Source organism: Schistocerca serialis, chromosome 6 (assembly GCF_023864345.2).
Source record: "Schistocerca serialis cubense isolate TAMUIC-IGC-003099 chromosome 6, iqSchSeri2.2, whole genome shotgun sequence".
Classification (NCBI taxonomy): domain Eukaryota; kingdom Metazoa; phylum Arthropoda; class Insecta; order Orthoptera; family Acrididae; genus Schistocerca; species Schistocerca serialis.
In genome coordinates this window covers 243,359,575-243,503,753 of record NC_064643.1, presented here as the reverse complement: position 1 = coordinate 243,503,753, position 144,179 = coordinate 243,359,575, and positions in this window count along the sequence as shown.

Here is a 144,179-nt window from a genome sequence, read left to right as displayed (position 1 = left end):
TATGCTGCCACCTCACTGCTAGCTGCTTGCTGGCTCAGCACGACGATGAAGGAACAAGCCCACTGATTTTTACGGCTCATTTAACCTGCAACCTGCACCATCGCTCTCGCCTCGCTGCTCGCTACAGCCGTAGTCAGGCGATGATATCAAGCTGGATTTTGTTTCGACCACGACCATCGCCGCGTCGCTTTTGGCGGACTTGCTTCTTTTCCGTTCCACCAATCACCGGTAGTAACTTTAGACCTTACGAAATACATTTTTCACATACGATGTAACTGATTACACGTACTACAGAAATCCAGCGAAGGCAATGTTAGGACATGTGTCTGTCAGGGTGCACTTCGAGTAGATTACATGGTTTTATGTATTTGTTTTTTTGTCACAACGCTTTCGACCACAAAGAGGAATTCTGTATAACCAAAAAACAAAGTGTAACTATGAAAACAGACATATTGGAAACGGATTTATTTGAAATGTTTCTATCAACTTGCATCACCATCTGATAAACAACAATAGAACTATTACACTATGAATGATTTGTTAAATAGCATAAAGCATAGTGAATGACTATGGGTATATATTTGACCTCATATATGTAAGAAAGAATTGAGTAATATTAAAGTTCTGTATTGTACCACTCTGAGAATGCAACGTCTTATTGGCTAGAATGGATGTCATCTAAGGCCCGTTTCACACTAGGACACTGGTGACGGTCGCCAGTGATGGTCACCGGTAATTGTGGTGAACACTCCTGGATCACCAGTGTCCAATACCGCAGGTATTGCCCACTGATTAGTTAGTGAAATGGATTCGAGCGAGGAGGAACTTTTGTTGGTACTTCTAAGGAGAAGGAGGAGGAGGAGAATGAAGACAAAACGATTATTACATGTAGATCCACTGCTACATGATCGGCTGGAGAAAGGATTGTTTTATACTCTTTATGTCGTTTGAGGATACGTTAACTATTCAGGAGTTGCAGGACATATCACCTCGTTTAGTCCGTGGGGGAAATATTGCGAACAGTACCAGAGATGACTGCAAACTACTTCATTAGCCCTGAAGGTGTAGTGGCTTGGCAGCAGCAAAAAATGAAATTGCAAGAAGTGTTACGTGAACGTTAATGAGGTTAGGCCTCATTGTTCACCTGGCATTGTATTTGTGATGTGCATTACGCAATTATTACTATCTTAACTGTAAGAAGTCACATTATTGTATTCACTGAACTGATTGGAACTTACAATTAAAATTATAGTCTGTCAGGAACTTGTACCTCAATAATATTATAATAAATGAATAAAATTCATTATTGTAGTAGCTGAGCCGTGGTAAAAATTTGCTGTTTTGAAGAGCGCGCCGTAGCGCGTAGTGTAAAGCAGTCGCCTTCCGTTTCTGGCGGTGGCGCCGCTGTGTCAATCACAGCTTTGGTGTTCAAATGGTTCAAATGGCTCTGAACACTATGGGACTTAACATCTGTGGTCATCAGTCCCCTAGAATTTAGAACTACTTAAACCTAACTAACCTAAGGACGTCACACACATCCATGCCCGAGGCAGGATTCTAACCTGCGACCGTAGCGGTCACGCGGTTCTAGACTGAAGCGCCTAGAACCGCACGGCCACACCGGCCAGCCGCAACTTTGGTGTCTCCCTCTGGTGGGAAAGGACAAACGTTGCCTGTTCACGTGCATTTAAGGGGCGCTATGAGCTCGGCAGTTGGGTCTCCAGCGGTACCTCGTAATGAGTACCGCCCTTCGATAGTGGCATTCGCCTCTGATCGAAGCGTTAGGGCTTTTTGCAGGGACAGCCAGCCAGCAGCGGTCCAGTCAGCAGCGGTCCAGCCAGCCAGCAACGGTCCAGCCAGCAGCGGTCCAGCCAGCCAGCAGTGGTCCAGCCGGCCAGCAGCAGTTCAGCCAGCCAGCCAGCCAGCAGCGGTCCAGCCAGCAGCAGCAGCAGCAACGGTGGTCCAGCCCACGGCAGCAGCAGTTGCAGCGTTCCAGCCAGCGTTCCTGCCTGTGTTCCTGCCTACTGTCGCCTGCCGCCAGCGTCAGCGGAGTGGGGCTTTGGCCCCAGTCGGCGTTCCATCGGTCTTCATCCGTCTTCGTCCGTTTTCGTCCGTCCCTTGTTTTCTTCTGTACTTTTTGTCCTTACCTGTTTCTTTGTCGTCATGTCAACCCCCACCACCACTACCACTACCACCACCACCACAATAGTTTATACCTCTACCTCTGCCGCCACCACCACAATTACGTGGTGTGCCCAATCGCCCCCTCCCCACCCCCGTCATTCCATCCCTCCACTACTGACTCTCCCTTCGCCTTCACTCTTTGTCGCCCCATCCCCAGCTTCTTCCTCCCGCACCTCCACCTCTGATCCTCTCCCTCCTCTCCCTCACCCTGTTACTGCAGCCCCCACTAGGGCCTGTGCCCCGCTCTCGCCCTTGCCTTCACCATCTTCATCATCGCCATCACTTCACCGTTGCCATCCCCATCTCCGGCGCCAGCCCCAGCATCCACACTGGGACCTACCGCTTCCCGCCACCTCCCAGTTGCTCCTGTCCCACACGCCTCCTCTCACCCTTCCATCGCCATCAAACGCCCTAGTGGCAACCCTGCCTCCTCTGCTTCCAGAAAGGCCCCACCCCGTCCTCCCCCCCCCAGGATGCCATGGATGTCTCCCCACTTGGCCCTGCTCCCTCCTCCTCCTCCTCCTCCCCCTCCTCCTACAAATACTTCCTCTCTCGCCCTGATCCTTCCCTCCTCGAGGTCCAGAACCTCTCACTCCTCCTCTACCAAAACTTTCCCGGAGCCCCCATCTCCCTCCTCACTCCTTGAAGGGACTACGTCACACAGACATCCTCTCCCGAATACCCATTACCCGGTTTGGCCCCAATGCCTCCCTCACCCCTGCTCCTTCCCCATCCCCTCCCGCCAACCCCCGCATCGCCCGCCAACCCTCACTGCCATGATCACTTGGCTTAGTCCGACGATCACGGAGGAGGAGGTGTTGGCAGAGCTCAAGGCGCACCCCTCATTGGAAATATGGGCAGTCCACCGCATCTTTAACCCGGCCAGCCCCACCCGCATTATGTGGGTGTTCTCAGAGCATGCCCCATCCATTGACTGCCTCCTGAAGGAGGGTGCCCTCCTCTTCCACCAACGCTACAAGGTCGACCCCTCCCATTCCCTCCTCAATCCCTCCACTGCCAGAGGTGCCTGCGCTACAACACACAAACTACATCTGAGTGCCGTGAGGCCCCTGTATGCCCGAACTGTAAACAGGCGCATTTCATCTGGCAGTGCCCCAACCTACAGTCCCCTCCCTCCTGCAATACCTGTAGTCTCCCACATCCCACCTACTCCCAGAAATGTAAGGCCCGACGCCCTCCCACCACTCCTGAACTCACTGTCTCTGTCCGCCCTCTGGACACCCCCACCCCTCCTGGCAATTCCCTTCGTCCCCCCCCCCCCGCTGAGGACATCATCAGGTTCCTCACCATTGTCCTCCAAAATGTCCACCCTTTCCAGCGCCCACAAACCCTCCAATAGATATCCCTCACTGCCCGCTCCATCTTCCACCTCAACATGTATGCCACCTACTCCCATAATCAGGCCCATTTCACCTTCTCCCGTTTCGACACCATCGTTTAATTCCCTGTCATGGCGTGACAGCACCGTATCTTCTTCAATAACATCCGTTCCCTTCCTGCCAACAAGAACCACTTCCTGCACACCCTCGCAAACCACTGTGTGGATTTCCTCCTCAATGAAACCTTTCTTCACCCCCCCCACACATTGCACACACCTCGCCCTACCTCCTTCATCGCTCTGATAATCCCCTCCCGATAGCACGTGGTGGAGTAGCCATTGGCCACCACCGCCAGATCCCTGGTCGCCTCCAAACTCTCCTTCCCGACCCCACAGAACACCTGATCCTTAGTCTCTTCTTCCCTGGCCTTACCATCACCTGTGCCACCATCTATGTCCACACCAACGCCCCTATTCCTTTTGACTTCCTCTCCCACATTGACCATACCTTCTCCTCCTACATGATCGCCGCCGACCTTAACATCCATAGTCGTTCCGCCACCCAGTTATGGCAGTGGCATCAGTTCTCTCCTCCCTCCAAGGCGACCTCGTCCCCATTCCCCAGCACACCCGCCCTGAACCCAACTCCACTCCCGATGTCATCCTCTCCTCCCCTAACCTCCTTGGTCGAATAGTGGTGGATGTCCTGGACCCCATTGGTAGTGACCATCTCCCTGTCCTCCTCACCGTTTTAGACGGTCGTCGCCCCCATCCTGACCCTCGTACTGACCCTCCCCCGAAATACGTCCATGATTATTCCTGTGCTGACTAGAATGCGTACTGGGATTTCCTCTCTACCCAGGTAGATAGCCACCCCCTCACCTACCACCACCCTGATGATATTACCCGTGCTGCCTCCTTTCTCCACCAGACCTTCTCTGAGGCCGTGTAGGCCACATCCCTTCCGTCGCCATTCGCCCCCACCGTCCTACTTTACCCCCACAGGCCATCCTCCTTCTTCGAGAATCCCGCCGTCTCTACCGTGCGTTCCTTCACATGCATGACCCGGACACACTACGACGCCACTGGCAACTACAATGACACATCAGAAACTTGCTCGCAGCTAAGAAACGGCGGGACTGGCGACAGACATGCACCCGTCTTAATGCTACACTTTCTATCAACTCGTCCAAGTACTGGTCAGCCTTTCGCTGCCTTACCGGATCTAAGCCCCCTCCCTACTACCCTCTTCTTCACGATGATTAACCCTTCCCCGACAACCTTAGTAAGACCAACCACTTTGCGTCCTACCTCTCTGATGTCTTTACCATCCCCTACGATCCCCAGTTCGATTACTCCCTCTTCCCGGATGTCCACGATCAAACTGACACCTCTGTCCCTCCCCTCACTCCTGGTTTCCAGTACTTGGACAACATTGCACACACCGAACTCAATGGCCCCATCACTACTCAGGATATCATCGCTACACTCCACACGAAATGTAACACCACTCCTGGTCACAATCGTGTCATCTATTGCCACCTTCGTGAAGCTCCTGCCTCCTTCCTCTCCAGTCTGGCCCGGCTCTATAATGTAGTCCTGTCTACCGGCTACTACCCCGACCTGTGGAAAACCTCCTGCATCCTGATGTTACTTAAACCCGACAAACCGCCGTCCCCTGTCTCATCCTACGGTCCCATCAGCCTTACCTCAGTCTTCAGCAAGGTCCTGGACTCCATCCTTACCCACTGCATTGACCAGCATCTCCGCCAGCACCGCCTCCTTCCCGTTACCCAGTGTGGCTTTCGGTCGTCCTTCTCTACCGATGACCTTCTCCTTCACCTCACTCATCTCCTCTCTGAACAGCTTAATTCCTGTCGCTCCGCTATCTTCCTCTGTCTTGATCTCGAATGCGCCTATGACCGTGTGTGGCATTCTGGTCTCCTCTTCAAGTTCCAAACCTTCGCCCTTGCTATTAACTACGTCCGTCTGATCGGGTCCTTTCTTTCCCAACATCATTCCTATGTCACCATCTATAACATGGATTCCTACACCTTCTTCCCCTCCACCGGTGTGCCCCAAGGTTCCGTCCTCTCCCCTCTTCTGTACCTTCACCCCCCATCCACCTTCTCCAGTATGCTGATGTCACCGCCTTCCTTGCCCTCGCCCCCACCCTGCAGCACTCCCAACATCTTCTCCAGTCCCGTCTTGACTGATTCACCACTTGGTGCAACAAGTGGTTGCTTAAGGTCAATCCTTTCAAAACCCAGGCGATCATTGTAGGCAAAACCACCGCTTCCTTCCGCCTCCTCGACTTCTATGTCACTGTCTATGGCCGTCCTATCGCCCTCACCCCCACCCTTAAGTACCTTGGCGTCACCCTTGACAGTTGCCTCTCCTGTACCTCCCATCTCCGGAAAATCCAAGCCAAGGCACGCTCCCGACTCCGTCTCCTCAAGCTCCTTTCTGGCCATACATGGGGTCTGGACCCCTCCACCATTCTCCACACCTATAAATCCCTCATCCACCCTGTCCTCTGCTACGCCCACCCACGCCATCCTCTTTGCCTCACATATCACATCTGTCTCCCCTAACCCACGTGGATCCTGTATGACCTTATTCTGTTCCCCCACCTCCTCCTTTTCCTCGAATGGATACAGATCCTCTACACCTCCTGTAAACTCGATCCTCCTCACCTGCTTGTCTCTCCCATCCTCTCCCGCCCCCGTCTGCTGCCACGCCTGTATTTCCACATCCCACCTGCTCTGCATCTCTCCACTCTCCATACCCTCTCCCAAGATGGCTTCTGCCAGCTTCCCTCCCTCGGTTCAAATGGCTCTGAGCACTACGGGACTTAACTTCTGTGGTCATCAGTCCCCTAGAACTTAGAACCACTTAAACCTAACTAACCTAAGGACATCACACACATCCAAGCCTGAGGCAGGATTCGAACCTGCGACCGTAGCGGACACACGGTTCCAGACTGAAGCGCCTAGAACCGCACGGCCACAGCGGCCGGCTCCCCCTCCCTGATTATGCCCTCCTCCCCTCCATTTATCCCTACTACCAACTTTGATACTCCCTCCCTCTTCTTGTGTTTGCTCCTATGGACACCCTCTCTCCCTTCTCTTCCCCTTCCCTCCCTCCTCTCTTTCTCCCCCCTCCTCCCCTGGGCTTCCCCTACCCCCATACCTTCATTCCTCCCACCATCTCCTCTGCCATTGGCATCCTTGCTTTCCCCTCTCCCTCCACCACCACCTTCTTCCCCTCTTGGCAAGTCCCCAGACTCGCACACGTTAAGTGGACATTCGCACGCCAGAGATCATCGCCATCAGTTTCCTGTGTGTGTGCCATCGTGTTTGTGATTTAGTGTTTTTCGCCGCCACGCTCCTTCGTTCACTTGTACCGTCTAAGTCATCCGTGTTTGTGCGCAGTGCCGACAGTTTTTCGTGTTTTTTCGTCGAGTGTGAACGGCTTCGTGTTTTTAATTTTTGTATCTACTGTTTTTTAACCACCAATCTGCTATTTTTCTGTCTTCATTTTCTCTTTTATTGTAATGCTTGTGGCTGAAGAGAGGAGTAGATTTATCCGCTGCCAGCCCACTTTAGTATGAGGTGAAAAATAACAATAAAGGGAAAAAAAACTCGGCGGTTGGTCAGTCTGTCAGTCTCGGCGAGTCTAGTCAGTTGGTCAGCTGGGTCAGTGTGGGGCAGTCAGCGTCTATCTGGCGTCCGGAGTGCTACTATGTGTTAGTCTGAGTTTCAAGGGCGTTATTTAAATAGTCATTTTTATAAAGTTGCCACCCTTCCATCCCTCTTACGGGGTGCATAGTTAATGTGTTTGTGGGAGTTGTTAAAATTTTTAGTTTAAAGTAATCTGGTGTGTTGCAGATTTGCACCAGTGTAGTCTTTCAGAGGTTGTTGTGAGCGGTCGTGACTACGGCCGTGTTGAAAGGCAGCGGCAAGCTTCTCAACCCGAAGGCTCATACTGTCAGTATTGTTCTTTCTGCCTCTAAATAAAATTGTAACTTGGTATTTCGAGGAAACTTTTCTGCTTATAAATTTTAAATCAGTTTTTGAAAAGGCTTTTATGAATAAAATTCCCATTTGTTAAAGGTAATTTCATTTTCATCAGTTACTCCCTGGCAACTACTTCCATGCTCACCTAGTGTGTTTAAATGTGTTAATGTTCTTGATGAATCGCTAGTAAATAAAGTAAATTGCTTAAGAAAAGATTTTGAAAGTAAATTTCACGGTTCAGTAGCCACATACGCGTAAATAATTGTAATTAAGAATGATATCTTAACTCTATTTTTTGGACCATAAGGCGGAACGCTGTAAGACGCAGAAGAAAAGGGGGCGAGGGATGCAAATGTGCTTAAAGGTTACTACCCTCCTAGCCACCACTTTGTTGCTGTAGTTATCGCTTTTGACGTCCCAAATAGCGGGACGACTTTCTACTTCACTTATGAAATCTTAAATGTTGATGAAATCTAAACTCATGGCTACAGTGTGGATGTTTCGCGGCACTGTCTTAGAAATGACTGCCTGTCTGTTGGCAAATCTGCAGCGCTGTGTCTCTGATCTGTGTCCCAGTGCGAACACTCCAATCCAAACTAATGCATGTCCGGCGGTGACTGCTGTGAACACAGCGACGGTGTCCGTCACATGTGGCGAGGTTGAGTCACTGCTGGGTCACAGTGGCTCGGTGAGACCATGTGGTGTCTCGGTGTGAATGCTCCAATTCAAACGAATGCATCTCTGTCGGTGACGGTCGCTGGTGACCGTCACCAGTGTCCCAGTGTGAAACGGGCCTAATGCGTAAACTCAATTTTTGACGCTTTCGGAATATTTCGAATTTATTATTTAAGTTGCTCTACCGTACGTCGCCTTAATACTGCTCGGAGACTTGTACCATTGCCTCCTTCCTGCGTAATTGTTGTGTTGTTGAATTAATTCAGTTATTTCGTATACGTCAATGCAGATTGCTACGTGCGGTTTGAAATACGCACGCAGGCGTCAGTCACAACATACAGCGGTAATAATACAGGGTGATTCAAAAAGAATACCACAACTTTAGGAATTTAAAACTCTGCAACGACAAAAGGCAGAGCTAAGCACTATCTATCGGCGAATTAAGGGAGCTGTAAAGTTTCATTAAAGCTTTTTGTGTTATTGAGTACCGCAGAAGTGAATCGACGACAGTTGTTCAGCGTGCATTTCGAACGAAGTATGGTGTTAAACCTTCTGATAGGTGGTGTATTAAACGTTGGTATAAACAGTTTACAGAGAATGGGTGTTTGTGCAAAGGGAAAAGTTCTGGACGGCCGAGAACGAGTGATGAAAATGTAGCACGCATCCAGCAAGCATTTGTTCGCAGCCCAGGAAAATCGACTCGCAGAGCTAGCAGAGAGCTGCAAATTCCACAATCAACTGTATGGAGAGTCCTACGAAAAAGGTTAGTTATGAAACGTCAACTACCCGAGGCGATAGATCGGCCGCCAGGCAGCCCGTGACAGAGCACTTCATCACTGGCCTCCAAGAAGCCCTGATCTTACCCCCTGCGATTTTTTCTTATGGGGGTATGTTAAGGATATGGTGTTTCGGCCACCTCTCCCAGCCACCATTGATGATTTGAAACGAGAAATAGCAGCTGCTATCCAAACTGTTACGCCTGATATGCTACAGAGAGTGTGGAACGAGTTGGGAGTATCGGGTTGATATTGCTCGAGTGTCTGGAGGGGGCCATATTGAACATCTCTGAACTTGTTTTTGAGTGAAAAAAAACCTTTTTAAATACTCTTTGTAATGATGTATAACAGAAGGTTATATTATGTTTCTTTCATTAAATACACATTTTTAAAGTTGTGGTATTCTTTTTGAATCACCCTGTATAACGTAGCAGTTCAAATTCTGCATATTGGTTTTGGGAACGCCACGTATATTTTGAGCGCGAGTAAATGCGTCTTAAATATAATAAATTAATCTAATGTTACACAGAAAGAAAGAATGGTACAAACACCTGCATATTTTAAAATAATTCCAAAAAATGAGTTAAATTTTGATCCTTTGAATTAACTGAAAATATTTTAAACCAGAGGTGAAGCCTCACCAAAGCCTTGCGGAGTTAAATTTCTGAATAAGTTTCGTAATCAAAAATAGGCAGGCAAAAAGTTATTTATTACTAATACAAATGTTACGCTTTCTTTCAATGAATGACAACGTAACGTAACCGGTAACTAACCCAGCGATAATATAGAGCATCGAATGATTTCTTTTACCAGTAAATTAATCTAATGTTACACAGAAAGAAAGAATGGTACAAACACCTGCATATTTTAAAATAATTCCAAAAAATGAGTTAAATTTTGATCCTTTGAATTAACTGAAAATATTTTAAACCAGAGGTGAAGCCTCACCTAAGCCTTGCGGAGTTAAATTTCTGAATAAGTTTCGTAATCAAAAATATTAACTAACATTAATATTGAAAACTGACTGTAAAAATTCATAAATGCACTTGGAATTATTTTCCTTTGCGAGGGAAGCTCGCAAATACTGAAATATTTTTTAGTACACGTAATGGCGGACTCAGTGCCACCGAAACAGTCGTAGCTAGGATGGGCAATCGACAGCGATATTATTATCTTTAAATAAACTTCACGTGTAGGGAGAGGTACTTTTGAGAGGAAACATAAGATACTTTCAATTAACAATATATTGCAACCTTAAAGCTCATACAGATAGCTAGTTATACATACATCGATCCGCAGGAGAGAGAGAGAGAGAGAGAGAGAGAGAGAGAGAGAGAGAGAGAGAGAGAGAGAAGCGAAAAACAGAGAACAAACAGGGGCGAGCAACATGGCTCTAGTGTATATATATTTCACTTGAAGTTCCATGCTTTCGTGGAGAACGTATTGAAATATAATATTCTTTCTCTGTTGTAAATGGAAAATATTTACAATATTTGACAAAAATATTATCAGACTCGACAAAAGACTTATAATATTATAGATATTACTTTCTTATTTTGCATTAGCTTCATATCGGTTGAATAAATTGCGTCATACATTAGATAGGTTTCCAGGTGACGCCACAGACTCAAACTTACGTCTTCATTCACTAATTATGAAACGTGAAACGAATCTTAAAATAGATGCTTGAATCCATGAAATTTTCGCTCAAGACACATGTTGGTCGCAGCAGAAGTCATAGCATTTATAAACTGGCAGACTGCACAAAACACATAATATGGAGAAAGACATGTAAGCGCCTCATTGTCACGAAAAGACTTTGGTGGTAAACATTCTGTGACAGGCCAGTAAGAACAAGAAATACACAAAAGCGAGACACTTTTAATGGTGTTTAGTGCAGACTTAAAGACGATGAGCGAGAGTATCCGCCACTTGTAGTGGAAACTGGTGATGGTAACAACAACAAGAGTTAAGCGTCGTAATTACTACTTATGACAGTCGCCATTTTTATTCATTGTTACTGGAAATTCGATCATTCGATATTGTTAAGATTGTTAAGCAAATATTATACATGTAAATGAGTACACGGCCATAGATACAGCCGCTATTCCGAATTCCAACGAACGTAGATATTTACAAAACCACGACAGTAACATGTCTATTTCCATCACCATATTGGCCCATTTGACAGTGGAATTATTAATCCCGCACTCGCGCATTCGCTCGGTGGCTGAAGGGAGCCGCAGAATCGACTAAAGTTGCATTACTGCATACGACAATTATTTTGGATTGCTACCAACCCTTGCTCAGCATGCAGTCTTGTGTACACTGCCGTTTTAGTCGCCATTTTTGTTATCTTTGCCGTGCTCAGTTTTGTTTCGAGCGTCGCTAATTCCTTCTGCTATTTCTGCTTTCGTACACAAAAGTAGACGGTATCCTGCACTCAGTGATCTCTGCCAAAGAAGTCAGGCTATGCTGGCAGCGAGTTAAAGCTGTCAGTGGCGGTCGAGCACCCTCGATTTGTGCCGTTTTAGCTAAACCAAGCTGATCGTCTTCAAGGAGAAGGCGAATGAAACAATAGCCCATTGTGGAAGAAGATTATGAAGGAAGTGAACTGTCATTGAGACAACAATGACATAAGAGATCACTGTGCATAATGAACATACACTTGTGGAAGTGGAATTCGATGCGATTTGAAGAATGACCGTGCTAAAACAAATACGGAGACGATCAATAATCTTAGGCCATATACTTTATAACATTTCTGATAGGTAGGAGTGTAAAGTAAAATTAAAACTAACATCGTTATTAGAAATGCGTTTGCCGGTTATATCATTTAAATATAATTCAGCAGCAGCGTGTATACCAAGAAAAGTATAGTTCACCGATGGTGCCAAAGACTGATATGTTCATTTTTGTTGCTAATTTTGAGCAAATGAAGAATTTAGTTCTCTGTAATCTGTCGGCATGTAGCCATGGATATAAAGAAATTCTGTACATATGTGGTGCTCACCCGCGATCATGTTTTCGACGTCTGTTTAAGGAAGATTAAAATTATTCTGAGTGATATTGTGTAAAAAACCAAAGTTTCGATCGCACTACCGCAGCCTTCCTCAGGGCTCTCACGAAGGCCATTGTAATATAGTCGAAACGTTGGTTTTAAGTTTATAACTAAAGTATTTTATACGATGACGCGGTATAACACCATGAAGAATTTTAATCTTCATGAGGCCGGTCGCAGAAGCTTACATAGTATCTTTTTAAGGAGCTGCGCATTCCGACTACTGCTTCACAGTATATTTATTCCTCCATGAAGCTTGTTGTAAATAATCGATTAGAGTTCAGCGTGAACAATGATGTACTTAATTATAATACCAGAAGGAGAAACGACGTTCTTTACTCTACAAAGGTTGTCTTTAGCACAAAAAGGGGTGCACAGTGCTCCAACAAAAAATTGTAATTTACCCAGTTATACAAGTCTGGCAGTCAGCAAAGTAAAATTTGAAAACAGACTGAGGAAGTTTCTGCTTGACAGTTCCTTTTATTATTGTGATGTGTAAGAGGTGGTGGGTAGGAATTACTAACATCTGTACATCTTTTTTTCTTTTTGTAAAAAAGCCCCTTAAAATGTTCAGGATGTAACCATAATGTACAAATTAATCTGAGATGTGAATGTAAAATAACTAATTCCATTTCACTAACTCTACATATCCTGCAAACCTACTTGTTCCAAAACATCCCAACAGAAAAAATGTAAACGACCTATGAAACATGGAATTAGCTATCAAACTAGAGAATGTGTGTGTAAGTAAATTTATCCGCGTCTTCCAGGCCCTGTTTCTCAGTGCTCTCCCACTACTGCGGTGCTGCACTCGGCAGTCGGCGTTTTGCCAGTCACGGGAAGGGGACCGGTGGAGGTCTTCGCGCCTAAGCCGATCCGGCTGAATAAAAGACGGCGGGGTGAGAGAGCCGCGGAAGGGAAGAGCGCCCTGGGGCTGGGCCGCTGCCGGAAAGCCGATTGCAGGCCACGCCCCCTTCTCGCGCCGGCGCCTCTTCCACACGGGCACTATCTCGGGGCTGCGAGGATCATTGCAAATGAAATTAATGCACGCAGCCGACCTGCAGACGTAACGAGGTAAGCGCCCCGCAGTCGCGGCTGCGGCAGAATACCCGTCGTTTCCGGCCTGGTAAGTGACTCGCAAGACTGTCCTCCGTTACCATTTCTGGACTCATCAGCGAGCACAACCCTAGCCAGAACTCTCTCACGGACAACTTACAACAAAGATACCGCTGGAAATTGAGTGTGAAATATATTGCAGTTATTGTGATTTGCGATTTGCTTTGGGCGACAAGTGAGCACGCGCGTAATCTGTTCATGCAGTGTCTCGTCACGTAAGGGACGTACATCCTGATGTTATAGTATGACCCTTTCTAACAGGGAAAACATTATACAGGGTGCTCCAAAATTCTCCCCACAAACTTTTTGTAGGGAGGAATGACTAGAAAATATTTTGAATTGGAACCCATGTCTGGAAACTTACCGTTCCCGTTCTAATCCGTTTGAAAATATGTTGACAACGCGACCACTTTTATCGGTAATTTGTCAGGCGTGACCCAATACATCATTTGCTTTACAGTTCCACTCATTAATTGTTATGGCGTTAGGTCAAGCGCCGATTCGCCAGTAGGGAACGACAGAAAAGAGATGGCTGTGAGAAGTCAGCCAATCGCACGCTGACCGACCCCTCTCCAGGACGACAACGGAGCAGCAGAGGCCCCTATGTGAGGAGGCCATAAGTGCACCAACCGACTGTCGACGCCCCAGTTGAACAATAGCTTCAGGAATAGCGACTTGGATAGAAGCGTCAACACTCGTTACTTCGTTTGTACACTCAGTGTAATTCAGACTTGGAATTGTTTATACTGAAGAAGATTTAATATTTCGTATGTCGCCCTCTGCTTGCGACACATCTGTGTAATTGCCAAGTTAAGTATTGTATGTTTTATTTGTGTAATAAAAATCATTAATACGATTTGTGTGAATGTTGTCTAGTGATCAGAGTAAGCAGGCTTCCTAGACCCCACATATTTGACAACTAGGTTGGAGACATAATATTAATAACTAAAGACACAAAAAGGAAACTTAATCAGTTGTCACAAACACTGTTGTTTACGGTTAAACAGTTTCTGTCCTTTTCAAAGGAGGGTTAGCATTACGATCCACTACAAGTAAGGTTCGATGTGCCGATCAAGTTCAGTGCACACATTGTACCTACAAATGATGTTGTGGTATACACGCTCTGTCACACCAGGTATCTCTGCAATCTGTCCTGCAGTGATCACAACAGATGCCACCGGATCTTCATCTGTCTTCACAGGAGTCTGATAAAACAAACTCTTCATTCTGTCCCAGAGGAAAAAGTCCAATGGAGTCAAATCCAGTGATCGTGGAGACCATCAGAATTGACCAACTCTGCCTATCCTTTTGTGTCCGAACCGTTGGTACCGTTCTTCCCGAAAATGACATGGAGATTGTAGTCGGTTTACTCTGCAAACGCGTACTCAACTATATTGCTGTAAGACTCACAGACATGTGAATGAGGCACTAACTAGGTGAGAGAGGCAGGAGAGACGTCAAATGACATCAGCCGGTCCGGTGTAAGCACCCCACCCCTCCACCGCCAGCACGACTACACTGTTGCATACCTACCTAGCAAACATGTTTTCAAACGGCTGTAGCACGGAAACCGTGCGTTTCTGAACATGGGATCCGATTCAGAATCTTCTCTACTTAGCCCCGTCTACAAGTCCCAGAAGTTTGTAAGGGGAACTGTATAAACATGTGCGCCTACACATTTTCAACGCTTTCGCCACATAAAACTGTTCGAAATTGTCAAGACGGACAACGAGGCAGGTGATGATAAATGAAGATTGTAACTTCGGAATTATTTTCACTTTTCCTTCAAAATTCATGGTCAAAAGGAAAATGTTAACTTCAACACGTTTTGCAGACCGTGTGGACATTATATGTCTCAAATTGTAGCTGACTTCTCTATTACCTTTATTACGAGTATTTAATTATTGAAAATGTGCACTTGCACTTTCTCCTTGCAGATTTCTGTCTTGAACCATCCATACGAAGACTAGCTTACGCTGATATAAAATAACTAAGCAAAGTAAGAAATGATCTAAGGATGATTTAGATTTAACGTTACGTCTACGACAACGTCATTACTGATTGGGGAAGGAGAGGGAAAGAAATGGACATGACCTGTGTCCATTTAAAAGAAACCAAGCAGACATCTGCTTTAAATGATTTAAGGAAACTCTTACAAAACTAGTAAACCTCCATAGTTCAGTGGTCAGTCTGTCACGCTGCCATTCGGATGGGCCGGTCTCGATACCTGGTACAGCAAGGGATTTTTCCTTGGTGGGGAGAATGGAATGGGATCCTCTCAACTTTGTGAGGCGAACTGAGGACCTATCTGCGTGAGAAGTAGCGGCTCCGAGGTCTAGAAGGGACAACTGGCAGAGTGGTGTGCTGATCCCATATCCTTCTGTACCGAATCCGAATGACGCCTTTCGCAAAGGATGGCACGGCGGTTGGTCGGTTCCGAATGCCCGTCTGCACTAGAACGTGGAGTTTTGCTACTTGCTTGTTTACTAGTAAACAAAGGAGAGGAACCTGAAAGCTGGAAGTAATGCAAGTTGTACAAGGTGACTTAATTTGAAGGCAGTGTTGTAGGCAGAGAAGAGGTAGTAGATGAGGATGAGATGAGAGATATTATACTGGGAGGAGAATCTGATAGAGCACTGAAAGCCGCAAGTGGAAGCAAGGCACCAGGAGTAGACGACATTCCCTCAGAACAGCTGATATACTTGGGAGAGCCAGCCATGACGGAACTGTTCCACATGGTGTACAAGATGTATGACACAGGGGAAATACCCTCAGACTTCAAGAAGAGTGTAACGATTCCAATTCCCAAAAAAAAAAAAAAAAAAGACAGGTGCTGACAGGAGTGAAAATTACCGTACTATCAAGTTAATAAATCTTGGTTGTAAAATACTGACACGACTTATGTGTAGAAGAATGGAAAAACTGGTAGAAGCGGTCCTCGGGGATGATCAGTTTGGATCCCGGAGAAATATCTTAGAATACAGATTACGGAAAGTGACAATATTGACTCGAATACACTCTTCGAAATTCTTAGGTAGCAGAGGTAAAGACAGGTAGCGAAAATCAAACACCTTATGGCGAGAAAAACTTTTCTGAAGAAGATTGATTTCTTAACAGCAAATATAAATTTAAGTCTTAGGAAGGCTTTTCTGAAGGCATTTGTCTAGAATGTAGCCATGTACGGAAGTGAAACGTGATCGACAAGCAAATTCAGACAAGAAAAAGATAGAATATTTTGAAATGAGATGATACAGAAGAATTTTGAAGATTAGCTGGGCAGATCGAATAATATATGAAGAGGTACTGCATTACCTTGGGAAAAAAAGAAGTCTGTTGTACAACTTGACTGAAAGGAGGGATCGGTTGATAGGACACATCTTGAAGACCAAGGAATTGTCACGTAGGTAACGATAATAAATGCGGCGGGTAAAAACTGCAGCGGGAGACCAAGAGACGAGTACAGTAAGCAGGTTCAAATGGATGTAAGTTGCATCAACTATTCGGAGATGAAAAGGCATGCAGAGGATACAGTAGCGTGGGGAACTACATCAAACCAGTTTTCGGACTGAAGACTACAACAGCAACAAAACTGGAAATCTAAAATTAGTTAGTTTTATGTTCCATGGATGATTTTTATAATTAATCGTAATGATGTGGAACGACTTATCTTACATTCATATTACATTTCAATTACATATTCACATATAATTGTAGCAACATGCTGGTCAGTTATTAGTATCCTTCTGTAATGTAGATTGGAATTAGTAAATCCACCACCTTTTACGTATTACATAAATGGAAATTCTTCTAAGGGACTTTATCAGTTTGCTTTCAAATTTAACTTTGTTGTCTGTCAGACGTTTTTTATCATTGGGTAGGCGATCAAAAATCTTTGTGGCAGCATTGTGCACCCCCTCATGGTATAAAGACAACCTTAGTGTGGAATAATGAATGTCTGGCTTTGTCGTCCGTCTGTTGGAACCCTTTTTTCTCAGCAACTAGTTGTAATTTATGTCACATACTAACATATAAGGTGTCTTGGCATTATAATAAATTAAGCTTCCTAGGCAAAGTTACGGCCATTTATGTCACATTTTTGATACTCGCATACTCACTCATCAAAAGCTATAGTGTGCTTAGCTTTGACCTAGAATCATAAAATTTGGTAAGAAGTAACATTTCGCAGTACAAGTAAAGGAAAAAATCTAAAAACTGTTTATTTATAATTGTTGTTGTTGCCTTTTTGGTCCGAAGACTGGTTCGATACAGCTCTCCATGCTACGCTATCCTGTGCAGACCTCTTCATCTTCAGATGTCTACTGCAACATACATCTCTCTGGATCTGCTTACTGTATTCATCACCTGCGTTCCCTCTACAATTTTAAACCACATAATTCCCTCTAGTTCTAAATTGGTGATCCATTGACGTCTCACAATGTGTTCTGACAACCGACCCCTTTTCCTAGTCAGGTTATACCAAAAACTTCTGTTCTCTCCAACTCAGTTCAGTACCTCTTCATTTGTTAAGTACTCACACAATCTTCAGCATTCTTCTTTAGCACTACGTTTCAAAAGCTTCTATTCTCTTCTTGTCTAAACTATTTATTGCCCATGTTTCACTTCCATACGAATACTTTCAGAACAGACTTCCTAGCACCTAAATGTACATCCAATGTTAACAAATTTCTATTCTTGAGAAGCACTTTTCTTACCTTTCACAGTCCATGATACATATGCTCTCTACTTCAACCATCATCAGTTATTCTGCTGCCAAAGTAACAAAATTCATCTGCTACTTTAAGTGGCTCGTTTCTCTTAGCATCACCTGATTTAATTCGACTGTATTCCATTATCTTTGTTTTTGTTGATATTCATCTTACGTCCTTCTTTCAAGACAAAGTCCAGTCTGTTCAACTGCTCTTCCAAGACCTTTGCTGTGTGTGAAAGAATTACACTGTCATCGGTAAACCTCAAAATTTTTATTTGTTCTCCCTAAACTTTAATTCCTGTTCCAAATTTTTCTTTTGTTTCTCTTATTGCTTGCTCATTGTACAGATTGAATGACATCGGCGATAGGCTATAACGCTGTGTCAGTCCCTTCACAACCACTGCTTCACTTTCATGTCCTTCGACTCTTATAATAGCCGTCTGGTTTCTGTTCAAGTTGTAACCTTTCGCCCCCTGTGTTTTATCCTTGCTACCTTCAGAATTTCAAAGAGAGTATTCCAGTCAACATTGTTAAAAGCTTTCAAATGGTATAAACGCAAGTTTACCTTTCCTTAACCTATCAGCTAAAATAAGTCGAAGGGTCAGTCATGCCTCACGTGTTCCTACATTCTTCGGAATCCAAATTGATCTTCCCCGAGTTCGGATTGTACCAGCTTTTTCATTCTTGCGTAAAGAATTAGTGTTAGTATTTTGCAACGGTGACCTATTAAAGTGATAGTTCGGTAATTTTCACACCTGTCAGCACTTGATTTCTTTGGAATTGGAATTATTTCATTCTTTTCGAATACTGTATGCTCCCCCATACATCTTTCACACCAGATGGAAGAATTTTGACATGGCTGGCTCTCCCAAGCTGCCAATAGTTCTGAGGAATGTCGTCTACTTCCGGACCCTTGCTTCGAATTAGATCTTTCAGTGCTCTGTCAAATTCATCTCCGAGTATCATATATCCCATCTCCATCTACGTCGGCTTCCATTTCTGTAATATTGCTGCACGGTCACCTCCCTTTTACAGACCCTGTAAATACTCCCTCCGCCTTTCGGGTTTCCCTTCTTTGCTTAGCGCTGGTTTTCTTTCTGAGCTCTTTCCACTGCGATAACTACTTCTCGTTTTTCCAAAGGCTTCTTTAACTTTCGTTTAGTATTTATCTTTCCCCTGGTGAAATATGGTTCTAAATCCTTGCACTTGTCCTCTAGTCATTCCTACTTAGCCAATTTGCACTTCCTGTCAATCTCGCGTTTTAGACGTTTGTATTCCCTTTCGCCTACTTCATTTTATGAGTTTTTAAGTTTTCTTCTTTGATTATTTACTTTCTATATCTCCTGTGTAATCAAAGGACTTCTACTGGGCCTTGTCTCTTTACCTATTTGATCGTCGGATGCCTTCACTATTTCATCTCGCAAAGGTATCCAATCGTCTTCTACTGTATTCCTTTCGTCCGTTCTATTCAATCTTTGTCTAATACTCCCTCTGAACTTCTCAACAGCTATGGTTCTTTCAATTTATCCAGGTCACTTCTCCTTAATTTCCTAACTTTTTCCACTTTTTTCAGTTTTGATCTACAGTTCATAACCAACAAATTGTGGTCCGAATCCATATCTGCTGCTGGAAATATCCTACACTTTAAAATCTGGTTCCGAAATCTCTGTCTTACCATTATATATTCAACTGGAAACCTTCCGGTGTCTTCAGGTCTCTTCCAGGGATACAACTTTATTTGATGATTCTTAAACCAAGTGTTAGCGATGATTGAATTGTGCTTTATGCAAAATTCTACCAGGCAGCTTCGTGTTTAATTCTTTTCCGACAGTCCATATTCACCTGCAATGTTTCCTTCTCATCTTTTTCCCACTATCCATTTTCACATAACAGTTAAATTGTTATCCGATTTTCTGTCCATCCGTCTTTTAAGGCGCCTTTTCTCGGTAATATCAACTTGAAATTTATATTGTATGGTGCCTTGGCAGTATAAAAAGTTGAGTTTACAAGTACATGGAATAAAAAGATACGGGTATTAATGTCCTATATTTTGATACTCGCATACTGACTCGTTGAAACCTAAAGGGTTCTTCCCGTTGACCAAAAATCATGAAATTTGGCGAGAAGCAAGGTTTCCAGTACATATAAAGGAAAAAATCAGAAAATTGTGAATATGTAATCATATCACACAAAAAATATTTATTATGTCATTTGTTAAGCGACTTGAAACCTAAAACTAAAACATTCTCGAAAGTCTTGGAATTCCTGAGACCGATATCTTGCCAGTATCAATGTAGATTTCGGGCAAAAATGGTCGATTCTCGATTTCCGAAGCATGTGAACTGTCGATATACATAAATAAGTTTGTGCAGAACCTTCAGAACTCGAGTGTTAACTACAAGTGGCCTATTTTTTATGGATGGCAATGCGCGACCGCATCGAACAGCGCAGGTGGAGGGAATCTTGGAACGAGAAGCTGTTCGGCGGATGGACTGGCTTATCCTTTCCCCTGCATTAAATCCCGTCGAGCACGTGTGGGGTGCGTTGGTAAGAGGGACTGCAGCACGCCCACATGCACCAACGACCTTCCAGCAGCTATCGCCACGCTGGTGGAGGAATGGAACGCCAAAGCACAAGAATTCCGTACCAGCCTTGTGGCCAGCATGGGAGCACTGCCGTCTGTGGTGGCCACACACCCTATTAAGAACCATACCCTGCCTATCCTAATGTTCAGGAAGCCATCAAAAAATCGCGCTGTGTTCAGTGCAATTATTGTCTTTGAATAAAGCTGTCATTTATATTCATCTCATTGCGTGTTTGTTTCATTTATCTTCTGTACTACACTGCAGTCGCTATTTATATGTATGGTTCAAGTTTCATTGAGCCGTGTTGCTTTGTGGTGTGATACCATGCTAAAGTCACTTTCGTCCTTATCTTTTACAAAATGTTTCAAATGGCTCTAAGTACTATGGGACAACATCTGAGGTCATCAGTCCCCTTGATTTAGAACTACTAAAACCTAACTAACCTAAGTACATCACACACACATCCATGCCCGAGGCAGGATTCGAACCTGTGACCGTAGCAGCAGCGCGGTTCCGGACTGAAGCGCCTAGAACCGCTCGGCCCCAACGGCCGGATATCTTTTACACACCATTGTATTTCCGTGACTAAATCCGCTCATAAGGAATCACATTTCTTAAGCAATGTTAAGTGTTTCTTTATTTTAGATAGAAAATACAGAGTACACGTTTCTCTCAGTGCGCTCTTGGGAAATGCAGATGATGAAATTATCTATACTGATGTGATGTCTGAAAATAACGTAGTGTCCTATGCCTACAATTTCAGTTGGAATGAGTCTCATAAAAACACTTGGGTGGAACAATTTTGTAGGGATATGAAATGAAACCTAGGCTCAGTCGTAGGTAAAGCTGGCGGCAGACTTCGATTCTTTGGTAAGATACTAGGATAATGCAATCAATCTATAAGGGAGATTGCTTACAAAACACCCGTGCGACACATCCTAGAATACCGGTTAAATGTGTGGAAGTTTTACCAAATAGGATTAACAAGGAATATGGAACATATAAAAATAGTAGGGGACGGATGATCACAGGTTTGTCTCATTCATGGAACAGAGTCACGAAGATGTAATCTATTCTGTGAAATCCAGTTTACAAGGTTTCAAGAACCAGTGTTAAGCGAAGAATCTAGGAACGTACTACGCACTGTTCCCGTAGGGAATGTGAAAATAAGGTTAGACTCTTACTGCAATCACAAAGGTGTTTATGCTGTCATAATTCCAGAGCTGAAAAAGTGAACGCAATGAAAAGAAGCCCTAACAAATGGTACAACGGGCAGTGCCTTCTGTCAGGCTGTTCAAGTGATTTGCGCACTATACTTGTAGATGATGTAGATGTGAAACTGCTGATGTAATGAAATTTAACATTTTCGCGGTGAATTAAATGTTCGAAGAGTCTTCGGGATTGCAGCCGGTCGTCATAAACTCTTTTTGTTTACGACAATCAGCTGCAATCCCTAATTCTCTTCGAGCTCCTGATGGTTCGTCCTGCGGATTGAGGCTCTGACCTCGGCGACCCCTCTGTGCTGTTCGAGAAGAACAGATTCAGTGGCAGTACCGTGCTTCACAATACTCTTTATCATAAGCAACACAGATACAACGCCACAGTCTACATGTGCTAATCACTATTATCTGCCCTATATTATGTAAGCTTAAGACAGAAGATTGACGCATAGCGAAAGAGCGGTTCCAAAATACATGAAGCAAGAATGACGAACTATATTGTGATATTGACATGGTCTTTCTTGCGGCAGTCCAATCTATTATAGCATCCTACCAAGTCCTACGATCCTACATGAGACGATAAAACGCAATTGCTCAGGCTGATGCAGTACTCGGTGAACATTTTTATTGCACACGGTTATGAAACAGTGCAGAGCCCTCTCGATGTCTGAATGAAATAATTTTTTGAGGCATCAGTCTTCTGACTGCTCTGTTGCAGCCCGCCACGAATTCCTCTCCCGTGACAGCTTCTCCATCTCAAAGTAGTACTTGCAACCTACGTCTTCAGTTATTTGCTGAATGTATTCCAATCTCTCTCTTCGTCTACAGTTTATGACCTCTATAGCTCCTACTAGTGCTACGGAAGTTATTCTCTGATGTCTTAAAAGATGTCCTATCATCCTCCTTCTTCTTGTGAGTGTTTTCCATATATTCCTTTCCGATTTTGCGAAGAACCTCCTCATTCCTCGTCTTATCAGTCCACCTAATTTTCAACATCCGTCTGTAGCACCACATCTTAAATGCATCGATTCTCTTCAGTTCCGGTTTTCCCACAGTCCATGTTCCACTACCATATAATGTTGTACTCCAAATGTACTCGTACTTTCTCAGAAATTTCTTCTTTATGTTAAGACCTATGTCTGATACTACCGTACTTCTCTTGGCTAGGAATGCCTTTTTACCAGAGCCAGTCTGCTTTTCATGTCCTTCTTGCTCTGTCCATCACGGATTATTTTGCTACTTAGGTAGCAGATTTCCTTAACTTCATCTACTTCGTGATCATCAATCCTGATGTTAAGTTTCTCGCAGTTCTCATTTCTGCTTCTTCTAATTACTTTCGTGTTTCTTCGATTTACTCACAGTCCATATTCTATACTCATTAGACTGTTCATTCCATTCAGCAGGTCCTGTGATTCTTCTTTTTCATTGAGGATAGCGATGTCATCAGCGAATCTTAACACCAATATCCTTCCACCTTGAAATTTAATTCCTCTCTTTCTTCTCTTTCCATCATTCGTTCTTCGATGTATACATTGAACTGTAGGGGCGAAAGACTACATCCCTGTCTTCCACCCTTTTTAATCCGATCACTTCGTTCCTGGTCTTCCACTCTTATTGTGTCCTCCTGGCTGTAGTACTTATTGTACATTACCCATGTCTCCATATAGCTTACCGCTGTTTTACTCAGAATTTCGAACATCTTGTGCATTTTAACATCGTTAGACGTCTTTTCCAGGTCGATAAATCAATGAACGTATCTTAATTCTTCTTTAGTCTTGCTTCCATTATCAACTGCAATGTCAGAACTGCTCTCTGGTACCTTTACCTTTCCTAAAGACATTCCGATCGTCATCTAACACATCCTCTACTTTCTTTTCCATTCTTCTGTGTATTAGTCTTGGCATTAACTTAGATGCATGAGCCGTTAATCTGACTGTGCGATAATTTCGCACTTGTCAGCTCTTGCAGTCTTCGGATCTGAGTGGATGATATTTCTTCGAAAGTCAGATGGTATATCACCAGAGTCATACATTCTACACAACCATGTGAATACTCGTTTTGTTACCACTTCCCTCAATAATTTAAGAAATTCTGATGTTACGTTGTGGATCGCTTCTGCTTTACTTAAGCTTGAGTCTTCCAACGCTCTTTTAAATTCTGATTGAAATACTGGATCTCCTATCTCTGCTACATCGACCCCTGTTTCGTTCTATATCACGTCAGACAAGTCTTCTCACTCATAGAAGCCTTCAATATACTCTTTCCATCTATCCGCTCTCTCCTCTGCATTGAACACTGGAATTTGCATTGCAGACTGAACGAATAAATGCTAATAAAATAACGTCTGAATGTTGTCCCTCTCGTATTGGTTTGTAAGGCATCCATCACCAACCACTCCCTATTGTTGAATATAAGTATTCCAGTCTTCAAACTGCAGCACTTTACATAATTTGATATGTACAACAGTCAACGATGTGGTATTTCGTGCGGAACACTTGCACGGTTGGACAAGGAAGGGGACAAAAATCATTCGTGCTCTATTTACAGGAACCATCCCTCTATTCGTCTTCAGCGATTCAGGAAAACTTTGGAAAACGTAAATGGATTGATTGGATTGGAATGTGAAGCTGTCACATTCCAATCGCGAATCCGGTGCTCTTTCTCATGGTAAACTTGCACAATAGACTGGAAAACCTGGTGATATGTAGCAATAGAAACGACCGCTGGGGCATCCACGTGTTTCAGGTTGACACATTTTATTTACTGTTTTTATTCACAATGTTGAGCATCTACCTGAAAACGGTACACATTTATGTTCCACTGTCATTTATTTTTAAATTAGCCCATTGTAAATAGATCATTACTTTTTCTCTACAGAATTGCTCTGTGTATGTTTTAGGCACAACAAACTCTATACATAAATTCAATAAGTAATACAAAACATTTTTCCTCGGACAATTTCGGTCGAAAAAATGCGGACTATGCTGCGGGATGTCGCGCAATATTCCCGCTTCATTTCGTTTAGTTTTATGAAGTTCCAGTAGATGGCAGCGCTAGACGTAGCTTTCAAAATGGCGTCTGTAACAGAGGTGCGTTCCAAGCAAGGAGCTGTCATTGGGTTTCTTTCGGAAAAAAAACCCAGAGATTCCAGACATTCATAGGAATGTGCAGAATGTCTACAGAGACCTGACACTGAAGCACGCTGGGGCGTCTGTCATCATTGCAACCAGGTCGCCCAAACCTGTCCGATCTACTGCATGCCGGCTGGCCACACACAACTGTGACTTCTGCAGTTTTGGACCGTACGGTCACTCTTATTCGAGGTGATCGACAGATCACAGTGAAACACCTTGCAGCACAACTGAGCGTCTCTGTTGCTATAGTTAAATTCTTTTATCTTGGCGGTTCGCGCATGCTCGCTCAGACGCGGGAGATTGCTGCGTTGCCAGTTGTACGCGCCAAGAGAAGCAGCGCCATAGTATAGTTCGCAAACTTACGTTTCGGGGGGGAGCGCGCAGTTTATGAAGTGAAGCCACCACGGCCGCATTAACCCTTTCGATGCTACAGAGACGTGCTCCCTGCATTCCGCGATGTGCGCGATTTTGTCATCATTGAACTGCTCGCCTGTGCAGATACATGGTGTTTCGACTGCTTTGACACACTTTATCATTCGATTTCACAAAAACTATTTGGCCCAAAAATTTGATTTTTACACATTGTCTTGACTGATACCTTCCCCCCCAGAAATGACTTAATTTTGTTTCGATGTTTAATGCAGTTATTGTGGAGCATTAGATGTAGTAAACCATTGCACGAAATTTTGTAGAGTTTGCAGAGGTAAAAGTCCATAGCGTATACTTTCCTTATGGTCGATTTTAGTTGCCACTAGAAATTTCAAAAAATTACATTCAAATGAATAAAATTCATGAAGTAAGACACTTCGATATTGTTTTTAAATAAAGAAGATATTAAGCACCGAAGAAGGATTGAACTCAGAACCTTTCACTCAACAGCCATACACTTTAACCATTACACTAACGCCGCTCGTCATTCAATACAACTCCCGGAGGACTTTGAAAGATCACGCAAAATACCGACAAACACTGTTGGTATGAATATGAATTACTCACGTTTCATCGAAGTACAATAGGAAATAAACAATTACCACTGGTTTTTTTTTTTGCGAAAAAGCGGTTATTGAGTATGAAACAAACACCTTTCCTTGCTGTCGCTATTAGGAGGCTTATTGCTTGTTTGGTTTAATTAATTAATAGAATATGAAGCAATTGGTGTAAAGAATGCTTTTTCCAAACTTTCTATAAAAGAAAATCTGCTATCAAGACATTGCTTTTGTTCAGTGATTTTATTTATGACTGAACGTTTCTAAAACTGAAGACACTCGTCCGTGCTCTGCACTGCAGTCGAGCTCTGGCAACGTCGTTCTCTGTTCATTAGCTGACTGTGTTTTGTGACGTCAGATGCGCAGAACGAACCTAAATTCGGCCGCCGTCATAAATGACGCGCACTTTAGTGCTGACACACTCCTCCACCAGTTGGGATACTCAAAGGTGTGTGCCCACTAGGTTCCTCGCCACGTGACAGAAGACCACGAGGAGTAATGAAGGACCACCTGTGCGGAATTGCTTGTGCATTACGAGGCTGATCGTGGCACGAGGCTGTCGAACGTCGTCACAGACGATGAAACATGGTTTCATCACTTCGAACCGGAAACAAAATGGAAAACCATGAAGTCCCACCCTCAGCTGATGAAGTCAAGGCGGTGGTCTTCTGGGACTCTGAAGAGGTTTGGTGTCCTCATGGATCAAGTATGAAGTGTCTTGTGTTACCCTTAGAATATTGGAAAAAAAAACGACTCCTGCGTGTTCGTCGCCAAAAAAATTCTAACGAACTTCTCCTTCTCTGTGGGAATGCAAGGCCTCGCACAAATCTGTGCACCCAAGAGGAGCTCACAAAACATCATTGGACTGTTCTTCCTCATCCTCCCTACAGCCCGGATCTCACACCTTTCGTCTGTTTGGCCCAGTGAAGGATGCACTCCATGGGAAGCAGTAGGTGGATGATGGGGAGGTTATTGATCAAGCACAACGTTGTCTTTGACGTCACTAGTAGAGAGCTACCACGTGGGCAGACAGGCCCTCCCAATAAGGTGGTGTAAGGCCGTCGCACTGAACGGAGATTATGTTGAAAACTAGGGTTTTGTAGGCAAAAGAGAGGGAAATAATCAGGTGTATTGGAATCCTGAATAAAACCAAGGTACTTTCAGAAAAAAATGCATTGCATTACTTACTGAACGCTCCTCGTATTACAAATTATTTTATACGTTGAAAATACCGTCTCCGTGAATCATTTCCACAGTTTCTGCAATTGGTGATACAGATACAAGTTCGTAGTCCTTTTTAATCAATGAGTCAGTTGTTTCTAAATGTTATTTTGTGTTTCAGGATTTATCCGGTATTTATAAAGAGAAAAGATCTTATATATGAGAGAGAGAGAGAGAGAGAGAGAGTGTTGATGTGGAACACTAGCGGATAAAAAGTGTCGTTTTCAGTGATTACTCCACAGTTGAAGAGCTCATTCTGCAAGACTACGCTGGACTTGCGGTATGTTTTGGAAGGCGACAGGCGACTATGAGTTTTCGCCCTGACAGCGCTCACTTTAACTATTAAGCCTTCCACCTGACTAACCTGGCCCGTGCGTCTGCTAAAATTGATTTTGCCCCTTGATTGTGTTTGTTGTTCATAGGTTATAACATTCATCAGAATGTAATCGAACTTGAACGCTGAAATAATATTAACGAAATGGTGGCCCTATCACAAGCCAATTGTTGATGGGTGATTATTATATCAACACGGGATTGATCTTTTAGAAAAGTTATGGCACAAGTTTATTGATTAAAAATAGGACAAAAAATACATGTTAAGCGTGATGACAAATAAACATGAACAGTTGGCAGTACAACTGTGCCACAAACAGTTAACAGTCCTCTGGGTGGCGGCTGGTTGGCAAAGACTAAGGTTTGTCTGACTGAACTATTTACTCTGGCTCAAAACATGGATAATGCAATCAAAAATAAGCTAACACTGGATAGACTTTGATGGATTTATTCTACACGGAAATTATACCACGTTGGTGCAGCTGACAAAAACTGGCGAGGGAGGAGACAGTGATCCTGTTTGCCCTAACAAGCCGGGGCAGCAATACAATACCCCTTTTATCGATGTGTGACGCTGTCCCATGTGACGGTCGTGGCTCAAGCGTCTGCGGAGCAGCAGTGTGCAGCGCCTGTAATTCACTATCGCGGGCAGCAAATAGCCAAAGTCGCGGCTGGCAATCTGTTAGACGGATCGAAATTACTCTCTAGTGGAGCCCTGAAATTTGGACAGATTCCAACGCGTGACATTCCCGTTCGTCGGTCGTACCATGGAACCAGTTTGACTCACTAATACAGTATTGCACACAAGGAGACCAATCGTCAAGGCAGCAGACCTGTCAAGAATAAGATTGCCCTCGGCACTGCGAATTGTCCGAGATGACTGAGGTCCAAACTGTCGGTACAGCGAAGTCACGCTGAGGTAAGTGTACCAAGTGCAACTCACTCATAACAAAAGTCAAGACCAAAATCTTCTCCACACCAGAGTCGGAATCAGAAGACCCACTCCAGACCAGAGTCTGAATCAGAAGACCAAGTTGTTCCTCTCCTCACTTTCCATCAAACTTCGGTAAACTCCACAAGAGCTCTCCCGCAAAGTTTTGTGCCAATCAGAAGACTGCACGAGCTCCATGTCTCCCCTCTAACACATCTGCTCTATTCCTCGGCCAATCCTAATCGAATTTAACAATATTCCTCTCTCTGCAGAAGAAATAGCCATTCCCTCTCAGAGAGGAGGAGATGTTGCGCTTCCAACTTGTTTTTTTCATGGCCACTTTAGGCAGTATAGCTCTAAATTGAACAACATATTTGTCATGGAGATCATCCAGATGGCCCAAACATTACTGGTGTCTGACAAGGGTCCCGGCTAAACTAAGGGAAGTGTTTCTGTGTCTCAACACAGATAATTTCAGAGTCACCATAAATGTTCCTTCTAAACTTGTTCTGAAGGCCTGAGGCTTCCCAAAAATCTCTCCTGGCAGAGGGACAACACCGCCTGACGGCTTCCCCGATAGCATCGGGTCCATGGTGAACATAGAAACTCGTGTATTTTTATGGCCGCCATCCCTATTCACAAAGGGAGTTTACAACACTGTAGTACCACCTTGGCTGGACGACCGAGATTTAGCGCCCCTGTCCCAGCTGTGGCAAGAGGCGCCTAAAAGGTATGACCAGGTAGCCAGTTTTTTCGCCTCGTCGACCAAATGCATTGCACACCGAGAAATTCTTGGGCCCAACAGTCTTTCCCCAAAAGTGCTTTGAGATGTTCCTTTTCCTAAAACTGCACATGGTTTTCAAACCCCAAAGGTCCACTGCAAGATTTAAGTTAAATGATCAAACTGCCTGCTTGTTCTCAACTCCAGAAAATAATATTCGAACGAGAGCCAGATACTGCTTGCATTAACAATGTACATGCTCCCATCAGTGCTTGCTCATGCTGATAACTTCCTGTCGTCTCACAAAGACGATGTCTTGGGTGTAAAATCAACATTAAATTGGACCCTTGAGTGTGGAGAATAGTGAAAGAGTAACTCATCCTCTCTAAAGCCTTCTTTGGCATGCGTTCCCAGTATCTCTTACCTGTAGCTCACAAATTTAAACTCTTAATTGCAGGCCATTGCATGTCTTAAAATTTTGACCTTTATGTTTGCAGAATAAGGAACATATACATTATACTTTTTCAATAACTTCACTTAGAAATGGATATATAGGGCAGCAACTGAGTAAAAGTTAGTCAGAGTGAGATGACGCACAATTTGTATTTTACAGAAGGAACTTTCCAATATCTATACTAGACAACTAACTTTGGTATCACTGTTTACCAACTTCTTCAGTCTTAGTCCAAGAATAACGATATGTACGCTACCCATTAAAAATGATATCATTGGATAATATATGACTCGAATGTTCTGTAAAATTTAGCACATTTGGTGAAACCCTCTAATATCTCCAGAATACTCTAGACAGAATTTATCAGTATCAAGTGCTGATGTAACGACATATTCCAGTATCAGTCGCAAAGAATGTCGGATGGACCCTCGAAATTTGCGGGGGAACTTCTCCAAACGGTGAAATACGAAAGTATTTACCTTCTACGCCTGCAACCACGTAATATTGCATTAATTATATGATGTGAAGTCCACCTGTTATGCAAAACACCGTGTATTCTCAGTACCCAAACATGTTGCAGCACTACTGTGCCATCATCAGTTGGTTTCCATTTTTATTTATTCTTTACACTTGGTGTTCATGATTTTTCCGGATCACTTGTGTATTATTTACTATAGGTGGCTTGTCATGTTTTCGTGTGGCAAGCCGTTTTATTCTCCGCATCATGGTGAGGTGTCGTGATGCACACGTAAATATAACACGTATTTTCCACAAATAAGGTCATAAAAGCACTTTTCACTTCACCAAAACACGTGTTATATTTACGTGTGCATCACGACACCTCACCATGATGCGGAGAATAAAAGTGCTTGCCACACGTAAACAAGACAAGCCACCTGTAGAAAATAATACGCAAGTGATCCGGAAAAATCATGCACACCACGTATAAAGAATAAATAAAACGGAAACCCACTGATGATGGCACAGTGGTGATGAAATATGTTTGTGTACTGAGAAAAATCGGTGTTTTGCGCAACTAGTGGACCTCACATCCTACAATTGTAACTGCAAACAAGGTCAACACAAGGAGCTGCAAATTCAAATGATGAATATTACACTACCTTTTATGTAAATTCCAGCACAAAGAAAGATATTTGTAACTGATGTGAACTTTATACTACAAATCAGTTATGTGGCAATAAACAAATTAACACTGATGATGGCACAGTGGTGATGAAATATGTTTGTGTACTGAGAAAAATCGGTGTTTTGCGCAACTAGTGGACCTCACATCCTACATCCTACAGTGAATCTCTTTTCCAAATTGTGAAAGAACAAGGCCTGGATCCTAAAACCACGGCAATTATCAGAGACACACTAACTGGTACAAAATCAAAAGTAAAGTTCAGAGGAGAAATTTCAGAATCCTTTGAAATAAAAACAGGCGTGAGGCAAGGTGATGGACTCTCTCCGTTGCTATTTAACTGCGTTCTAGAAAAAGTAATACAAGAGTGGCGCGAACGAAAATTGGAGTTCAAAATTGACCAACCAGTGTTATTAGGATGAACAAATATTCGAATAGACTGTTTGGCCTTTGCAGACGACTTGGTTATTCTACGCAGGACATCCAAATTGCTCAGAAACAAATAGAAATTCTTAAAGAAACAGCAGAAAGAGTAGGTCTCCAAATCTCATTTGAAAAAACACAGTATATGACTAGCAACAAACTGGCACCCAAACTTTTGGAAACTAAGTATGGAAAAATCAAAAGAGTTTCGCAATTCAAATATTTAGGTGAAACAATCTCAGAGACTGGTCTAGAAAAAATTGGAAATGAAATTCGTTGTCAAAAGATGGAGACAGCTTTTAGACTTACAAAAGACATCTACAACAAAAAATGTCTCTCGAGGTACTCTAAATTGAGACATTACAACACGGTCATAAAACCAGAGTGCCTTTATGGGGCTGAAACGCTAATTTTAAACAGAAAAAAGGACATTCAAGAAATCCAAAAAAGAGAAAGAAAAGTAATCAGAAAAATTCTAGGTCCAAAATATACTGAAGAAGGAACATACAGGCTAAGAGCAAATAGTGAAATTCAACAATACACCAGCATATATTCGGATATGAAAAAACGCAGATTAAAATTTTATGGGCATATTAAAAGAATGGATGCTACCAGACTAACTAAACAAGTAGTGGAATTCTACGAAAATCGAAGTAAAGCTAAATTTGAGACAATAAAATGGATTGCTGCTATAAAAGAGGACATGAAAGAGGCAGATATAAAACAAGATGAAATTCAAGACAGAAAATTATTTAGGCAAAAAATTCATGACTGGGTAGTTGGTCAAGCTGAAAAACCAAAGAAAACTAGAACCACATGGTCTGATGAAAGGAAAAGAGCTCATTCCGAGAGAATGAAAACAATTTGGGCAGAGAGAAAGTCTAAAAGAAAATAACTGAATGCCCCGTGATTGTACTTCGCGTGGTCCAGTAGGGCCCAAACGTGAATAATAATAATAACAAATTAACACAGTTAAAGACGTATACATGTTCTCTGACTTATTTCAATATGCTCTAAGTGCACACACGCTGAATTGGAGGCTCCAATAATATTGACATAGAATAAAATAAAATCTTGTCTCTGGAGACTGTCGCCGCACAAGGTTTGTATGTGTGTGCACAAAGCATCAGTAACTGCCAATGTAGGCCTGTGGCGAACAAGTTACCGAGCAACCATATTGCAAACTTGTTCGATTAGCGACTTGTGAAGCGATAGTGCAGTACTAGGAAAATAGTAGAATCTGTCATTACCTGAAACAGGCTTGTAAATTCCTTGCCACGTGTGGATGGGCACTGCCACGCTGAAATACAGAATGGCGTGTGGAGTCGCCTGACGAAGAGACAGTCGGTCGGCTGTAAACAGTCTCTGATGACGTTGCGCCCACTGTTTAGACTATCCTAAATACACAGTGAGATTTTCCTGTGGTCACTTTTTCGGTAATTCAGGCTCCCACAATAGTTTCTTGAAGCCACAACTCACTAGGATGTACTTATTTTTGTCGTTTTATCCAGGGTTGCAGATGCAAATCTTATGACTCCTGAAATGATATTAATGGTTTAAATATCGAAGAAAAACCTTTTTTTCGTATCAGAGCTCCCCCACTGTACAGCGAACATTCATTCTGTAGACCAACAGAAACTTTACATTATATTTTTTTATTTTTTTAGTCTACTGCACAAATAAAAAGATTTATCTGCTCCATTTCAATTTGGCTGCCAACAGTGTTGCCACCATACTGTGGTCAGTGTCGTCCGAAGCTGTAACCAAACCACCTCTTGTTGCTGCCGTCAGCTTCCAGAAAAAGTGTCAGTCTTCATCACATAGCTTTCTTTAGTATGGTGGCTTGTGGCGTCATTCTTATGACAGCCAAGCCGTACGTCAGATGTATAAATTCAAATGACAATTTTAAGCACAGTTCAGTGCATCAAAATAGAATTCGGAGCCACTCACACAGAGGCGAGCACCCGCCCGCGACCGTGGCCTCGACTGCTGGGCGTGCCTTGACTCGCGGGGCCCAGTCAGCCGACCGAGCCGCACTGGGCGTGTGGTACGGCAGCTCGTGAAGTCGCTCACCCGCCAAGGGCTCTATTCCGCCATTGTGCAGATCGTTTCGGTATTCAAGAGCACCGAACGGTCTAGTACTCGAATTAGAGTCCCATCATTATTCAGTATGCATTTCGGTAGCGATACCGTTCAGGTCTAGAGAACCGAAGCGCTGTTGTCGGTTCGCGTCGCGCAAGCCAATCAAAAGCAAGCAGCCGCACATCCGCGCATGCGCACTGCAGCGCGCACAGCGCCACGAACACAAAGCGGCTAGCTGACGACACAGGCGCGCTATTCTTCGCAGTACCGAACTTGCGATTTCGCTGTACGAAGTGTTGCTAAAATACCAGCGGAAATGTAGGACGAAAATGAGGTTAGTATGTTCACAGTTCAGTGACACTGAAAGAGTGTTTAGGATTGATATTGTGATTGTCATTTATGGGTATTTTATTTGAAACAAAAACAGCAACCCTGGGTATGGTTCAAATGGCCCCGAGCACTATGGGACTTAACATCTGAGGTCATCAGTCCCCTAGAACTTAGAACTACTTAAACCTAACTAACCTAAGGACATCACACACATCCATGCCCGAGGCAGGATTCGAACCTGCGACCGTAGCAGTCGCGCGGTTCCGGACTGAGCGCCTAGAACCGCTAGACCACCGCGGCCGGCCCTGGGTATGGAGAGGCACTTATTATTGAACAGTTTTGGCAAGTATTTATAGCCTTTGCTAAAAGAATAAGAAGATAAACGGAATGTGGTTATAACTCGCTCTTAGAGATCCAAATGATTAAGTAGCCCATTTCCCTATATGATACGTCAACGATTTCCGTCTTAAAAATAAAATTGAAAAAAAAAAACGCGTTTTCGAGAGCTCCTGCAGTTCGTCGAAGTTTATAACATGCATCTCATGAATGAAAATGTTTCGTATTTGGTGCTACAGTCTAAAAATATTACGGCGGAGATCTTTCATCTCTGTCTATTGTTGTTGAGGATTCGATCGCAGATAAAGACTTGTGACAAGCACGATTATGAAGACGAATGCTGCTAGTTACATTCCCAGTAATTTAAGTTGTGCTTTTTAGATTCCTGTCCAACCGCATACTCGGAAATCACTACATATTCGGAAAAAATGGTGAATTATTTCTGACAAGAAAAAATATAAGTCACTGTCGGTTGTTTCACTCTCAGTAAATTCATCACCAACAATTTCATATTTCGTATTTTAAACACACAGAAATCACGAAATCATTACTGAGGAAGTGCGCTCTTACATGTAAGTAATATTGCAGAAAATTCTTAACTTACACGAGTAACAATGTCTCAGGACGCGTTGCATATATCAAGAGGAAAAAAAATTTTTTTTGCACCCATCCGTGCCCGAACCCATGTCATTAAGTGTATATAGTAATCCCGTGCGCTAACAACTTCTTTTTTGCACTTTGTTCGTTGTTGATCGTTGTTTGGTCGTTGCGGACGTCACAATGACATCCGTTCAAGTTTATTTGTTGATCCTTCCACTCAGTTTTTTTATTACAGAGGCCAACTGGCTCTCTGACCGAAGACACTGAGCTACCGTGCCGGCAACCACTTGGCAACGCTAAACAACAACTATGTGTGGCTGAATTCTTGTACTGTTACAAAGGGAACGTAGGCTGACTTCGTTGCCAAACGATGCTGCGTAAGTCAGAAATGCGTAATAGTTTGGAAGGTTTCTAGTATCAGGCTTCCATAATTGCTTTCCATTGTTACTTCAAAGTTGTAAAAACGTTTCGATAATTACTAACTAAACCATTTGTGGAAAAAGTACACAAAGTCACTAGTAACTTCAGATCAAACTCATGTAATACACGTAAGCAGAGCCGATGTCTTGCTATTTAATGATCTTTAAACTCTTTGCTGTTGTCTTCAGTCCTGAGACTGGTTTGATGCAGCTCTCCACGCTACTCTATCGTGTGCAAGCTTCATCTCCCCGTACTTACTGCGACCTACATGCCGGCCGCGGTGGTCTGGCGGTTCTAGGCGCGCAGTCCGGAACCGCGCGACTGCTACGGTCGCAGGTTCGAATCCTGCCTCGGGCATGGATGTGTGTGATGTCCTTAGGTTAGTTAGGTTTAAGTAGTTCTAAGTTCTAGGGGACTGATGACCATAGATGTTAAGTCCCATAGTGCTCAGAGCTATTTTGCAACCTACATCCTTCTGAATCTGCTTAGTGTATTCATCTCTTGGTCTCCCTCTACGATTTTTACCCTCCACGCTGCCCTCCAATGCTAAATCTGTGATCCCTTGATGCCTCAGAACATTGTCTGCCAACCGGTCCCTTCTTCTTGTCATGTTGTGCCACAAATTCCTCTTCTCCCCAATTCTATTCAATAACTCCTCATTAGTTATGTGATCTACCCATCTAATCTTCAGCATTCTTCTGTAATACCACATTTCGAAAGCTTCTCTTCTCTTCTTGTCCAAACTATTTATCGTCCATGTTTCACTTCCATACATGGCTACACTCAATACAAATACTTTCAGAAACGACTTCCTGACACTTAATCAAAACTCGATGTTAACAAATTTCTCTTCTTCAGAAACGCTTTCCTTGCCATTGCCAGTCTACATTTTATATCCTCTCTACTTCGACCATCATCAGTTATATTGCTCCCTAAATAGCAAAACTCCTTTACTACTTCAAGTGTCTCATTTCTTAATCTAATACCCTCAGCATTTCCCGACTTAATTCGACTACATTCCATTCTGCTCGTTTTGCTTTTGTTGATGTTCATCTTATATCCTCCTTTCAAGACACTGTCCATTCCGTTCAACAGCTTTTCCAAGTCCTTTGCTGTCTCTGACAGAATTACAATGTCATCGGCGAACCTCAACGTTTTTATTTCTTCTCCTTGGACTTTAATACCTACTCTGAAATTTTCTTTTGTTTCCTTTACTGCTTGCTCAATATGCAGATTGAATAACATCGGGGATAGGCTAAAACCCTGTCTTCCTTCCCAACCACTGCTTCCCTTTCATGTCCGTCGACTCTTATAACTGCCATCTGGTTTCTGTACAAATTGTAAATAGCCCTTCGCTCCCTGTTTTTTACCCCTGCCACATTCAGAATTTGAAAGAGAGTATTCCAGTCAACATTGTCAAAAGCTTTCGCTAACATAGGTTTGCCTTTCCTTAATCTATTTTCTAAGATACGTCGTAAGGTCAGTGTTGCCTCACGTGTTCCAATACTTCTATCGAATCAAAACTGATCTTCCCCGAGATCAGCTTCTACCAGTTATTCCATTCGTTTGTGAAGAATTTGCTTTAGTATTTTGCAGCTGTGACTTATTAAGCTGATAGTTCGGTAATTTTCACATCTGTCAACACCTGCTTTCTTTGGGATCGGAATTATTATATTCTTCTTGAAGTCTGAGGGTATTTCGCCTGTCTCATACATCTTGCTCACCAGATGGTAGAGTTTTGTCAGGACTGGCTCTCCCAAGGCCGTCAGTACTTCCAATGGAATGTTGTCTACTCCCGGGGCCTTGTTTCGACTCAGGTCTTTCAGTGCTTTGTCAAACTCTTCACGCAGTATCGTATCTCCCATTTCATCTTCATCTACATCCTCTTCCATTTCCATAATATTGTCCTCAAGTACATCGCTCTTGTATAGACTCTTTATATACTCCTTCCACCTTTCTGCTTTACCTTCTTTGCTTAGAACTGGGTTTCCATCTGAACTCTTGATATTCATACAAGTGGCTCCCTTTTCTCCAAAGGCATCTTTAATTTTCCTGTAGGTAGTATCTATCCTACCCCTAGTGAGACAAGCCTCTACATCCTTACATTTGTCCTCTAGCCATCCCTACTTAGCCATTTTGCACTTCCTGTCGATCTCATTTTTGAGGCGTTTGTATTCCCCTTTGCCTGCTTCATTTACTGTGTTTTTATATTTTCTCCTTTCATCAATGAAATTCAATATTTCTTCTGTTACCCAAGGATTTCTACTAGTCCTCGTCTTTTTACCTACTTGATCGTCTGCTGCCTTCATTACTTCATCCTTCAGAGCTACCCATTCTTCTTCTACTGTATTCAGAGTCCACATCTGCCCCTGGAAATGTCTTACAATTTAAAACCTGGTTCCTAGATCTGTGTCTTACCATTATATAATCTATCTGATACCTTCAAGTATCTCCAGGATTCTTCCATGTATACAACCTTCTTTTATGATTTTTTAACCAAGTGTTAGCTATGATTAAGTTATGCTCTGTGCAAAATTCTACCAGACGGATTGCTCTTTTATTTCTCTCCCCCAATCCATATTCAACCACTATGTTTCCTTCTCTCCCTTTTACTACTCTCGAATTCCAGTCACCCATGACTATTAAATTTTCTTCTCCCTTCACTACCTGAATAATTTCTTTTATTTCATCAATTTCTTCATCTGTAGAGCTAGTTGGCATATAAACTTGTACTACTGTAGTAGGCGTGGGCTTCGTGTCTCTCTTGGCCACAATAATGCGTTCACTATGCTGCTGGTAGTAGCTTATCCGCATTCCTATTTTTTTATTCATTATTAAACCTACTTCTGCATTACCCCTATTTGATTTTGTATTTATAACCCTGTATTCACCTGACCAAAATTCTTGTTCCTGCAGCCACCGAACTTCACTAATTCCCACTATATCTAACTTCAACCTATCCGTTTCCCTTTTTAAATTTTCTAACCTACCTGCCCGATTAAGGGATCTGACATTCCACGCTCTGATCTGTAGAACGCCAGTTTTCTTTCTCCTGATAACAACGTCCTCCTGAGTAGTTCCCGCTCAGAGATCCGAATGGGGGACTATTTTATCTCTGGAATATTTTACCCAAGAGGACACCTGAGTAAAAATTTCTCGGTGTACATGCCGCGTCAAATCAGAGATTTATTCTGATTTGACGCGGCATGTACACCGAGAAATTTTTACTCAGGAAATACGTCGCGAAAGACTTCGTAGCCATACAAGAGGACACCGTCATCATTTAACCATACAGTAAAGCTGCATGCCCTCGGGAAAAATTACGGCTGTAGTTTCCCCTTGCTTTCAGCCGTTCGCAGTACCAGCACAGCAAGGCCATTTTGATTAGTGTTGCAAGGCCAGATCAGTCAATCATCCAGACTGTTGCCCCTGCAACTACTGAAAAGGCTGCTGCCCATCTTCAGGAACCACACATTTGTCTGGCCTCTCAACAGATACCCTTCCATTGTGGTTGCACCTACGGTATGGCTATCTGTATCGCTGAGGCACTCAAGCCTCCCCACCAACCGCAAGGACCATGGTTAGTGGTTGCATTAAAATAACACGTATTTTGAGAGAATATTGACCGTAAACGTTTTCTGTTTGGATGTAATCATTCACAGTAACAACCTAACCTAACCATATTTCTAACAAAAGAAAATAGTCTATTATGAACTCGCTTTCCAACCAGATGCGTCCTCTGGTGATTCTTTAGTAACACAATCACTAAATCCAAAGCTAAAACCGCTAAATACGCCTAAAATAACAAATTATAGATGTACATAAACCACAGCTCACCGATCGACAGGGCCACACCAAAATCCAAAACCTCTCGCTACAATTGTCGTAAAATCGGTTGGAGGACCATTCGGTAACAGGTCTCAGAAGCTTACTGAATAGGATATTTCGATAAAGAACCAAAAATGACGTTACTACCGAATCGAACCTACTACACCGATCGATATGAACGATACAGAATAGGGCCCCAGCCGTCACACTGTTGCGGACACGAGTCAAAAACTCTGTTGCCCACCTGCAGGCCGTTTTTTACTGCGCACAGTATTTCCAGGCATAGCACTTCACCTCTGGTCTTATATTAAAATAACCGATGTCTGTAACATCAGCAACAATATGGTTAGTTAAATCTCCACCGTTGCTTGTAATTATTAAATCATCTAAACCTGATCAGATTAGGGCCATCAGGCCCTCTCTTACATCGGACCAGTGTTCCACACATGCAGCATTTCACACAACATAGTTACATCATGACAATAGCTTAAATGAGAAAATTAGATTACTCTAGTGACAATATGAATAAAGAGTTGTGACTAAGACCTAATTAAGTAAATGCGGCAGTATTTTTACAACAGGTGATACACATACAGATTATGATAAAAGCAATAATAATAACAGGAAAAAAATCAAATAATAATGAAAACCTTGACAAAAATTGGCAGTAGCAATGAAGATTTGTGCAGATGTACATTAATATCTTGGTTTGTAAAGTAGATGTTTACTAGTATAGCGAGTTTTGGGGAAGGGAGATTTAACGGGGGGTGGGGGGGAAGAGGGAAGTAATGAGGTGAAGTGCAGTCATGTACAGAGGAAGGCATTACCGTTGCTTAAGTAGATACGTCATTAATTGTTTTTTGAAGCCGGACATGTTTTTAAGTTCTCTAACATAACGAGTGAGGTTATTCCACAGTCGGTTTCGCGCTACTGTAAAGGACTTGGAGAAGGTGACTGAGCGATGCAGTGGAACGGAGAGATTTTATTATAATGGGAACGTGTGTTTCTGTCATATTGTTCCGACATGAGCGTTAGGGACGAGGAGAGATATGAGGGACAGTGTACATTTATAAGGCAGTAGATGAGACAGAGTGTATGGAAATCTCTGCGTTTGTCTGCACGCAGTCAGGACAATTTTGCATATGCTGGTGAAATGTGATCAAAAAGTCGAACGCCACAGATATAGCGGACGCAGGCATTCATGACCAGTTCTAGACGTCGCGAATTTTCCTGAGAGAGGCCTTGTAGGATAATATCGCTGTAGTCAATGATTGGGAGTATAAGCGTTTGTACTAATTTCTTTTTCAGAACGAAAGGGAAGAGTTTTTTATATTTTTGTGGGACATGAAGGGATGCTGATGCTTTTTTGCACACTGCAGTTACGTGCTCTGTCCAATTTAGATTTTCATTTATTATTACTCCCAAACTCTTTGCTGAGGGAGAGAAGTTAATATTTGTTCCATTTAAGATAAGAGGTAGTACGGATTCCCGATGTTTTGGGCTAATGAACTTAGAGTGACCAACAAGTATCGCTAGTTTTAGACCTATGTCCTGTGCCCATTTTGACAGTGCATCGAGGTCAGTATTGAAATTTTCAATAGCTTTCTTGAGATTGCTTGGTTTCGCAATTAGGTACAACTGAAGGTCATCAGCATACATATATTTGCAATAGGTCAGAACCGATGAAACATCATTGATGTTGTGGATTGGCAAGACAGCCAACCCACTATGAGAGGAAGCCGAAATGCACGCGTTTTAGCTCGCGCAGGCTGGCATGAGATCTGGAACAGGTCAAGGAAATGAGACTAACAAAAAGCGTACGTAGCTGCTGGAATACTTAAATTTAATCCATAATTGGTGAACATCGCTCTTGACGGTACATGATTTACAGCATCAATAGTAACTGGTAATGGCGCCTTGCTAGGTCATAGCAAATGACGTAGCTGAAGGCTGTGCTAACTATCGTCTCGGCAAATGAGAGCGTATTTTGTCAGTGAACCATCGCTAGCAAAGTCGGCTGTACAACTGGAGCGAGTGCTAGGAAGTCTCTCTAGACCTGCCGTGTGGCGGCGCTCGGTCTGCAATCACTGATAGTGGCGACACGCGGGTCCGACGTATACTAACGGACCGCGGCCGATTTAAATGCTACCACCTAGCAAGTGTGGTGTCTGGCGGTGACACCACAATTGACATACAGAGAGAAGAGTGTAGGACCTAATACTGAGCCTTGCGGAACGCCTGACACTACCTGCAGCCATTGTGATTTTATATTCCCAGACGGGACGCGCTGCTGACGAGACGTCGTGTATAAGCGAAACCATTTCACTGCACTTGGTGAGAAATTTAGACCGCTAAGTTTGGCTAGTAAGATGCCGAAGTCGACAGTATCAAATGCTTTGCTGAAATCTAAGAAGCAAATGATAGTCGCTTCTTGTCTGTCCATGGCAAGTTTCAGGTCATCTGTCACCTTTATCAGAGCGGATGTTGTGCTTCGATGTTTACGGAAACCTGATTGGTATTCGTCTAGTAGGTTGTTAGTAGTTAGGTAGTTGGTGAGCTGGTCATGAACTATGTATTCTAAGGCCTTTGATAGTGCAGGAAGAAGGCAGATGGGGCGGTAGTCAGAGGGTGCTGTGGCGATGTCCTTTTTAGGCAATGGCTTAATTTGTCCCAGTTTACAGGCCTCAGGGAAAACACATGTGATTAATGAATCGTTGAAAATGTCTGTTATAGAGGGCAGTAGTTGGTTAATAATAAGTTTTACCATCTGGATAGTGATGCCATCATTTCCAGTAGATGCTGATCTAATCCGCATTATGGCTTTCTTGACAGTAATGCAAGTGACGTGCTGTAGATAGAAATTTTCTTTGCTACTGTCGTTCATCCCCATGAAGTAATCAATGATTCTGGTTTTTTGTTTTTTCGGTTCAATTTTGGTTGTAGGTAATGTGAAGAATCGGTTTAGTTCTTCAGCTGGGACCATGGGGTTTTCTGCAACTTTTATTTTGCCTAAACCGAGACTACGGAGATTTTTCCACAGGATAGCTGGTCTACATTTATTGTCAGCTAATGTACGGGCATGTCTGAGCTTAGCGTTTCTCACCGCCTGACTGACTTTGTTTCGTTTCTGCTTGTATACAGTATGATTTTCAGGTGTAGGGTGTATCTTGTATGCTCGATGTGCAGCGCCTCTGAGATTCATGAGCTGTTTTAGTTCATCAGTCAGCCAGGGTGCAGGTTGCCTTTTTATTTTCTGGTCTTTATTGGAGCATATTTGTCATATAGTTGTGTAATTTTGTTAGTGAAATCCTGGAGTTTGTCGTTTATGTCCATGAGGGGAGTAGAGGTCATCCCCCAAACTATTTCTTGTGTCTCGGTTTAGAGTTCAGGCAAATTTATGCGTTTGAGGTCTCGGTATGTAGACAGCTTTTGTTTCTTTCTAGGACATTCTAGTGAATACGTCATGAAAATGATGTCATGGGCAGACATGCCAGGCGCAGATATTTGAAAGGTGTGGATTATTCTGTTTGGAGATTTCGGTGCGGATTATCTGTTTGGAGATTTCGTTGCGAATACACTCCTGGAAATGGAAAAAAGAACACATTGACACCGGTGTGTCACACCCACCATACTTGCTCCGGACACTGCGAGAGGGCTGTACAAGCAATGATCACACGAACGGCACAGCGGACACACCAGGAACCGCGGTGTTGGCCGTCGAATGGCGCTAGCTGCGCAGCATTTGTGCACCGCCGCCGTCAGTGTCAGCCAGTTTGCCGTGGCATACGGAGCTCCATCGCAGTCTTTAACACTGGTAGCATTCCGCGACAGCATGGACGTGAACCGTATGTGCAGTTGACGGACTTTGAGCGAGGGCGTATAGTGGGCATGCGGGAGGCCGGGTGGACGTACCGCCGAATTGCTCAACACGTGGGGCGTGAGGTCTCCACAGTACATCGATGTTGTCGCCAGTGGTCGGCGGAAGGTGCACGTGCCCGTCGACCTGGGACCGGACCGCAGCGACGCACGGATGCACGCCAAGACCGTAGGATCCTACGCAGTGCCGTAGGGGACCGCACCGCCACTTCCCAGCAAATTAGGGACACTGTTGCTCCTGGGGTATCGGCGAGGACCATTCGCAACCGTCTCCATGAAGCTGGGCTATGGTCCCGCACACCGTTAGGCCGTCTTCCGCTCACGCCCCAACATCGTGCAGCCCGCCTCCAGTGGTGTCGCGACAGGCGTGAATGGAGGGACGAATGGAGACGTGTCGTCTTCAGCGATGAGAGTCGCTTCTGCCTTGGTGCCAATGATGGTCGTATGCGTGTTTGGCGCCGTGCAGGTGAGCGCCACAATCAGGACTGCATACGACCGAGGCACACAGGGCCAACACCCGGCATCATGGTGTGGGGAGCGATCTCCTACACTGGCCGTACACCACTGGTGATCGTCGAGGGGACACTAAATAGTGCACGGTACATCCAAACCGTCATCGAACCCATCGTTCTACCATTCCTAGACCGGCAAGGGAACTTGCTGTTCCAACAGGACAATGCACGTCCGCATGTATCCCGTGCCACCCAACGTGCTCTAGAAGGTGTAAGTCAACTACCCTGGTCAGCAAGATCTCCGGATCTGTCCCCCATTGAGCATGTTTGGGACTGAATGAAGCGTCGTCTCACGCGGTCTGCACGTCCAGCACGAACGCTGGTCCAACTGAGGCGCCAGGTGGAAATGGCATGGCAAGCCGTTCCACAGGACTACATCCAGCATCTCTACGATCGTCTCCATGGGAGAATAGCAGCCTGCATTGCTGCGAAAGGTGGATATACACTGTACTAGTGCCGACATTGTGCATGCTCTGTTGCCTGTGTCTATGTGCCTGTGGTTCTGTCAGTGTGATCATGTGCTGTATCTGACCCCAGGAATGTGTCAATAAAGTTTCCCCTTCCTGGGACAATGAATTCACGGTGTTCTTATTTCAATTTCCAGGAGTGTATATCTATGAAAGTGTGACTGGTAGTCGTGTGATGAGTAGGTGCCAGCTGAAGTAGCGTCATATTTGAGGAAGAAAGCATCCTCTTAAATTTCCCAGTGGAAGGACTATTGCACAGGAAATTAATGTTAGTGTCACCTGCTATAATTACATGTTCATATGACGATTCGAGACAAGAGAGGGCAGTTTCGAAGCAGGCGAACCCACCTACTTTAGGAGGTTTGTAAAGGACACATATTAAGCACTTTCTGTTAAGTGATTTGATCTCTATGAACATACATTCCTCTTGTTTATCTACATTGTTGTCGGATGTGTGTAGTACTGTAGGTGACAAATCAGAGCGTATGTACGCCCCTACTCCGCCCCCTCGTCTGTTGCATCTGTCGTGCCTGTGAAAGATATAGCCATCTAGGTTTACGGAAGTTGTAGGAATACTTGGTTTGAGCCAAGTCTCTGACAAAAGTATTACGTGTATATCAGCATTTTGAAATATATATTTGAACTCGTCGAAGTGAGCTGGCAGAGACTGGACATTTGCATGTGCAATATGCAACTTGGTGCGTTCGGGTGTTGATTGCCCGAGGAGGCTGCCGACCGATGTTTGCGGGTCGCGGTTAGCGGTACAAGAGGGTCTGGCATGAGGAATGCGGGAGGCGAGTGAAGGAGGGGCTGGGGGGGAGGGAGTGTCCTCCCAGTTCTGTGCAGTGAAAGCGGCCGGGAGGGGAGGGGGTGGGTCCCAGGGGAGGCAACGGGATCTGTGGCCAAGGTCAGCGAGGTCTGCAACGGTTCTGGAAGTAGCGTGGGCTGGCAGGGGAAGGAATTTCGCTAAACACAACGGGAGTAATCTGCACGTTATGACAGAGTGTGATTTTAATTGCACTTATGAGGATAACAACTAAAGTATGATGGTGAGTTGCTAATTAAGGATGGAAGTGAGACTACCTTACGTAATAATTAACAAAATTACATGAGAAAAACAAGTAAAGATGAAAATAGTTATGTGGAGAAACGAAAAGTTGATAATATAAATAATAAAAAATACACGACAAAAAATAATTAGAGATTAAAAAAATAGTTATGTAGAGAAACGAACAATTTGATAATACATTAGTTAAGTTATGGTTGACAGTGTAAACAATATAAACATACAGGTTAGTGGCAGCAAAATTAGATATGATTTAGCTTCTAAAGCACAGGCTTTCGAGTTCATTAACGTTGCATATTGTTTTCTTTCCGTTTTCGGTCTTAACCATTATCCTGCCGTCATTTGTCCATACGTTCTGTAGCCCAAATTTCGAAATCGCGCTCTTCAAAATGTTTAGTCTTTCAGAGGTCAGATCCTCGCGTACTGTCAGACCCGACTTCGCGAGATTCTTCTTTGCTCTGAAGATTTCAGATCTTTTCCTATAGGACATAAATTTCACTATTATAGGTCTCGGTTTTGTAGAACCTGGCGACCTACGACCCACTCTATGACTTCTGTCAGTGTCACTCAGAGTCACCTGCACGCCTAGCTTTTCTTGGACAAGGTTTATTACTAGTTCATCTGTGTTCTCTCTGCTGCTCTCTGGAATGCCGAACAGTCTGAGATTATTGCGTCTGTGATATTGTTCGAGCTCGTCCGACTTCTCGATCAATTTCTGTTCGAGCAGTCATGCTTTCTCCTCACTTGCTTTTAACGATGTGTTCAGTGCACGGATCTCGCTCGCATTCGCCTCCAGAGTTTTCTGTATTTTGTCCGTCACTGCTGCAGTGACAGCATCAGTGATGGTTTGAACAACGAGCGTCTCTTTAGCCTGCAGCGCGGCACTCGCCTCAGCCTTCACGGGTGCGGCGACGTCAGCGATGGCGGGCGGAGCGGCCGCAGCTCCCGGTGTTGACTCCACGCCTGCGCTGTCGTCGGCGTTGGCTGCACTGCGCGTTGTTCGGCGATTTTCCATTTCAAGTGCGATTCCGTGCAATTGGTGCTCACTATGTGATGTAAAATACGACACCCGGCGGTAGATATACGGCTTTAGTATACGTAGACTAGCCTAACTGCTTAAAACACCTCCAGATTTCACGTAAACTTGCGAGCCAAGCTAACGCATGTCACTCACTCGCCGCCATGTTCTCCATTCTTATTGTTAGATGCATCTGAAAATTCTTTGTACCTTACGGTGCTGTGAAAAGTTAGTTTTATTAACGGCCATCTTACTAATAAAAGAGTTTTTTTAAATAGTAGCCTAAGTATTTAAATATTTTTATTGACTAACACGGATGTAAGGTGATTATATCACAACAGAACTCTTCTCATATTGTATGACGATTATCGTTTTCTTACCAGGTACACCGTCCCCGACGCGAAGTCTGGCTTCCGACTGTAGCTTATTTGACAGAAATTTTGTTAAAAAACAACAGTTGAAATTTTTTAATCCACAGACCAAACACAAACCTGTGTAATGTGCAAGGTGGTTTAAATCGTTCATCAAAAGCCTTGCAGTGTGGGAAATGTGTCTGAATTCCAATCAAATTGAGTGCTTCAGTACCCTTCAAGATTTCCTAGTAAAAATTCATCTTACTTCGGATGAAAATGTTGAGAATAAAATTAAGGAACGTTTGAATGCATTTGGAAAAATTTCGAACACTATTTCCCTGTTCTACCTAATAACAACAGCTGGATTCGTAATCGTTGGAAAAGAAAATTTTGGAATCCACAAGAAATGTAAATTGAAGCGAGCAGCTACTCGAAAGTTACAGAAAATAAATCTTTGTCAGCAATTAGCTTAAACACGGAGTTTCCAAAGCTGTCAAATAAAGCGATAACAAGTTTATTACCTGTCTCGTTCACATATCTGTTCAAATGGCTCAAATGGCTCTGAGCACTATGGGACTTCACTTCTGTGGTCATCAGTCCCCTAGTAACCTAAGGACATCACACACATCCATGCCCGAGGCAGGATTCGAACCTGCGACAGGAGCGGTCACGCGGTTCCAGACTGAAGCGCCCAGACCGCACGGCTACACCGGCCGGCACACATATCTGTGCGAAAAGGCTTTGCCTTCTTACACGTATATAAGAAATAAATCAAGAAACAAATTTCACAGCGAAAGTAATTTGAAACTGTCTTTACTTTCTGTGGTTCCTGATTTCAAAGTTATGTCACATGCAAGAATTCTGCTTAAAGAATTGTTCTTAAAGAATTTCAAGGAAGGGTTTGTGACATTACAGCCTTTATCACTGCGATTTTTAACATGTATTCGCGTCAGTATGTGCGAACTTCTAACATATACCAATGAATGTTGTAACCAGATATCTTTGCCGCGCTCCTGAAAAGCGCAGAATATCACGATAGCTATAAACAGTTATACGCTGCTATCGATCAGTGAAAAAAAAAAAAAAAACGATGCACTTATGTTTCAAAATAACAATTGCCAGTTTTTACTTCTGCAGGGAGCCGCGTCGCTGTCTAGCTCTTCTGTGAATGTGTTGCGAGTCGGACGCAAAAGTATTGTGCTCCATACTGATATAATCATTTTTATTGTAAAGTTAAGAGTTTAAGTGATTAAAAATATATGTAGCCACAAACAAGCGAGAATGTATATCGTGAAAAATTCGCTTCACCGCCACAATGGGTGGCCATGTTAATGTAAGTTTCTGTTTCATATTATAATACTTGAAGCCTTGAAGTTTATTTAATTTCAAAGAAAATCTCTCAACCTAATTTTCATTAATTATACTTATGATAATCCTTCCTGTTTAAAAGATTTATGCAGCTTATGATCCAGCGTGTGTTCTGTCGGAACAGGAGGCTGTCGTGACGACATCGCTATAGTATTTATTCCAAGTTCTTTCAGTTCCGTTTATATGTTCGTACAAATCCAATCAGTTGGTCCCTTAGGTTTCTTTCATGTAACTTCCGTCTGTTTTCTCCGCGCGATCTTCCTCCGAAAAAAAAATTTCTGTTCATTTTCTTTAGTAATTTTCGATATCGCGAAGGAGAAAAGACAGCCGCTTCCTGCTCCGAACGGAACACTACGACTTTTCTAACGTCGGAGAGTACCGCACGAATTTTCCGCTAAAAGGTAATAGAGTTTCTTAAAGCTGGATCAATTACACATGTTGCTGCTGTTCTCCGACAAATCTGGTGTGATTAATAGTAATTTATTCTGTCACGACAAAAAGAACCAATTTTATTTTTACCAAAGCAACAAAGCTTTCAATTAAATTACCAGAAAAAAAAATCATACCAGATCTGGCGCTCGAACAGGGACATGACTAAAATATTGAATGTGTCACGGTACTAATATATGATTGTCTTATTTCATGTATCGCTCTTTGGAACCCACTGCTGCATAAAATTACGGATGAGCAATAAATATACGCAATCTTGAAGGACGCGGTATTTACACAAATATCTTGGGATTTAGTAAGACGCAGATTTGCAGTTTTGAAGACAACGCCGAGTGAGTACCAAATTTTCGTTTGCCATAGTTCTGTCTAAAGAGTAGCTCATTGACCTTCAAATTCGACCTCACTCTATCCTTTCTGTAGCTTAACGTAAAAAACCATTTTTTTTTCTACGTAAATATTTGAACATTTTCTGTAACCTTTTGCTTGGCCTATTTGTTTTATACTGTAGTTAGTATTCTCGTGTAAGTTCAAGATGGATGCCATTTCAGTCTTTTCTGTGTAACAGCGTTGGCAATCAATTGTTTCAACGGCGTTGACTCCATCTTGTCTTTTTGCTACAGACGTGTGTCAGTTATTACCCACGTAACATTAGACATTTGACGAACGCGCCGCGACTTTAACTTGCGCGGCAAGAATAATTGACAATCAGAATTTCAGTTGGCAGTACCCATTTTAAGTTGGCAATAGTTGAATTTCATTATGGCGGACGGACAATCGAGCGCGAACTCTGCAGACGAAAGCGACGGCACTGTTAACAAACATTACCGACTCCGCTCACGCGGAACGACGGCCAGGACAGACGACAGACAAGAGGTAGCTAACGTGGACGACACTCAGCAGGAAACACCCACCTCCCCGATAACGGTATCAGTTGACATTGTCAAAATGTTACAGGAATTGATATTAGACAGACAGGAGAGGGAACAACGTGAGAAAGACAGAGACAAGTTTTTATCAGAGTTGAAAACGGATATGACAACACAGATTGACTCAGTTAGGAATGACGTAAATACCACCATTGATGCGAAAGTAGGCTCTCTCACAGCGAAAGTAGGTACCCTCACTACGCAAGTAGGCTCTCTCACAGCACAGATAGATTCGGTTAAGGGTGACGTCACGGCACAGATAGAGTCGGTTAAGGGTGACGTCACGGCACAGATAGATTCGGTTAAGGGTGACGTCACGGCACAGATAGATTCGGTTAAGGGTGACGTCACGGAGCAAGTAACCACTTTGACAACCCAGATAAGCACTCTGAATAACAAAATTGAGAACATCGGTCAGAATCTCACAACTCAAATCGAAGCGTGTCGCAAAGAAACCGATTCGGTAAAACTTGCGTATAAAACAGTTGCACGACAGGTAGACGAGTTAGCGACAGCGGTAGCCACTGTAGAATCAAAAGTAAGTGCAATGGCGAATGACATTTCGGACCGAACTATTGACGAAAGAGTTAACAGTAGTGTTGCTTCGCACACTAAAGCACTTACCGAACATTACAAAGAATGGATTGATGTACAAGAGAAGCTAGTTGAGGAGAAGGTTACACGTGACTTGAAAGATGTTGTTAAATCCGCAACCTTAGACATATTATCTGCACCCGGCAGTTCAGGAGACACTGTTTGTACTGAACTAGGCCAAATTAGACGAGTGTTTACCCGGGATTTGCCGGAATGGCGGAAGCAAGTAACAGATGAGATATCAGACCTGAAACAGCAAATTCAAACACTACAGTATGATAACCAGAGTGACGGGAAACACTCACTACCTTCTGAGCCAGATGAACATCAATACCAGACAACACAACAACACAACACACCACAGTACATTCCGCGACTGAAAAATGAATTTAACGATTCACACAACAACAACACTGAACAATTGACACTCACAACCCTCATGAAAGAGGAGAGTGTATTGAAACACAGTTTTTCAACCATTCCAACCGGAAAAGCGAAATATTCATCCAGTCGTTTTCCTAAAGAACTTTTCAGGAGTCTTTCCAGCTGCCTGGAATGACAAACAGAGAATACAATTCATTACCGGATACATACAAGGAGAAAGTGCTATATGGGGAACCGAGATGGTTGATAAGTGCAAAACATTTAGCGAGTTTGAGAAAAACTTTTTAAGCAAATTTTGGAGCGCAGGTGTTCAGCAACGCCTACGCAAAGAGGTCTATAACGCCGAACCTTTCCATTCGAACAGTGGCGGACTTCGCCGGTACTTTGAGAAGTACTTGAGAAAGATACAATATTGGGACACTCCCATAACAACAAAAGATGTTATTATGATCCTTAAGTCAAAACTACCCATTTCCATACGCGAGAAATTAGTGAACGTGTCAGAGGAAGATCAGGACGCATTTTTATCCGTCCTTGATTCGCTCGATCTTATACACGAAGACGCGCGTGCGAATGCTAACCGTAAGAACAACAACGCAGGCACGTATTCGAATGGAAACGGTAGTAATGGAAATGGTTCACACGAAACACAATACGGAAACAAACAGTACAATAACCGCAATAGAGGCCGAAACAATGGTTACCGTAATGGTAAACACAAAAACAAGCATTACGGCAACCAACGGTACAATCCAATATACAACACGCAACAACAGTATTATGGGAATGCCCCGTACCAATCAAACAATAACGGTAGTAACTTCTACGAGAATGGGAACAAATACAAGGGTAAACGTTGCAACAATCAAAATTGCGGAGGTCAGCTACCTCCACCACAACCCTATGGGCAGCCACAACACCAGCAACAACAGCAATACACGCCTCAGCAACAACCATTTATGCAACAACAACAGTACACGGCACCACAACAGGACTTTAGATACAATAACAATAAACCAAGAAAACAATACAATCCACCGGTATATTTTACGCAGGCAAGTAATGTACCGATTTTTCAGCCTGGTAATCAAGTGCATTACCAACAAGGGTTAGATACAAATCAACAAACACAATGGGTAAAAAACCAGCGAGAATGGTCAAGTGATGTGACAGAAGAATCAAATCAGTCGCATCACAAGAAAGCGGAAAACTAAAGGCAGCACCTTTTCGCCTCCTTGGGGATGCTGCGGGACATAATGGGGGCAAACTCGACCTTGAACGACTTAACGTAATACGTTATGATCGCGACACTGACTTGAGAGACGATTTGTTGCAGGAAAATATTGAGACAGACTTGAATGACGTATGGGAAGACGAAGTACAAGCAATGACTAAAATTTACATAGCCAATACACCAATAGATGCTATTATTGATACTGGTGCAAACGTAAATGCTTTATCACTATGTATGTTTAAGAAAGTTTCTGCAGGGATGAAAATTTTAACGTTACCAGTACAAGGTTGTTCAGTAACAGGAGCGGTAGGATCTTTATCACAGCGAGTCAATTTGCAAGCTCAGGTACCGATAAGGATTAATTCTACTTCTTTCATGTGTGTATTTCTAGTAGTTAAGAATTTGTCAGTGTCATGCTTATTAGGAATGGAGTTCCTGAGGAAGAATAAGGCAGTGATTGATATAGAAAAGGGTATCTGTACAATCCGAGTAGGTGAACAGGAGGTAACGCTGCAATTGTTGCGCGGCAAGGTCAAAAGAGTCAACACTGAGCACAAAGTTAAGGTACGCAGACTGGTACAGCGAATGTTTTTGAACCAAGCACACATGACAAGACAGGGTAACAGTTGGACGGATTTTGATACTGATGACGGACTTCCGACTAGAGAAGAGATTTTGAATAAAGTAAGCGAATCAAGTGACCTTGATTACATACAAAGGCAAGATTTACTGCACTTACTTATGAGGTATCTTCATGTCTTTTCTTCGAAACCTGGAGTAATACGTGACTACGAATATGACATGAAGGTCGCTCCCCATTCTACTTTTTGCAAGACAACGTACTCTGTCCCGTATGCAAGGCGCGAGGCTGTGAAAAATGAAATACGTAAAATGCTTAAGTGGGAGATCATTGAACCGTCAGACTCACCTTACAGTAGTCCGTTATTGCCAGTTTTGAAGCAGGATGGTAGTGTACATATAGTTTTGGATGCAAGAAACATAAATAAAATAATTATTCCAGTAAGAACTCGACCTGAGGCTATGGATGAACAATTACAAAGGTTTCATGGAGTAAAATTCCTCACATCGGTAGACTTGAGATCGAGCTACTGGCAGGTCAAGATGACATCACAGTCTCGAAAATATACAGCGTTTATATTTGCAGGTAGATCATACCAATTCAAAGTAGTTCCATTTGGTTTGAATGTGAGTTCAGGCGTATTCATAGCTGCACTTGATCATGTATTAGGACCTGAACTGTTGGATCGAGTAACAGTGTATGTTGATGACTTACTGATTGCTACGAAATCTTGGGAAGAACATTTAGACATAATAAGCAAAGTTTTCCAGAGGTTTGTTGACTATGGAGTCACAGCTAATCTACATAAGTCTAAATTTGGTAAAAGCGAGATTAAATTTTTAGGACATCTTGTATCATCACAGGGAATTACCCCAGATCCAGACAAACTAGCAGCTATTAAAAACTTTCCTGTGCCCTCTTCTAAACGCCAGTTGAGAGGCTTCCTCGGAATGACTTCCTTTTTCAGAAAGTTTATTTCGGACCAGTCGATGAACAGTCAAGCATTGCATGATCTTCTAAAGAAAAACACTCACTGGCATTGGACGCCAGAGTGTCAGGCAGATTTTGATCGCATTAAACAAGCACTTCTTAACAGCAATATTTTGTTCCATCCAGACATGGATAAAGAATTCTGTATTTCGTCAGATGCTTCATTTCAGGGGCTTGGTTCTTGTTTGTTTCAAATAGAAGTAATTGATGGAAAAGAAGAGATAAGAGTTATCAGCTTTGCAAGTAGGGTTCTCACAGAATGTGAGAGGTCATACTCGGTGACAGAGTTGGAGGCTCTGGCCGTTGTATGGTCCTTTAAAAGGTTCAATTACTACATCCATGGTCGGAAAATTAAGGTCTTTTCTGATCACCAAGCTCTTAGTTTCTTGCTCTCGTGTAAACTTCTTCATCCTCGTCTTACACGATGGAGTCTCTTCTTGCAAGAGTATGATTTCGAAATAGTATACATCAAGGGTAAAAACAACATTATCGCGGATGCTTTGTCACGCATGCCGCAAGGACTTCCCGAGTCCAGTGAACTTATCGAGTAGATGTCTAACTACCGAATTCTTCTAATGAAAGACCCACTACATAGAAAGTATTTCCTTCAGCTCTGCAAGCAGATGCGCATACTCCAAGAAACAGATCCCAAATGGCGTAAGATCAAACAACTTCTTCTAACAAAACCCGATCACCACTTGTCCAAATTTTATAAACTACACAACGATGTTTTATTCCATCGAACTTCTCTACTCTCTGGTAGATGGTGTGTGTGTATACCACACGCATACGTTGAACACCTTATCTGGTACACACATCTTTCCTGGGGTCATTATGGACCTGAAAAATGCAAACGAAAGATTTCTGCCTATTGCTATGTACCAAACTTGCACCATCGAATCCATAAGTTGTTAAGTACATGTCTTGTCTGCCAGAAGGCAAAACCCTTCAATCATTCGAACCTAATTCCTCTGAATCCAATTATTACTGAGAGACCAAATCAAGTTCTGGCCCTTGATCTCGCCGGCCCCCTGCCGCAAGGGAGGGGAGGGGTGAAATACCTAGTCGCATTGTTGGATCTTTTCACAAAACATGTGAGACTTTATGCAGTGAAATCATCCAGTGCACTTCCGATCATCCGTCGAATAGAACAAGACTATTTTCCTCGATTTGGCAAGCCGGAGGCCATTCTATCAGATAATGCATCGAATTTCACTGGCAGACAATGGCGCAATTTTCTTGCCAGACATGGCATCAAACAAATACTTATATCTCGTTTCAGACCGCAATCTAATCCCACCGAACGTATCTTCAAAGAGTTCAATAGATTCATTCGAACCTACATACCTAATAGACAAACCCGTTGGATTGACTTTGTATCTTCATTCGAGCAGATTGTCAACAATCTTCCACACTTCTCAACTGGATTTACACCTGCGGAACTAATGACGAGTCATCGGGAAAGAAATGAATGGTTAGATCCCATACCTAAAATTGTAGAACCAGAATTAGATTTAGATGCAAAACTTAGGCAAGCATTGGTATCCTTAGCTGTACACGCGAATCTACGCAAGAAGTCTTATGACAAGAAAGTATCTAAGGCTCTTACATATGATATTAATGAAAAGGTGCTTTTACGGACACATTTTAAGCCATCGAAGTTGTTGAAAAGAAATCGGAAATGGAGGCTATTGTACGACGGACCGTTTGTAGTAATTAGAAAACCACATACAGGATGTTATCTAATGGCGGATCCAGCATCTGGCAGAATTAAAGGATTGTATCACCACCAGGATCTCAAGAAGTATAACGAGGCAAAGTAACGAGCAAAGGAACATTAGCCTAAGGTTTAACCTGTGAAACACTTCGGTATTCAAACACACCAATACGAGTACTCACACTTTGGCGAAAAACTATGGAGGTAATTGAAGATATGATTTATTATGGCGTACGAAAAGGAAAGCACATTCCATTTGAGAGGACAGATTCTCAGTTAGTTTTAAGTTAGTCATAGGCGTAAGCAGTCCAAGTTGGCTGTTGGCATTGAGGAATGCCGTTATTGGTGAAAGGAGATACGGAAGGAAGTAGCAGATTGCCACCTTCCAACTCCAATGAATATATATGTATGTGAAATATTAGGTTAAGCAATTTCTTTTTCAGCCTTCAAGATGGAATGTTAGTCTTTAAGTGTACAGAGTACAGCCTATTGCGTGTAAACTGTGCGTTATTGTAACACCGCCATGAACTATACCTTTTGTTAGCGCGATCTTTAGAATTAAACAGATTTGTGTAGCCAAGTGTTTGAACTGTCAAAAGCAGTAAATAACAGAGAGAGTATCACGTAGTATTTGATAGTTTTCAGGAGATTCAATCTCAGATTCAAAGTATCATCTACGAACAGTAAGCCTCATAAAGATTTAATAGCTAAGCAACAAAGCATTTCCTTTATTGTGTTTTACAACAGCTGTTAGGTCATGTAGTCGAGAGTGCCACTACATCGAAACATATACGTCGTACTGACAAGCCTGGAGTATTCCTGATGGTAAATGTTTCTTCTTTAAACATGTAAGATGCACTAAAGTAATTAGCTATTTCACAGCCAAGCCCGACAATCGCCCAGAAGGAAGCGTGAGAAACTAGAAAGCTGTCACCAGATATGACTCACATTATAATATAATAAAACTAAGATCTGATATTAGATTAAAGAATAGCCACTTGAAGGCACACGTGACGCATGTCATGCATCTAAGGTCACAAAAATATCCTAGTGTAGTTGTGCTAGACTTTGTATATGTATACAGTGTATTTATGTTCATATTTGATCCTCTCCTCTTCCACTTCCCCATCCTATCCCATTAAAAAAAAATTGAGGATTAGAATTTGACAGGCTCATCTGAGTGCTCTTTAGACGGTTGAAGTGGAAACGAAATTTGTGGGAGAGATCCGTTAGCGAAAATTTTGTTCTAATCCCGTATCGCGAGTAGCAATGTTGAGAGATTATAATACATTCCGCTAGTAGCACTTGCAGCCAGAAACTTTATGAAGCATGAATCTTCCGGAGAGAAATGCATGAGTATGCTCGACCAGTAGAGACAGAATTTGTTCAATCTGTGCTCTACATAAACAGTGACACTAAATTTTGAAGAGAAACGAAATAACAAGCTGCTTAAAAGATTTGTTTTAAGAAAAATTTTACCTTTGTAAAAGGGAGAGAGAATAACCGAAATAATCGTGCCTTGATGCACAAGTAGTGGTATTCAATACGCTAATCCGGCGTGGCGTGACTGAAAAGGTTAACAGAATTTGTGACTGTAAGCAAACTTAAGAAATGTATGTATCTATGTATGTAATTTATGGACATTGTTTAATCTTGTAATGTATTTACCTGTGAGTAACTTGAACTGTGAACTTTGAAATCGCAATGTGAGATGGAAGATGTGAATTTGCAGACACTCTAAGACGTTCTAAACAAAATGCGAGTGATAAAGTGTACAAAATACGTGTGCAGTGACATGTGTACACGCAAATGCAGGTAGTGACAGCGATCACAGCAAAGCATTTTGCAAACTATATGTAAAACGTTGACTTCACTTACCTGTGTGTAAGCAGCATGGCGGGTCGCAGGGACTGTCGTGTGAAATCCTCGAAACAGACGGTGGTATTTTCTACCCAAGTTTTCGATACGCCGATCGACGATGGAGAAAGGACACTAGACGTGTGTTTTCCGCGTGTTCTCATTTTAGCAGAGCGCGAGTGACACACGTTAAACTTCATACGAGCATACACGAGCGCGTGTTGCACTGGACTAGTAACCGGCAACAGCGCGGAGCTGCTTGCAATTGGACTCAACAATTAGCATTTGAAACACAACCGACGCGCGCGCTGTGGAGGCGTGTCATTGACCTTAGAATGTTTTCCGTCTCACAACTACGCAAGAGACATTGCTAAAGCTATCACAGTGAAACTTAATTATGAACTTTATTTATTCTGTAAAACGAGAAGTCTTAGCTTCAAATTAATTTCCATTTAATCAGTCACGTCGGATATTTTGCGATAGATAGTTAAATAAAGACAAGGCATTACTGAGCACTGAAACGTTAACTGGAGGGGAAGGTTATCAATCCTGTCCAGAATCCTATAAAACCTTTACCTGTAAGTCTACATTATAGCACGAACCTAACACAGGTTTCTTTCTGTTTATTTGCACGTAAACGACATGACGCTTGATGCGAGACACTAGAGAGGCAACACGAGCGAACACAAAAAAAAAGGACGCTACCCAGGGTCGTGACCTCTCGGACGACGCCGCTCACCGAACGAGAATAGACGTTGCAGACTCCGGTTAAGTGAGCGCGTGACAAATAAAAGTGTACAGTGTAGTGTCAAGTGAAACGTCCTGATTAACAACGACATTCTAAAAGAATCTAATGAAACGGATAAAAAAAAACATTACGAGACCAAACAGGTCACAGACAATTTTAGAGGACTGTTTAAGTAATTATTTCAATGTATCTGTGTATGTTTGTCTACTGACATGTTTTGTTTTCTATATAGAGTATTATTCATTTATCTTTGTGTGTGTTAGACTTAAGATTGTTTTTTTTCATATTTTGTTTCACAGTAACAGCAATTGAGATGACAGTGCAAGGACACCTTACAATGAACTGAGAGAAGTGCCAAAGTGCACAAAAGACACTGAAAGACTTTATTTGTTTTCATAACTGTACTGGAAGCATAAAATAACTAGATGACAAACTCATTCCAATTTTATGTTAGAACGAAAGTAAACAGATGATAAAACACAGTAATGTCTTGAAACTACATGTGAGTCCTGATGATCCTTCCGGAATCATCATGCCTCACATGGGAGGCATTGTGACATTACAGCCTTTATCACTGCGATTTTTAACATGTATTCGCGTCAGTATGTGCGAACTTCTAACATATACCAATGAATGTTGTAACCAGATATCTTTGCCGCGCTCCTGAAAAGCGCAGAATATCACGATAGCTATAAACAGTTATACGCTGCTATCGATCAGTGAAAAAAAAAAAAAAACGATGCACTTATGTTTCAAAATAACAATTGCCAGTTTTTACTTCTGCAGGGAGCCGCGTCGCTGTCTAGCTCTTCTGTGAATGTGTTGCGAGTCGGACGCAAAAGTATTGTGCTCCATACTGATATAATCATTTTTATTGTAAAGTTAAGAGTTTAAGTGATTAAAAATATATGTAGCCACAAACAAGCGAGAATGTATATCGTGAAAAATTCGCTTCACCGCCACAATGGGTGGCCATGTTAATGTAAGTTTCTGTTTCATATTATAATACTTGAAGCCTTGAAGTTTATTTAATTTCAAAGAAAATCTCTCAACCTAATTTTCATTAATTATACTTATGATAATCCTTCCTGTTTAAAAGATTTATGCAGCTTATGATCCAGCGTGTGTTCTGTCGGAACAGGAGGCTGTCGTGACGACATCGCTATAGTATTTATTCCAAGTTCTTTCAGTTCCGTTTATATGTTCGTACAAATCCAATCAGTTGGTCCCTTAGGTTTCTTTCATGTAACTTCCGTCTGTTTTCTCCGCGCGATCTTCCTCCGAAAAAAAAATTTCTGTTCATTTTCTTTAGTAATTTTCGATATCGCGAAGGAGAAAAGACAGCCGCTTCCTGCTCCGAACGGAACACTACGACTTTTCTAACGTCGGAGAGTACCGCACGAATTTTCCGCTAAAAGGTAATAGAGTTTCTTAAAGCTGGATCAATTACACATGTTGCTGCTGTTCTCCGACAAATCTGGTGTGATTAATAGTAATTTATTCTGTCACGACAAAAAGAACCAATTTTATTTTTACCAAAGCAACAAAGCTTTCAATTAAATTACCAGAAAAAAAAAATCATACCAGAGGTTGAGCCAGTCCTTACCATAATGTAAACTTTTAGATTAACAGAATGGTGTAAAATACTTCAATATTGCCTACTAGAGCTAACCTTTTGGTGTGGTACAGGTGAAATGTAAAGCATTATTAAAGCATTAGGGCTATTAAATCATTTGATTTTAATTCAATTACTTCCATGTCACAGTAAGTACTGTACTTTCTAGTGTTACATCCGTCACTTCACATTACGCATTGTCAAGAAGGCCCTGTTCCTAGCACATCAGAACTTCACGATTCCCAAAGAAGTGCAGACAATTCAGAGAGCAATTCCGCATTCCGCACGTGCGTGGCGCCTTCCCAGCGCTGCCTGTTTCCCGGTTGCACCGAGCCTATTTGACACCCAGGCTCGACCGGGTAGCTGACGAGCCGCGGACCTTGACGGCGCATCGCTGCACGCGCACGCAGTTGCCGCTACACTTCAGCTCGATTGCCCGCGTTGCGGGGAACAGGATGGAGCGGTCGGCCGCAGCCGGGTTGCGCGGGTAAATGTGGCGAGGTGCACGGCTCTGCATTCACAGCTGCCGGTTCTGTTCGAATGCACAATATATTTATGGTATATTGATTGATCCGAGCTGGAATGTGCACAGAAGGGCTAAAACCATATAAAACAGAGAATCACTACAAAAACGTCAATTTAAAAACAGAACAGAATATGTTTGATAACCCTATTCAAAATCTGACAAAATATGGTTCAAATGGCTCTGAGAACTATGGGACTTAACATCTGAGGACATCAGTCCCCTTAGAACTTAGAACTACTTAAACCTAACTAACCTAAGGACACCACACACATCCATGTCCGAGGCAGGTTTCGAACCTGCGATCGCAGCGCTCGCGCGCTTCCAGACTGAGGCGCCTAGAACCGCTCGGCCACACCGGCCGGCAAAAGGTTACATTTTGTTAGTGAATTACCAACGTGCAATCGGACTTTTTCAGGGCTAATAATCTTTCAAGTTGTCGACACGCTTTTATCGATGATTATCTAATTGCCGCAGTGGATACACATGTTTCCGTGAGATCACCGAAGTTAAGCGCTGTCGGGCGTGGTCGGCACTTGGATGGTGACCATCCAGGCCGCCATGCGCTGTTGCCATTTTCCGGGGTGCACTCAGCCTCGTGATGCCAATTGAGGAGCTACTCGGCTTCGGTCAAGAATACCATCATAACGGCCGTAAGAGCAGTGTGCTGACTCCACACCCCTCCTATCTGCATCCTCCACTGGGGATGACACGGCTGTCGGATGGTGCCGGTGGCCTCAAGACGGAGTGCTTTCGACGAAACATGTAACCTATATTTCATGTTAAGTGGCTTTACTTCATGGAAGATACTACCCACGAAACTTATTATGTCCATGCAAATAAGAGATAGCTCTGATTCAGTAGGAGTAGATGAAAGGTGGAACAGGTTTGAAAAAGCCATTAAGGATGCTGCAGAGAAATAATAGGCATAAGAAGGAACAAAAGAACCCAGGAGTGGTTTGATGAAGATTGCAGGTCAGCAACAGAGGAAAAGAACAGGGCAAGAACAAAAGTGCTACAGAGAGAAATCAGAAATAATGTGGAACAATATAGAGAATTAAGGAGAGGAGCTAACAGACTGTGCAGGAGAAAGAAAAGAGAGTGGAATAAGAAGAAATTTCAAGAACTAGAAGAACTAAAGGAACAGAGTGAAATAAGAAAGTTCTATCATGCCATAGGCAAAATGAAGAATAGATTCCAACCAAAAACAATGGCCTGTTCCAGTAAAGATGGGAAAATGGTAAGGGAGGAAGAACAGATAGTGGGAAGATGGGCAGAGTATTTCAGATACACTAAGCACCAGCCTAGAAGATGAAGAGACAGCTGCACAGGAGGGAAGAGTGGAGCTGGAAGTAGACAATGAAACCAATTAGGCAAGAAAGAGGTCTTCCAGGCTGTGCACAAGTCAAAAAACAATCGAGCCCCTGGGGAAGACAGCATAATTGCTGAATCAATAAAAACTGGTGGTGAGGCTGTAATAAAGGAACTGCACACATTAAGATCAGATATATGGGAAACAGAAACTATGCCAGATAATTGGAAAATTGGAATAATAGTCCCCATTTATAAGAAAGGGGACAGAACAGCATGTGGAAATATAGAGGTGTAACACTCCTAAGTACAGCTTGTAAGATCTTCCCAAGTATATTAAACGAAAGGATACGGAAGTGTGCAGAAGGCATACTAGGGGAATATCAGTTTGGCTTTCGTCCAGGCAGAGGAACAACTGATCAAATATTTGTGATAAGGCAAATGATGGAAAAGGTCTATGAATATGATATAGATCTGCATTTCTTATTCATTGATTTCAAACAAGCCTTTGACAGCATAAATCGGCAAGAACTATACAGAGCACTGAAAGAAGTTGGTATATGTGGTAAATTAATAAGACTAATCAGAATGACAATGACAGAGACAAGAGCAAAAGTAAAGGTCCTTAGCAGAACAAGTGAAAGCTTTGACTTTAATAAAGGTGTGAAGCAAGGGGATAGTCTCTCCACTGTCCCATTCAACATAGCCCTGCATAGTGCAGTAAATAAAATAAACAAAAGAGGCACCATATTTATGAAAACTAGCCAGATATGTGCATACGCTGATGATATTGCTATAGTAGGAAGAAATACCAATACACTCCTAGAAATATACCGGGCAATGGAAACAGAAGCCTTAAAAATTGGCCTCAAAGTAAATGAAAACAAAACAAAATATATGGTAATGTCACAATCTGAGGCCAGAAGAACCCCTAAAAACCTAAACGTCAATGGGAAATGCTTCAATGGAGTGTCCTCTTTTAACTACTTGGGAGCCCTAATAACAAATGATAACAGTATTGGAAAGGCTATAAGGGAAAGAATACAAGCAGGAAACAGAGCTTACTTTGCAAATATGCAGCTTTTCAAAAATAGACTTGTTACAAGAAAAACTAAACTGCTAATATATAATTCCCTAGTCCGCCCAGTTATCACATACGATAAAAATGCTCTAAGAAGCATTGAGCGGAAAATACTACGCAAAATCTATGGGCCAATAAGGGAGGAAGAAGGCTGAAGAATACGCTACAATGTCGAATTACAAGAGTTAATACAAGGCAGGGACATAGTAAAATTTGTAAAATCACACCGAATACGATGGCTAGGACACTTGGAGAGAATGGCAGAGAATAGAATTCCAAAAGAAAATGATGAAAGGTATGATCCATTCAGTTAGGCGAAAAGGGAGACCTAGAAGAAGATGGATCGATGAGGTAATAATGGATATCAGCAATGTGGGAGTCCGGGGGTGGAAAAGAGCAGCAAATAACCGAGAAGTGTGGAGGAAGATTGTTGAAGAAGCCAAGGCTCATCAAGGGCTGTAGAGCTACTGAAGAAGAGAAGAAGTAATTCTGATTTTCAATAAATGTTAGTAATGTTGGGAAGAATTTCTAAAAAGGAAACTAACTACAAACACGTTCTAAACTGATTAATATGGGGTATTACAAAAATACTTTACAATTTTTTGGGGCCGGTTCGTTACGCCATAACAAGAAAAAATTTCATATAAACATATGTCCGAAAATCCTTCGTTTTCGGGCTATTGACGAAAGCTAACGTTCAAAGACTTTTTAAGTGCAACACAACTACTTCACTTACTTATTCACCCATTTGGCTCATATCCTAGATGTCGTTGTGTTGGCAGGGAGACTTGTTTACATTCATCTTTCAACGTCTCCATTGTGTGCGTGTACTATAGGCACTGAGTTAACTGAAGGCGCCCCGTTCAATTGTCAGGATATTCATTTCGTGAACAGGCAGACATGTCTATTATGTACGGAGGGCGACTAATAATGCATACGAGGCTGCACGGCTATATCAGACGTCGTTTCGTGACCAATGTTAGCAGAGTCATCCAACCTTTGGCACTGTGTATCGTCGTGTTGCCGAGACAGGATCCATAGCACCACAGACTACTGACCGAGGAAGACCACGTGTTGCTCATATGCCTGACGAGGAAGAGCACGTGTTATGGGCTGTCGAAGAAGAGCCAGGTAACAGCGCAAGACAAGTGGCCTTGGCATATAGTTCATCTCCAAGTTCAGCGTAGAGGATACTTCACGAGCAACTCATGTATCTGTTTGAACGTGTGCAGGGCCTTACGCCTACCGATCACCCACAGCAAGACCTTCTGCTGATGGTTTATTGCAAAAACTGCCAGTCTGTTGTTGGTCTCTTCAGTTTCGTTTACAGGTGAGGTAACGATCGGAAGAAATAGAATAAAAAATTTCCAATACCAGCATATAAGTGCCGATTTGTAGTTCTCATGCTAGACATCAGTATGAGTTTAACAGTAAAGGCAAGCTTGAATTGTGGGTGACTGTCTTATAGGGCCATAAGTTCTTCCAGCACATCTTACAGGTGCTGTCTACAGGGACTTTATTCAGAACATCCTCCAACACCTGTTACGTTATATGCCCCTGCAAATAAGAACAGACACGTGGTTTATACGTGATAGAGCTCCACTACATATCAGTCTCTGTGTTCACCATGCACTGGCTAGTATCTACTATGACAGATGGATAGGTAGAGGAGGATCAGTTCCATGGCCTACACATCTCCCCGACCTTGGTTCCTTGGATTATTATCTCTGAGACCCCCTTTAAACAATTGGTCTAGATAGCAGACCACCCGGATGCAGAAAATCTTCATCGACGTCTCATGGAAGCCTGCAAAACCAACCGAAAGCGTCAGGGAGTATTTGAAAGAATGTGACAGTCCATGATTCGACGAGTGCACTCGTGTTTAGAAGAAAGACGAGGACATTTCGAGCATTTATTATGAGTTTGTGCGTTGATGAGCTCCGATCAACTAAATTGTTAACTTTCAAAGAAATTCTTCCAATCCATATGTGGCATACAGCAAACCAGTGCTTAATAGTATTGGTTAAAAACAGTCTTGGTTGCAATTTTGGTTTTTTATATTTCAACTAAGCGTTTCGCCTTATTTAGGCATCTTCAGGTTATCTTAATTTGGTATTTCTTAGAAGGATCATTTAGCCAGTGTAGCCAAAGGGCGTCGTCGAAAATATCAGGCCAACGTCGCCTTCGTTAAACTGAGCAAAAACTTTTCTAAGAAATACCAAATTAAGATAACCTGAAGATGCTTAAATAAGGCGAAACGCTTAGTTGAAAAACAAAAAACTAAAATTGCAACCAAGACTGTTTTTAAACAATACTGTTAACTTTCATTAACAGCTCGAAAACGAATGTTTTCGGGTATATGTTTATATGAACTTTCTTGCTTATTGTGCTGTAAGGTACCTGTCCAAAAAGTCTGTAAAAGTATTTTTCAAACACACTGTGTAAGTCAGTTAAAAATACTTATACGAAAACATATGGAGTTTTTTTAACAGTTTTATGTTGTAGCCGAAAGAAAATCAACTTCTATTGCATGAATACTTTGGTTATGATAAACAAAGGGCCTACTGTCCGAGGCAAACTATTAGACATAGACCGCATGTTTGCTATCGATCTTAGATTGACAACAAAAGTGATATTACAATAATAATTGATATCGTATGTCTTGTATAATGGCGCCAAAAATCCCTGCACTTGTCTTCAATGTATCGCTATAGTACAAGCTTCTAGCCTGTGGTTTCTATAGAAGTATTGTTGGTGTTGAGCAAACTATTGTGTTTTCAAATAGGTTTCCGAGTTATTGGCGATGTGGTGGGCCGGTAGCCTAAAGAATCCTTCTGGCAAAGTTTTGACGTCACAGCTGGAGCTGATGGCATGTATCTTACTACAGAAGTTCCACTCACTTCCCTCACCCCTCAACAGTCTGCATGCACCCATGCCGATGGCCTACCGAAAAAACAAAATTATACGAAGCTGATAGTAAATGTGCTTATAAATGATGGTATTTCTTGTAATCCTTTACTGAGTGTAATGAGAAAGTCGTCAAAATCGGGTTGCTTTTCTGATGTTGCAATTCAGAGAAATGCGGGTGAGTGATCGACGTCACACACGGTCACGCTTGCTCCGCTCTATGATCGATACGTTTGTTCGCGCACGTCTGAGAAGGAAACACCATCAGTAATCCTGCGGAAAGGACTGTCATCGACGTTTTCGGAATCAAAAGAATACTCAACAGACTGTTCCACTGTAAGTCGACCAGCTCAGGTTGCAGACAGTGCAGCACACATTTCATGCTCACGTTAAGGAATTTAGAGAGTATTTTCTTCTTAACTTTCAGTAGTATGAAATCTATTAAATGCTGTGAAAACTCGTGACGGTGGGAGATCACTCAACGATTCTTGTAGAGTACTATTTCGTAGGCATCAATTATTATTGAGTTTAAAGTCGTGAGAAGCTAAAATTTTCTTTCATTAATTTGTTTTGAGAAGAAATTAAATTTCCTTTCAATAGCATCAATGGCGAAGTATAATTTATGAACAGTGTTTGTTCCTAGTACAGTCAAATCTAGTTTATTCAGCTGGTTGGTTCATGATGTCAACAAGCTACCCAAAATCGTACACCTCTGGACATTAGAAAACTTGAGGAAAGCATTTAATTTTTCCACTGTGCCATAAACCAATACCATTCTTCACTTACCAATTGCCGGCCGATGTGGCCGAGCGATTCTAGGCGCTTCAGTCTGGACCCGCGCGACCGCTACGGTCGCAGGTTCGAATCCTGCTTCGGGCATGGATGTGTGTGATGTCCTTAGGTTAGTTAGGTTTAAGTAGTTCTAAGTTCTAGGGGAGTGATGACCTCAGATGTTAAGTCCCATAGTTCTCAGAGCCATTTGAACCATTTGAACTTAACAATTTTTCTCCAAGCTGAGCCATCAAACACTTGTGCGATTTGAAACATCTTCATGATCGGCTTCAGTGTGCTCCCATAAACCGAGTTAATTGCCAGTGATTGAGGACTCTTGGTCTAACATAGTTCTTTTCACAATATCCACATCATGGTTTATGTCCTACTTTTGCACAGTGCTTCCTGGGTTGTAACATGCGTAGGCGTGACTAGATATTTTTCATATTCAGTTTGTTGAATTCTGTTTATGAGCCTACACTGCCGTGATTAATTCGGATATGCATCAGTAGTACCGTTCTTCAAGTTCCTCACGAAGCGCCACACTTCTCGATTCATTTTTAACTTTTCCATGGTGTGTGTATCATTTACTCAAACGAAACCAGTCCCTGTGATGTAGTGAAGTCGTTTCTAATACCATGGACAAAAACAGCAGCTGCGAATGTCCGTTGCGTTTGTATTTTCAAGCATTTATCCACTTCTCTAGACGAGGTCGCTAATGCATAACTATGAGATGGCGCTCGAAGAAATTTTAATCGCCGGTGTTTGGTCGGCAGTGGGAGGGTAGGTGGTGGCGTAAAATTCCTGATCACCAGACTTTGCGCCGACACCCCGGTTAAATTCCAAACTTCTCCGCAATGTTGCATGAATTCAGGTAATGCAACACTGTTGATGGAGATCCGTCTGTCCCGTGGGGACGATAACCTCAGCGGTACTATTCGAGGAAGTAGGCAACGTGTCGGCAGTGGGTTTCACCCTCTTCCCTCTATCATCATCATACCACTTTGGTTCTAATGGCTCTGAGCACTATGCGACTTAACTTCTGAGGTCATCAGTCGCCTAGAACTTAGAACTAATTAAACCTAACTAACCTAAGGACATCACACACACATCCATGCCCGAGGCAGGATTCGAACCTGCGACCGTAGCGGTCACGCGGTTCCAGACTGAAGCGCCTTTAACCGCACGGCCACACCGGCCGGCCATACCACTTTATGCACACCTATTACAGCCACCTACACTCGACACATATACTTAAGACACAACTCGCATACATTTCGCGGAAAAGAGCTACATGACTCAATCTCTCTTTTGTCATTCAGTATGAGATGATACCAATTAAACGGCTTACACTTACTCATCAACCGTTCAGGAATTCTGAATTCTATCTCTTCTACTTGGTTCCTTCTTGACAGATAAGTTCGTATTTTCGAAAACTTTTTTGTTTTCCATAAAGACGAATTCAGCCATGTGAAGTACGCGTTTCCTGAGGAAGTCACTGTCCTTGACGTACTGTTGTCTTGTGGAAACTTACACGTAAATATATTTTGTTGTTTGATTGAATTTTCTACACTGCAACATAGTGTGTACTGATATGAAACTTTCTGGGGGCTTAAAACTGTTTACCGGAGAGGGACTCGAACCCGAGACCTTTGCCTATCACGAGCAATTGCTCTACAGACTGAGCTACGTCAGCACGAACGAGGATTAGTCTTCACACCTTTCCTTCCACCTGTGTCTCATCTCTAACCTTCTAAAACTCACCGAAATTCTTCTGCGTAACTTGAGAGACTAGCACCTGGAAGTAAGGATACTGCAGAGACTGGGTTTAGCCACAGCCTGGAGGATAATTTTCAGAAGGAATTTTCCACTATGTTGCTGAATTTTCGCTGTTCGACTTCCTGTCTGGCACACAGTTTTAATCTGTCTGAAATTTAATATTTTGTTGCTTATTGAACTGGATCCTGATTTGGAATGGCTTTCCGTATTTGTGCCTTCAGGAATGTTTTGTGTTAAGAACACGCTTGAAACGGTGCTGTTTCCGAACTACGATGTCTTCATATCAAATTAACCACACAGGTTTATTAGGAACACTTGCAGAGAAACATCGTGTTCTCCACTCTTTATTGTTTTTTCAACATTTCGTATCTGCTTTTTCCATTCAGCGTTATGCAGCACCTTGAAACTCTACGGTGACAGCGACATTTCTCAATACTAGGCGCTGAACAACGGAACTACTGATACGTTGTTGCCGCTGGGCTTCGAAGGTATGTGTAGGTCCTACAGCTGTATTACAAGACTTAAATGTAAATAAATTAGACGTCTGCAATAACTAAAAATGAAACTGAAACTCGCAGGGAAAGCGATAAAACTCGCTGCATTGTAAAGTAATTGGTAAGATTATCTCAAGGCTGTAAACTATTAGTCACCATCTTTGGCAGCCGATTCTCGGAATCGCGCACCACTGTGCAGAGCAGCTGGAGGGTAAAATAATTCAGCACGGAAAGGGAACAACCGTTGTTTAGATCCAGAGTGGAGAAAACTCGGCGGTATTACCGAAGACGTACGTCCCGCCCCTTTCCGAGTGGAGCGCCGACCAAGAACTGCAGACAGCTGCGTAAGGAGTATTTAAGAGTTCTTTGCGCTGGGAAAAGCAACCGGGCGTGATTTGTCTACAGGAATATGCAAGTGGGGCCCTTGGAGGAGCGTGCGATAGGCGCCTGAAAGCTTGCTGGAGAGAGAATTTCTTTAATTTGCTCCTGCCGGCGACGGTGCGGACACAGCTGGTTCAAGAGACGCTAATGCAACTCCTTACTAACTTAGAAACAATAAATCCCTTACAAGCACATTTATAAACAAATAATGATGTTAATACAAGATTAACCGATACGTCTCTTGAATGTACGAGGAAGAAACACGTAATTTGCCGTGCAGCTTATTGGGCAATCCTACCGTATAATTTTTTTCTTATGTTGCTTTCTTGCCGACATTTTTATCCTGATGCTGCAGTACGGCAAAATAATGTCAGTGAAGAAACATTCCAATAGCAGCGTGGAAACATTCGAAATACAGTATGTGATCAAAAGTATCCGGACACCCCCAAAAACATACGTTTTTCATATTAGTGCATTGCGCTGCTACCTACTGTCAGGTACTCCATATCAGCGACCTCAGTAATCATTAGATATCGTGAGAGAGCAGATTGGACGATTGAACAGTGGAAAAAAGGTGTGAGGAGTGACGAATGACGGTACACAATGTGGCGATCCGATGGCAGGGTGTGGGTGTGGCGACCGCCCGCTGAACGTCATCTGCCAGCGTCCGTAGCGCCGGAAGTAACATTCGGCTGCGGTGGTGTTATGGTGTGGTCGTGTTTCTCATGGATGGGGCTTGCACCCCTTGTTGCTTTGCAGTGGCACTATCACGGCACAGGCCTACACTGATGTTTTAAGCACTTTCTTGCTTCCCGCTGTTGAGCAATTCGGGGGTGGAGATTACATCTTTCAACACGATCGAGCACCTGCACGGCCTGTGGTGCATTGGTTACACGACAATAACATCCCTGTAATGGACTGGTCTGCACAGAGTCCTGACCTAAAACCCACCAGAACACCTTTTGAATATTTTAGAATGCCGACTTCGTGCCAGGCCTCACCGACCGACATCGATACCACTTCTCAGTGCAGCACTCCGTGAAGAATGGGCTGCCATTCCCCAAGAAACCTTCCAGCACCTGACTGAACGTATGCCTGAAAGAGTGGAAGCTGTCATCAAGGGTAAGGATGGGCCAACACCATACTGAATTCCAGTTTACCGATGGAGGGCGCCACGAACTTGTAAGTCATTTTCAGCCAGGTGTCCGAATAGTTTTGATTACTTATAATGGAATGACGCGGTATAATTACGAAAATGGTGTTGTGAAGATCAACACTGGTCGTGACAACTTATAATCTTACGTAAACACGTAATGTAATTCAGAGTGACTGATAATGAATACATTTACAGCCAACCAATTATTGTAGTCACAGCAGTCAGTGTTAGCAGCTCTTTTGCTAGTCAAATAGGATGCGACCTCTCTGCAGAAGCAGAGGCATTAGTATAGTAGGTGACAAAGAAATTCTGTATGTTTTGTACTGTGTATTGTTACCGCGTTACTTATCTAGTTACAAATATACGAGGGCGTGCAGGAAGAAATACCTCCGAATTTTTTATGTGAAAGCTGTTAAAGATTTTTAAATAAAACGAAGTTCACTAACATTCTACATCTTTATTCTTCCGTCGTCATGTTTATTCGTAACGTAGTCACCATGGCAACGGATGCATTTTTCCCAACGAGAGACCAATTTATTGATACCATCTCTGCAGAAATGAGTTCAAATGTGTGTTAATTCCTAAGGGACCAAACTGCTGAACTGCTGAGGTCATCGGTCCCTAGATTTACATACTTAAACTAACTTAAACTAACTTACGCTAAGAACAACACACACACCCATGCCCGAAGGAGGACTCGAACCTCCGGCGGGAGGGGCCGCGCAATCTGTGAAATAGCGCCTCTAACCGCACGGCCACTCTGCGTGGCGCCCATGTAGATTGTTTGCCTTTGTTGACGGAAGCGAGCGAGGTGGTGCATTGATTAGCACACTGGACTCGTATTCGGGAGGACGACGGTTAAAACACGCGTCCGTCCATCCTGATTTAGGTTTTCCGTGATTTCCCTAAATCGCCTCCGTCAAATGTCGAGACGGTTCCGTTGAAATGGCACGGCCGACTCCGTTCTCTATCCTTACCTTAATCCGATGGGACCGATGATCTCGCTGTTTGGTCCCCTCCCCTCAAATCACCCAACCAACCAAACTTGTTGACAGAACCACGACATCACCTCTGCTTGCACCGATTCATCACTACCAAAGTGAAGACCTATCTAAAGTTTTGGAAACAGATGAAAAGCGGAAGGGGCCAACTCGGAACTGTATTGAGGATGGTCGGTGACAGTGAAGCCAAGGAGTCGGATTGTTGCGAATGTCGCAGCGCTCGTGTGTGGTCTGGCACTATCATGCTGAAGGAGAATGTGGTCCACGTTGGTTGGTTAGAAACTCGATTACAGCACGCTGTTTCTCACGCACCGACATAGTTACCTTACACACTGCCATGTTACATGCTAAAATTTGCAGACGTCTAACAGCAGAGTGTTACAACTTGCGTCAATGAAGCGGGGAAGACGGCTGAGTATGTTCATCACATGTGATACCTCAACAGATGCTGAGAACAGAACAAAAATTTGGAGGTATTACTTTTCAGCACGCCTTCAAAATAATTACCAGAGTCATAGTAAATCTACATTCTTGTATTATCCAGCAGAAACAGAAGAGTGTAATAAATAATTTAATCTTTTCTATTCTTGTAACATGGAAGCAGCATGTTCTTGTTTAAAATGATCCCTGTTCGGACTTTACTACAATTCCTCAACACATGTGATGGAAATAGAGGAAAGGCCTATATATAGAATACAGAGAATGTTTTCCACCTGCTGTGATTTTGTTTAACGCATATCTAATACACACACAACTGTCAGTAGATACATATATACAAATGAGAAACAATGAACTTAACAAGGTTACATGTGTTTCAAAACAGATTGTCCATTTCTTCAATCCAGTGTGCAGCGTCGCAAGTTGTTCCGAGCGAACGTTTGTTTTAGGAAAGCTTGCTGTATGTAAATTCGGGGCCTGACATCTAGCTGCCTACTTGGGAGACACATGTGCGTCTGTCACTGCCTGCCGTGGGAAAGCTATTCAATGTCTCTTACTGAACGCTTACATTCACCACCTATAAGAATCCAAATAAAGAATAGTAGTTTATGCATGATCGCTTTCAAAATTTGTATATTGCAGTTTGTTATTAATGGAAAGGTGGTGTGAAAATCGCAGCTTTCTAGAGGGCATGTTTCGGAGGTAGAAAGATTTACTTTAAAGTTAGAAAAACAGCCCTTAAGAAAGGAAATTCACCTGTGTACACTTATGACTTGTTTTTGGTTGTCAATTGAAATAGTCACCTGAAGTATCAGGGTATAGAATTATTTAATTAAAATTTAATTGAAAAATTTCAAATACCTTACAGTTTTGTTGTATGAAATCTAGAATAACTTCAGAAAGAACCATTAAAATCAATATTTATTTTATTGTGCGTTATGTTGAAAGGTGGCTACACTGAGCCACCGCGCCAGAGATCGCGCCAGAGAATATTGTTCCGCCGCCTCCACTGGCTGTGATTATTGAGAGGTAGAGGTAGCGGCAGGCAGTTCTTGCCGAGAAGTTGTGGTGGTCACTGCTTGTCGTGAAGTCGGAGTGAGATGTGATAGTGGAGAGTGTTGTTCCATGTTTTATGCAGTTATTTGATGAGAGAGATAGCAGATGTTATTCTAATGGAAATACTGTAACGATCAGAGTGTTTTTCGTCAATATATATGAAGGTAAAATATTGCGTGTTTTTCATTAATTCCATGTTTTAAATAATGCGTCATTACAGGTTCAGTCAACAAAGCATCTGGCGTGTGTTCTTGTATTAGAGTTTAATTCTGCTTTCCTTACGCAATTGTAGTATTTGTAATTTTCTTTTATCACGTTAGTATAATTGGTATTTAAAAATTCTTGTCTTGTTGGAGAAGAACCGTGCCAGATGTGTACGTTGAGTCACACTCCCACATACAGAACAGTTACATTTGTGCTTTGGTTTTGTAGGTTTTATAGTTGCTGGGGACTTAATTAATTAACTGTGTTTATGAAAATTTTCATTTCATTCTTGTTGTTGTTCTTTGCAGTCAGATAGCGTAATAATACTAGTCAGGGCCAACCGTTTACGAGAAACAGCGTAATTGGACATATAGTTACTAAAAAGTATTTTCAATCATATTTAATTAAGCCCCCATGCACGTGACGACCGCTGCTTCGGATCGTCCCTTGGAATCTTCTGATGTAAAAACAGTAGATGGTAGTATTGTTGTAGTAATTTGTAGTTAGTAATTGTAGTCTATTTTGCATGTGTAGATTTGGTAATTGGCATTCTTCTAATGGTATTTTTCAAAATTTAATTTTTATTGCCTTGTATACGCGTTTGACAATCTAGTGCAATTATTTCAATTGTTCGATTGATCGTGTTTGAGGGAGACATTGCATGTAAATGGTATTGTTAGAGATAAAGAGTCATTGTGTGTAATTTTCGTACAGTGACGATTTTTTTTAATGTTTTGTAAATGATTACGCGGTCTATTAAAAAGGCGAAAATGATGAATAGTGAGAATGACGAAATTGTTGACATGGCGAACTCGCCAACACAGGACAACAGTATGATGAATAATGGAGTTGAAAACAATTCAATAAGCAAGGAAAATAGTCCGGAACCATTTCAAAATTTTTCTCAATCAGAAAATTCACAGAATACGAGATTAACGATAGAAGATTCTGTAATAGTATCGAACAAAGATAGCTTTACAGCTATGACGAAAGAAGTCGATTTCGCGGGAAACGTTAAGGGTGAAAAGAGTTTCGAACCAGTTACTATGGAGCAGTTAATGAGTGCAATATTGAATTTGGGAGCACGTATGGAAACACGGTTAGACTCACAAATAGGAACAATTATAACCGAGATGAAAGCAGTGGGATCACAGTTACGATCTGAATTAGAAACTGATATGGGAACAATGGAAACACAGTTAGGCTCACGAACGGGGACATGTTTCAAAAACATGAAAGATGAATTAAAGAGGGAAGTTAGAGAGGAGGCGCAACCGATTTTGAATGCTCACAATAATAGTTTAATTTCAACAGAAATTAGACAAGAGGAAGAGGACCGAGAACAGGAAGAAAAAGATCGCGTGATAGTACAGAAATTTTCAGAGTTAAATCTACAATGTGCACACGATAAGGAAGAAATAATTGAAAGAATCGAGGAATCCGTACCAAATGACAGAATAAATAACTTAACGCAACAGTGTGAACAGTTAACTACTAAATGTGACAACACCGAAACCCGAGTCGCGACATTTACAGAAGACGTAAATAAACAGAAAGAACAATTAAGTGACTCATCGGAAAGAGTTGAGGAGATCTCAGATAAATTGACAAGTGTTAGTTTAGCAGAAGGGTTTAAAGAAAATAATTTGTTTCATTTACGGGATGCAACAAGAGAGCGCCAGGCGCGTGAACTTGACAGTAATCGTCATTCGGACTGGGACAGACGCGGTAGGTCTTTGTCGCCACGAGGCAAAAACTTTGACTATAAACACTTTTTGACTGTTCGTAAATTTAAGATCTTCCGTAATTCTGGGAATGACATACATCCATGTTCATGGCTAGATCGATTTACGTACGCACGTCCGCCAAAGTTGCCATTTAGTCACAAACTGGAAATTATGTGCGGCTATTAAAGTCCTCAGGGGATTCACTACTCTAAGTGAATATGTGCCGTAGCGAGCATAGGGCCCCGAGCTGTAGTGGTGCTATTTCTCTTTTAGTTTTCTGTACCGCTGCGTACTCTTTTACTATTCTTTGCATCTGTCAAAACAACTCTTCGACTATCAATCTATCTAGTGAGTAAGTAAACAATAACCGGATATGACTAATTTACCCAAAAGTGACTTCGGAAATTACCGTTTGGACTTACTGTACCTTCAGCAGCATTCATTCCCAGTTTAAACGAAATTTTACCTGTTTATCTTCGTAACAATATTACTTCATATGTTGTCGATATTCTTATTGCGAAACGTTCTTGGAGTGAGCATAACAAAATTTTGGATTCATTATTACGTATTTTTGCACGAGTTGGCATTACAGTAAACTTGGAAAAATCTGAATTTGGTCGTTCTCAGGTGAAATTTCTCGGTCACATTATTTGTACAGAAGGTATTCTTCCTGATCCAGAAAAATTAGACGCTATTCGTAATTATGCTGTACCTACCACAAAACGTGAGGTTCGTACTTTCCAAAATTTTTGTGGAATGATATACTTTTGAAAAATTTTTGTAGAATGACGTACTTGTGAGAAACTAACAGCTAGATGTAAACATGCGGAGAGTACAAGGATACCGCGCTGTGTTTTGGCGGCGGCACATACTCAAAGCAACAGTCAAGTCTGCGCGCCGCACAAGGCAGTCGTTGACCGCGAACAATTGCTTCCTACGTCACGCACCTACAGCTGATCGAGCGCTCAGTGCGAATGCACTGACAGCCGTAAACAAATACACAGTTTAATTTCTCCGATTAAATTCAGTACACAGCTATAGTGAGTTGATGAATTATGTTATTAACATTCAGTATTTTTCAGGATACGGTTCTATAAAATATTTAAGAACTTCAGGTAAATTCTGTGTGTCTCCGACGTTAAGAGGACTTGCTATCGAGAAATTTTCAGGAAGAATGTAATTTCGAAGAAGAAACTAATAAACTAAAAAAGGTAACTATTAATTGAGTTCATTTTTCAGGTAACATATTTCCACTTAGGTACGTACTTTAGACGTAATTTGCTGCTCGCAATTACGTGATTCATACTTTGTGCTAAATTTCATGTTCTATGGAATTCCTTGTGAAGCGACGTGCTTGCGTACGTTAACTGATTTTGACAATGATTATTAATGAACTGGGTTGTAACTTGTGTATGTTATGCATCGCTTGGCTGCTATGCTTTTTCACTGATGTCATATTTTTTAATTATGTGCCTGCTGTGCTTATTTATTTAAATTATAATTGTCACCTGATTAATTGTGCTGATGTGGTTAGGTATGTAAGTTATACTTTGTGATTTATCTGCTTGTGCCTTCATGTTTATTTATTAGGATGACATATGAACATTTATTTGCTTATGCTGATATGATGCTAATGACATGTTTACTGCTTTGCGTATGGATTGCATATTTATACATATCTGTTGTTGTCATAACTACTCTTTAATTTGGTATATAGAAATGCTGATATACTGTGTACAAACAGAGAGTCTAGGTCACACTATTGTATTAATTATAGATTGTTCGCTTGGCAGAGCCTCGTTGTAGGATTTGTGCTGCATCCACTTTTTGACATTCTGTTCACTACTGGTATATTTACTCGCTATTGCTTGTTTTGCTTATGCTCAGTGCCTTATATTTTTAAGATAAGAAAATGAACTGCTATAATTCGACGAACGACATTGGTACAAAGAAATTCGTTGAAGTCACATGAGCTGAGGTTTTGTGGAAGCTGTATAAATTTATGCTAATAGGAAGGAAGCTAACGACATGACATACCGAAACTAGGTTTAGACCATTGACAATTATTACACTGCATTTTTCGTGAGCAATTGAAATAGGAAGTGACACTTGATACAAGAAATACTCCACATGTTTGCTTCTGTTTGCCATAATTCTTGAAGTGGTGTACACACTGTGAAATGTTATGATTATTCACACTCCGTAATCGTACTTAATTACTGAGAGTTATTCGAACTAAGTCTGTTAGAGGTCATGTATGCATTTCTTTTGTTTATAATTCATAATGAGCAGAAGATTTGGGTCAGATGGATTACACAGAGGTTGTGTGTTGGCAATGTGTCTTCGGATTGTATGGGATGATGAGGTTTGCATTAGGATTTTATCTGTACTTGTTCGAGGAGACTGACTAGAGGAAAGAGTTGTTATGGAACTGAAATGATATTGGTAATAAGGTTCATATTTATCGACGTATTAAAGAGGTATTATTGAGGTATAGAGATTATATGAAGTTGATGATTATTGGAGTTTTTGTAGACAAGAGGTAAGGTAAATGATATTGATGATAAGATTTATATGTATCGACGTAAGAACTATTAGTGAAGTATTGAGATTATGTGATGCTTATGATTATTGGAGTTTTGGTGGATAAGAGGTAAAGTAAGTGAGGTGCATATTTTTTTGTTGGTCTTATGGAACAAGGAGGATGAAGATAGCAGACTAGAACACTAAAGTAGAAGGAAGATAGTCTATACACACACTTTGTTAAATCAATAAGCAGTATATATTTTTTTTGAAGAGAGGAATTATTTGCATATCTTGGCTCACTGACAGTTGTTCAACAACAGTACATTTGATCTGGCTTGGCAAACATTGGTCTTAACATGATGACTATGACGTTGACTTAACTATTATTGACTGTGATACATTGCTGCCATTACTACTTGATATACATGATGCATATCAGATTTTGACAGAATTACATTTACACAGTTAACACCATTCAATTACACAGTAGTACTTAATGTGGATGAAAGATGAATGAGTGTGTTTTGTGTGTTTTCCTTTCCTAATCCTACCCACCTATCTCCTGAATATTATTGTATTTGTTTGTAGTGGCTTGCACTGACACCCATAAATATTATAGGTTTACTGATATTTCAGTATTTGTAATAATTAATATGACAATTATCTGAAATCATTTGTGTGTTTATTAGAATTTATATGTTTAGTGTAAAAGCATTTGTATGTGCATTCAAACTATTGTTCATGCCTGAACTGTCTGATTAGTGCTGGTAAATATTATGAACTGTTACCTGCACTTTTCAACGTAATGTGTGACACTTAGGAATGATTAATTTCTGCTGATGAACTGAGTGATCAGTGATAGTGAATATTATGGACTGTTACTTGTACTTTATCTACATGATTGGTGTCACTAGGACATGTTTAGTTTCTGCTGATGAACAGTGTTATTAGTGATAGTGAATATCATGGACTGCTCTCTGCACCTGCTCAACATTGCTGGGTGCAACTGATGGACAGTTTCTACTGAAATGATGTCACTTGTTGGTGTCTGCACCTGCTCAACTTTGCGGGGTGCCACTGATGGACTGTTTCTGCTGAAATGATGTCACTTGTTGGTGTCTGCACCTGCTCAACATTGCTGGGTGCAACTGATGGGCTGCTTCTACTGAAATGATGGTCACTTGTTGGTGTCTGCACCTGCTCTCAACATTGCTGGGTGCAACTGATGGACTGTTTCTGCTGAAATGATGTCACTTGTTGGTGTCTGCACCTGCTCAACATTGCTGGGTGCAACTGATGAACTGTTTCTACTGAAATGAAGTCACTTGTTGCTGTCTGCACCTACTCAACATTGCTGGGTGCCTCTGATGGATAGCTTCTACTGAACTAATGTGACTTGTTGCTGGGTGTACCTGCTAAACTTTACTGGGTGCCACTGATGGACTGCTTCTACTGAAAAGATGTCACCTGTTGGTGTCTTTTTTTTTGTATAAACTAATCATTGAAAGCATTTTATGTGAACATTTGTATAAACTGATTTTTTGTGTATTGTGTGAACTATTATGTAAAGCCACATGTATGAAAAGAATTTGTATTGCCTACTGTATTTTATATATTAGGTTATTGAAAGGTCAGTGCAAAGCCAAAATTTTAACTAATTATGTGATATTTAGGTATTAATATTATCTTTTATTTTTGTCTGTATTTTTCTGGACGAATTTGGTGGTATTTTCACCACCAATGCTGGCAAAAATACCATCAAATTCTGGCCTGTGGAGGAGGGGCATATGAAAGGTGGCTACACTGAGCCACCGCGCCAGAGATCGCGCCAGAGAATATTGTTCCGCCGCCTCCACTGGCTGTGATTATTGAGAGGTAGAGGTAGCGGCAGGCAGTTCTTGCCGAGAAGTTGTGGTGGTCACTGCTTGTCGTGAAGTCGGAGTGAGATGTGATAGTGGAGAGTGTTGTTCCATGTTTTATGCAGTTATTTGATGAGAGAGATAGCAGATGTTATTCTAATGGAAATACTGTAACGATCAGAGTGTTTTTCGTCAATATATATGAAGGTAAAATATTGCGTGTTTTTCATTAATTCCATGTTTTAAATAATGCGTCATTACAGGTTCAGTCAACAAAGCATCTGGCGTGTGTTCTTGTATTAGAGTTTAATTCTGCTTTCCTTACGCAATTGTAGTATTTGTAATTTTCTTTTATCACGTTAGTATAATTGGTATTTAAAAATTCTTGTCTTGTTGGAGAAGAACCGTGCCAGATGTGTACGTTGAGTCACACTCCCACATACAGAACAGTTACATTTGTGCTTTGGTTTTGTAGGTTTTATAGTTGCTGGGGACTTAATTAATTAACTGTGTTTATGAAAATTTTCATTTCATTCTTGTTGTTGTTCTTTGCAGTCAGATAGCGTAATAATACTAGTCAGGGCCAACCGTTTACGAGAAACAGCGTAATTGGACATATAGTTACTAAAAAGTATTTTCAATCATATTTAATTAAGCCCCCATGCAATGTGAGCCTGTGAGTAAATGAGTGTGTGTGTGGGACATTCGTCAAATTTCAATATTGCATTATATACCGCCTTAAGTAACGTGCAAGTTACACAAGCCTGTCGTGGGAAAATGATCCTGGGGGATTTACCCACTTTGCTGATGACGTATGTCTAGGTGTGATTGCTATTGTAACACAGCAGCCAGAAAGCCAGTTGGAGTAAAATTTGTATCTAAAGAATATTTCCAGAATTATTGTCTTTTCGTTTTCGTTTATTAAACATTACTACAATATGTGTATGTCAGATTGACACAAATGAGTCTGTGTATAAGGATTGGTGCTGACCAGTTTTGGCGCGAGTATGATCACGACCGAGTATTCTGATTGGCAGTCAGTAAGGTCAGCCAATCAGAATTGAGATGGTTCCCTCTCGTTACCTGATAGTTACACTTGGAGTAGGCTAGAAGAAGACAGTCGCTCGCTAGCTTTGAACGTGGACGGTCATGATACTTGTGCTCGTAAAAAGAATGTGTAAGATGAAGAATTACTTAGTGTTTTAGTTATTGGTGAGCTAAGTCGATAGCAGTTGTTGTTGAGGACTGCTTGGCGAAATTTCAGAGGTTTTGACTAAATCTGTTGGACAGATATTCGCGTGTGAAATATTGGCCTTCATAGAATCCGTGTGGCATGTTTCAGTATTCAACAACAGAGCATTTTTGGCGAGCAGTTTCTTTTTTAGAAATCCACAAGAAGAACCAAATGTAATGACTCATATTAGTGGTCGGTGACATAATCTTGTAAGTATCTACGTTGCCGAGTGAAGGGACATTGAGCAGACGCCGTTCTGAGGTAGGTGAATTTTAATTTGCACCCTGCACAGTGGTGGTGGCCGAGCGGTTCTAGGAGCTACAGCCTGGAACCGCGCGACCGCTACGGTCGCAGGTTCGAATCCTGCCTCGGACATGGATGAGTGTGATGTCCGTAGGTTAGTTCGGCTTAAGTAGTTCTAAGTTCTATGGGACTGATGACCTAAGAAGTTAAGTCCCATAGTGCTCAGAGCCTGCACAATGACAACGACGGATAGATACGAGAAATTAAACCCTGACCCGCTGCAAGTGCACAGCCTCCGGCGTTATTAGATCTTCATCACTGCCGTGATGTGCTCGAATCAGACAGTCGATGGCAATGTGATGTGTAGTCTGGCGTGGTGATCCACAGTCACAGTCTGAACTGGACAGCTTGTTCCACTTATGGAATGCGTCTTTGCATCTGCCATGGCCCGTTCGGATACGATTCAAAGCACTCTAGGTCTTGCATGGTAGATGAGACCCACTTGGGTGCTTAGCACATGAGAAGATGTTATGCAGGCGCACATCTGTTACTACTTTCCACCAACCTTTCCACTCTTGAAGTTTAAAATCTCTGGCCACCAAGCCAGAAGTATGATGCAAAGTAGGATGCCTTAACTGTAGCCTTCTAAGATTTAAAAGTGACAGGTCTTTATGTGTGGGTGGATTAGGATTTCTGAAGATCTTATTCAATTCCCTCAGAAGAGCAATAGATCCGCGCAAATCATGTGGCATAATACCTGTTAAGCACGAAAGTTAGTGAACTGTGGTAGATCTGATAACATCTGATGTTATCTCTGTTGGAGATCGACAAGCTTTGTATGATGGCTATTCGTTCAGACAGGTGTGCAATATTCAGCACTGGTCTACACTAAACCCAATGCTGGAAAACGCATGATGGGATGCATATGTTTTTGGGTTGGGTCCGCCTTTAGCAAAACACAATTTTGTTTTTTGTCCCAGACGTGTTTCACTGCACTTGGAGCATCATCAGTGGGTTTTTATTTTATGGCTTTTAAAGGTAAGGAATGTTCTTTACTGTTTATGTACATGTAAATATTAGTTTATAAATCATAATTACATATTTTTGAAGAGCACATAAAATTAAGTGTTCATACCTTCTTACCGCTAAAGGGGGACCCCACCCAAAAACATATGTATTTTTAAAGCAAACACAGACAAAAGAGCTTCATCCTCAAGCAAGATGGGATGTTGTTACGAGTCTTCGATTTCAAAAATGGTTCAAATGGTTCTGAGCACTATGGGACTTAACATCTGTGGTCATCAGTCCCCTAGAACTTAGAACTACTTAAACCTAACGAACCTAAGGACATCACACACACATCCATGCCCAAGGCAGGATTCGAACCTGCGACTATAGCAGTCCCGCGGTTCCGGACTGAGCGCCTAGAACTGCTAGACCACTGCGGCTGGCCCTTCGATTTCTCAGCTAGGTTCAGGAGGTATTGCTTGCAGGACAGTGTTCGCTCCAAGAAGACGCCTAAATATTTTGGATTCGAATATGCATAGAAGTAGAGTATTTCCAGTATGTAACATTCTTTAAGCTACATGTGGCTCCCAGGTAGCGCTAAATCAACAACAGCGATACAGTCAGCCAGACAATCAATTTATCTGCTGTAAATATGAGACCATTGATATGGTTCACGACTTTCTTTAGGTAGTCAATATCCCAAACATCACAAATATGTGAATGTCACAGTTATATAATTAGAGTTCTTAATAAGCGAACGAATTAGTTGCGACTGGGAGGTTTGACTTAGGGCAAATATACAAACGTTCACAATTCAAGGACATGTTTAGCCTGAACTATAACGACAGTTCCGCCTGCGTTCAACACTGTTTATGTAGAAAAGTCAACATAGCAAGATGTGTGCTGTAAGATTTGACCTGTGATGGGATATTGAGATTTTTCAAAAGTGTATTTTCCTTAATACTGAACAACATTGTAACGAGATAAAACGCCTAGTAGATTCGTGTCTTTTATCCCCAACGTACACAAACAGAGAGGTGAGCGACACTCAACCCGAGAAGAAACATGGCAGTGATCTGAAACAATAGGAGGAAAATTCAGAGGGCAGAGTGGTGGAACAGTTATCGCAGAATCCGTCTTTGTCAGAAGGTAGGAGGTCACCAAGAGAATGGAACGAGGCATGTGTAGCAGTACGGCACCAACTGCTGGGGCAACCTGAGTGCCTGTTCTGTATCTTTCCGCTATTGTGCCGATCGTTTCGGTACTCAAGAGCACCGAATGGTCTAGTACTCGAATTAGAGCCCCAGTATTATTCAGTATGCATTTCGGTAGCGATACCGTTCGGGTCTAGAGAACCGAAGCGCTGTTGTCGGCTCGCGCCGAGCAAGCCAATTAAAAGCAAGCTGCCACAGATCCGCACATGCGCACTGCAGAGCGCAGAGCGCCACGAACACAAGGCAGTTAGCAGACGACACAGGCGCGCTATTCTTCGAAGTACCGAAAACTGCGTTTACGTTGCCATAACGCATGACGCCGCATTCCATCGAGCTGACGTGCCCGCCTTCACCGCTCTTGCCTCCTTAACAGTATCAGGCGCAGTATATCCATTTCCATGATTCTCAGCTGGAATGCATAGAAATTTTTACAGTTTGCCTGACCACATGTTTCCATGCATGAATGGAAACGATGGATGAAAACGACAGCATATTTGACTGTATTCTGCGGATTGTCGTAAGTGCTGCATTGTGTCATCTTTTTCTCATTCACACTGACATCGTGTTTTAGATTTTACGTTTCGGAAAATGACTTAGGAATAGTGTGTAGTATCACATTGTACTAATACATTTATAAAAACATCCGAAAAATTGATTCTGAGAGTTTCAGAGAATAAAAAGGTAAACAGAATATGGTCACGACTCGTTCCTAGAGATCCAGATGATTAAGTAGTCCACTTCCCTATATGATATGTATACGATTTGGGTCTTAAAAATAAAATTGAAAAAACACATTTTCGAGAGCTCCTGCAGTTCGTCTAAGTTTATAATATGCCTCTCATGAATGAAAATGTTTCGTATATGGTGCTACAGTCTAAAAATATTACGGCAGAGATCTTCCATCTCTGTCTACTGCTGTTGAGGATTCGATCGCAGATAAATACTTGTGACCAGCAAGATTATGAAGACGACTGTTGTTAGTTACATTCCCACTAATTCAAGTTGTGCTCTTAGATTCCTGTCTAACCGCATACTCTTAATCGCTACATATTCGGAAGAAATGGTGAATTATTTCTGACAAGAAAAAATATAAAGGTCACTGTCGGTTGTTTCACTCACAGCAATTTCTTCTCCAGAAATTTCATATTTCGTTTTTGAAACACACAGAAATCACGAAATCATTACGGAGGAAGTGCGCTCTTACATGTAAGGAATAAAGAATATTGCAGAAAAATCTTAACTTACACGAATAACAATGTCTCAGAACGTGTTGCATATATGATGAGGAAAAAAAATATTTTTTTACCCATCCGTGGGCGAACCCATGCCCTTTCGTGTCGCATTCCCGCGCGCCAACCACTTGGCCACGCCAAACAACAAAGACATGGTGCACAAATCTTGTACTGTTGCATTGAGGAACGTAGTCTGACTTCGTTGTAAAAAATGGTTCAAATGGCTCTGAGCACTATGCGACTTAACTTCTGAGGTCATCAGTCGCCTAGAACTTAGAACTAATTAAACCTAACTAATCTAAGGACATCACACACATCCATGCCCGAGGCAGGATTCGAACCTGCGACCGTAGCGGTCGCTCTGCTCCAGACTGTAGCGCGTTGTCAAACGGTGCTGCGTAAGTCATAAATGCGTGATAGTCTGGAAGTTTCCCAATATCAGGCTTCCCATAATTGCTTTGTATTGTTACTTGAAAGTTGTAAACACGTTTCGATAGTTACTAACTACACCATTTGTGGGAAAAAGTGCACAAAGTCACAAGTAGCGTCAATTCACAATCATGTAATATACCTAAGCAGAGTCGATGGCTTGATATTTAATGATCTTTAAACTCTTATTTGCATAAAAATAACACATATTTTGAGAGAATACTGACCGAAATTTTTTTTGACGTAATCCTTCACAATAACAACCTAACCTAAACATATTTCTAACAAAGGAAAATAGTCTATTATGAACTTACTTTCCAACCAGATACGTCCTCTGGTGATTCTTTAGTAACACAATCACTAAATCCAAAGCTAAAACCGCTAAATATGTTTAAAATAACAAATTACAGGCGTACATAAACACAGCTCACCGATCGACAGTGCCACGCTGAAATTCAAAAACCTCTCGGTACAGCTGTAAAATCGGTGGGAGGACCATTCGGTAACAGGTCTCAGAAGCTTACTGAATAGGATATTTCGATAAAGAATCGAAAATGACGTCACTACCGATCGATATGAACGATACAGAATAGGGCCCCAGGCCAGCTGGCGTCGAAACATCAGGCTGAACTCTCCGAGACACCAGCTGGAAATACGAGTATTTAATGCTCGTATCACTTGAGACAGTAGTGATTAAACAGGTGTGTGTCTCAGCGGGATAACGATGGCTGCCGTTGGTACTGCTTAAAGTAAAGACACTGCCCTCTTCCTTAACGCCTCAGTGTGTATTTTCCGCGCGCGCTCCTCTGTCTCAGTGCGTAATTTCCTGTATCGCTGTCTGGCAGCACCGCGCCACGTTCCTTGGTCACTCATTAAGGTATTTATTTACTCATTTCAGTTTATCAATCAAAAGTGAAGTTGATTAGGATCGAACAGAATGTACTTAATAAGAGAACGAAATTTTATTTTCACACAGTGACAGGTGGTTTGCTGAATGAAATATTTTGAAACATGGTACTGCCCAGAGAGGAACTTCAGATTCTGCACACCAACAAGATGTCTCTTTCCGAAGGCAACTCCTCGAGCTTACCCCATACCTCCTTCGTTGAGCTTGGAAAAAGTTTTGGATAATGCCTGACTGCAAGACGAGTCGATTTTGGTGTTCGATGTGGGTCTCCAGTTGATGATGCTTCTTGTGCAGAGGGTGTGGCCAACAGTCCCGCGAGACTAATGAAATGGTTCAAATGGCTCTGAGCACTATGGGACTTAACTTCTGAGGTCATCGGTCCCCTAGAACCTAGAACTACTTAAACCTAACTAACATAAGGACATCACACACATCCATGGCCGAGGCAGGATTCGAACCTGCGACCGTAGCGGTCGGGCGGTTAAAGACTGTAGCGCCTAGAACCGCTCGGCCGCTCCGGCCGGATAGACTAATCACTATTGCAAACTGATGTTATCGCCGCCATGTTTATCAGACAGAGCGTATGCGGCTGGCCGCAGTGACCGAGCGGTTCTAGGCGCTTCAGTCCGGAACGGCGCTGCTGCTACGGTCGCAGGTTCGAATCCTGCCTCAGGCATGGATGTGTGTGATGTCTTTAGGTTAGTTAGGTTTAAGTAGTTCTAAGTCTAGGGGACTGATGACCTCAGACGTCAAGTCCCATAGTGCTTAGAGCCATTTGAAGATCGTATGCACCGAATCATGCAACATATAATAAATGGCGAAAAAGCTTCTGATAATATTTTTTTCGTTCTGCTCCTGACCTATTTTATATCTTTACAACTGGTCGCTTTTACCAGCGCCCTCATCTTCTTGTTGTAGTCCATGACAGCACTTATCTTTTGCACGATGCCATTCTTTGGTTTCTAGTTCTTGAAACGCATAGTTGTGGACTTTGCTTACTATCACGTTGTCTCTCTTATTCTTCCACATGATCAAAATCTGCTTGTTTCTGTAAGCTATTACGTATTCGCCCTGTCGTTTGTTTTGCAAGCTAGTGATCGCTTGTTGGCGTTAGCAAGTCAGGCAGCAACACCCGGCCGAGACAAAAAAAAAAAAAAAAAAAAAAAAATGGTTTAAATGGCTCTGAGCACTATGGGACTTAACTTCTGAGGTCATCAGTCCCCTAGAACTTAGAAATATTTATACGTAACTAACCTAAAGACATCACACACATCCATGCCCGAGGCAGGATTCGAACCTGCGACTGTAGCGGTCGCGCAGTTCCAGACTGTAGCGCCTAGAACCGCACGGCCACTCCGGCCGGCCGGCCGGCCGGCCGGCCGAGACACAAGCAGCAACAGTGAAGTAACTGATTTTGAGACATTTTACGAGTTCGTAACCAGGAGCGAATTGTATAATTTGATCTGACTGCTTTGGTAGCTTAGTTTCTTGTGTTTCTGCGTATTAATTTAATATTTAATAGATACAACTCTCGTTTTTTCGTTTACGTCGGAAAGTAAACCGATTTTGTGACGTATTACAAGTTCCCAATCAGGAGTGAATTATTTAGTCTCACCTGAGTACTTTGCTTGTCAGTTTTTGAATCTCTGCCTGTTAATATAATTTATTAGACACTCTTTTTGCATTTTCTTCCGTGTCTACAGTAGAGATCCGTAGCGCGTTTCGATTATCTTTGTTCGTCTGTGTAGTGCAGTTCTCCACTGTCTTGTGTGGGTAGGGACTGTGATTTCTGTGCGCGGATGCGCGCCGAGTTGGTGACACTTCGCTCTCAGCTCCAGGCTAAAAAATGGCTTCGTTTACACAGCTTGAAGCTGCAGTGGATGGGCATGACCGTTTTGGGTCGGTCTTGGGGGCCCAACGGACGTCCAGTACGTCTGAGTCCGCCAATCGGTCCGGACCGGGGGTCAGTCCAGTTACTGTTCCCAGTGAGGTTGATTCCTCACGACCTCTCACCCGTGGCCGAGTGGGAGGTCCCTCTAGGCATCTCAGGCTGCGAAAAACTTTCCAGGGGACCACACGCAAGGTCTCCTCTGTTAGTCTGACAAACAGGTTCCAGGTGCTGTCTGCGGCTGAACTGTCAGCCAGACGGAGTCGCTTGTCTTGTTTCAGAGTTAACATTAGGGACATGGCTGCCAAGGAGAGGAAGAAAGCCAATGTGCACTCTGTGTGCATACTGGGTGGAGACATTTCAGACGTGGAACAGGTCCTTCCGGGGCACAGGGCGCAGCAAACTCCAGGTGGTGACTCATGTCGGTACCAATGATTTGTGTCACTTTGGATCAGGAGAGACTCTTCTCAGGTTTCGAGTGGGCAACAGACGTTGTGAAGCCTTCCAGTCTTGCTTGCGAGATGAAAGCGGAGCTCACCGTTTGCAGCATAGTCGACAGGACTGACTGTGGACGTCTGAATCAAAGGCTCAGACCGTTCTGCGACCATGCAGGCTGCAGATTCCTCGACTTGCGCCTTAGGGTGGTTGGATTTTGTGTTCCGCTCAATAGGTCAGGAATCCACTCCACAGAGGATGCGGCTACATAGGTAGCAGATGGTGTGACGTGGAGTGAGTGGTTTTTTAGGTTAGAAGGTTCGGGGAAACGCAAAAAAGGATTCAGTCTGAACGGGGGAAAGTCGAACAAAGATAGAAAGTAGACACAGGAACCATTGGTGCAACAATTGTAAATTATCGTAGCTGTGTTGCGAAAGAACCACAGCTCCAAGCGCTAATAGAAAGCAGTGATGCTCAAACCGTTGTAGGCACGGAAAGCTGGCTATAGCCGAAGATAAGTTCAGCCGAAATTTTTTTGAGAAGGATCTAGAAAGTATAGCCTAAATACAATTGGCGGTGGCGTATTTGTTGCCGTTATAAGTAGTTTATCTTGTACCGAAATTGAAGTAGCTAGTTCCTGTAAGTTAGCAAGAGTAGAGATCATTCTTGGTAACCGGAATAAAATAATAATTGTATACTCTTACCGACCTCCCAACTCAGATGATACAATTGCTGAAAGGTTCAAAGAAAACTTGTATTCGATTTCAAACACGTACCCGACTCGTATAGTTATAGTAGGTGGTGGCTTTAATTGACCCTCCATATGTTGGTGAAAATACAAGTTTAAATCCGGAGGTAAGAATAAAACAGCATCCGAATTGTGCTAAACGCATTCTCTCTCTGAAATTATTTCGAGCAGTTAGTTCATGAGCCCACGCGAATAGTACCAACGGTTCTGCAAACACACTTGACCGCTTAGCAACAAATAATCCTGACCTAATACTGAGCATAAAAACGGATACAGGGTTAGTGAACATAAGGTTTTCGTACAGAGATTAAATATTGTAACCTCGAAATCCTCCAAAAATAAGCAAATAATATAACTATTCAAAGAAGCAGATAAAAATTCGTTTGACGCCTTCCTGAGAGACAATCTCCACTCCTTGCAAATTTACAGTGTAAGTGAAGACCAGGTGTGGCTTGGACTCAAAGAAATAGTATCTACAGCACCCGAGAGATTTGTTGTTGTTATGGTCTTCAGTCCTGAGACTGGTTTGATGCAGCTCTCCATGCTACTCTATCCACGCTTCATCATCTCCCAGTACCTACTGCAACCCACATCCTTCTGAATCTGCTTGGTGTATTCATCTCTTGGTCTCCCTCTACGATTTTTACCCTCCACGCTGCCCTCCAATACTAAATTGGTGATCCATTGATGCCTCAGAACATGTCCTACCAACCGACCCCTTCTTCTAGTCTTCTAATTCTATTCAATATCTCCTCATTAGTTATGTGATCTACCCACCTAATCTTCAGCATTCTTGTGTAGCACCACATTTCGAAAGCTTCTATTCTCTTCTTGTCCAAACTATTTATCGTCCTTGTTTCACTTTCATACATGGCTACACTCCATACAAATACTTTCAGAAACGACTTCCTGATACTTATATCTATCCTCGATGTTAACAAATTTCTCTTCTTCAGAAACGCTTTCCTTGCCATTGCTAGTCTACATTTTATATCCTCTCTACTTCAACCATCATCAGTTATTTTGCTCCCCAAATAGCGAAACTCCTTCACCACTTTAAGTGTCTCATTTCCTAATCTAATTCCCTCAGCATCACTCGACTTAATTGGAATACATTCCATTATCCTCATTTTGGTTTTGTTGATGTTCATCTTATACCCTCCTTTCAAGACACTGTCCATTCTGTTCAACTGGTCTTCCAAGTCCTTTTCTGTCTCTGACAGAACTACAATGTCACTGGCGAACCTCAAAGTTTTTATATCTTCTCCATGGATTTTAATACCCACTCCGAATTTTTCTTTTGTTTACTCTACTGCTTGCTCAATATACAGATTGAATAACATCGGGGATAAGCTACAACCTTCCCAACCACTGCTTCCCTTTCATGTCCGTCGACTCTTATAACTGCCATCTGGTTTCTGTACAAATTGTAAACAGCCTTTCACTCCCTGTTTTTTACCCTTGCCACCCTCAGAATTTGAAAGAGAGTATTCCAGTCAACATTGTCAAAAGCTTTCGCTAACATAGCTTTGCCTTTCCTTAATCTATTTTCTAAGTCCGCCCCAGTAGCTGAGTGGTCAGCGTGACGGATTGCCGTCCTCTGGGCCCGGGTTCGATTCCCGGCTGGGTCGGAGATTTTCTCCGCTCAGGGACTGGGTGTTGTGTTGTGTTCATCATCATTTCATCCCCATCCGGCGTGCAGGTCGCCCAATGTGGCGCCGAATGTAATAAGACCTGCGATATGGCGGCCGGACCTGCCCCGCAAGGGGCCTCCCGGCCACTGACGCCAAACGCTCATCATCATCTATTTTCTAAGATAAATTGTAGGCTCAGTGTTGCCTCACGTGTTCCAATACTTCTACGGTATCCAAACTGATCTTCCCCGAGATCGGCTTCTACCAGTTTTTCCATTCGTTTGTAAAGAATTCGCTTTAATATTTTGCAGCTGTGACTTATTAAACTGGTAGTTCGGTAATTTTCACATCTGTCACCACCTGATTTCTTTCGGATTGGAATTATTATATTATTCTTGAAGTCTGAGGGTATTTCGCCTGAATATTCTAGAATCTCCAGGCCTCTTCCATGTATACAACCTTCATTCATGATTGTTGAACCAAGTGTTAGCTATGAATAAGTTATGCTCTGTGCAAAATTCTACCAGGCGGCTTCCTCTTTCATTTCTTATCCCCAATCCATATTCACCAACTATGTTTCCTTCTCTCCTTTTACCTACTATCGAATTCCAGTCACCCATGACTATTAAATTTTCGTCACCCTTCACTACCTGAATAATTTCGTTTATCTCATCATACACTTCAACCAGTTTCTTCGTCATCTGCAGAGCTAGTTGGCATATAAACTTGTAGTACTGTAGTAGGCGTGGGCTTCGTGTCTATCTTGGCCACAATAATGCGTTCATATTGCTGTTTGTAGTAGCTTACCCGCACTCCTATTTTTTTATTCATTATTAAACCTACTCCTGCATTACCCCTATTTGATTTTGTATTTATCGCCCTGTATTCACCTGACCAAAAGTCTTGTTTCTCCTGCCACTGAACTTCACTAATTCCCACTATATCTAACTTCAACCTATCCATTTCCCTTTTTAAATTTTCTAACCTACCTGCCCGATTAAGGGATCTGACATTCCACGCTCCGATCCGTAGAACACCAGTTTTCTTCCTCCTGATAACGACGTCCTCTTGAGTATTCTCCGCCCGGAGATGCGAATGGGGGACTATTTTACCTCCGAAATATTTTACCCAAGAGGACGCCATCATTATTTAACCATACAGTAAAGCTGCATGCCCTCGGGAGAAATTACGGCTGCAGATTCCCCTTGCTTTCAGCGGTTCGCAGTACCAGCACAGTAAGGCCGTTTTGGTTAGTGTTACACGGCCAGATCAGTCAATCATCCAGACTGTTGCCCTTGCAACTATTGAAAAGGTTGCTCCCCCTGTTCAGGAACCACACGTTTGTCTGGCCTCTCAACAGACACCCCGTCGTTGTGGTGGCACCTACGGTACGGCAATGTGTATCGTTGAGGCACGCAAGCCTCCCCACCAACGGCAAGGTCCATGGTTCATTGGGAGGGGCTGAGAGATTTATACCAAATAAATTAACGAACAAAAGAGCTGATCCCTCTTAGTACACAAAACGGATCAGAACACTGTTACAGGAACGACGAAAAAAGTATGCCTAATTTAAACAAACGCAGAATCTTCGAGACTGGCGATTTTTTACAGAAGCTCGAAATTTGGCGCGGACTTCAATGCGAGATACTTATAAGTTTCCACAACGAAACTTTTTCTAGAAACCTGGCAGAAAATTTTAAGGGATTCTGGTCACATGTAAAGTTCGCTAGCGGCAAGACTCAATCAATGCCTTCTCTGCGCGATACCAATGGAAATATTATCGGCGACAGTGCTGCCAAAGCAGAGATACTAAACACAGCCTTCCGAAATAGCTTTACCAAAGAAGACAAAGTAAATATTTCAGAATTCGAATCAAGAACAGATGCCAACATGAATAACTTAGAAGTATATATCCTCGGAGTAGTGAAGCAGCTTAAATTTCTTAATAAATTCAAGTCTCCCTGTCCAGACAGTATACAAGTTAAGTTCCTTTCAGAGTAAGCTTATGCAATAGCTCCATATTTAACAATCGTATACAACCGCTCGCTCGATGAAAGATCTGTACCCAAAGTCTGGAAAGTTTCACAGTTCACACCAATATTCAAGAAAGGCAATAGGAGTAAGCTCATAAATTACAGGCCCATATCGTTAATGTCGGTATGCAGCAGGATTTTGGAACATATTTTGTGCCGGCCGCGGTGGCCGAGTGGTTCTAGGCGCTTCAGTCCGGAACCGCGCGACTGCTACTGTCACAGGTTCGAATCCTGCCGCGGGCATGGATGTGTGTGATGTCCTTAGGTTAGTTAGGTTTAAGTAGTTCTAAGTTCTAGGGAACTGATAACCTCAGATATTAAGTCCGATAGTGCTCAGAGCCATTTGAACCATTTGAAGATACATTGTGTTCGAATATTATGAATTACCTCGAAGAGAACGGTCTATTGGCACACAGCCAACACGACGTAGAAACCATCGTTCCGGAGAAACACAACTATCTCTTTACACACACAAAGTGCTGAGTGCTTTTGACAAGGTATTTCAAATTGAATCCGTATTCCTAGAGTTCCAGAAGGCTTTTGACACTGTACCACACAAGCGGACAGTAGTGAAATCGAGTGCTTATGGAAAATCGTCTCAGTTGTGTGACTGGATTCGTAATGTCTTGTCAGAGAGATCACAATTCGTAGTAATTGACGGAAAGTCATCAAGTAAAACAGAAATTATTTCTGCCGTTCCCCAAGGTAATGTCATTAGGAGACAATCTGAGCAGCAGTGTTAGGTTGTTTTCGGATGATAGCATCGTTTATCGCCTAGTAAAATCATCAAATGATCAAAACAAACAGCAATACCATTTATAAAAGATATCTGTATTGTGCGAAAATTGGCAACTGACCCTAAATAATGAAAAGTGTGATGTCATCCACATGAGTGCTAAAAGGAATCCGTTAAACTTCGGTTACATTATAAATCAGGCAAATCGAGAGATTACAAATTCAACTAAATACCTAGGAATTACAATTAGGAACAACTGAAATTGGAGAAAACACATAGAAAATGTTGTGTGGAAGGCAAACCAAAGACTGCATTTTATTGGCAGAACACTTAGAAAATGTAACAGATCTACTAAAGAGGCTGCCTACACTACGCTTGTCCGTCCTCTTTCGGAGTACTGCTGCGCAGTCTGGGATCCTTACCAGACAGGATTAACGGAGTACATCGTGAAAGTTCAATGAAGAGCAGCACGTTTTGTTTTATCGCGAAATAGGGGGGAGAGTGTCACTGACACTATACAGGATTTGGGGTGAACATCATTAAAACAAAGGCGTTTTTCGTTGCGGTGGAATCTTCTCGCGAAATTTCAATCACTGACTTTTCCTCCAATTATGAAAATATTCCCTTGACACTGACCTACATAAGAGGAAATGATCGTCGTAATAAAATAAGGGGAATTAGAGCTCACATGGAAAGATACAGGTGTCTGTTTTTTTTTTCGTGCGCTGTTCGATATTGGAATAGTAGAGTATTATTGTGAAGGTGGTTAGATGATCCCTCTGCCAGGCACTAAGTGTGATTTGCAGAGTATCCATGTAGATGTAGATGAAATTGCTTTGTATTTTGCCGCTTTGTGCCAACAATATCAATGTTTTTACTCGTCAATTTGTGAACCAAATCAGGACTAGCGTAACAGCTGTCGAGGTAAAGACAGTAATTCTTCCGAGAAAATCATAAGCAAGTTCCAAAACCATGAGGGAAGGTAGACTGTCATTCTAAGTGTACTTAACAGTATCAACAGTGAAGTCCCATATGAATCCAGAACAGCTTTCACAATTCATAAAATACGTTATCTTTACTGACAAAATGTACCATCTAGTGGAGGAAGCGTCGACTAATGGTATTATAACACCTGTTTGTCTGAAACTCCTCATTCACTTTAGGTACAAGCGACAGAATACTACTGGCGTAAACGTTCATCGAACACACTGAAAACGATAAGATCATGGACACAGACGTCCATCATGCCCACTTAGAGGGTTAAAAGCGCCCAAGGAAAATCGAAGTATTAACGTCGGGAAGGCTTTTTTAACTAGTCATAGCGTCAAGTGATGGTTCATGGTTCCACTTTAGTATCATACAGTTTATGCTGACTATAGCTGAGTGCACTAAATACTTGGGATTTTAATTCACGACGATAGCCCTCAGTGCCAAGTCTGAAACCCGTGATTGCCCTCTCTCCCCACCCTTCTTTCAAAGGTTAGCTGCGAACAAACAATGAGCAGTTAGGGAATTTACTAGAGTCAGCTCGTCGAATACAGCGCAAAGTAACCGAACACAGCACAGAACTATGAGAAGCGAGAACTGAATTAGCGCATCACTACAGACTGCCTTGTATTTTCTTTGATAAGTTAACTTTCCTAGATTAAGCTTTATAACCTACTGGTGGGATATATGTACGAGATTTGTAGCTTTTCGAACAGAATAGTGAATAATTATTGTCCCTTGTTGAAATGTCAACTGGGCTTAGCTTCTTATGAGAGGTTGAGAATCGTCTTTCAGTGTTGTTGCGAAGTGTGTCACACTCTTGTGCTCTAGTTGATTTGCAGTGCTAGAGAAAATATATCAAGTTTTACTATTTGATCAGGTCCATGTTAAACGCCACAATAAGCTGCAAGAATTGGGGCGTTTGCCATTGCGGATTCTCGCCCTCAGAGCTGACAATTTAAAAAGTGAGTCGCCAAGAGAGGCTCTTCTTATTTCAACAAAGTCATGACCGCAGCGGTCTCCAGGAAATTAACAGCACCAGCAGACTATCGAAGAACACACGTGTTCCCTTGGTCAAACGTGGTAAGGAGTGGCGCAATAAAACAGCAAAGAAATGTCTGGCTTCCAAGCCATAGTAGTGATACTAGGAAGAAGACAGTTTTGTGACATTTCAACACTTGATAAAGTCAGAAAAGTGAAAGTAGCGATAGTTAGGATGGAACACCTTTGTTCAGTAGAACCGTATTGTTAACTAACAGTGGAATCCCACATTACAGTGAAGATGACGCGGTACCCATGGGTGTGGATTCACGTGGAAGGACAGTGTTTCGTCTTCAATACGATTCTCTCTAGTAAACCACTATCGTGCTCTAATCAGTTACGATTTGGCAAGGACTTTGCTTTAACAGGGGATATTAACAACGAAAGAAGAAAAGGACACTTCTTAAGGGAAGTGGTTAAATCTGACATCGATACACTAAACTGAAGAGTTCGGACTCAGTACAGTCATAAGTAATAATGGTTGCCTGTGCCCAAAAATCAACTGTAAAATCTAGTATGGTGGGCTGCTCAGTTGAGGTAGATACCAGGTAGTGATTTAATACCAGTGTAAATGAGGAAAAAAAAGAAAATGACTACAACTCTCTGTTTATAGAAAATCAAAATCGACTAATACATAAAATACGTAGTCAGTAGCAAATACCTGAAAGGTGTCACCTGAGAGGTGTCACATGCCCAGTTCATAAACTGAATGTGACGCTAACACACGTATAAACTAGAGAGATATCTCACTGCTAAATAAAACACACAAAAACTTAATTAATATGCCATTACCGAGATCTACATATTATGTAAGAGATATATGAAATCCATAAGCATACTTTCGAGCAAACAGATCTACGGTGAATCACATATTTAATCTAAAAATTCTGTTTGAGAAGAAATATGAATATTATCAGGAAGTACATACGCTGACAAGCCAAAACATTATGAGCACTGCCCACTGCGGCGTTGGATGCTGCCAAGTGGTATTGATGGCACGTAACGCTGTAGCAAAAGTGTGTAAGCGGAGCAGACACGAACGGGGAATCACCTTAGCGAAGATATGCGCTGCAAGTGGGGAAATTAATTGAAATAAGAGACTCTGACAAACGACAGGCTATTATTACGCAGAGCCTGTGGACGAGTATCTGGAAAACTGCGAAACTGGTCGAATGTTCACGAGCTAGTGTGGTGATAATCTACGGAAAGAGCTAGAAGGACAGTGTGACTACCACTAGGCGGCCAATGGTTGGACATGCACGACTCTTCACAGAACATGGGTTCGGAAGCTTGTCTTCTCTGGTTCGGAAGCTTGTCTTCTCTGTAAGGTAGGATAGATCGCGATCTGTAGCATCTCTGCCAAAAGAGCACAATACTGGTGCACGCACAAGTGTTTCAAAGCACACCGTTCGTCGTACCATGTTGAATATGGAGCTCCGCAGCAGACCACCTCTATAAGTTCACATGTTAACCCAAAGAAATCGTCAGTTATGATTTGCTCGGGACCATCTGGATTCTACCAACGATCAATGAAAACGGTTCGGTTCTTCGGGTGAATCACATTTTTGCTACACAGGTTCGATGGTCTCCTCCACAATGGTCGTCATCGAGGTGAACGGCGGCTGGAAACGTGCAGCGAACCATGGACGCAGGCTGATGTGACCTGTGCGTAGACATCCAATGTCACATACCTTCACAAGTAAAGCCCTAATACGCTAATAAGCAAGCGGTCATAATATTTTGGCTCATCAGTGTATATTGTAGACGTTAATAAAGCCACTGACATAGTGAATAGAAAATATTGTGCCAGACGCTGAGAGAATTAAAAATCGCACAGGAACTATAAATCTGGCCAAATCATCTACATGTAAAGGCATTTACATAATCAAAACAACAATTTCATTGCAGATGTGCCAAACAGTGAATCCGTCACCAGTTCTCTTCAACCTAGTAACAAAATCAAACAACTGATAGACCAAAAAAAAAAAAATTAAATTACAAAACTGGCGTATGCAGATGGCATAGTTCTTTTAGAAGACAGTAAAAGAGCAGTTCTAACTCTGTCGCAAGAGTTTATGAAAGACCTCAGAAGGAATAGTTTTCCATTCAATGTCAATCAAGCATATTCTAAATGTGGCGGTAGTTTGAAAGTCCAAACTGAAAAATCTTTTGACGTAAAAGACATTAAATTTGTGAGAGCCTCCTTCATTTAAGCAAATACTGCAAAACATTGCATTTCTGTAAGATGACAGATTCGCGCCCTCACATCAGCAAGATGAAGGTACGAGGGTAATCCCAAAAGAAAGGTCTCCTTCTTTTTTTTTAAGTATAAAATTCTGTTTGTGTGGCAGTTGGTCACACACTTATGAAGAGTGCTTCACGCGCTATGTGTAAACATGCGCACGCCGCGCTGAGACGCTCAGTCTTGACTTGGCAGCCCTTGAGACTGGAGTTCCCATTGGATGTCACCAAGTGCGAATTGTGCGCAGTTATTCGGTTTTTGAACGCAAAGGGCACTGCGCCGATTGAAATCCATCGCAATTGACGGAAATGTCTGGTGAGTCTTAGATAGAGGCCAAAACTGTTCGTAAGTGGTGTAGAGAGTTTGCAGCTGGTCGGACCGAAATTCACGACGAACAAAGGAGCGGGAGACAGTCAGTTTCTGAGGAGACAGTGTTGAAGATTGAGAAAAGCATGCGTGAAGATCGGCGGATCACCCTGGATGATCTCTGCACGTTGATTCCTGAGGTTTATCGAAGCTCCGCTCACAGAATTTTAACGGAAACATTGAACTACCGGAAGGTGTACCCAAGATGGGTGCCACGCATACTCACTAAGGACCACATGCAGTAACGAGTTGATGCTTCTCGCGCATTTCTTCACCGCCTTGCAGCCAAACAGGATAACTTTCTGGACTCAATTGTCACGGGTGACGAAACCTGGGCATACCACTTCACACCTGAGACCAAGCAACAATCACGCCAGTGGCGGCATCCTTCTTCACCAAGGCCGTGGAAATTCAAACAAACACAGTCTGCCGGTAAAGTCATGACAACCGTTTTTTGGGATCGGACAGGGGTATTGTTGGTCGACTTAATGCCCACTGGGACAACAATTAACGCTAACAGGTACTGTGAGACTCTGAAAAAACTCAAACGGACAATTCAGAACCGGAGAAGAGGAATGTTGAGCAAGGGCGTACACATTCTCCATGACAACGCTGGCCCACACACCGCTCGACAAACCGTTGCTCTTCTGCAACAGTATCTGTAGAACATAATTACCCACCCACCCTATAGTCCTGACTTGGCGCCAGGTGACTATCACATGTTCCCTAGGTTAAAAGAGCATTTGGCCGGAAAGCGATTCAGCTCCGACGACGAGGTGAAAGAAGAGGTTCATAACTTTCTTAACAGCTTGGCGACGAGCTGGTATGACATGGGCGTATAAAAACTGCCACAGCGTCTGCAAAAATGCATCTACAGAAATGGTGATTATGTCGAAAAATAGCTAAATTTTCAAGCTGTAAACCGATGTAAACCATTGTAGAAATAAACAGGTCTATGTACTTAAAAATAGGAGACCTTACTTTTGCGATTACCCTCGTACTTGGATTCATCAGACCATTCAACGTTCTTCCACTGCGTCAACATCCAGTGTTGACGGTTACGTGCCGATTTCCATTGTACCTGCCAGTGAAGTGGTGTTAACATTGGCACATGCGTCGGTCGTACGCTGTGAAGGCCCGTTGTTAGGAGTGTTCGATGCACTGTGTGTGCAGACACACTGTACTCCTCCCAGCATTAAAGTATGATGTTAGTTCCGCCACAATTTGCTACCTGTCTTGTTTTACCAGTCTGCCAAATCTATGACGTCCGACATCTGTAACGAGATGTGGATGCGCAGTACCACGACGTCTGGACGTGGTGTTGAAGACACTCGCCACAGCACACCTCGAACAGCCGACAAGTCATGCGGTTTCCGAAATGCTTGTGCCGAGCCTCCAGGCCACCACAATCTGCCCTCGGTCAAACTCAGATAGATCGCATGCCTTCCCCGTTCTATACACGAGCAGCATGCTCATGTACTACATGCATCGTGCGTGTGTCTGACCAGAAGTCATTCCTCACCGGGTGAAGCTGCTATCGTCTGGACGGGCTGATATCGATAGTAGGTTAGTGGTCATAATGTTCTGGCTGATTAGTAATCTATAAAAGCCCATTGCACACCAAAACCTGGTGTAGTCGGTAAAGACTTTGTTGTAAGCGACAGATTCTGCGATGGTGAGGAAGAAGGCCAGAAGAAGAAGAAGAAGAAGAAGAATGGGATACTCCTACCTGGTAATAAAAGGACGAAATTGTAGGTCCATCCAGCTGTGCAAGACAAATGTTCTCATGTCACTACCAACACACCCATATGGAGTCCGCTTTGAACATGAAGGTGTTGATGGTGTAACATACATGACATTCAGTCAAAACAGTAAAATCCTTCAGCCATAAAAAGCAAAGCTGAACACTATGTTCATATTTGATGATGTCGCTGCGGAAAACCAGCAGATAATGGACTTAGCCGCTGCGAGGCCCGGCGCGGGAGCGTTATCCCGTACGCGTGCTGTAGTCTCACTAGCAGCACGCGTACCCGCTGGCGAGTCGGCCCAAGCGGGTTGCATAACGCAGCCTCGCAGGCGCTCAGCGGCCAACGCGGCACTATGTTTTAGATTTTTTTCCAATTGTTGCATCCTTGAGCCCCCGTTCATCAGATGTACGTCTAGCGATTGGCGGCTGACGCTACAGATCAGATTTTATTAATAATTATACTACAGCGTTACATCACCAGTTAGAGTGTCACTCTCAGCAAGTACACCAAGTCCTTTGATCCATACATGTATTTTTTCGTCATTACTAACTTTACGACAGGAGCAGGTATACAATGTAAAAGGCATATTACTATATACATAACTAGGTCTAGATTGGGTCTTTGCATCTATTCCACAATGCCAGGTCTTATAAGCGATGACATCTCGGTCAGCGAATGATTCCAATTCAGGTAGAGAGGCATTCTCACATGGCAGCGGCTAAGTCCGTTATCAGCGTTTTTATGTAATGAAGGTCATGCGCTCAGTATAAAAGTGGTCAACGCTGCCCAGCGGAGTCATTCCGCTGTGAGCTATATCTGCAACAGAATTGAAGCACTATGCCTCGTCGACGTTTGTATCGTCAACGTCACCATCGCACGATAGTTTATAAACACATAATAAGCCTGTAGAATAAACTTGGCACAAATGGAATCGCACAAAGTGTCATATTGAGTGGACCGATTTTTTTCCGTGGATGTCACGACAGATTCTGCGATGGTGAGGAAGAAGGCCAGAAGAAGAGAAAGAATGGGATACTCCTGCCTGATAATAAACGGGCGATAATTGTAGGTCCATCCAGCTGTGCAAGACAAATGTTCTCATGTCACTACTAACACACCCATATGGAGTCCGCTTTGAACATGGTGTTGATGGTGTAATATACATGACATTCAGTCAAAACAGTGAAATCTTTCCGCCATAAAAAGTAAAGCTGAACACTATGTTCATATTTGATGATGTAGCTGCGAAAAACCAGGCTCAAATTCTACGATACTTTGTTTTGGTCGTCATATGTGTGTTAATGTATTTAATTTGAGTCAAACATATTCCAGGATCCCGAAAAAGTTGGTGAGGTATCATGCAGATCTCAATATAACCTCCAAATAAGACAATCTGAATTTAAAGCACATTTATGAAGCTCATGTAAGAATTGACATGTCAGTCAATGAACTCAATGAAATTATAAAGATATGTGGAGATTGCTGAAATCATCACAGTACTGGTTTCTTGTTATTGATAAAACAAGGAAACTGAATCATGGTAGGTTGTAATGGTACTTGAATTACGTAACCATTATGGTACCTCACCTAAACCTCTCGATACCAGTAATATTCTACTGTATTTCTGTTAACTACTTAACATTTTTCTGAGACAACATTCAGATTTGATTTCACTTTTGATACATCGATATGTTTATATTGCAATGATATTATTCTTATGTGTATTCTTTCTTTTGTCACTATGACCTTTGACGTACTTGCAACTCTGATAACTGGGCGCGTAAGCGATTGTTAGTTAGTTGTTAAGCTGTTAGAGAGTCGGACCGTGAGAAAGTCAAGTCGTGGACGTCATGTTGGAAAGACGAATATTGTCGTCAGCTTATAAAATGTGAACTTTAACAGTGTCTGTGAGGAAGATGTTTTCAAGTATGTTTTGTATTGTGAAGTGATGTTTAGTGTGTCGCATGATATTGCAATAAAAGCAATTAAAAAGAAGTGTAACTTAATTTCGGAGTGCTGATTATTTTTTTACATCACCATTGTCCATCAAAAGTGTAATGTCCAAGAATGGTTTGAGAAGCGCATCTACAAAACTTTTGAATATAGCAGAATAAAACCTAGGATTCTTTGCATCCGAGCTTGGAATCATAACCACCTAGATTTTCATCAAAATCAAAACTTTCCTCATCATGCATCCTATCCACAGTCACATTATGTTCCATTTCTCTCTCTTCACATAACTTTTCATTTTCATTAGATAACTCATTCAAATCAGAGCTGTAATGTTTGTCAGATACTTCAGAATTACATAGATTATCATTCTCTACCCAATTATAAAATTCTGGCACAATTGCAATATCCTCATCTGGCTTGTTCTCAGAAGTAGTTACCTTATTGCTTTCAACATGATTATTTTCTCTTATTGTATCCCAAATTTTCTGATCAAAATTTAAAGTATTAATTTGGTGTTGAACATGAGTGTCTGTTATTTGTGGTGTGTATTTGTTTAGTCTTCTACTGGTTTTATTATAATAATAAGTTACATTTGTCCTCCTTCCTCTATCTGTAAATCCCCAGTTGTTATTGTAGGTCCTATTGTGATTACATTTTCTCGCCCCAAAACTGCGGACCCTCATTGAGGCGGTCCAGAGTTTTCCTGCCTGCTTTCTCTGTTTGATCTCCAATTTCGTTCCCCCCTGTTTCTGTCATCCCATCTGTTTCTATTTCCAAAATTTATATCCCTGTCTCTGTCATTACCATTATGATCCCTATTGTTTCCCCTGTATCTATTGTCTGTATTCTCTCCTCTCTCCATACCTGTTTCAATACCACCCCCCCCTCCCCCGACCTCCCATTGGTGTTCACCATTGTCAAAATTTTGCATATTCTCTCTTTCTGATGTCCTATCCAATTTATCTACATATTTCAAAAATTCTTCCAAAGAATCATCAGGCCCATGAACTAAATTCCTTTGCAATTTTTCAGGTAGCCTTCTTTTCAGCGCATCTATTTGTGTCATTTCATCAAAAGGTTTATCTAAATGTATTAATTTTCTGTGGTCTTTACAAAATGCTTTCATGGTGCCCACTCTCCCTCTGAAAATAGGTCCATTTAAAAATTCAGATTTAATTCTCCCCTGTTCAGATTCTGACCGAAATTTAAGAATCTTCTCTCAGAATTTGCAAAGGTTTCCCACTGATCGAAATTTTGGTTAGCCCAGGATAGGGCCTCCCCTTCAAGAAATTTTTTGACAAATTTAATTTTTGAATTATCAGTCATTCCTGGCACAAAATTGTCCTTGCAATGGTGCAAAAAATCAACTGGGTGCAAATTATTACAAGCAAATTTTTCACTAAGATGTTCGACCATACTGGTCCATAACTGTACAAATTTTCGTCAACAACATATTCTTCAACTTGATTTATTTTAGTTTTTAATGGGTCTAATTTATTGGTAAGATTTGATTCTAAACTGTCAACCTTTTCCTCAACACTACTGACTGTATTAACACTGTTTAATTTCAAGTCATTAAATTTTTCATCTAGCGATTCATTTTCATTTTTAAGTACCTGAATTTCCCTGGCTCTGTTACTATTTTCAGCATTGAATTCATTTTCAAAAACAATTACTTTTTTCTCCACATTGTCTACACTCGATTCTACCACCTTTACGTTACCGTCCAGTGTATTTTTGACCTCAGTTAATTCAGTTTTTATTGCATTTAATTGCTCATTCAAATTCTCCCCTAACCTTTCGTCAATTTCAGCCCTCATTTCAGATCTTAAATTATTTATGTTTTCATTCTGCTTACTCAGAAGCTGCATAATTAATTCTAACTTATCAATTTTTGGATCCCCCCCCTACTATTTCTTCCCCTTCATTAATTTTATCCATTATTAACTGTTAACAGAAAATGAACCACTAGAAATGACAATACCAATTAACAAAATTCGTTAGAATTTTTACTTAACTTATAGCTGAAGTCTCCTCCGTCGGAATCCAGTCGTACTGTTTATTTTAAATCCTTTGTCGTCCCATTCATTTTTGCGTCCATTTTTCGTCCTGTGGTTGTCTCCTTTTGATTGTCAGGTTTTTGTCGATGTTTTTCATAACAGATTCACTATGTACTTTTCCTGAAACACATCTACAGTTAACTTTTGAATATGTGGTGCTGCCTATCCCGGCAAGAACACCCACGTTCTACCAACCCTACAAAAGAAAAGGTCAACACTTTAATAAAATTTGTGGTGTTGCTCACGCTACTAAATACTGCATTTTCGGGCAACGTCAGTCATATTATGTGGCAGGTGTCATTAGAGTACAGTTAAGTCATTTCATGTAATAATGAAAAAACTAGGCACTCATCTTTTCGTGTTTCCCACGCTGGTCTCGTCGTAAAATCATAGCTCAATCGTTGAAAATTTAGGTGTTTATGATTCCAAGCTCGGATGCAAAGAATCCTAGGTTTTATTCTGCTATATTCAAAAGTTTTGTAGATGCGCTTCTCAAACCATTCTTGGAGATTACACTTTTGCTGGACAATGGTGATGTAAAAAAATAAACAGCACTCCGAAATTAAGTTACACTTCCTTTTAATTGCTTTTATTGCAATATCACGCGACACGCTAAACATCACTTCACAGTACAAAACATACTTGAAAACATCTTCCTCACAGTCACTGTTAAATTTCACATTTTATAAGCTGACGACAATATTCGTCTTTCCAACATGACGTCCACGACTTGACTTTCTCACGGTCCGACTCTCTAACAGCTTAACAACTAACTAACAATCGCTTACGCGCCCAGTTATCAGAGTTACAAGTACGTCAAAGGTCATAGTGACAAAAGAAAGAATACACATAAGAATAATATCATTGCAATATAAACATATCGATGTATCAAAAGTGAAATCAAATCTGAATGTTGTCTCAGAAAAATGTTAAGTAGTTAACAGAAATACAGTGGAATATTACTGGTATCGAGAGGATTAGGTGAGGTACCATAATGGTTACGTAATTCAAGTACCATTACAAGCTGCAGACACAAATTTCAGAGTCTCTCTCTGAAAGAGGTGGGTACGTGTTAAGTTTGCATGCATCCCAGGCACTGCACCCAAGAGAATGGGTATACATAGAGAACTCGTCTCTCGAATGCAAAGTTAAGGATTTAGAGACATATACTCAGACTCTTCTGAGATTGATTAACCGACTAAATGCTATGTTACTCCACTAGAAAAGAACGTAAATGACTTAATTGTAAAGGCTAATAGAATTTGACGGAATGTATATAAGATGCACCTTGCGAAGGCGTCCGCTTAGTATATAACAAGATGTCTACCAAGCATGAGGTCACCGTGGTACGGAAGCCTGTTCGAGAGAAGTTATGATTGCTAAGGTTAGTACATTTGGATCGAGAGAAGGCCCTGAGAGAAACTTTTAAACCAACTCCTGAATCTCTCGATGAATCTTGCTGAATTCATTAACTGTCACAGCGATGCTAGAATAGACAAAACATTCGGTGTCAATGGCGAAAACCCAAAACGTTGAGCACGCAGCCTAAAAGTTTAAAACAAAAAAACAATACAGACAGGTGATAGTAAGTTTCAAAGGACAACTAGTCTCACGAACCTCATTTTCCGAAATTCCGCATAAACTGTAAATTATTCACCCAAAGATATGGAGATATATGGTGGAATACTGCAGTTAACCCATGTACAGTCGTGCTCAAAACTACCCGAACGACCTGAATTGCATTTCACCTGATTTGCATGCAAACCCGCAAAACGCAGCTGTCTTGCAGGTCCTCTAATCGTTCCTCGGTACAGTCGTTTGATTATTGAAAATGGTTCCAACAAGTCACCACTAGGAAACACTGCTCTGTATCGTAATAACTCATGATGTAAAGTAATACCACGATACTACAAATATCAGAGAACACCTTATCACAGATAAAATTGTCACTAACGCTTGTAAGCTCACATTTATTACAATAAATGACATACCTGGAATGTTACCATTCTCATTATTACGTCAGTTAGGTAATGCACGTAGTAAGTTCGTCGTATTCATGATTTCCTCTTCAAATAAACATACCGTACTTATTATTTAACAAGAAAAGATTTAATGATTGATGGAAACTAACACTCATTCCTGACTAGGCATGTAAAGAGTGATATGCCATGATTTTAGACAGTATCAGTTAGCAAATATCAACTTTAAACTACATAACGTAAACATTTTTAAAGGACGCAAATTCCTATCCAGCATCCCTGTTAACAAATTCGAGAGATGTTAAATATTGCTTCTTCACAAGTAACTTACTTGAAATGCTGTGAGGTAAAGTTTTGTATTCGACAGGGATTCGAACCCAGAAACTAATAGGATTGCTATCGAAGCACAGTCAACTGTGACATATTGGATTTTCTCGTCAGTACCTAGATGTTTTAACTGAAATGACGAGACTAAACATTAATTTCTTCCTTCCCAGGACTCCAACCCGGCATCTATCGGTGTTATATTCTACAGAAAACGAACGTTAAATACGTTTTTTGTTAACCAGCCGCGACATATTAACATGTTTGAACCAGAAATAGTATGACGAAGAGGTCAGTGCTGACTGGGAATCGAACCCCACTCGTATCATTGTTGACTGCACACACAGAGACGTCAGCTACCGAATTTTTCTCCACCAGCAGCTCGGAATAACATACTTGAACTTACAGTGATCTCGCAAATTGTTCTGTCTCTCACTGGTAGTCAAAAAGTCAGATATCGTTAGTGTTGACAACGAATGAAAATACATTAAAAATCAAAATTATTATCCACCAGCAGATGGGTGTTCTCATGCTAGAGCTTGACAATACATAATGAAAATTTTAGTTCCGGGCCATGATTCGAACCCATTCATGTGCAATATGTGGAGATGTTGAGGAATCTGCAGTTTTGAGCAAACAACAAATTGTAGTGAAGTTGTATTGTCACGAAGGGATCAAATTCTGCGTTAAGGGCGTTCTATAGAAGCTCAAATAAAAGATGGAATAAGTGTTGTGTGACCCTACACAGTGTTTGTTTCGTCACTAGAAATAAATAACTAGTATAAGAAAGGTCACTGGTGATTGAGTTATTGCATGTCGCCACTCCTGACTTTATTGTGGTTCAACCTAACGTCTACTTGGTAGGGAAGGAATATAATGTTTAATGTGAATTTCAGACCACAATGCTGTTATACCTTCTTCACTTGGCATAGCTAGAAGAGAATAGAATCTGTCTCTCCCTATCAAAAACCATCAGCAGAAGTTGGAATCGAACCCACACCATAACTATATGAACCTATGATCAATCCAACAGACCACCAAATTCTCTTCCCTGTGACTCATATTTCTATCATAACGCTGTTGCACCACACTGGATGAGAATTCTGACACACAGACTCCCTGTAGCAGCTTGCAGCATGTTCAGTACGTTCATTTACTTGGTTGACCGAATCGCCATGAACTAGCTTCCTCGGCTGCCCAGTGCATACATTCGATTCTATTTTGTAATCACCGAAATAAAATCACGTAACTGCCACCTACACAGAACTGCGAACAGTGTAGGATGCAGAAATTTAAATAGGAAGTGTTCAAATGGCTCTGAGCACTATGCGACTTAACTTCTGAGGTCATCAGTCGCCTAGAACTTAGAACAAATTAAACCTAACTAACCTAAGGACATCACATACATCCATGCCAGAGGCAGGATTCGAACCTGCTACCAGAGCGGTCGCACGGCTCCAGACTGTAGCGCCTAGAACCGCACGGCCACTCCGGCCTGCTAGGAAGTGTTTCTTTCCACTTGAGTTACTCTATTGCGCTATCTGTTTGTGAATACGTCGTGCAGTACAAAAGAAAAGCTGTAACTGTCTGTCTCTCAGAAGTCTAGATCCAGCCATATGCATTATCTCACAGCACTGTGGAATGCGGAAGCTCTGGAGGAATTGTTGTTGACTTCTGGAGCTGCTCTAGCTATGTGTCAGCTAATAGTGTAACGGTAAGCGTTGCGCACTGTAGATTAAACGTCGCGAGTTTGAGTACATTCACTGCTAGATTTATTTAAAACGCCATTCTGCTGTCTTGCTGAAGTGATCAATCTAACGGAACTTTGAACATAATTCCCTCCACTTCTCAACCCAAAAGATTCGCATGTGGAAAAAGGTCTAACTTCTGCGACATTTTGTTCTTTTCAGATTTAATAAATGGCCAGGCAGCAGATGCATCCCAAAACTTTTATACTATGTATGAGGAGAGTGCATCGTATGGTGGTGGCATTTTATTCTTCTCCAAACCTTGTTTGACAGCTTTAACTGAGAACAAGTTTTCTACATGCATGTAATCAATAAACTGCATGTGCATTGTCAGACTGTTATAGATAACATCAGAGAATTCGCATATATCGTTGATGATTAATTTCTCTCTCATGTTTATTATTGTTCTAACAACACTAAAAGAAACCTTACGAAAACTGTGCACTGTATTATAAGAAATGAAATAAAACTACCCACGACAACATTACGACGAAAGTCTGTTTAATAAAACTGGTACACAAGTGTGCCTCTAATGGCGCGAATGAGTAAAAATACTACTCACTTAGATTTCGACTGGGTCTGTGTTTAATTGGTATGCTGTGTCATACTCAAGAGGTATGCAAATGTGGCATTTCATAAATAAAGTTATGTATTCATAGAAACCCAAAATTTGCTTGTCAGCAGCGGAAAGAGGCATCACCTGTTGTGCATCATTGTAAGTTTTTCAAAAAAATGGCTCTGAGCACTATGGGACTCAACTGCTGAGGTCATTAGTCCCCTAGAACTTAGAACTAGTTAAACCTAACTAACCTAAGGACATCACACACATCCATGCCCGAGGCAGGATTCGAACCTGCGACCGTAGCGGTCTCGCGGTTCCAGACTGCAGCGCCAGAACCGCGCGGCCACTTCGGCCGGCGTAAGTTTTTCACCATTGCACTATGAGCCGAAAGTATTTACTTATCGATGTTTGATCTGACTGCTTGTAGCTCTTTCGCAGAAGGGATAAAAACAGTACAGTCAGCGAGACTGGACCGCAAACCATAACAGATGCTTTTTAACATGTCAGCACGTTATGACAGAGCTAGCAAAGAGGCTTCCTCTTACGAGGCCAATAGTAGCTCGAACTCCAAAACCGCTATTTAAAGGACGAGATTATTTGCGATTTCCACATGCAATTACTTTCCTGGGCTGAAAACTGTGAATTTAGAATATTTTGTTACACCTCAAGCGATAATAACTCAGATTATTCAATGGAAATGAGAGGAAAAATCAATTGAACTTTGAGGCTTAATTCCGTGAAAAGCAGGAAGTAACTCGTCGATCATCGAGTTGCCAAACATACCTTGCCTTGTTGCCAAATCTCAGTTACAGTTCCAGCAGGAAGAAGACGAACCAATGTGATCCCACAGCGGGCTGGGAAGTGGCGTCTCAAAGACGAGGCGGCTACGGTCTGGAATACGTAATGCGTCTGATTCGCATTTCTGTAACTAGGTTTAGGGACTGGAGTGTAGTTGTTAATAATACTCAGAACTGACTGCAAATTAAGCATCATAAATCACTATCACAGTTGCTTTTTTATATTTTTTTCGTAAGTGTACTCAAAACTATGAAACTCATTCACAGACGTTGTTGTGACTCACCGATAGTCGATCACAACAAACAAATAAAAATAAAAAACAATGTGTGTGTGTATGTGTGTGTGTGTGTGTGTGTGTGTGTGAGAGAGAGAGAGAGAGAGAGAGAGAGAGACAAAAATAAAAAAGAATGAGAGTAAAAAATTGTTGTAAACAAATTGAATAATGTTATGTAAAGAAATCTTTCATTAAAGTGACATGTTCCACATCGTTATGAAATGTCATATTCATGACCTATGGAACAAGTATTAATCTAATCAAATCTAATCTAATCATATCATATTGCTGACCAGCCATGAAGAGTCATGAACTACCGAAATGTTCGGCAATATCAGTAACCAAATCTAAAGTTGAAAATAAAAGATGACAGTTTTTGTAGTAAACCGGTACTCCTACAAGACTCTTTCGTTCCTGTTAACTAACCATGAAAGATGTCTGATATACCTCCATTCAGAAGTAACAAAGTGTGCATGCATTTAAAGATGAAGCGCATGCTGTGAAGTTCTGTGACGGAGATACGAACCCAACACGTAATCGGATTGTTAACTAACAAGGGAACCTCCCCATCGCACCCCCCTCAGATTTAGTTATAAGTTTGCACAGTGGATAGGCCTTGAAAAACTGAACACAGATCGATCAAGAAAACAGGAAGAAGTTGTGTGGAACTATGAAAAAATAAGCAAAATATACAAACTGGGTCGTCCATGTGCAATATAGGCAATATTAAGCGGAATGTAAGACGAGGAGAGCCGTGGTCCCGTGGTTAGCGTGAACAGCTGCGGAACTAGAGGTCTTTGGTTCAAATCTTCCCTCGACCGAAGATTTTAACTTTTTATTTTCAGTTTATGTGACAAACCCTTATGTTTTCATCATTTTTTGGAGTGATTATTACATCCACAAGAAAACCTAAATCGGGCAAGGTAGAAGAATCTTTTTACCCACTCGCCAAGTGTACTAGTTAGGTGGGTCGACAACATATTCCTGTCATGTGACGCACATGCTGTCACCAGTGTCGTATAGAATATATCAGACGTGTTTTCCTGTGGAGGAATCGGTTGACCTATGACCTTGCGATCAAATGTTTTCGGTTCCCATTGGAGAGACACGTCCTTTCGTCAACTAATCGCACGGTTTTGCGGTGCTGTCGCAAAACACAGACACTAAACTTATTACAGTGAACAGAGACGTCAATGAACGAACGGACAGATCATAACTTTGCGAAAATAAAGAAAGCAAAATTTTCAGTCGAGGGCAGATTCGAACCCAAGACCTCTCGTTCCGCAGCTGTTCACGCTAACCACGGGACCACGGCGCTCCTGGGCTCACAATGCCCTTAATATTGCCTATCTTAGGCATGGACGACCCAGTTTGTATATTTTGCTTATTTTTTCATAGTTCCACACAACTTCTTCCTGTTTTCTCGATTGATCTGTGTTCAGTTTTTCAAGGCCTATCCACTGTGCCAACTTATAACTAAATCTGAGAGGGGTGCGATGGAGATGTTCCCTTGTAAGTAAAATCAAAGGTTACGTATAGGTTTTTCTTACCAGCTGCTAGGTGTTTGAATCTAAAATAAGAAAACAAATTTTTGCACCTGAGCGACAATCGAACCGCACACCTACCGTCCTTCTTTATCATCCACGAATATAGCTTAAGTATCAATTGCTTACTCACCAACGGTAAGATGTGTGCGTGTTTGACCAGATATAACGACACCTATTGCGATTGTTGGAAACACATGAACAGACATTAAAAATGCACGTTAATTTTCACTAGCACACCGGTGTGCACATGATAGGGCTTGAAATGAAATTATGAATATTTTTGTAGTGGATCAGGATTCGGACCCATGTACTTACCTTTGGAGGGGGCCCAGAGAAGACTGCGGTCTTGGGAAAAGGAACGAAATGATTGAACTATACTGTTCCGAGAGATTCAGATCCCCGTAAGAGGAGATACGAATTCGAATCACAGTCCAGCACCAAATTTTTCAAAGCCTTTCGTTCAATCAAGTACAAGTAAAATAAAAGCCTTGTTCCTTTAAATGGCTATCGGTTCATCAAATAAACTAAAATTTTCTAATGTAAGTAAGTTTACTGGCGACAGTATTTCTATTTACCATGATTTCCGCCAATGTCATTTCCCACCGTAAACTGGCTCTGTCCAGATGGTAATGAAGGAATATGATGTTTCATGTGGGTTCTGGATTATAATGGCTTTCTCTTGAGGTTACCAGAGGTAAAGTAAATCTATTTGTGCCTCTTAAGAGTAAATGCCTGAACGCGCGCATTGCACCTGTGATAGTTCGTTCCACCAGACCATGTGGCCACATTTCCCAGCCCCAGGAGTGTGCTGTAGTGGATGATGTGCTTAGCTTACAAAACTAGTCACGGTGGAAAAAATGCGAGTCTGTTAAATGGTTAAGTAGAAGCAAGCTTCTGTCGCGGAGATTACGCTATTCTCAAGTCAGCAGGATGTAAAGATTCATCTAGGCCATTTTGAAATTGTCACTAATTCAGCAAATTTCTCAGTTCGAGAAAATCCTGTGTGAAGTGCGAAGTTGCCGGATAATTCGATTATTACCGTCATTATTACTATCATTTTCTTCATTCCGCTGCTGGAACACATGTGCTTGAAGATCATTTAATGCCTTTTGGTCATTATAGAAGTAGTTGCTCAAGGACAGGTTCTTTCCCTATCTAAGGAATCCTTTTCATGTTAATATCAAACATCAGCAGTTACTCGTAGATTACATTAAAACTAAAGTAATTGATGAAGACGTTACTTGATAACAAAAACCTCCTGCCTTTCTTCATTTACTTGCGCCTAGAAATGCCTGTCGAATACTGCCAAACCAAAAGCCAAGCGATCTTACTGCCTTCCGATATGCGTCTCTGTCACTTCTGCCATATGTTTTGGTCGACGTGACCTGTTTCAAGTTGTGTATGACAGAGAATGTTTTAGAAAATCAGTTGTTCTCCTTTAGCAATACACGGAGAGATTTTCGTTCTACGCTATCCAAGTTCAAAATTTTCGCAATATTAGTTCAGATTTAATATTCGCTTCAATAATGTAGGAAAGTATTTCACAGTTGCAAAACCCACATCCGACTCATTGACCTTACACTTAGTCGCTGACCATAAATTCTAGCTCAGAGTGACACCAGTTTAAGCGACCTAATGTAGCGAAGACTGTTTGCCAGTGCTCTTTATCACGATATAACTGTATATATATATGTATGTGTGGGACCACTTATCACGGGAAAATTATATATTTTTATATTTATAATTATATTTTATGATTTTGATTGGGGATGTCTTTCAATATTGTGGGCTAGCATGAGACTATTAATTAACATATGCCGTATTAACACTCGTACGGACATCGGTTGCCCAAAGTACGTTCGATGTAATATGTTTTAAACACAACGAGCGACTCACCGCCTTCTAATAAGTAGTTTGCGTGGTCGCTGCTAGTTAGAAAAGAAAATATGCGTATTCTTAGGCAAACTGTAATTATTAATATGGGTCTCAGGGACTACAGGTTATTTATGTACCAAATATCACAAAGGTTAACTAAGATATTGCGGAGCTTATTGAATTGTTTGATTTTCAACATTTCTTGTTCATTATTTGCAAGGCAAAACTTCAGAGAATCTCATCTGCCGTCTGGGTGCCAAAATGAAGCATACTGAACTCATTCAGTGCTGTGAATTTTGGTAAATGAAATCCATACTCTTTTTAACTTTGAAATTAATGAATGATCAAAATTGGGAATTCTCTCGCATTTGTGTTAAATAACATGAATCGTCAGCGTAATGGCCGACCAAATGCTGCTAGGGAAGAAGAGCTCCCCGTACTACGAAGTTCTGTAAAAACTTGGTTAATGAGAATTAATGGCTGGGACCATGAGAGGTGACAACTAAGGCAATAATACACACTTTCTAAAAACAATTTCTATCATATTTTTCAAAAATACAGACAAATCTTACGTTAATTATCAGACAGCACTACAATGGCGGCCTACCGCCAGACGAAACAAAAACGGAGAGAGAGTTTTCAATAAAGCCACGGTCTCTGTTCATGTTCATGTTCATTTTCATTACACAGATAACAAAATGTTCTTTTACTTATATCACATCGCTGTCAGTAATTTTGGTGGTATTATTTAACTTTTTAATGTTTCTTATACATCGCGCACATGTGCGCAGTCTTGAAATAATTTATAGTTCACACGTGACACAAGCAAAAACCCTTTTTCCTTTTCTCCAAATGTCCGTATATGTGACGTACCGTCACATCTTTCTCACCGGAAAATACGCAATTCACTCATTGGGCTCGATAAGTACACTGTAACAGTAATTTCGGTGCGTATGCAACGCTTACGGATTGTAGAATATAGTAGTGCTCTCTCTTCCACTTCTGTATACAATATGACTGACCTAAACGGGCCCTTTATCATTACAGGCCCTGGGCAGTGCAACATCATACTGACAACAGTAATGTGCTTATACTGACAACCTCACTGTTCCTTTTACATGATTTTGTAATCATTTAAATCAAACAACATGGCCGTCCAGTGGGAGACATTTCGCCACCTTTTCCTTCTGTGAAATTTGTCAGTAAGCTTTCTATCTTCCAACCAGCGTAATGTCGGAGGAAAGCAACAGCATACCACCTCAAACAAGACCGTGCCTATTAAAGCACTCTGGTGTACAAACCAATCTTCTGACTGATGACTGCTTTACTTTACTTGGGATGGCACAGTTAATGATCTTCGAGTTATTAACATTTTTGTGTTGTCATGCTGTGCCTTTGATATCAGTAAACGTAAGTAACTGGTCGAGCACTGTCACCATTCGAGTTGTCAAAGCGGTAGACGATGATGTCGTCAGCCCCAGTTACAATCTTGATCATGGGTATGTTTCAGTCGAATACCTCTATGTGCCTTTCTGTGTATTTCAAGATATACTTTTATATACCTGGTACGCATCCAAATTGATATCTGATAGAGCTGTATTTACCAACATGAATCATATGTTTTCCGAGCAGTATATCGGACAACAAGTCAGTGGAAGCGAGATTTTGTTTGTGTGTTGCGCATGGTGCAAGAAATATTTGTGTTTTGCTCGCTTCTATGATAGGTTTTACCCCACTGAATGCGAGCCAGCTCATGAATAGATTGTGAATAATTGGAATTACGCAATAATACTCTTAAAATGTGTATTTCTGCATTATGTATCCCGATGAAAATAACTATAAATAGATTATATGCCTACTTGCTTATTACTCGCGCTTCTTGATGCTTTCCTCAAAAAATAAAAATAAAAGTAGAAAGTGAGAGAGAGACAGAGAGAGAAGACAGAAATGTGTTTCAAATATCAGCTCGGTGACGCCATGTTCGTTTCGTGATGCAAAGCAAGGATAGTTGATAGGTAATATCTCGTTGTACTAGCGATATGTATGGCTACAGGATTCTTTCTTTTCTCTCTGCAAATAACAAGAACAGAATTCAGTAAGTGGTAAGTGATAAGAACACCCATGCAGTGCGCCAATTAAACACTCAGCCTTTCTTGGATATTTTGTTAATAGGTAACAATAATCTGTAATGCAGTAAATATCCTTGATTACTGATGTGTTATTACTACCATTGTTATTGTTATTCGTCACCTTACAACAGCTTACCTATCACTCATTGCTGCCGATGCACATAACAAATGGATCAGGAAGAATGGAATGTGGGATGTTTCGTCACAGAGAATATACACATTTTTCTCGACGTCATGTGTTCAGGCTAAAATGAAAATCTCAGTAAGAGAGGACAATGGGATGCTGGTGATGCAGGCAATAATATCCAACTATTTCTGTCGACTTAATACCCTGACGACAGACAAATTGGCGTTTCAGTGTATTTTGATTATAATTTGTTAGTAGTCAACAACGATATGAGTGGGGTTCGATTCCCAGTCAGCACTGAACTCTTCGTCATATTATTTCTAGTTCAAACATGCTCACATGTGGCTGCTGGTGTAACAAACCCAAATTTAACGTTCAAAATGACTCTGAGCACTATGCGACCTAACTTATGAGGCCATCAGTCGCCTTGAACTTAGAACTAATTAAACCTAACGAACCTAAGGACATCACACACATCCATGCCCGATGCAGGATTCGAACCTGCGACCGTAGCGGTCGCTCGGTTCCAGACTGTAGCGCCTAGAACCGCACGGCCACTCCGGCCGTCATTTAACGTTCGTTTTCTATAGAATATAACAGCGATAGGTGCTTATTTGGATTCCTGGGAAGGAAAAAATTAATGTTACGTCTCGTCATTTCAGTTAAAACATCTAGCTACTGCCGAGAAAATCCGACATGTCACAGTTGATTGTGCTTCGATAACAACCCGATTAGGTACTGGGTTCGAATCCCTATCCAATACAAATGCCTCACGGCATTTCAAGTAAGTTGCTTGTGAAGAAGCAATATTTAACATCTCTTGTAGTTCGTTAACAGGGACAATATATGCTGGGTAGGAATTCGCATCCGTTAAAAATGTTTACGTTATGTAATATAAAGTTGATATTTGCTATCTGATACTGTCTAAAATCGAGGCATGTCACTCTCTGTATGACTAGTCAGGAATGACTGTTAGTTTCCGTCAATCATGAAATCTTTGCTTAGACTGCATGACCTGGGTTTGAATCCAAATGCAGAAAGAGACGGTTCGTCGTGTCATTTGAAGTTCATACATATTCTCAAGTAGTTGCTCGTGAATAATTTAAATTTTTAATGTAATTTTGTGTTAAGTAATAAGTACGGTATGTTACTTTGAAGAGGAAATCATGGATATGACGAAGTTACTAGGTGCATTACCTATCTGACGTATAATGAGAGTAGTAGCATTTCAGGTATGTCATTTATTGTAATAAATGCGAGAGTACAAGCCTTAAGGACAGTCTTATATGTAGTAAGGTGTTGCCTGATATTTGTAGTATTTTGGTATTACTTTACATCTTGAGCTATTACGATACAGAGCAGTGTTTCCTAGTGGTGACTTGCTGGAACCATTTTCAATAATCAAACGACTGTACCGAGGAACGATTAGAGGACCTGCAAGACAGCTGCGTTATGCAGGTTTGCATGCAAATCAGGCGAAATGCAATTCAAGTCGTCCGGGTAGTTTTGAGCACGACTGTACATTCAGTGGTATATATGGATACTCTCCGATAAATGTGTTGCAAATAGCCGATACTAAAGCCATAATAAATTAAAATGACGTACCTGATGCTGATTTGTAAGATAAAAAATCTTTACATACACTGTAGGCATGCAGAGTGAGGAAAATTTTTCATAATAACGTTATGAGAGTGCGCCACTCAGGAGTCACAGATCGAAAGGTCGACTACACATCTAATACCTCAAGAGATTCGTTTAATGGATGTTAACCACTTTTATAACTCTGGGCTAGTGCGGAAGGAAGAAGAAGGAGACAAATTTATACATAGTACTTGTGCGTGATTTTCAACTTTTGAGGCAGCATTGAAAGACAATGAATGTATTGGTTGAGACGTAGGACGACTTTGCCTTGTAAGGACGATTTGCATGTTATAGTTAATATTTGATGCCTGTAATGAGATGCACTGAGCGCTGAACCAATGTGGATTATTAGTGTAAAATACACCGGTAGTATGAGGCACCAAGCTGCTGTGTAATAACTTGGCACCTCATGTTAAGGTATATGAGATCAAGAAACTGAAGACGCAAAACTTGTTTCACTATTTCGTATCCACTGTTCACAGGGGATGCAACTGTCATCCCGTGGAAGCCCACCTTTGTGATGTTAAAATGGTTTTACAGCAATACGAGTACCACCCTTGGATGCAATGGTTTGATGAGGAACACTATAATGTGAAAAATGGAGGTAACTTGAGCTCAGAAATAGAGGTACAGTAACTGATGATGATGATGAGTCCCATACTTCTTTACAGAGCATAGGGGAGCGACGCGGGAGACCCGCGCCGCCTTACTAGGCAAGGTCCTAGTGGAGGTGGTTTTCCAATGCCTTCCTCCGACCGTAATGGGGATGTATGATGATGATGAAGACGACACAACAACACCCAGTCATCTCGAGGCAGGAAAAATCCCTGACCCCCGCCGGGAATCGAACCCGGGACCCCGTGCTCGGGAAACGAGAACGCTACCGCGAGACCACGAGCGGCGGAACAGTAACTACAGTAAGGAAATATTCTGCAGTTGTAATGAATATCATGATAAAGCCTTATGCATTTTTATAGTATCAACGTTCTGCACATGTACGCTTGTGTGTTTCAGAAAACTTGTACAAGATGCCGATTTAAGAGAATAGTTTTACTCAAAGACAATAAACAAAAGCAAGCATCAGAAGAGACAGAGAGAGAGAGAGAGAGAGAGAGAAGGAGAGAAAGAAAAAGGAAGGACCATCATGATAAACAGGTAGCATGTAAATGCAAAGTACTATCTCAGTTCTTAGCTGTATGGCGCGCAAGTAATTTCTATATTGTGAATGCACAAAATACGTGCACGAAATTGCGTTTAGCATCCGTGGATACCTCAGAAAGCTCCCCTATTCTGTCATCTATCTTCCAGTGAACCTCATCGGTAAGAGTTATAATAGTTTAATTAATATAGAGCCAGTATTATATTTTGCTCGTTAAATGTTTTCTTTCATTTTTTAAGAGGTCCAGAAGGCTAAGGCTAGATGTTTCCATTTTAAAGGTCCTGAATTCCAGTCACGTTTGTAAAGTAATGGGCTCTTCTTTTTTCTTATTTTTGAATATGAGGCCAAAGGGCCGTATTTGGTAGTCGCATTAAACAAGATAATTGTATGTAATGGTTTTACGTAAATTTTATTTGTCAAATGTTCTCAAGTACTGCTGCTTCAGGGTTTTACAAGTAATATGAGGCACACGGCATGCACGCAAGCATGAGTCAGATGTTCTGAAAACACACACACACACACACACACACACACACACACACACACATATACGTGGGGGAGGGGGGTTTGTGTGTGCGCGCGCACTCGAGACCAGTAAAGTGATGCGACCTTGACAGACTGCAGACTGACATAACATGGAGGCTGCACCCTGCAGAGCGACTTGTGTCCAGTAATCACAGCCGTTCTCACCTCAGCTGCCTGGAGAGAGCCACGTATCTGTCTGCTGCTACTTGAGGTAGCAGTTCACCCCTTTGTGACTGGTTCCTTGCCACGAGTGGCAGCTCACTCCACTCGACTTGAGACCCCATTGCACTGCAGATGCTTATGGCTTGCTCGACTCTTTTACGACAGCATCGTGCCAACCATCTGTCAGACAACAAGGTTATGCTTCAGAGGTCGTCCAACCTAGGGCTATTGTTATAACTGAGTGAATGATTTGCTATTGCTATATGATGATTGTGAATGGAGTGATTAATTGTAGATGGATTTGAGTATCTGTGTATTGTGACAACAAGCCACCCATGTGTGTGAGGCCATCAATGCACTGCCTTAATTCATGAGTATTCTCAGATTCTGTGTAATATTGTGCGTCTGATGTTCTTCTTCTTATTATATGTATCCTGAAATAAATTTGCCGGTACACCAGTGCATAAAAACGAATGTGACGAGGCTTGTAGACAAGTGCCCTTGTGTATTTTCTTGTAATTTACTTTGGAACCAGCTTTACCCTTATAATCCTAGGCATGATATTCATCAGACGATGAGTACGTGAAACGAAAAGCAAAAATGATACCAATGTCCCATTTAAAATGTCCTTGACGAACTTGTGCTAAAGGTGAAGCTCAGCACAATTTGTCTGCAGTCGTGAACGGAACTCTCAGCGTCCACTGCAATTAGCCAGAGATTTTCCTACACTTGTACAAACAGGCTAGTTACAGGTGCTTAAAATAGATGAAATTTATTGCTAGCAGACTGAAGGATAAATACTTGTGGACAGGCGACTGAGAAGAAAATACTTGCACCCATATGGATGTTTCCATTGTAGTTCCGAGTGCAGAGTCAAGCCAGACTCAACTGCTACCACCGCTGCCTACTGCATTCATGCTGTATGAGAGTGTTAAGAATGAGCTTTCAATAGAATCACCAAGTTGATTGTAGTTAATTTCCATTAGGGCCTAACTGCACAATTTTCACATTTATTCATACAGTTGCTTGTGTCACGCACTTTAATGATTCTGCTGATGTTCTTTCTTATTTTTCCGGTTTCTTGCTTTTAACCACATCCCATTCTTGCAGTATCAACGACTTATTCTCGTGATTGTACATTTATTGTGCTCACTCACCTGACACAAAGATAGATTTCAAGAATTCAATCCTTCATTCTTTTATTAAATGTTCACTTGCTTATCTCAGTGAAACATATGTTGATGCTTCACGATAATAAACTTTGAGTCTTACAGTGACTGCTCTGTCCTTTACGGATAAAAATTCCTCTCTCAGTAATATATGCATGTGTAGTATGGTACCTATAGAAGCACCACAGTATTTTTTATTTACTTTCTTGATTAAATGAAATTTATTTCTATTTGGAAAAATCTGAAATATGTTATCTGGCTTTAAAATGTAAAATCATAAAAAGATACCAGTTAAAATGTAGCGGAATAGAGTGAAAAACGACCATCTTTGTCAAATTAATATTCGTGGTTTCACTGACATGCTTCACTTGTCACTTTCCTCTCCATCTTTCCTCCTCATTGGAAATGTATTGGTGCAAATAATTGTCTATTTTACACCAGTAATGAGTTCATTTTTATTATTTGTTAACGTTAATCTGTCTGTTACATTATTAACAATTTAACAAGTAGAAAAGTGGGTGAGTGTTGCATAAACCTCAGGACACACAGTTAAGTTTTCATATATTTCTTTGGTATTATCTGATGCACAACCCAGTTATAATATTTTATCCGTATTTTCAGAAAATAACGTTATTTATTTGGTGTAATTTTACTCATTTGCTCTGAGGGGGCAAGGGTTGGTTGGCGAGAGTATATATTTCGTTTATCACTCAAAAGTATTTAATAATGTTACCCAAGGATACAAAGGAAGTAAAGGAAGTCTATGTCATGTACACATACAACGATAAAGCTGTCATCAACCTGAAAAGTGGTTCGGACTCCACAGTAATTTTTTAGCCATGGTCCCGTTGCTTTCTGCGACTTCTCGACTCATTTATCCAGTCTGTTGTGAGCGGCCTTGCAGTTTAACAGGGAATACGAGTCATAATTCGACTACGCATTAGTGACATAAACAAATCATTGTCAAACGTAACAGTTACGTGTAAAAAGTCTTTGGACCAATTCCGGATTGGTACTTGGACCGTCGTAATTTCTAATCTGATACTTACCAACTGTACCACCGAGCAAATTGGAAACCACCCCCCACCCCCCCCACCCCTATTTGGGTTCACTGGACTCGGAAAACCGCGAATAAACCCGTCCAAGGGGCTTCAAGAAAATACAGACACCTACTTTTAACAGTCAGGCTTGACATGAATGTAATAAAATATGCTGGAAAATGCAAATTTATGACTCTGTTGTAAGCATCTGAGATAATGAATGTTTTTTCATGGTGGTATATCATAATTTCCCAAGTCACTCATTTATCGAATGTCATAAGAATTTGCTGCTGACGTCGTAAGACCGCCCCCGTGTCGAGTCGTTGGACCGCAGACAGGTAGTGGCTGCTGCTGGACCGCCCCAGGCCGAGTCGGTAGAGCGTCGGTTGCCGTCAGCTGCATCGTGGTTTTGATCTGCTGCTGGCTAGAAGTCGCGCTGCAGCAGCTCTTGTTTCTCCTTTCCCACGTCCCTCAGTTTAAGACGGGTACATGAAATGTCAAAATATAAGCATCAGTGACAAGATAACTACTATTCTCATCCTGTGGAAAACTTTATTAGTGTCCATATCACTCGCATTCACACGAATGGAATTAGACTGTTTTTGGAGTATGTTCTGTATTTGGACACTGTTCAACACAATGTAGTGATTCACATGTAAGTTCATCACAATATGCACATTTTGAACACTGCACCGTTAATCATACAAGTGTCTGTAGTGTGCTTCGTTTACTTAAGCGGAATGTAAATATTTTCGCGACGCGCTGCGTAGCCAACGTTGCATTATTGTTTTGCCGCGCGGCTGGCTGTACAATCTGTCACATTAAATTTGGCACGCGGAGACGCTTCATATCAAACTACTAAAGGTCATCAGTTCAAATTAATTATTAATACAGTCAACAGTACTCAACGTTCATAGCGTTGCTGCTAACTTTGACATTCCAAGAGCGTTCATAAGGTTACGTGATCACAGTTTTTATCACTGTTCATAATCATTCAAAATATAATTCACAGTTCTTCACGCGTCAACTAGTTCCTGCGAAACACGTTTCACTGTTCTGATTGCTGTCAGTAGTTTTCCAGAGTACTTAACAGACAATCTATATGCAAATGACACTTTTCAAGTAATGAGGTCTGGTACACTTGCACGTAAGTTCATATTACCATAACTGAATAACCAAATTTAAAATTTTACACTGTCACATAAACATGAGACAATATAAAACTTTCAGAATCTGCTACATTATGTTGACCATGAGATCATTACTGAACTGTCCAGATAACAGTACATTTCCATTTTTATTACAGATACATATATTTATATTTTTTATATTTCTATTTGGATTGTTATTTACCATGTTTTTGGGACAGATGTCCACGTTCGGTTTATCTAACAGGAATGTTGCTCATAAGAGCATTTTAAATGACTTCGCAATGAAACCGTGTACGTAAATCAGTACACATTCAGATTTCGCTTCACTAGTGGTGAAAGCAGTTTATTTTATTTTTTATTTATTTATTTTTTTCTCAGTCACACAGCTCACACACCACCAACACTCGCTACGTGTGTGGGACTACATGACTCAATCTTATGAAAATATTTTTGTTATATCCATTCTTACAAATGAACAAATATATTACTTAAGCATTTTAATCATTTCTATCCTACGTATAGGAAGGTAAAATTCCTCACATTTAATGCAACAACACTCAAGTGTTTATCAAGTTATTTATCCTTTTAGAGTAAAAATACATTTATTATCGGGATTCTCTACTCCTTGTTCAAATAATTCAACAACATTACAGTGTAATACTTGACATAAAAGCTTATAAACTAATACATACATAATATTATCAAATTATTACTGCTAATTATTTTACCATAAACATTATATTTACAGTTATGGGGTAGTGCACTTGCATTTCTGATTGGTCCTTTGTATATTCACTTCGTTTTTCTTAGTCCAGGGGACCGAGTAAGATGCTCTGCAATAGGTCTTGTGTGGATATACTTTCATATTATACTGGTAATCTTTTATGATTCCAGGGCGTTCATTGAATACTTTGAGGTATCCGGATAATAATTCTGTTAATTGTCTAGCCTCTGAAGCATTAATGCAAGTTGCCTCCTGTACTTTCTCTTCAATTGTTGTGACGATGTCACTCACGTTGCTGGGTGCATCGTTATTTCGATTTTTGTGACACATCTGTGGGTGCTTATGATCCAACACTAACAACTTCTGTTTGCTGACAGAAAGATTCACTTTTCTCATCAGCAGAAGGTTCGCACCGAACTCCAGATTCAGTATTAATGTTATGGGTCGCTGTTGGTACTTAAGTGCACATGTCCCACGGGCGAGATCAATTACAGCTTCTCTTTCCCGAAGGAAGTCAAGACCCAGAAGCACCGGTACTGACAAGTTATCCATTAGTAGGAACGTGCATAATAAGCGATCATTTCCCAAGGAAACTTCCACCTGTGTCTGGTATTTTATACTCTGTGCCTTTTTTCCCAATGCCCCTATAACCTTACAATTTGCAACCGGCAAAATTGGCAATCTCCTTATCTCCGATACCTTCTTGAGAAACTGCGTGTTCATAACTGATACATTCGCACCTGTGTCAAGCAGAATAGTTGTTGTCACACCATTTACAGCTCCGGTGACACTTGCATGGGTATTTTCCCTTTGTGGCTTATCAGAGACAGCAGGTTCCTGATATAGCTCATCTTCGATCCTGTTGCCATCCTGATACCGTATCATGTTTATTTTTTGTTCCGTCGACCTATTGCCTTCATTGTTGGCCTCGGTCACCTGTCGAAGGCCTACAGGGACCGAAATTAGTTTGTTGGCTTCTGAGTGTTTTGTTTTGTTTCCGAAGGTACCTCCACTATTCTAATATTTTGTGAGTTTTCAGTTGGAGGAGGCCTGCTTGGATCCCACCACGGTGGATATTGATTGCTTGGTGTAGGTATAGCCTGTACATAATTTATTGGCTGACCTGAATTGATAGAATTTTGCTGCGGCTGCCAATGACTTGGACCTGACTGTCGCCAATATTCACTGTCACCCCGCATATTTTTAGGCTTCTCTTTATATGGACTGTCTGACCTGATGTCATTTCGTCTCTTTCGGTTGTTATTGTTTGGGTTTTCATTGTGGTACGGCCTCTGATTACCATTCGGTTGTTGGTGTTCTTCGGCCTTTTGATAATTACTGTTATTATTATTAGGATAACCAAGATCTTGGTTGTACGGATTCGTACTAGTATTATTATTAAAATATTTTCCCTTACTATAAGCTTTACTTTTATTTTTCTTTGGACTACCTTCGCCCCTATTTCCATTATTTCCATTCCATGAATTTTTTTTATTAGGACTATTATTACTGCTGATCACGTCACAATTTTTTCAGGCGTCTTCTTGCACTAGATCCAGAGAATCAATTACAGACATAAATTCTTTCAGATCGGTGTCTGTAACGTTAAATAATTTTTCTCTAATACGTATGGGTAATCCAGCTTTTAACACTCGCAATAAGTCTCTGGTGGTTACTGGCTCATCCCAGTACCGGGTCATGTTAATATATTTTTCAAAGTACTTTCTTAAGGAACCTGACTTCGGATTGTACATTGCTGCATTGTAAACAATTTTACGGAGTCGCTCTTGAGTAGACGCTGACCAGAATTGATTAAGGAACGCCTTCTCAAAGTCGTGGAAAGTCTTGCAAGCTTCCGCTGCATTTAATGCCCAGAGCGACGCATCACCAGAAATATGTGAAACCACAAACTGTATTTTCTGTTCTTCCGACCACGATTTAGGAAGAACACTTTTGAAGTTTCGAATGAAAACTACTGGATGTATGTTTTTCTTGCTTTCTTCGTTAAATATTTGAAACTGTCTATGCTTAATCAGGCTTTCTTCATGCATCAAAGTAGTTAAGTGCATGGGATTGCTATCATTCACAGGTGGTGTGGTTACTTTATTACAAGTACATTCTATTCCACTATTATTGTTCCTTGGTGTCACATATTGCTCTGGTAATATAGGTTGATTACCAAAATTTGGTCTTCCTTGTGGTGCATTAATATTCGCCGTCAGATTATCTGCGATCTTTTGCCTGTCAGTACCAGTGTTGTCATTACTGCATACGGTCAGATTTTCAAAGTTTTGATTTTCAGAGTTCAGCACCCTGGCTACTTCTGTTCGGACTTGCTTTCGGATTTCCGAGGGAATGTCCTCCTGCATTGTTTCCACAGCGGTAGCCAAGGCTTTGAATTGGTTCTCTAGTCTATCTACTTCAGTTTGAAGACTATTGACCTGAACTGGAATGTTTGTTAACGGTTCAATAGTGGTTTTTACTGCATCGATCTCCTGCTTAAAATGGGTAGTAATAGCATTATCACGATCGACCAACACTTGATTTATCCTACGGACAATTTCTTTATCTCTTTCCAGTAAAATATTGTTTATATTTTCCATAAATTTCTTTTCCTTTTCTTGGTCCCTTAGCTCCTGTTGCTGTTTTTCTATAAGCTTTTCCTATCTAAGTTTTTCCTTTTCCTGCTGACGTTGTCTTTCACGCTCCTGCTCTTTAAGCTCGCCTTGTTTTTCACGCTCCTGCTCTTTAATAGTAAACTTTTCAAATAATGCTGTTAGCATATCCTGTATGCACATAGCTTGAGCATTGCTAACTTCTGCCCCTTGACCAGAAGAAATATTGTCATTAATTCCTAACTGGTTGAATCCAGGAGTGTCAGTTTGTTTTGGAAACTCCTCGGTTTTACTATCACTCGGGACATCAATTTCTAAATTATCATTCATAATTAAATTTTCTAACAATTCGACAGAAATATGGGTAGATTGTTCTACCTGAGACTCTGATGTCATCTCTGCATCAGTATGCTCATTCGGTTTATTTTTCTTTTGTTTAACCATTCTATCACCAAAATATAGCACAACAAATACATAAATCACTGACAAGCGCCAGTTGATACAAAATGATCTTATAACTGACACATATACACAAATAACACTCAAAAATATTATTCTCGCAGCCAGAATATTCAATTATTACTACTTATTGCTGCAGGTACTGATTTTAATTTAGAAGTGCACACGCAGCGGAAGTTGTCTGTGTGCTGCAATGCAACTACTGAACATGCTCATCCGCCGGCGCCAGTGTGGCGGCGCTGCAATGCAACTACTGAACATGCTCATCCGCCGGCGCCAGTGTGGCGATCGCTAGGTCATTCAGTGGCTTGGCACTTGACTAATTTGAAAATGGGATTGATGATCTTATTTTATTACATTGAGTAATTACCAAATAACTCTTCTCCCGGCTAAAGATTTGATCAAGTTGCTAAAGAACTCTAAGTTAACGTCGTGTGAAAGTGTTGTCTGTAATTTGTGTAAGTGCCACTAAATCACAGTTCATACAGATTCTATGCAACTATTGATTAAGATGGAAGCAGTTACATGGGATTGATGATCTTATTTTATTACATTGAGTAATTACTAAATAACTCTTCTCCCGGCTAAATATTTGATCAAGTTGCTAAAGAACTCCAAGTTAACGTCGTGTGAAAGTGTTGTCTGTAATTTGCGTAAGTGCCACTAAATCACAGTTCATAAAGATTCTATGCAACTATTGATTAAGATGGAAGCAGTTATATGGGATTAGTTCATAAAGATTCTATGCAACTATTGATTAAGATGGAAGCAGTTATATGGGATTGATGATCTTATTTTATTACATTGAGTAATTACTAAATAATTTTTCTCCCGGCTAAAGATTTGATCAAGTTGCTAAAGAACTCCAAGTTAACGTCGTGTGAAAGTGTTGTCTGTAATTTGTGTTAGTGCCACTAAATCACAGTTCATACAGATTCTATGCAACTATTGATTAAGATGGAAGCAGTTATCTTCAGCAAAATGATCATTAAAACCACCGAATATCAGTCGCGCACAACACTGACGTATGTTACCTGAAACAATATTCTTCGCAACTCTTGTGTAATTGATTTCGGCTCCATACATCAGCTAGAAAAGTTTCTTATAAGGATCGTGTTATGAGCACTGTTTTTTAAGAACCAATCTGATTCGAATTATTTTCATTAAAATGAGTTCGGGACCATCGGTGCACATTTATTTTCACACATTTGTATTAAATTCAGCATTTATGTCTGCAGAGTTGCGTAATTTGCATTTGCTGCTGAGACAATTGTTAAGATGGCGGCAGACTTTCTGTTGTTAGACCAATTAAGTATTTTAACTGCTTATTAAACTTTACAGAAACTCTACTTTCGTATTGTGCACTATGTAGACTTCATCAAGCAAACATTTGATTTGTTTCTAAGGAAAACACAGACAAAAACGCGATACAAATCGCTATCATCAATGGCTGCGCTCCTTGCAGCAGAAAGAAACAATTAACACAGATAACGCTTACTGAGAGAGGAATTACAGTTACAAATAATTATTCACTCATGTTTATAATAATAATGAATTCTATTTTCAAGAAATAATTAACAAATAATTACAATTTCTTAACAGACCTCAGTTTGATATGCGTCTTGGGTGCTGAACCTACAAAAACCAACCAACCAAAGATAAAAACAAAGGAAGACAAACGCAGATCATAAAAGCACTTTACAATTATCGTTGTCTTTGTATGATATACTTCGATATGTCCAATTATATCATAGAATATTATATAAATAATTAATTCTCTATAAGTTTTCATTGTTTTTTCATACGTCGAATACATAATGTTTATAACTGTTAGAGGCATAATTTCCTCTCGTCGCACTGTAGCCAAAAATTTATCTCGTGGATGTTACAAGCCAAACAGATGGAATTTGGAACGTACAAGATCTGCGCTGGAGGGTGGATGAGAAGAAACAATGAAGTGTTGTGAGTTCTTCTTGGTTGCGCGGCCAGTTTGAATGCTAGCATTGTTACGGAGGAGGAAAATACAGTTTGCATTTTGGTGGCGATGAACATCCTGACGTTGTTTCTTCAATTTCCTGATTGTAGCACAGTACAGTTCAGAGCTGAACGTTGCAAAATGAGGGAAGACATCAAACAGAATAACCGCTTCAGAGTGCCAGAAGACCGTTGCCATGACTTTACCCACTGCGGGTGCTGCTTTGAAATTTCATCGGCGGGGAGGTGATGTAACGCATCTCCCCCCCCCCCTTCCCCTATGGATTCCTAGTTTGTTTCCGGATCGAATGGAAGGAGATTCGCCTGTGTTAGTCTCATAACGGTCAAGCAATTATGCAGAGATGGTCTTCATTGATCTTTATGGTCTCATGTTTGACAGTGAGGCAATTGGTGGCGCCACACCTTCGAGTATCCCAACTGGTGGATCAGAGTTTCAGCATTACCAACAGAGGCGTCCAGTTGTGTAGCGAGGTGTTCGATTGTGCTCTGTCAATCTCCTCGAATGAGAGTATCCACCCATGCCAGCAATGCAACAGTCACGGCTGTGTGCTTCTAGCCGGCTAGTGGGAGATCGGACAGGCTTGTGTGACAGCCGACACGGCCAACGACTCACCAAGCTTTTGTTCACTGGCAGGTCTCCATAGACATCTGTAAGCAATGCCCTCACATCCTAATAAAAGAAACTCACTGACAGTTTACTGCTTGAAATGCATCTACGTTATGCCCACTGTTTTGATGACTGCTTATATCTCTGCGACCTATAGGAAATACACTAAACTATAGGGGCGGGAGAGGTAATATTCCACAATGTTCCACAATAAATTCTGCATTTTTCAAAGGAAACCGGCTATAAAAAATGTGTTGCATTGCTTACTGAACTCCCCTCGTTGATATTACAGGTTGTTTGTTTCGAGGCTGGTTAGTACCGCCAAATATAGGTGATAACTTCACGCCATTAATGTTTATTTCCCCCTGGGCAGCAGGTCAGGTGTTGAAGTGTCGACGCATGGACGCGAAACGAGCTATCTATATGACTGGCGACGTCCGTTTGGTGGTTCAGTTACTGCAAGCAGAAAACATCAGGTTGTAAAGTTTGTTACATCTTTGTGGAAAGACTGTGTGACGCAGAGAAAAAACAACTCAAAAGTTGATGTGTGAACATATTAAGGTATCACATATAAAATTATTTGGACTTGCACCTGTTACAGCCTGTACATAAATGGCGTAGTCGAAAATGACGAAAGTTCTACGAGGCTGTTTGCAGACGATGCTGGTTGTCTACGGAAAGGCTGCAACACCAGAAAACTTTAATTACTGCAGGATGACCTGCCAAGGATTGAAGATTGGTGTAACTGACTCTGATCACACAGAAGTGTAATGCGTAATTCCAGATATCCGTTCTTTTCTATTGCACCACTGGCGATAAATCACTGGATACAGGAAGAAATGGAAAATACCTGAGAATAGCGAGCAGATGACAAGCTGAGGTCTGTTGGAACAACCTGAAGAAAACGTTAGCTAATCAGTGAAAGAAGTGGCTTTCAAAACATTGTAATGATCATTGCCTGTGTGTCGCTCATCAATATTCGAAATGGCTCTAAGCACTATGGGACATTACATCTGAGATCAATAGCCCCCTAGGCTTAGAACTACTTAAACCTAATCAACCTAAGGACGTCACAGACATCCATGCCCGATGCAGGATTCGAACCTGCCACCATAGCAGCCGCGTGGTTCCGGACTGAAGCGCCTAGATCCGCTCGACTACAGCGGCCGAACAACAATATTCGATCACTACCAGTTGCTAGAAAAGGGAAAGAAGATGCAGTAAAGAGCAACGCGTTTTGTTGGCAAGCGCGAGATTTAACTGAAATAATTAGCAAACTAAAATGGCAGATATTATAAAAGAGTCGTTGTGCGTCACACAGAGGTTTTCTGTTGAAACTCTGAGAGAGTAAATTCGAAGAATAGTCTTGCACCATATTTTTTTCAGGTAGAAGCGTCAAAAAAATGCGAAAAATTTAGAGTAATTAGGTTTGCCGAAAGGCATTATTCCCATGCACTATTCGGAGAATGGAACAAAATACCATCCGCCACACTCGATAAAGTGGCTTACGGAGTATAGATGTAGCGACACATGGTTCGTTCAAGTTTCTTTGAATTTCCCGCGTTACACAAAGGGCAGACAAATGGTCAGATGACGCTCAGAACGCCACTGCCATGTAGTTTTGTTTAACGAATGTTACCTGGCGATATCCAAAATTATCTTCTATACCTCAATTGGAGTATAAAATATAAATGAGTAGAGTGAATAATCAAGCGATAAAAGTCACATATATAAGAATAATTCTATTAACTCAGAATATTCTCAGTATTAGTTAGTTAACTAATTTCAATGATACATAATTAAACACACGAAACCGTACTACTTTTACAGATTCAGTCCGTCACAAAACAATTGCAACAGTCAGAGAGTGTAAAACACCTCAGCAGTGTCCTTTGCTATTAGTTCTCGCAATTACTTGGTTGAATAACACGCTTAAAACGACACCCTATACGTAAATTAACCGCATCAGTAAATGCGAATAGCTGGTGAACAAGAAATGAAGTACAGGTTTCTAATGACAAGAACGTCGTGCATCCGAATTTTTAATGTGAAAACTCTTGAAGATTTTTAAATAAAACAAATGTTATTAACATTCTACGTCTTTATTCTTCATTTATACATATTTCCAACCCTCTGCCACTAGAGGTCTCCAAACTGCAGCGAGTTAAATGGGGCTGTGTAACGGGGCTACATCTGTGCTGAGAAATAGTCTGCTATAATCGAACTTCGAATTCCAAGAGTTTGTCGAAACAAGAGCAACCTCTCTTTCGGCATGGCAATGCCATACCAAACGCAACTCTCTGCACAGAGTGTTTCAGATGAAAGCACATTCCTTTTCCTTTCCCGTTGGCTTTTCAGGATTACTTCATTATATTTGCCCGGCGTCTCATTGCAGTTGGAAGGCTCTACACATCTATGTATATATTGCCTACATTTAGCATTTGCAAAGCATTTGATGCAGCAGTCGACGTAGATATTTGCGTGATGTCCTCACTAGTTCATATATCCCTGTTAAGCGTTTAGGACTGCTGTGGCAGTGGTGCTGAGTTACATAAGCTGGAAGAGATGACAAAATTATCTTATCTGCGTGTTGACACCTCTCTCATCTTATTCTTCTCCTCTTGCCAGGCTCTGACGAAAGGTAGTATTGGCAGTTGGTTCCCCTTGTTCGTAGTAGACAGTCAAATGAGTTACTAAAAATAGCGGAAAACTGTTGCAACACGACCCACCATTTGAAATGACTAATCTTTCGTAAAAGTATATTTGTTACATATCTCTGTTTCTGGCGGTTGCTATTGCTATTGGTATTAGTTACTATTGGTGGCCAATACACAGACGATTAATCCTGGTTGTGGAATGAGGCTGGAATTGTCGCCAGATGATGTCCCATACTGCTCGACTGGAGACAGATCTGGTGATCGAGCAAGCCAAAGCTACATGTCGACATTTTGTAGAGCACTTTGGGTTACAACAGCGGTATGCGGCAGAGCGTTATCGTGTTGGATAACACAGTTCTGAGTGCTGTTCATGACTGGCGTACAGTATTGCAGTCAAGGTTCAAGGGATGACAACAAGAGTGTTCGTGCTCTCATACGAAATCGCACCCCAGACGGCAATATCGCAGAAGGAACTTCCAGCTTTTCGTACCCCTACTACACTGTCTCATTCTTACTGGTTGCGGAACTGATAAATGTCTCTTGACTAACATCAACTCACTTCGTTCAATCTCAAAGGTAACTATCGCTCCCGAAATTTTCAGGGTGTATTTAAAACAAACATGATTTGCATTCTCATAGTGGCGCTACTGGGATGTTTCAGTTTTTTTCCGTCAGTGTATGAGGAATAAAAGTACCTATTTATTGCTCATGCGATCCATCTCGGTGACAACTCTTCCATTTTCATGACGGAGAGATTCAGCGAAAGATATAGGAAGTTAATGCACCAGAAAATGTGTTTGTGGTATTACACAAACGGACATAGAAAAATGGTGACTGTTCGCACCGCGGATAGAATCAATTTTCGAGCGTGTGAAAACATTTAAACATATTACGTGAATGCGGGATCGATGACACGGGCGTGCGACGTAGCTATGAAGCGATGCTATAATCTCAAAAACTGCAACATATATTTAACTTATTCAAAGTTATATTTCAGTGGTCGTTTAACCACTTTCGTCGTCGTACCTATTAAATTTTGTGCGCTGTTGCCTCTATGTTGGTCATAGGATATGCTAACAACAATGTTATGTCACCTAAACCGTCGAGGATCGTTGCCTAGCAATTACTTCCGTATTCTCTCGAGTACTAGAAGTGCCTATCCGAATTCGCTGTTTGAGTTATTGAGTGAAAGAAGCTTCAGCTTTGATTCAAGTGTTGTAGAGTGAATTTTGTGTTTCGAGAACAACTATCGAAACATTTTAAAGTTCTTGGGGAGCTTTAGAAGCTTTGAGCGAAGCGAACACCCAGTTTCAGAACCGAGGAGCATTGTAGCTGCAAGAGGTACGAACTATTCGCGTATCTGTCACTTATTTATTCACATTTCGGAATTATCTGCAGTTAGAATATCATAGAAGCCTTTAATTGTTTGTGTACTTAGTGGACAAATACTAGCAGGTTGAAGCATGTGGTAGAGTGTGATGTGATTACAGAACCTGATGTTACTAACAGTATATCACGTGAACCACCATTTTGTTTCAGTTTTTCATGGAGATTCAAATATTAAGTGCTTGCTTTTTCAGACAGATTTCTATACTTTCTATTTGGCGTAGTTCATGCACTTACATTTTGTGTTCTCAAACTAATTTCTTAGTTCCTCAATGGCAAACGTGTCAAGCGCATTGGCCTTTTCCACCCGTTTGCTTTGACCCATGAAATCGTATGTGACATCATGACTTTTTGTTGAATTGGATGTAAGTGGACTGTTATTAAAAGTTAGCCTGTGGTTGTGTTACTTACCAGTGTAATCTGTGATGTCTGTAAACTATCCCGTTATTCCAAATACGTCGCGACAAACGAGGGTTTGGTTTGGATGGTACCTGAGACCACAGATTAAACTGCTGTGGAGAAACCAGTAACGATTATATTTTTATTCTGTTTTCTGACAAATATTTGTCTGTTTGTTTTTCCATATCGTACGATTTCGCAGGGTAACGGTGGGCAGGACCTTCAGAGATTTAAGATAAATTGTTGTGAGTGAAACGATTAGTGATTATGATTATCATTTGATTCTTATGGTATTTAGCTGTCTTTTTAATGTGGGAAGTTCGTCGAGAGTGAGGTTAGCCCTAGCGAAATTGCATTGCTGGTGGTAATGTCATTGATAATTTTTAAATTTACAGATATTTGGCCGTTTTCCGAATGTGACTATTTGAGCCGCTGCGCTTATGAAATCCACTGTTCCTAAGAGGCTCAATTTGTTTTTACGGTTGCTCACTCTCGCACTGCATAATTGTTTTTTTTTGTGCTTCGTAGTATTTGTTTAGCTGCATTGGATCGAGGTTTTGTTATTTATTGGTGAATTATTTGTTTTCGGTTTCTAAGCTGTTTATTTCCGTTTGTAATGTGATTTCAGTTGTTTGTACTTATTTTGTTTCGGTTTATTCTAAAGGAATTTGTCTATATAATTTTTCGATTAAGTTGCTGTTATGTGGGTGTTGTTTTGTATCTCTGTCCTCGGTTTAGGAATAGAGTTCACACGAAATATGATAACAACTGTCCTTGTGTATGTCTTTTCCTTCTGTTCGCTTTATTCTGAAGAAATTCATGTGCGTCATCTTTGCATAATGAGATTCGTGTGTGTGTGTGTGTGTGTGTGTGTGTGTGTGTGTGTGTGTGTTTGGGGGGGGGGTCTTGTTTGTATATACTGCGATACCATTTGTGTGTTATTTTTTTATATTTTTGGTTTATCACGGAAAAGTTCCTATGCGATTTTTTTTTATTATGTCGTTTTGTGGATCTGTGTGTGATATCGCTGTCTTCCTTTGAGCTACAGGTCAAGCAAAGAATTCGATTCCAGTTCTGCTATTTTTGCAGTTTTTTCTGTTTATGTTAGAGACATTTGCAGGGGATCTGTTATCGCTGTCTGTTAAAGCTATATAGGTACAGCGTACGCTGCGATTAGGCTTGTTTTTTCAAGTTTTCGTTTGCGCCATTCCGGAAGAATGTGTGTGTGAGCTATTTTCCTGTTATGTTGTTTTGTGGAGGTGTCTAGTACCACTGTCTTCATTTCATCTGTATTGGTCAAGCGGATTATTCGAATCCAATTTTGTGTTTACTATATATTTTTGTTCGGTTTATTCTAGTAAAGTTCTTAAATGTTCATCGGTTTAGTATCCTTTTTAGCATGTCGCCATCCACAACTCCCCCATTCCTGCGATTGTCCCGATAAATTCATTTCATGGTCTTTTGTTTTTTTAGAAGTGCGTTATACAATGCACAACGGTATATTTGAGCAGAAACGATCGATTTCAGTCTAGGACCAGACCATGATCGTGTCCAAAAACCGTCTCAGCTATCCGTCTGAGTAAATGGAATCGCAGTTTCAGATGTACATCGTTCCGTCATTGATACTAGCTGTACATTCATAACATTACTCCATTTAACCTCGACAACGTTTTTTCCCAATATTCCATATATGTAGATAATATCAATGATGGAGCTTTGTACATCTGCTAAATGCTGTTCCAATTAAACAAACGCATCGGAGAGATGATTTTTGGACCCGGTGATTTTCTGGTTCTAGACCGAAATCGATCGCCTGTAATAAAATATGCCGTTACAGCTGTGTGCTGCATATGGCAGTTGTTAACATTCATTAAAGCTCTACAGTAATACCTACACAAAATGTTTTATGTTTGCTTTTGATTGTAATGGTCAATATTGCTGTCGCTGTCTTGAAGAATGTCATCGGGCTCTTATTAAATGTTATCTGTGGTTGTCGTAGTACCTCGTGTAAACTATCCACTTTACTTCAAATATGAGTCGGGGGTCAGAGCAGACGGATAGAATTGTGGCATGCTCTATTCCTTTCAGTTGCTGAGATTCACAACGACAACGATGTTAGCTATCTTTGTCGCTTGTCGATTACACATACGTAGTGTCTGTAGTAATAACTGGGTCATGGTGCTGGAATTTTCTTCCGTCTGTGAAAACGAACACATTTTGGAAACTGATGCCAACTGTTTTGTGTCATACTGAGCTGACCTTCCACCGTAACAGAGGAGTATAACTCTCTTATTGGTTAAAGAAATTGAATTAAGAGCTTGCAGTATTTTTAATTGGTAAATTCTTTGAGAATTTATTAGTTAATCGGGCGTTTTCATCCTTTAGACACTGCTGTATATCTTTCAATAGCAAGGCATGATTATTTCGTCTGACATATATTTAAATTACCAAAAATTTTACCGCAGTGCTTGTTTACCTATTGATTTGACGTTCCTCTAAAATAATGTGTCCTGTATTTGCTAGGATTGCTATTAGTGGGGTTGCTATTTAATGCTGATCACAGGGTATGCGAACAACAATGCTATGTCACCTAAATCGTCGAGGAGCGTTGCCTAGCAATTACTTCCGTATTCTCTCGAGTACTAGAAGTGCCTATACGAATTCGTTCTGTGAGTTATTCAGTAAAAAAAGCTTCAGCTTTGATTCAAGTGTTGTAGCGTCGAAGTTTGTGTTTCAAGAACATCTAAGAAAAGTTTTTAAATTTCTTGTGGAGCTTTAGAAGCTTTGAAGTAAGCTAACGACCAGCTTCAGAGGCGAGGTGCATTGTACCCGCAAAAGGTTTGAGCCATTCACTTAAATGTAACCTATTTATTTGCCACACAAAGCCATGTATAGTTAAAATATCGTACAAGCATTTAAATGACTGCGAATTTAGTGGGGAAGCACTGGCAAGTTGAAGTTTTACGACGGACCGTGTTATGATTTCGGAACACGTAATTAGTGCAGTGTAACACGTGAAAGATAACTTTGTCTTAATTTTTCATACAGGTTCATAAGTTAGGTGCCTGACTTGTAGACACGAACCACTTTACTGAGTTTCTGACGAAGTTCACTTACGTTTGTCATACCTTCACAGATTAATCACTTATTTTCACAATGATAAGTGTCACCAACCTCCTTGCTTCTCAACTGTACATCCATGTTGGCTGTGATCATTCTACAGTCGTGCCGCTGGAACTTTCTTCCGCCTGTGAAGATGAAGACGCTTTGGAAACTGATGGCAGCTGTGTAGAATAACATTTAGTCGAGATAGCTCTGTAACAAAAGAGTTTTCGTCTCCTGTTGCTTCAGGAATTTGAATTAATATCTTGGAATGTAGTTAGCAGTTCAATCGATTGGGAGTTGATTAGCTATTCAGATTTTTTCATTAGATACTGCTGGATACCTCCCAGTCGTAAAATACCATTATTTTGTGGTTCATACAATGATTTATTTAAAATTTACTCATTCCTATCGACGTTGCTAATCAGTGTAGAGCTCTGCAGCTACTGGTGTTGCTGTTAAATGTTATTCACAGGATATGCTAACACTGACGCTATGTTTCCTAAACCGTAGAGAACCGTTGCCTAGCAATAACTTGCTTATTCACTCGAGCACTTGAAATAACGATAAGAATTCGTCGTGTGAGTTATTGAATTAAATAGGCTCCAGTTTTGATTAATATATTGTATTGTTACACTTTGTGTTTCGAGTTCAAATAACGAAACATTTAAAAGTTGTTGAGGACTTCTAGAAGCTTTGAACGAAGCGAACGCCCAGCTTCAGAATGGTGCTGCAATGTATCCGGGAGAGTTACGAACTACTGACTTAAGTGTCTTGTGTTTATTTACCGTATAGAATAAGATGCAGTTTCACTATCATATAAACTTATAAATAACTGGATGTGTAGCAGCGAAGTACTGGAACACTGACACCTTACGACGTATTGTGATGTGATTTCGCGGTATGTAAAAAGAAAAAAAACCAGTTCCATTCATATTCCAGTACATTTTTTCGGTACGTCATGCAGCCATAAACGTTACGAGAGGGCGTGACTTAGGGAAAGATATCTTTGCTGATGTTTTCACAATTTTAGTTGCTGGAATCGTCTATTCTTTAACTTATTATTTAATTTCACAACGAGAGTGGCGTGACCTATCTGTCACCAAGCCTGTTATTTTCTACCTTCTGAGAAGAAGAAGGTAATACGTAACCAAGTTCCAGCTGCGTGCAGTCATGAGTTGACATGGCACCATATCATAAGTTAAATGTTAATTCCGTTGGGAGTATATAAGGTGTACTGGAATTTCTTAATTCAAATGTCGCTGGTTAAATTTCAATCGTAAATATGGTTGTTACGTCGTAAGTGTTGTTGAATAGTTCACAGGGCGCTGAAGAGTAGTTCTGAGTTTAGTATTGAACTTAGATTGTTGATGGCTCTGCCACAAAGAAGGAAAGGCTCAACTCGGTGAAAATACACTGATTCAGACAACGGGTATTTGTAAAAATTGTAATCTCCTCAGACACTGCGGAGAGATTTGGGATATAAACCACCACACTGTTGCATAGATTATTTACTAGTAACTTCATATCACCAACAAGATGTTCCCTTAAGTACTCACTAATTAAATTACCGATCCTGCCTCACCGTGCCATATTGAACGAACGGATGGTAGTAACCAAATCGCGGCCTAATGTCTGTCCAAATGCGAAGTTTAAATAACTCTACTTGGTGTATATCTGAATCTAGTGTAGCGATTCACTGTCTTGCTAATAGTACTGTCTGTCTGTCTAATAGTGATAGCCTTAAATAACTGCTATCGAACAAAATTGTTCACTGCAGAGTAAATGTACTTCGTAATGAACACACCTTCGGCTGTCATCGAACTAGTGTTATTTTAATTCATCTGTTAAGAATTAGTAAAAGGGAATGAAAACATCGAATTCCTCACCCGTCATAAATGGATAATGTTTTTCAAGTAAACCAAAGATATTTAATCGATCTTGATGTTACAGATACTTTGTAACACTGACAGCTCTTATTATTAGAGAAGTTAAATTTAAAGACATGACATCACGGTCTCAAGTTTTTCCTTGCGATACACTTGTAAGACATCAAAATAAGATTTACTCGTGGACACGGTATGGTCGTATCTAACGCGCTGCCCGTTATCGTTGCAGCAATGTTCCGAAGCATCAAGGCGTTTTTCTCCCGGTGTGTGGGAGGGGAAAAAGACGAAGGTCTGCAACTGGACAAGACCTTGGTCGCTGCTCGAGGTAGCTTTGAGGTGAGCCACATCACGTTGCGTAACTGATATCATAATAAGCAAAGCACTAAAGTTTTAGACCTACTTCACTGTCGATAGGGTGGGCAACAGGTATTACAGACTGTCACGATTTACTGTAAATGAATCTGCGGTTGCCGGCCGAAGTGGCCGTGCGATTAAAGGCGCTGCAGTCTGGAACCGCAAGACCGCCACGGTCGCAGGTTCGAATCCTGCCTCGGGCATGGATGTTTGTGATGTCCTTAGGTTAGTTAGGTTTAACTAGTTCTAAGTTCTAGGGGACTAATGCCCTCAGCAGTTGAGTCCCATAGTGCTCAGAGCCATTTGAATCTGCGGTTCGCTGTAAACATCCCATGTGACAATTCATTATGAATAACACATCCAAGAGAAGAACCTCTACTAGACTATTGACTATGACGATTGTGTGTTTGTTTCCGTGCAAGAAAACAGTACGTTTATGGGAAGAGTGAGGTTAAATGTGTAAAATAGTAAAAATTCAACAAAGAATTAAAATGTAAAAAATGTCTAAAAACCTTACTTACAAACACACACACACACACACACACACACACACACACACACACACACACACACACGCACACACAAATATAAAAATTACATTAAATAGCACTTCGATACCTGATAATAAAAGTGATTGCGTTTCACTAACTTAGTAGAATGATCTAAAAGTACCAACTAAGATACTTATCACGTCAGAACGAGCGTCTGAAGGCCCAATGGTACTGACCGACCGCCACGTCACACTTAACAGATAGGTTTCACTGGCTGCAGATATGGAGGGATCAGTGTCAGTTTTCGTGACCGTATCTAAAATACAGCCACAGATGAACGTCACTGGCGAATGGATGGATTTCTTCATCTCTGGAGGGAAACGGAATTTGCTGGTCACTCAGCAACACCCAAAGCCTAAAACTTCGTTTCCAGAGATACACAAAATTTTTAAAATGTACCATATCTGGACTTAAAGTAAAATAAATGGCTGGTCTCCTCTAAATTCACTCCTGCCTTCTGATCAAAAGATAACGTGCACAGAAAATATGGCGTATAAGAATATTTACGCCACACCCATTACAGATTTAACTGTCTTCTCACCAGACTATGAAGAGTTAAGTTAGAAATGAGACATCAGTTAGAAATGTAGCCTATTCAGATGGGAGTCAGGGTAACTTTAGTGTGTGAAAGTGATGCATATAAAGTCGGACATAGTCTGATGATTGGGCAGTCACGCCTACTCCAACAGTCATATATCTTTCTCACCTGCAGGATAATGGCACGTTGTTAGGATGACTTGGTTACTCACAGGCCTCCTTGGTTGCATGATATGCTTGCTCTTTTCCCCACATGCCACAGGCTCCTGCTTCTCTCCTCCATGTTACTAGCGTATTATATCCCCACTTCTGGCATTAGATAAGAAGAAGTTGATAGTCTAGCCGAAAGACGATTAAAGGGTTGCAACAACTCTAATGACGGCCATTAAAATTAACACTGACCAACCGGAAAGTTGTGTCTGGCATTAGTCAAGAATGCCTGGACTATGATGCTAATACGGAGGTGCTTGAGAATGGAAAATAACCTAATAAATTGTAGAGAATTATGCTGAAATTTCTTGTAAGAGCAGAGCTTCACATAATATGCGTCCAAGACAAGCGACTGGCTGAAGACAACATTGTAAACCATCTGGTTACTCTTCGAGTTACCTGCTAACTGGGGTTAATACCCGATGACCAGAGGGATGATGTATTCCCGAATTTCAGACTTCGAAGCCTAATGTTCTTTTCGGAGGAGTCAGAGAATAGAGAAACTGGAACTGTCAGCAAAAATTGTCGCAGTCCCACTTAATTCCTTACCAGAGAAAGAACACACCAGAGTAGAGAATAAAAAGGTCAATGGCGACGCTGTACCTTGAATAATTCCTCTGTAGCCCTCTGTCGCTCCAGCTTAACAATTCGCCCATAGCATAATGGTAGCTATTACAGCCAAACAATGTATACTCACTATCGCTATCTACAGGCCCATTGTAACCTCCCTGTGAAAATAAGAAAATGAAAATAATTGAATAAAATTGCAAATAGCTTCCCACAGTAACAAAAGTCAATGATAATAAAAATGTGCAAAAATGTTAAGTCCCCACAAAATTACTGAATAATAATGACCCAAATGTTGTTGAGCTCCCACAAAACATCGTCAAATTGAAATAAAAGCGACTGTACCTTCGCTACAAAAATATTGAAAAATAATGGCCCAATGTAAACTCGACACAAAAATTGAGAAATGAACATTAATCATTAAACCCACAATAATAGGGCAGCATCGCTGACCTTAGGCCCTGTGCAATAATTAATCTATTAAATTGATTCTGGGAGGAAAAGCATGGGAAACATTGTTTCAATTGTAATAATTCTTTTCTTAAAAACGATTGCTTTGAAAACAAAATTATTATTGGGGCATTTCTTGAACAAATTAATTACAATTAACATACATTACATTATCAGATGTGCGCAATGCTGCTTCATTACCTTATTTAACAATATACCTCGTCCTGAATCGTGACCAGAGACCCATGTCGACGCCCGCCGACTCCTCACACACAACTCCGACTCGCAACTGATTACTCGCAACTGCGTTCAACACGCAACTACATGCTCTCGCGACTCGCTACGTACAACTGAACTGAACTCTCGCACAGTCAAGCGCAGACTAGCAACGATAAACAACTCTCTGGTCAGAGATTCTGTCATGCCTCGCCATCGCTGCTACTGAATACATACGTGTTTCATAACCCTCCACTGGGGGGGCAAAAGTTTGGCAGCGATGGCGAGTCATTTGGACTTTCCATGAGCAACAAATTTTTTCTTAACTAATTAACTTTACAATCACAGAATATACAGATGTAGAAGATAAAGTAAATTTGGTGCACATGCACCGAGTACAAAACTATTAGACAATAACAAAATGTGAGTACAAAACATATTAACAAATGACATAAGTGCACACCCACAGAAAAACTCTTTAGTATTTTCACAACAAATAAACATAACGGCAAAAAATCATGTTGACAAGTGACATAAGTGCACATGCACTGCAGTTCAGAACATATGAGCAAATCAAAATGCACATACAATGAGTAGTAATCATGTTGGAAAATAACAAAAGAGCACTCGCACTGTAGTTCAAAAAAAAATGTATAGGCCATGAATACAAATGATGTTAGCAAAAAAAATGATTTTCACTATGTTACAAGAATTAGGATAGGAAAGGGAAGGATTGCATCATGGTTGTAGCACTTTAGGTTGCACGCAGCTGCACTGAAAGTCCATATCTTTCCACAGAAGTACAACACCAAGTGAGACAATCTGAAGTTCTTTTCCCAGAAGTATTTATCAGCGTAACCAAGACACTGAAATGTCGTAGTAATATTCCATGTTATCATTTTGGCAGTACATCAGGTACACCAAACAGTGGGACCATAATAACGTCTCCTTCGCTCATGGTGGTGGACAGCATGTCGTGTCAACACCACGCTCTTACAAGGCACACCAACGTAGAATTAGTGCAAAAACCAAATATAGTGCTCCATGATCAAGAGAATATACAGGACAAATGGATATTACAGTAATTCAGGGTAGTTAGGTCAGAAAGTGAAGGACATTAAGTCACATACTAGTCTTCATTGGGAATTATATTAGTAGTTTGCGGCATTCATAGCCCAGTTATTGAACATTTCTGTACCATGTATGTAGTATTACAGAAAAATATTCATTAATTGATTTACAGACAACATTGTCATTGGTCATTTCAATACCGTAATCAGTAGCGTTCATTTCCCAGTTACAAAGCATAATTAGTAGCATTCATTTCCTTGTTACAAAGCATAATTAGTAGCATTCATTTCCTAGTTACAAAGCATTATTAATCATTGGTCATTTAAATACAGTAATCAGTAGCATTCTTTTCCCAGTTACAAAGCATAATCAGTAGCATTAATTTCCTAGTTACAGAGCATTATTAATTAATCATTGGTCATTTAAATACAGTAATCATCTCAATACAGTAATCAGTAGCATTCTTTTCCCAGTTACAAAGCATAATCAGTAGCATTCATTTCCTTGTTACAAAGCATAATCAGTAGCATTCATTTCCTTGTTACAAAGCATTATTAATTAATCATTGGTCATTTCAATACAGTAATCATCTCAATACAGTAATCAGTAGCATTCATTATTCAAGTGACATATTATTCATAGCTGATCAGTATTATTCTGAACTCTCCTAAACTGGTATTATTATTTGGGACTGGTAATACATTTTTTGTTAGCAATGCATTGCGTTGGGTAATTACAGGGGAAAGAAAAAAAATTTGCTTTTGGGTTGTTGCTGTAAATGAAAATGTGTAACGTCATTCGTCATGAGTCAGCTGTGGCAAGATTATGAAACAAGTAGAGTATATGTAATCACATTCATAAATGACATAGATTTAATGAACAACTGCTTATAGCACATTAATTTCATAAATATTTTCTCCTGAAAAAATATATAAAAAATGGATTATTAAGCTGAAAGAAGAAATGCATTTTATGCTGAAAAGTAGTGAACTTCGAATTAACAGGTAGTGAAATGTATATAAAAATGTGTTCCATAGCTGTCCTTTCCAAAACCTTCCGTCATTATACTATGCAATGTAACACCTGCTGTCAAAGCGAACTGCAACAAATACTTAAATAACTACATAGCATAAATACATAACTTCCACATTATCCTCATCTGTAAAGAAAAAACTTCATTATCCATCACTTCATTATCATAACTCCATTATTATTATCATCACCTGTAAAGAAAAACGTCATTATCCATAGTAGCATATTCTTCATCATTATTCATCAGCATTCATTATCATCTGCAAAAAAATATCACTTCATTACTCATTACATAACTATTCCTTATCTCTAGCATATTCCATCACTAAAACTAAGATGTGTAGTTCTGTCTGACAGCCTGCATCAATCGCCTTGTATTCTGAAAGAAAAAATTAGTTAAGACTGCTATTCTACGATGTGTATAGTATATTCTTGTTAATGCTTGTTAATCCTGATCCATTTACTCTTCATCACGAGGTTTGCATCTTCTTTCGTTCATTCCGAAGGTGAAACTCCCATTTCTGTTTAATTTATTTCTTTTACGCATCATTTCTTTCTGAAATTGATGAACAAAAATTAATGTCTTGCATTTACATCATATACTCATTAAATAATGACTGGTTTATGATAACATAATTAAGCATACAGCATACCATGACAGAAAACGTAATATGAAAAAAAATACAGTGTTCAAATGCAAAAATGTACACAGAATATCACAATGCAGCAGCAAAAAATGTAAAACAGTCACGATGTTGAGATATCATAGGGCAAATGTCAAAGTCAACTGGTGTGTGTTATATCTTAATTATTTCACAGTGCATATAAACAAATTATGAAAACAATCGTACATACATTAAAAAAATGATGACAAGAAATGTGACCTTCTTTGAGTTTTCCTTGTATGTTGTGTAGTTAGTAGAGGCGAGAATTAAAGACTTTAATGGAGAGAGAATTTAATAAAATTAATTTGTCACTAGATAAAATTGCATAATTATTCATAAGATACATAAGTTTCTCTGGGAAAAATATGCACAGTCTGATATGTAACGACAAGAAGAGCGACCTGCTAACCTTACCTTGCTGGGCACTTGCCAAGAAAAAATACGATAATCATCAATAAGTAGTCACATAAATATAATTGCTGAAATAGTCATAAATGTGTAAATTCATCTGGAAAAATATGCACGGTCTGATGTGTAACGACAAGAAGAGCGACCTGCTAACCTTACCTTGCCGGGCACTTGCCAAGAAAAAATACGATAATCATCAGTAATTAGTCATGTGAATATAATTGCATAAGTGATCATAAAAATTAGTAAATGGCATCACATAGTATGTTGAATCATAGTGTCTTCATTCAATAAAGGATTTAATATTGGAGACATGGTGGTTGCCGTTACTTTTTCTGGTTCTCAGAGTTTCGACGTGAAGAATGCTGCGAATCCGATATGGACCTGCGTATAGAAGTTCAAATTTACTGCACTTACCTTTTATTCTGCTGGATAAATAGTGTGCACATACTAATATCTTCTGTCCAATGTGAAAGTCACGGCGTGTACAAACGTGTTTTTGCTGTCTTCTCCTGCGCTCTGCGGCACGTTTGATGTTGTTCAGCGCAATGTTAATTATTTCGTGGTGTCGTAATCGACGAGATGTAGGAAAGGTTACTAATTCTTTAATTTTGTTAGGTGGTTCAACATTTTTCAGTATAACAGACGGAGATAGCATAGTAGATTCATTTGGTATGGAATTAATTACATCTTGGAATGAGAATATGTGTGTGTCCCAATCAATATGTCTTTCGTGGCAGTATATTCTACACAGTTTACCAATTTCTTTCATTAATCGTTCACAAGGGTTCGAAGAAGCATGGTACCTGGATATATAGATCGGAGAAATGTTTCTAGTTCGTAACATACGTGTCCATATAGCAGAACGAAATTGAGATCCATTGCCAGAAATTACTTTCAACACATGTCCTACATGAAATAGAAAATGCTTTACAAATGCTTTCGAAACGGTTTTAGCAGTAGCTTTGCGTAACGGAGTGAAAGTAACAAATTTTGAAGTGAGTTCAACAGCGACAAAGATGTAGCAGAAACCTCTATTAGTTCTCGGAATTGGACCAAAAATGTCTACAGCGGCCATATGTCTCAATTTAACAGGTACAATGGGATATAATGGAGGAATACGTGAAGTCGTGTCTGACTTAGCTTTCTGGCAAATTTTACATGACGCTAAAACTCGTCCTGTACGTTTTTCCATGTTGGTAAAATAACAGTTCTGTCTCAGTATAAGAAAACATTTTCTGGCTCCGTAATGTGCATAACTTAAATGAGTATACCATATTAATTTGTTAACCAGTTCGTCAGGAATGCATAATAACCAATTGTTGCTGTCAGGATGAGAGCGGCGAAACAGAATGTCATTGCGTACAGTGTAATGGTTTCTAATGGTAACATTATTCCTGTCTTGCCATAGGTTTTTAATTTCTTTCCACACGTTGTCTTTATTCTGCTCTTGTGCTATGTCCTGTAATGACGACGAAATAAAATTTTCAAATGCAGCTTGTTGAATGTACATAACGCTGAAATTTGCTTTGCAGAAGTTGGTTGCGATGTCTTGCTGATTGTTGCTGAGAGAACGAGATAGTGCGTCTGCTATAACATTTTGTGTGCCGGGAATGTGAACTATTGTAAAATTAAATTCTTGTAAATAAAGCTTCCATCTACTTAACCTATCGTGTGTGAATTTAGCCGAAAGTAAAAATTGTATCGCTCTGTGATCTGTGTAAACGGTGGTATGTCTTCCATAAAGAAAGTGCCTAAATCTCGTAAAAGCCCAAACAACACATAATGTTTCCAGTTCTGTAACAGAATAATTTCGTTCAGCAGGTGACAGAATGCGACTTGCAAATGCGATGTTTTTAATTACTGTAGAACCATCTTCTTCAATTTCCTGAAAAATATGTACGCCTAAAGCGGTGTTGGAACTGTCGGTGGCAATGGAAAAATTTCTGGTAAGATCTGGGTCAATAAAAGTGGTGCATTCAACAAAGCATGTTTCAGGTTCATAAATTCGGAATGTGCTTGCTTATTCCAGGACCAAATAGTGTTTTTACCTGTCAATTGGCATAATGTAGGTGTGTCCAAAGCAGAGTGATGAATAAATTTACGAAAAAAAGTTAATTAAGCCCAAAAAACTGCGTAGTTGCTTCTTCGTTGTAGGAACTGTAATGTCACGCAAAGCTTGAAGTTTTTCCGGATCAGGCGCAATGCCTTCTGCTGTAATTACATGTCCAAGAAATTTTATAGAAGTTTTACCAAAGTGCGATTTACTAAGATTAACTGTGAGTCCTTGTGCATGAAAAGTCTGCAACAGTTGTTCTAAAATCCGATTGTGTTCAGTCCAG